The sequence below is a fragment of the Dermacentor andersoni genome, chromosome 1, assembly GCF_023375885.2.
Source record: "Dermacentor andersoni chromosome 1, qqDerAnde1_hic_scaffold, whole genome shotgun sequence".
NCBI lineage: Eukaryota > Metazoa > Arthropoda > Arachnida > Ixodida > Ixodidae > Dermacentor > Dermacentor andersoni.
Genome location: NC_092814.1, coordinates 299,011,846 through 299,156,024, shown reverse-complemented (window position 1 = coordinate 299,156,024; position 144,179 = coordinate 299,011,846). Strand labels below are relative to the sequence as shown.

At 46.1% G+C, this 144,179-nt stretch overlaps 2 protein-coding genes and 1 long non-coding RNA gene across 3 annotated transcripts; all 3 read left to right on the top strand.

Annotated features, from left to right (window-relative positions):
• The first annotated feature begins 68,367 nt into the window (after positions 1–68,367).
• Positions 68,368–80,710, top strand: LOC129381045 (uncharacterized). Its single transcript, XM_055063510.1, has 2 exons — positions 68,368–69,024; positions 80,460–80,710. Exons 1-2 carry the CDS (start codon positions 68,679–68,681, stop codon positions 80,708–80,710), a joined length of 597 nt encoding a protein of 198 aa, XP_054919485.1. The 5' UTR covers positions 68,368–68,678.
• Positions 80,711–83,067: 2,357 nt separating this feature from the next.
• Positions 83,068–85,699, top strand: LOC129381107 (uncharacterized). Its single transcript, XR_008609339.2, has 3 exons — positions 83,068–83,170; positions 85,192–85,276; positions 85,617–85,699. It is a non-coding gene; the product is annotated as an uncharacterized lncRNA (long non-coding RNA).
• Positions 85,700–87,476: 1,777 nt separating this feature from the next.
• LOC126547699 (nose resistant to fluoxetine protein 6-like) lies at positions 87,477–122,250 on the top strand. The gene is made up of 10 exons (XM_050195652.2): positions 87,477–87,650; positions 94,200–94,293; positions 94,579–94,665; positions 97,129–97,297; positions 100,178–100,260; positions 104,780–104,902; positions 108,585–108,705; positions 111,854–112,043; positions 117,683–117,825; positions 121,852–122,250. Exons 1-10 carry the CDS (start codon positions 87,524–87,526, stop codon positions 122,155–122,157), a joined length of 1,443 nt encoding a protein of 480 aa, XP_050051609.2. The 5' UTR covers positions 87,477–87,523; the 3' UTR covers positions 122,158–122,250.
• The last annotated feature ends 21,929 nt before the right edge of the window (positions 122,251–144,179 follow it).

The following is a 144,179-nucleotide window of genomic DNA, read 5'->3' as shown; positions in this document are numbered from 1 at the left end:
GGCCTGCCCGACCAGTGCATGGCAAAAAAAAAAAAAAGAAAAGAAATACGGCGGCCATATTGTCAATTGTAGCGTCTGCGAAAACTAGAGGCGAAGTGTCTCCAGTGTACGAAACGAATCAGTATTAAAAATACATTTACAGAAGTAAAAATGATGCTACAATTGCTCCAATGTGCTACACCCCGTTTAAGCTGCTACCTCCATGCCACGAATGGGAGAAACTGATACGAAGCTGCTGTCAGATGAGCGGCACTTCGAAGAGAAGTAGAGGTCAACGTCAGGTGGTGGTCATCACCGCTCTAGGTAAAGAGTGTCGCCGCGTCTGTTGCCATCCACAAAGCTAAATGAGCTAAACGGCAACTGTGCTTATTTGATAAAATCCAGTGCGTGCTCGCGCACGTTAACGGAACACCATATTCACAGGCTGTCCGTTGTTAAGGCTGGAGCTTTGTCACGCGTAGTTGTGCGCACTCGGCCCGTTCAGCGTTTTCGGCGTGACCCACATTTGTACTTCGTACCGGCATCGTTGGGAGAGGTGTTCCTTAATGAACATGGCGCACTTGGCATCGTTGCAGTATTTATACTAGGCATATTTTTAAAAATTTTGTTATTCAGCTCCTTATCATGGTTTTTGGTGCTTCTAGAAGGCGCATACCCTTCTTTGAGCCCTGGTATTACAGCTGCAATAGATACATCTCAGTCTGTTTTCGTGTTTTATCGAGGTAGCAAATATATAGACCTTCAAGGCGAATTTTCGCCGTTGACGTCGGTGTGAGCTTCTCCTTAAAGTCTAAGTGCGATAAGATTCTAGCGCGCGGTATGCTATTGGTGCAAGGGTAAGCGTGCGAGTGTGAGCCGAGGAGGATGGTGGCTTGATGCGCGTGCAATCTTAGAGGTCGCTTGAGATAAAGCGCACACCAGGCGCTTTATCTTATTTATTTACTCCGTTTCGTTTTGTTCACTCTACCCTAACCTCAACGCTGAGTAGCTGGCTCACGCTACCCTCTCGGCTTTTGTCCTTTTAGTTTGCCAAAAGAAACTAATAAAATGCCAAAGCTCCCTGCTCTTGTTCGGTATTTTGTTTGTAAGCATCCTTTTCCGCAGGTATTGTTCGTGTTTCTAGCACTATACTTCCTCAGCCCCACCACAACCTAAAAAGAAAAATTCGGGTGGAACTCATCAACGATGTCTACTCAAGTATGCGAATAGCCGAAACACGTCATATATAAGGTGGGTATTGCAGCCGGGATCTCATCTCGCACTTCTCTCTGGACACACTACGCCTTCTGGTGGTGCCGCCTCGAAGGCCGTGCATGCCCAGTGGCACATACTCAAGTTAGCGTCAAAGAGGTTCATCGAAAAGCGGCACATACCTAGTTGCCGCGAAACATGAACCCACGTGAAAGGCCCGCATTTTAGACTGCAAAATATTCGGCATTCGCCCAAACCTTTAGAGTGCACTATCTTCGGGTTTGGCTCAGATTTTAGGAGGCACGGCTTGAGCTAGACAGCTAGATAGCCGCAAAAGAAAACTGGTCTAACAAAGCCAGGAATGCTATTCGCCTTGACGATAAAAGCGAGACAGACGAAATATTGGCCTATAGCCCAGCCCCTCTCTCTAAAAGCCGGGTTATGAAATGCTCCAAAGAAAAAAAAAATTACCGACGATTACGTTACTTCCTAATGCGAAATTTGAGCGCAGCAAATAAGCTGTTTCACCTTTTCGATAGATTGAGGCAAAGAAATCGAGCAACACATGTATGCGCTATCACAGAATTTTTTTTTTATTTTTCACACGTATTCCTTTAACAAAGACTCCACTAACAGTTCTTGACAGTCATGAAGGAAGCATTGTGGTCGGAGAAATAGACTGATATATGTTCGACTTGGTACACCAATGCTTGATTCTCAAAGACGAGATCTATACAAGTGCCTCGCGAGGTTGTCACAGCCGTGGGACGCGTTACGAGCGAGAGGAACGGGATGTTCTCCCGCATAAGTGTTAGGAAATTGCTGTTTGTCTTTATGTCAACATTAAAGTCCCCCACTACTAACATCGGTGTGGATCGATGGACGGTTAATGCGAGTTGCAGGAAGTGCACGACGGCGATAAGCTTCTGCTTCAGCCTCGCTTACTGCTGGTTGCTCTCGACGGCGGCGATGAGCCTCCGCTTCGGCGGTGCGAACGGCAGGGTCTTCTCGGCGGCGGCGATGAGCTTCTGCTTCAGCCTCGCTTACTGCTGGTTGCTCTCGACGGCGGCGATGAGCCTCCGCTTCGGCGGCGCGAACTGCAGGGTCTTCTCGGCGGCGGCGATGAGCTTCTGCTTCAGCCTCGCTTACTGCTGGTTGCTCTCGACGGCGGCGATGAGCCTCCGCTTCGGCGGCGCGAACGGCAGGGTCTTCTCGGCGGCGGCGCTTAGCCTCTGCTTCGGCGACGCGTACTCCTGGATCATCTCGACGGCGGCGACGGTAAGCTTCTGCTTCGGCGGCACGCACCTCTGGATTCTGACGGCGACGGCGCTGGGCCTCTGCTCTGGCAGCTCGTTTAGCAGCAGCAGCAGCAGCAGCAGCAGACGGAGGACCTCCATCGGTCGTCTCGCTCATGGCTCAGAAAGAACTGGCAGATAATTTCGCAGTGGCGAACGGCAGCGGCAATTTCGGCTCGGGCGGTGCACATATACAGATCCGCCGCCACCGATCTGGCTCTCTGATTGCCACCGCACAGGGCGAACGGCAGCGGCAATTTCGGCTCGGGCGGTGCACATATACAGATCCGCCGCCACCGATCTGGCTCTCTGATTGCCACCGCACAGGGGTTGCATTGGAGGAGGAGCGAAGAAAGGAATTAAGTTCGAGCCGGCGCTTTGACAACCGGAGACTCGCAGGAAGAGGGGGGAGGGGGGCGGCGTGTACACCCAGCGGCAAACGATGGGGGCAGAAGCGCGCGCAGCAAGCGGACAACACGATAAAGGGAGGAGGGAAGAGATAGCAGCGACTGACTGATGCCGCTGACGCCGATAGTGAGTCAACCCCAGCTGCGGAGTTGGTTTCAGGGACAACGCCGCCGATGCCGACACAAACAATATGATACCCTCGCTTCCGCAGCGCTAAGAACCAGGTCTAGCCGTGGGAAGGTGGTCACGTATTCGTCGACGTGCCGGGGCCTACGTGAAATAACCGGCGCGTCGGCAACTGAAGAGCACCCTATCCGCCACACAAGAACAGGGGGGGGGGACCCTTTCCTCCTCTTTCTGCATGGCGGCGACGGTGTTCTATGCAGTCACGTTATCTTGACTCTCTAGCGGCGTCAGCGGCATCCAGCGGTATCAGTCGGTCGCTGCTAGCGCTGGGGGGATGAAAGGGGGGCGGAGCTGGTTACGAGGCCGACGACAACGCCGACGACGACGCGAAACCCAGGAACGGACGCCAAAGAGCTGCGCTCTAAAAAGAAATGAGGGTCGATTTGCTCTGATGACGCGTAAACGCGGCAACGCAAAATCTTGATGAAATAAAAGCGCTTCGCCTCTCGTTCGTTCTCCCATGAACCCGAACTTTCTCACTGAACATAAACCTGAAGGTCCTGCGTAGTGGTAATACGAAGTAACTGCGGTTGCATGAGTAGTACCTTCAGACTACTCATGCAACTCTGCCTTGAGCATGAAAAATGCAGTGAATCAGATGAAAAATGAATAGGGGCATTCTCACAAGGCCCAAGCTAGTCTTATTAGCATAGCTAGGTGACGCTGTGAGGTAAACATAGTGCCAGAAGCATGATCCACGTGAGGTTTAGTCAAATACTTTCCAGGCGATGTTACTGCGAGACGCAGGGATGCAGTTAGAATAAACTATTTCTTCTCGAGAAAAGTAAATTCAACAAAAAAATTTGTTTCATTTGTTGCATTGCCCTCTTACTCAGTGCAGAGGCACGGAAAAAGAAGTTGGAGGTGTAAAATAAAGAACTCGAAACATAAATTAGAGTGAACGCCTTAGCCCTCCCGAGATTTCTAAGTGTCGTTTCGGTCCTTACGTGCTCGATGAAAGGTCTTACATTAGCCGTGAAAACTTGTAAAAAATAAATATATAATAGAAGTGCAACAACTTGTCATGACATTCGGTATTCTAAACGGCCTTAGTCGAAATAGTCCATTAAATATTCTTTGGGTACAGCGTGACAATGCAAGAGAGCCACCTGTAGTTTTTTTTTCTAGATGGTTGGTTGTGTGATCTACCACCATAAAAGAGAGAGAGAAGTGGTTCTTGAGGGGGAAAGGATAGGTGCACGCTATTTTCTACAGCCCTTGCGGGAGCACGGCTCAGCGCCAACAGTGGTGTGGGATATAGTGGGAGCAAATGACATAGAGTAGGGGGTTAAAGTGTTGCCATGGCAGTGGCTGAGAAGACTGGCAGGAAGGGCCTAGTGGGTCAGGCAGGAATGGTTATCTGGTGAAAGGCCACGGGGCGGTGATCCAGGAGGAGCGAGATGGTTAGGGCAGGTCGAGTAGCCTAGAGTGATTTGGATAGCCTTACGGCTATCCGCCTTTGCAGGAAACCCTAGAGTTTCGCCGAGAGCCCCGACGAGTCGAGGTACTCGACGACACTTAGGAGGGCTGGTAGCTCGTTGCGACCAGGGAAGAGGATGTCTTCCTGCCGTGAGAGAAGGAAACCCCAGGCGTCGGAAATCCTGCAGGAGGTGGCCACGCTGCTGCAGGTAAGTAGAGCAGGCCAGTAGGAGGTGCTCCAGAGTCTCGGGCTCACCACAAGAGGTGCAGGCTGGAGAGGCGACGAGGCCGTCCCGGTGGCGGCGAGCCTCCGTGCAGCAGCAGCCAATCGTCAGTCGCAGCAGCAGGGAGGTCTCCCTTCGTGCGAGGCCGCGCTGCGGAAGTGGTCTTGTAGGGCGGCCCAAGGACATCCGCTTGACCAGATGGCAGGCCAGCAGATGACGTCGCAGCATGCGACTTGTGGAGTCACTGGCCGTCACTGCCAGGACGGGTGGGACCACGCAGTGGTGGTCACGCTTTGTCGGTGCATCAGCTTTCTCGTTGCCCGGTATCCCTACGTGGGCTGGAAGCCAGTGCAGGGACACCGAGCAGCCCGCCTCCTGGAGCGTCATCCGCCTAGTCGAGAGCAGGGCGACCCCAGGGCTGGCCCTTTCTGGGCTCTGCAGGCTGAGAAGGGCCGCCTTGGAGTCGCAGTAGATGGTCACTGGGTCGCTGGCAGCTCCTCCGCGAGTACGTCCACAGCCAGGTGGAGGCCTGCTACCTCTGCCGCTGTTGACGTCGCATGGTCGGGGAGGCGACACTGCCTGCTCTTCCACAGGGCAGACACCACGCAGGCCGCAGTCGACGAGCCCGTGTTCGGCATTACCAAGCCGTCAACGTAGACCTGCACGTGTACTCCGTGGTCCTCATGCAGTAGGGAGGCAGCCGTCAGCTGAAGGGCACAATCCGGGGAGCGCCGTTTGCAAACGCTGGGCAGCTCTGTGGTGATGGGCATAGGTGGTCTCCGGGAAGGAGGCAGCTGTGCGTTGTTCACTGGAGGCCTCCCAATCATCTCCTCATACAGCCCACAGAGTCTCCCCATCTGTGAATGGTGCGGCGAGCGCAGTTGGGACAGCCGAGCACTGTCGTCTGGGCCATGGTGGAGACGGTCAACATGGCGTAGCCCCTATTGCAGGAGGAGGAGTGGCAGGTGCCATGCTCCCGCGTCGGCCAAGGTCGCAGCGACTTGAGAGCTGCGGGGAGCGCCCAGGCAGAGCATAATAGCGGCCCGATGCTGCAGCTCCAGCTTCTTAAGACGGGCGGGTGGCAGTGCCACAAGTGGGAGGGCGTACCGCGCCGGCGTGAGGTGGCTGCTGAATCGTATACAGCCGCAGAGCCCACCTAACGGTACAGCTCTGTCCTCGGGCAAGAAGCTGGGAGACTACCTTGTGGACCCGGAGGACTTGGACATGCAGGGTCTTGACAGCAGGCAACCAGGACAGTCGGTGATCATTGCGCAGCCCCAGGTACGTCACTACCATGCTCCAGGGGAACTGGACGCCTTCCAGGTGCAGCCGGACAGCTGTGCGGCGGGTGGCTGCTCTTGGGTGGAGCAGCGTGGCCTCCGTTTTCTTTGCCGAGATGGCAAGGCCAATACTGCTCAGGTAAGCAGCTGCGGTGTCGAGCGCTCTTTGCAGGGCCAAGCCCGCTGCTGTGGTTGTTCTGTGGTGGACTTCGCACTCAGAGGGCGATGTCGTCCGCGCAGATGGAGGCATTCACGGGGTAGTGGGGGTCCATCGGCAGGGCATCAGGCAGCCGGGTCAGGGCCAGCTTGAAAATAAAAGGGCTTACCAATGACCCTTGTTGGACACCCGCTTCCACCGGCCGAGGGGAGCTCCTCAATCGGCCCACTAGTACCCTGAGGATGCGCTCCTCCAGGAACGACGAGATGTACCACCGTAGATTCCCGCTGATGCCAAGTAGGTCCAGAGGCTGCTGAAAGACTGGACAGCACCAGGAGCACGGCGTCACCGCAGGCCTTGGCCTCCTCCAGCGTGGAGACCATGTCCGCGATGGAGTTCACGGTGCATCGGCGCCGCCGGAATCCCGTCTGCTCGTCGGCCAGGAAGCCATGTGCATGGGCCACCCAGTCCAGTCGCACCAGAGCAATGGCCTCCATCCCCTTTGCAAGCGGCTGAGGTGAGGGAGACAGGACGGTAGGAACTCAGGTTTCCAGCCGGCTTTCTGGCCTTCACGATGGGGGCGACGATGGCTGTGCGCCATGACTCCGGCACCTGCCCTGACCGCCAGATGTCGTTGTAGTAGTCGAGCAATACCTTGGTATAGGGATAAACGAAGGCAATGGATATATGGAAACACAGGAAAAAACCATAACAGTCAAGGGGAAGAGAAATGCAGCCATAATGAAGCACAGAGCGCTATGGGGATACAATAGGTACGAGGTCCTCCGAGGTATGTGGAAAGGGGTAATGGTTCCAGGACTTACTTTTGGAAATGCGGTTGTTTGCTTTAAATCAGGGGTACAATCAGGACTCGACGGGAACCAAAGGTCAGTGGGTCGCCTCGCATTGGGCGCTCACGGGAAGACTACAAATGAAGCTGTGCAGGGGGATATGGGCTGGACTAGTTTTGAAGTGAGGGAAGCTCGCAGTAAAATTGAGTATGAAGAACGGCTGAGGAATATGGAAGAAAGTAAATGGGCCGGGAGAGTGTTCAGGTATCTGTACAGGCAAAATATTGATTCACAGTGGAGGAAAAGAACTAGGAAGCTTACCAGCAAGTATGCGGCCTGTGGGGTGGGCAACACAGCAACAAGGAAGGTCAAGCGGAAAGTCAGAGAGGCTGAATTAATCTCATGGGTGGCGGCAATGGAAAAGAAACCTGCCATGAGTAACTACTTAAGAGGAAAAAACGAAATCAGGAAAGAAACCATTTATGATAACTCAAAGGGAAGCTCATTACTTTTCGAAGCGAGATCGGGATGCCTTAGAACACGCACCTATAAAGCGAGATATAAGAAGGAAGAAGAAGCATGTGCTTGCTGCGGTAAAGCTAGGGAAACGACGGAGCATATTTTATTAGAATGTGAAGACGTCTACCCAGCGGTTGATTTAGGCACCACTGGCCTCCTTGAAGCCCTTGGGTTCGGCGGGAGCAGTGGTAAAGCAAACAGGTCCGCAATAGACATTAGTAAGAGGCGATTGGAGGATTGGTGGAAGAAAAGTAGGGAAACGACAAAAGACGGAGACGTACAAAAGCACAATTCGCAATAGGGGATCAGAAAGTTTGGACGCGGTAGTTCATAGTGTTTTTTTTTTCTTTTTTCATTGGTTAACCTAGGTAGGATATTAGGCAGCTTAGTAGCAAGAGCTTGGTGGCGCAACCCACCGCCCCGTTCCAAAGGGGACGCTCATAACATCCATCCATCCATCCATCCATCCAGGCTCTGCTTCTCACTGGCGGCCAGGTTTCGGAGCATTTGGGTCGTCACTCCGTCGGCTCCTGGGGCGCTGCGACGCTTCCCCTTTTTCATGGCCACTTGGAGTTCGTGCAGCGCCAGCGGGTCCTGGCAGATATCCGTCACCTGGCTCGATGTCCACCCCGGGTGATGGTTGTGCAGGCAGCTAGGCAGGCTGACGGAAGGCTGTCCTACCGGCAGGATGGCTGCAGTGTGTGGTACAGCCGGCGCGAACTGGCCGGCCAGGAGTTCCGCAAGGGCCTCTTCGCTGATGCCCAGCGTGATGGCCACGGCGAGGACAGGTTGTAGGCTTTCTTTCCTGCCGGTGGGGGATTGGGGAAGTCTCCAAGCCAGGGGTCCCCTGGACCTGTCCTCGATGGCAGAGCAGAGGCTCCTCCAGCTCTGTCTCCTCCTGCGCCGGGCCTGGCGTCTGCAGCGGGCATCCACTCGTTTGTGCTCGGTCCAGTGCTCTGCCTTGCCCGTCCGGATTGCTCTGCGCTCCATACGGTGCCTGGAGGCGCGGAGGTGGAGCTGGTGGAGGTCCGGAGTGGGGGATCGGTTGGGCAGAGCACTGAACAGCGGCAGCCTGAGCACAATCCGCGATGGCGCTCAGGAAGTAACGGTCATCGTCTAACTTGCTGCAGTGCTTCCGGAACAGGGACCAGTCTGCGACGGGGTAAGTTGTTTACCTAGGCCTTCTCCCAGACCCGGGGCCGATCATGATAGGGAATTGGAAGAAAGCCAGCAAAGTAAGCAAGCACAAAAGATAGAGGAATAAGGAAAGAAAGAATGATTGAGGGTGGAGGGTGTACGCCAAGTAACGTCAAGTCATTTTCAGCACTGACTCACGGGCTCTAAAGAAGCAAAATAAGCATATGCTTGGTACGTTTCGATATACCCCGAGACTGCGACCCCTCGGCCTGCACATGCGGCCTACAGGATTACACGAAAGCTGTAAGCGACTTCCCCTCGACCAAAGTGCGCCGTCGCGCGCATTGTGGTAACTCTTGTAGTCCAGTGCTGATCGGTATACACCACGATTTTGGAGCACGAGAATAAATATGTATTTCCTCACGGCAATTTGCTGAATTAGCGCCGAAGAACTCGTGAGCCTGCAAGATGGACCACGGAAATTTGGATGGCATACCAGAGTTCTCTACGGGAGGAAACTGGAACGCCTGGTACGAACATCTGGAAGTTTCTTCGAGGACTGCTCACGTAGAGCAGTAGAGCGCAAGAGGCAGCACTTCCACCCCGAAGGGTACAAGTGTTACCTTGAAGCAGCGGTAGTTCATCACAAGTCGCACACAAGCGGTCTAGGATGTACACTACTCTCTGTAGCAACTGGAAATCAAACGTACCTTGCTGCTGATATGTCCCTGCGAATCAACAATGTGCTGCAGCTCAAAGAAACAAAAAGGACGGAAGATAGGCAAGGAACCTATCGCTAAAGAATGAAAAAATTTTTTGACAAGCAATAAAACCCAGCGTTACCAACGATGGAGGTAGGATACTTTATTCTTGTGAGAAAGGGTCTATTAAACAGTGGCTCTATATTTAAGGTCCACATGCAATCCTGAAAACTAGTATAGTCCTCAAGAAGTCAGCGAAGCAACTTAAAAAGTGTATAGTATAAATCGGCGCGAAAGGAACTGAAGAATCGGTCTCCATAGCAAATGTGCTTAAATACCATCCCAGGAGGGATAAAAACAAAGATGGGAGGAGTGAAATGCGCCAAAGCTGCAGAAGAAGACGTTTTTCCGGAAGAACACGAGGATGATACAGAGGACAGCGTTCAAATGGAAGGGTTAATACAAGACGGTATATCCACCAGAAAAAAACACACACAGTTAAACGCTACCGAGAAGGCCGGCTCAATGAAAAAGACCCAGGAAAGGTACAAGGATAAGGAAGCTACCAACCCTACGGAGGAAGGGACAAAGAAGGATGATAGGAGAGAGTTCGAGAGGAGGTGACCGATCCGTTGTTACCGGTGCCAGGGCCTACGTCGCTTTGCCGCAGATTGCAAAGAAAGGCGGTAGTGCTTTCGTACGAGGGTGGAAGCGAAGAAAACTTGGAGCTTCTCCGTCCACACCTCCAGGAGCTACGGATTAGCGGTAAAACCTGTAGGGTAATAGGGGACAGCGGAGCAGCTATTCACCTAGTTCACCCTTCTTTTGTAAACGCCGAGGACTGTATATGGAAGCTAACTTGGGTCAAGTCCATGCTAGAAGAACACAGCGTGCGTCTGCCTGTAGCATGAATGACGATTTCCGGTCCTTTCGGTGAACTGGAGACAGAAGCAGGAGTTTCGAAGGCGCTACCAATGGACTACCTTTATAACTTTTCAAACCATTCGGAGCCTTTGTTACGGGAGTGCCTTCAGTAGTTCGGAGAGGGAAGGGAGCAGGCATTAACCCGCTCACGAGCCTGCCAAATCACCAGTCAGCTAACTGAGGAACCAAGCGCAGCGGTGGCGGAACGCGAGGATACGCATATCCAAGTAGAATCCAAGACAACGCACAAAAAAGAAAACAGCGTGACAGCAGAGGGGCCAGTTAATATAACGCCCGTAGAAATTCGTGTCGTGGAGAAAGGACGTCAGTTGAAGTGTCAGAACGGCAGAATGGCTTTGTAGTTTTACCTACCTCTGGGAGCTTTGACAGGCATCTCCAGGCGGATAGAGAGACACGCAGCGCGGAGCAACAGAGGACCCAAACGTTTACACGTTTAAACTACAATGAGAAAGAAGTCTTAGCTAGGCGCAACGTGCCCATCCACGAAATGGGAACACTGCTGTATACACACTACCGAGATAGTAAGGACGGAATCCTAGATGAAATAATTGTTCCAGAGGAGTATCTCGATGATCTCCCAACTTTGTGTCACTGTCACTGACCTGCTGGAAAGTAACACAAGAATTTGCGCACGCTGTTTTTCCGATAAGAGCCATAGCCGACACTGGCTATGGAAGCTGCAGCAACTGCAACTATTAAGCAAACTGCTTAATTTTTTTAACGGGCACGAATGTGTAATAGTAGAAGACGACCACCATACGATGGCTACAGCTGCTTACATTCACTAAGTATTAAGCACTAAAGTCTTTTCAGGGCGCCACACACAGCACAGAGCAAAAATGGTCTTCGGAAAGTGAATAAAATGCATAAACTTGAGGCTGTCCTATAGTTAAAAGTCATCAATGCGCAACATGACGAACGTTCGTACACACTTTTCGCTCGCACGACAATTTGTAGAGCAATAAATACAGGAGGAGCATTGGACGCGGTAGCGCAAGTGGCCGCGCTGCGCTGCTAAAATTTTGCCACGCACTAATAAATCGTTGCCACTTTTCGAACGCGGTGCTTCTGACTGGCAGGGACCCTACTTCATTTCATATTTTTGTTCTTTCCGAGCTTCTAATCTCCGTCGCTGATCTCACGCCGTGGAATGCCGAGGCATACACACGTCATACGTCCCGTAGAGCGGCTGAAAGCGCGGGCGACTCTATTTTGGCGGCAAACTGGCGCCTCGAAACTTACAGCGACCTTCGTCCCCCTCCCACGACCCCCCCCCCTCTTTTCTCCTCCTCTGCGGCTTGCGTTGAGAGCCTTCCTTGCGTACGCCGCTGGTTTCCCCCAAGCACGCTCGAAGGTCGCAGGCCATGAAAGGCACCGTACGTTATAGTGAAGGTTCTTTGAAGACAGAGAGAGCAGTTATTATGTGTGCAAGAAGTCCGCCCGCAGTACGCTGTCATGGCGAGCATGACCGGATGTACCGAACTTCTTGAAGAACCTTTGTCCGTTCTGAGAAGACCTTCGAAATTTTACGGTCATTGTTGCACCAGTTTTACTTTAAAAAGAAGCAATGCTATCTATGCAAATAACTGTTACACAGGTGGTTTATGCGGAGTGCAGGGGAAACAATTTTCACAAACCTGGAAACTCAGCAAATACGTGATTGAAGAAACTTCGATTGATAATGGCAGTATGCGTTTATGTTAGAGCCTTGGAAGACAATCGTATTCGAAGAAAACGTGATTATGCTCGATTCTTCGATAGTCCTTCGCTTCCAAGACGTTTCTTATCAAATTGACTTCCGCTACGCAAATTTCACATTCAGAGGCGGGAGTCTCGACACAGACGAACCCAGTATGCGTCGGAATGTTTTGTGTGGGAAAGGGGGAGTCCATTCTTGTTTTGCGGGTCTAGACCAGGAGCGCAGATGTTATTAGTTCCACCCAGTACCTCGACTGTCGTGCTAGGTGGAATAAGCTATGTCACGTGGTGGGTTCGTCTCTTTGTCGGGGCCCCCACCTCTAAATGCGAAATTTGTTTTCGGTTAACGTTGGTGAATGTCTTGCAACACAAGCGCTCTAGAAAAATCGAACAAAAAGAAGTTGTCTTGGAGTAAGTTTGTCCTGAAATCTCTCATATAAATTTAAACTATGATCGCGGAAAACTAAAACTTAACATATTTTTGTTAATTTTCTATTTTTACATTTCACTTCGCGAAAATTCTCTCTGCCAAAACGCGTAGAACCGCTTGACAAGCAGCATTTGCGCAGGTAGCATAGCGCTTATATTAATTACGAATACTTTAACTTTGAAGGCCTTGTCCCAGCTACCATGCATGAAGCTTTAAAAAAAGAAAAGAGCGCCCATTCTACACGTATAACAAAAAGTACATCTTTAAACTACAGTCGGAAAAACGCCAAAAAATTTCAGTGTCTGACCTCCAAGTAACTCATTAAAAGTTATCAGCAAATGTTTCATTGTTCTTCTAATTGTCAGTAAGTTAATTATGCAGTTCTAGAGAATCATAAAAAACGTCCAAACCGGCGACGTTTCCAGGTATGTATGCATCTGGTATTATTTTCTTTTTCCGGCAAAGAGAAAGCCCGCCAAATACGAAGAACGCCATGTAACTATGCATCCACGTGCACTATAGCGTGTCTCTATGCGTACCACCCCCTGTGGGCGAGGGCGACGTCGAGGCACCGTGGCGGGCATTACGTGCATGAGATCGCAGAGCCGTGAAACACTCTTTGGGAAATGAAGCTGTTCCTTGGTGTCTGGGTCGAGCGGTGGCGATAACAGGTCGCGTGTTCTCTCCGCGATGCGTCAACAGCTTCCGGTGATCACCGCGTGCCAACGACAGGCAAACGCGCTGCCCTGAGCGGCGAGCCTTGAATGAACAGCTTGCTTTCCCACTGAGACCTTTTAATGGCGCTACTATCCCGCGCGCGCGAACGCGTAGGTACGTGATACTTTTCGCATCTCGCGGGTTTTCTCTTTGGCTGAAAAAAAAAAAAAAGAAATGAACCCGTGGTGTATTATACCTTGCTCGATAGATGTCATTTTGACGTCTCTTACGATTCCCTAAAATTTCCTGATTGACATATTGACAATTATAACGACAACGAATAGAATAAGCGAATCACTTTAATCTTTTATTTTCGTTCAGAAGTTTGCCCGCAGTTTAACTTATTCATCCCTTTTCATCTAATCGGATGTGAGGCTCTAAATGCATTTTGGTGGTTTCTAAACTTTACTCTGAACAACATCCACTACATCTTCTTCGCGTAAATTATTCGCTTTTGCTAAAGTTTTGTGCATTATAATTTGGACACCGTGCGTAGAAGAACGCGATGATTTTATTATTCTAATGAAGATGTTGGTGGCCTCTAGCAAGAACGCAGAGCGCTTGCCATTAGGCTTCTCGTTGTTTTGCCTTAATATGGCTAAATCCTGTCATCGTTCGTGCGTACGTATAAAGTGCCTCGAGCGGCCAGTCGCTTGGCAATTTTGCGTGCATTCGCGGGCTTCTTCCAAGCTAGGAAAAACAATCTTATGAAGCGCGCACTGACACACAGAAAGCTGTATCGGGATATTTTCATGTTGCTATACAATTTGCTCAGTTACACTTTTAATAGAATTACGATAATACTTGCGAAGTTGATAAATGGATTAAGGTGGAGTATGTAATTAGGCGGAATGCAAACCATAATATGATTATCTCCAAGCGACGGCAAATAACATTTCCTTGGTTCTGTTCAGCTACGTACCATTTGCATACTTTTAAATCTTGAGATAGTTGGGACACCCTGTATATGCAGCGTTGGCCATATACGGGTGCCATGTCTGATTGCAACCAGGGATATGCAAGGCTGAGAGGACTAGCAGTTATTTGGGGAGTTTCCCTCGTGAAGAGAAAGCGTCTGTTCATTAAGAATGTAGCGCCCTTGTGCGTTTATTTTTGCGGGTTTCATTCCAGTTTACAAGTATTTGTGAACACTAAATATTTGCTGGTCATTTCCTAGGTTTCACGGCATATCACTTTTGCGGAAATCTGCAAGGCTGAGGAAGGCTTATGAAAAGTAAATACTGGACATTCACCCGACAGCAGCACGAAGCCACAGAGAGGACACCGCATGGGCTTTCTGTTTTTTTAGAAAGACACCTATAGAGCGAAATAAACATCAGAAGAAAGATGCCACTGACATCTCACAGTACGTCATCGACGGCTGCAGAACTCGAAGCTATCAGTTGAGATTATTCTCCCTTTAAAAAATTCAATTTTGGGGGTTTCATAAGGGTTGGGGTATAAAATGTCATATTGTACACGAATAAATAATATAGACGTATTAGAATATTCACGTGTATATGTATATATATATATATATATATATATATATATATATATATAGTTCTCGTTGAAAAACACAAAAACTCATTTTTGACGTTTCAGCTCACTGATAGAGACCGATGCCCGGCCGAATCACCTAATACAATTTTGTTGGGTTGTATAACACATATATATTATACATATACATAAACAACTCACACTCTCGCGCATTCTGTATATATATATATATATATATATATATATATATATATATATATATATATATATATATATATATATATATATATATATATATATATATATATATTTATATATATATATATATATATTGACGGGGGGTAGATGATGTAGGGTACCTGATGAAGGGTATATCTCTCAAATCATGTACGTTAAAGACCGAGGGAAGCGATGCACCGACGAGAAGCGTGCGTTGGAAGAGCGGATAATAATTTCAGCGACGTCATATGCGCATATGAAGCAGGGATGAACCGATCTGCTCCGTTTTCAAGTGATCCGAGGGCGTCGATGAGACATGCTTGACTGGGACTCCGGACAGCGGAGGCATAATCTCGGTTCGGCCGTACAACTAATGTATAGGCAAGTTTTTTACGGGATTTGGAGCATTCCGCAGATGACGTTTTAGGCTGCCTAAAGTTTTGTTAGAAGCTGAAATGATGTGGTCAACATGCGTACGCGCTATCAGGTCGGTAAACACGGTGGAACTGGTGTTAACATTTAATGTAATTAACGAAGTGGCACAGCAGTTTTAGATGTTAGAAAGGTCATTCTGTAGGGTTATCTGATCAGAAGTGTTTAGTATGGCACGGTAGGTAACACAGTCTTCGATTAACATACGTGTATGCGTGTATACATACGTATATACATGTAACGGGTAAGTCGTTAATCAGAATTGGAATAGAAGCGGGCCAAGAACGGAGCTCCTGCGAATGCCTCACATTACTGGCACTGAACTAGATGGGCGATTATTTATAAAAACATCTCGTGATCGATTAGGAATGAATTTTGTAATCCAGATTAACGCAGTAGGTTGTAAGTTTACCTGGAAGAGTTTCGCAAAAGAAATCGCTCGTGAGCGACTTTGTCAAACATTTTAGCATTATTGAGACATATCGCGTCAGTCTGTACGTTAGCATCGAGGTTAGCATAAATGTCATGTAGCAAAACTGCAAGTTGTGTTTAACATGTCAAACACTTGCGGATGCCATGCTGTGAATGATGAAAAAAGTTATCGTTATCAAGGAAATTCATCATGTTGGAGTAGATCACCTGGTACAAGATTTTACAGGGAACGCTTCTTAGGGAAATGGGGTGGCAATTAGGTGAGGAATTTCTGTTACCTGATTTAAAGACTGGAACGACTTTTCCTGTCTTGCATGAATTTGGAATGGCTCCTGAAGATAGCACCTGTGAAAATATTAGAGCCAGATAAAGTGGTGTTACGCTTAGTTTTTGTTTTTAAAATTTGGGAAGTAATTTCTTCTATCCGAGCTGAGGATGACAATTTAATATTCATAGCCAGGAATTAGGAATCATTTATTCAGTTTCCTTTTTTTTCGCAATCACATGGCACATCAACCTTAAAGACTTCGAAATTAGTGCCATTAAATGTTCCATGACGCACAACTAAAAAACGCCATAAAAAAAAAGCACACCCTCAGACTGTCGCTTCACCTCGATGTTTGGAAGCGAGTGTGCGTATGTATCAGCCTTACATCGAAGACAGCCAGCCGTTTTCTCAACTGGCAATGAAACGACGATTTTTTGGACACCTGGCCAGACAGTTCGTCGGCATTCCGGATCAGATGTCTCGCCGAGATAACTGCTCCCGCAAACCTTCCGCTTCAGTTTTTTTTCTTTCTTCTTAAAGCGAAGCTGTATATGCCTAGCCCATTCGTCCGTCCGTCTGTCTGTCGGTCTACTGTGTGCCGAAAGCTGCTCTGGCGCAGTACTCTCGCATGCGCGAAAAGAAAAAGGAAGCAAGAAGTGCACGATTAGCTAACACCACCTAGATGTGGATCGAATTGAACATGCTCTCAGGAACAGAGGAAGCCTAAAAGCAACGAAGAAGAAACTAGGAATAGGCAAGAATCAGATGTATGCGTTAAGAGACAAAGCCGGCAATATCATTACTAATATGGATGAGATAGTTCAAGTGGCTGAGGAGTTCTATAGAGATTTATACAGTACCAGTGGCAACCACGACAATAATGGAAAAGAGAATAGTCTAGAGGAATTTGAAATCCCGAAAGTAACGCCGGAAGAAGTAAAGAAAGCATTGGGAGCTATGCAAAGGGGTAAGGCAGCTGGGGAGGATCACGTAACAGCAGATTTGTTGAAGGATGGTGGGAACAGTGTTCTAGAAAAACTGGCCACCCTGTATACGCCATGCCTCATGACCTCGAGCGTACCGGAATCTTGGAAGAACGCTAACATAATCCTAATCCATAAGAGAGGGGACGCCAAAGACTTGAAAAATTATAGACCGATCAGCTTACTGTCCGTTGCCTGCAAAGTATTTACTAAGGTAATCGCAAATAGAATCAGGAACACCTTAGACTTCTGTCAACCAAAGGACCAGGCAGGATTCCGTAAAGGCTATTCAACAATAGAACATATTCACACTATGAATCAGGTGATAGAGAAATGTGCGGAATATAACCAACCCTTATATATAGCTTTCATTGATTACGAGAAAGCGTTTGATTCAGTCGAAACCTGAGCAGTCATGGAGGCATTACGGAATCAGGGTATAGACGAGCCATATGTAGAGAGAGAGAGAGAGAATGAAGAGGCAAGGCAGGGAGGTTAACCCCTGCCTGTAAAAATGATATGATATGTAAATGATATGTAAAAATGCAGAAAGATACCTATAGCGGCTCCATAGCCACCGTAGTACTCAATAAAGAAAGCAACAAAATCCCAATAAAGAAAGGCGTCAGGCAGGGAGATAGGATCTCTCCAATGCTATTCACAGCGTGTTTACAGGAGGTATTCAGAGACCTGGATTGGGAAGAATTGGGGATAAGAGTTAATGGAGATAGCATAAAGCCTGTTTACTCCGATCCAGGACGTCATGCTGCCTGGCCCGAAATTTCCATCGACAAGGCTGGTGTGATGAAAGCGGTGAAATCAAAATCACTGTTGCCTACTCGCGAGCATCCCCATCAGATTCTATGGTAAACGGGCCAGGTATCGTGACGTCATGGATCGGAGTGAAAAGGTATTGCGCTATTTAGGCGGTGTTCGATTACCTGCGCCAATAGTGACGCCGTTGCTCTCGGTCGCAGCTGAGCGCACACGCAGCAGCTTCTCTCCGGCTGCAAAATTGGTAGACCACGCGTCATATGTACTCCTTAGGAGCTGGCAGCTTTCGATCAGCAACGGCGCGAGCAGAACCGGGAACGAGCTCGTCTGCGCCGTGCCGATGCTGCAGCCCGGGCACAAGAACAGGCTCGTGCAGCCGAGTGCAAGCAGTAACTGCGCACGGAGGATGCGGCAGCCTACCAAGCCGTCGTTTGATGAACCGTCTGGATTAACCCTGTCACGAACACTGGGGCCGCACGTTTCAGCTTCGCTGGCCAACCATCTGTAGGCAGGGCTTTAGCGCTTATTTTTTAGCGCCTATAACAGTGAAAGCCTTTCTCAATTGACTGTTTCTGACACGCGCTCGAAATGGCAACCGTGTCGCTTAATCTTCGTGCCAGTGCTATTGGCGTTTTGTTTGGGTAGCCGCGATTGTGAAAGTAAACGTAGAACTGCGTACGTTTGGAGTTACCGAACTTCTTTCTTGAATATTTTTCTTCTTTATTTGTGCATTATTGTGGCCGCGGGCTTGCGTATAGTCTGACTTATGTTTCATGGATTTCCTATGGAACCGGCCTGATACATTGCTTATGAAGAAGCTTTAGCCGGGGCCTGTCTCCGATGCCGGCTGCTCAAATACATGAAAAACGCAAGATTGCTCTGTGATCAATCCGTTTAACTGATTTGAATGAAACTTGTTGCATTTGAGAGAGAAAGTTAAATTGGAGTGACTGCAGCAAACAGAATTTTGAGATTCTGCCATGAAATCTTTTACAGAAATTGCCGGTAATCGGTAAATTTGAAAGAAAAATTAAGTACGAAGTTTACAAATCAGTAACTCAGTGTCAAAAAACAACTTGCGCATTTATATAGATGGAATCCGTTGGAGCACCTAACCCGCCGTGGTTTCCTAGCGGCTTTGGTGTTGTGCCACAAGGCACGAGATCCCGGGATCAAATCCCGCCCACGGCGGCTGCATTTCGACGAGGGGCGAAATGCAGAAAACACCCGTGTACTTAGATTTAGGTGCACGTTAAAGAACCACAGACGGTGAAAATTAATCTGTAGTTCCCCTTCACGGCGTCCTTCATAATCAGATCACGGTTCTGGCACGTGAAACCTAGAATTTAATCAATTTCTTGGAACATCTGAATCAGACAATATTGATGTACGAATTTACGACGTGAGAATTTGTTACAACGTTGGAAATGGTTTTATAAGTGTCATATTTACAAGTTACTGATATATTTCATTGCGACGTATGATTGTCACAAATTTCAGCGCTCCAGGAATGGACGCAGACACAATGAAAACCCGTTAAAGCACATTTATCCCGGTAAACCATTCAACCCAAAAAACAAATGAACAGCGAATTAAACTAACACAGCATAAACCCTATAAACACACAGACGTCCACAAAACTAGCTACACACATAAGAAAAACAAACCAGATACTATCTGTATACAGTTCCTATAGTTAGACTGGCCAAGTCACGTCTAGTCCCTAAGAATCGAATGTTCTGACCGTCACAATAGCGGTGAACGTCGGCCCGGCGTGGCGTAAGACGTCGGCCTCCTTAGTTCCGAAGCGTCAAAGGCGTCGACCTCCGCTGCGAGCGACGGGGTTCTGTTCCTCTTCTCAGACTCGCGTTGTACGGGACGCTGTCTGCGCCGGTCGGGCATTGCGCCGTTGACGGCTAGGGGCCGGTTACGCCAGCGTGGGGCTGGACCGGGCCGTGGAGCACTGCCACGGCGACGTAGTCAGGACTCAAGATCTGACTCCGCTGCAGGCCATCTCCATGTTGTCCCCTCTCCGGTACGTGGTCTCCGAAGCTGCTACTTCCAGTTCCCAGAGCACAGCTGGAGGTGAGACTGCCTTGGTCTTCGCCCACGTCAGCACTGACAGCTCATCTGCCTGTGCCTCCTTTTTCTACAACTCCTCTTGTGCTTCACGTGCTTCACGGCCGTCGTCGACGTCTTCACGTATTTGCTCGTGCTCTGCCAGTCACTCATGACACTGATATATTATTTTTGCTCGCATTAGATGCATTATCAGCTGCAGTTTACGGAATTGCGATATCATTTTCAGTTGCTCAGGTTCGAAGTTGTATACTTGAGTCTTGTTTCCTGAAATTTCGCAAGTGTTATCATTTTTTTTCTTTAAAAAAAGAAGGTGACAATCTTAATGAAAAATTTGCTTTCTGAAATCACTACATTTTAAGTTTTTCTTGTACGTTCAGCACAACTCATTAAATTGGTTTCCCAGAACAAGAATTGCCGATTTTCCCCGTATTTACATAGAAGACCCCGAGCTGAAGGTTCGCGTGAAGTTCGATTTAGAATAATATATCTGTAGGTAGGATTTATTTGTAAAACACATCGGGAAGAAAGAAGCGCAAAGAAAGGGAGAAGGCAGGGATGTTAATCAAGAGCGTCTGGCTCGCTAAAGGTTACTAAATGCTTACTTCTTGAATTCTATACCGGCTAGATGAAATAATTGAGTAGATGCTATTGCCGTATGCACCAGAAACGTTCAAAGCACTAGATACATGGTGCATTACAGATGTCTAGTTTTTCTGCAGTTATTCCTAATATAAGGCTGGATTGTTATCGAGATATCACTTGACAATCTATAAATCGCAGCAGAGTCTTTGTCCAACCTTACAGAGTCAAACAAAATTTCCAAAATTCCAGCGACGCTGACTCTTTCGAGCAGTTGCAGTAGGAATTTTAATTGCCGTTAATATTAACACACAGTTAAAAATTTGTCCGCATATGCTTTTGCAAAGCATACGCACTTGAACCCCTTTGCTCCACATTGAAAGTCAGTGACACGTCTCATACTCCCAAGATGTCTAAGAACATAAGTATAACGCTTGCATAAAGCCGTAAATAACCGGACACAAATTAAACTATGCACACACATCTCACGTAACCTGCTCCATTTCTCAAAATATGAAATAGTTGCCTAGTTCAGCTGGCCAAGGACAAACGGGATACCAACAACACGACTCGCATTACATGTCTTCTGTAGAGCTCACAATTAACCAAGAGAATGCCATGTTGCGGCTGCGGTGAAGCAAGTAGTAATTTCTTTCGCTATGCTGGCGTCATCAGCATCCACCAATTGTACCACCATACAGACACAGCCAATTTAGTCTCTAGGCATCTACTGCTGTAGCAGTAAAGCATCGTTTCAGCACCTCTTTGTGTCTCCCGGCTGCTGGAAGGGTTCGTTCTTCTCGTCCCTCCCCCCCCCCCCCCAAAAAAAAAACAACCTTGCCTAATTGGATTACATGGATGTGTGAAAAACGAAACGTACGTACATACATTAAGAGGCCTCTGTACATTTGCTCTCCCTCGATCCTTCAATAACTTCCTGTTTGTGGACAAGCCGGTGAAAGAAAACTTTGCAGCATTGTCAATTGAATCGTAATAAAACACTCGCTCACACGCTAGCTAAACTGCATAGCTAAGAACAAAATAACTAAAGCTTCAGCCACGGGACCTCACAGACTGTGAGAGGAAACGAAAATAAGGGAGACAGTATCTGTGCGGTTTAGGAGCGGCATCTCCTGTACCAAGATACCATCAAAACATACCCGCTAATGGCACCACACAACATAAAAAATAAAACTACTCTTGGAAGGGTTCCATTTCCAAGTAACCTCGGTCAGGTATTTTGCGCGCTATAGGCGAGTCAGTTAAGGGACTCACGCCAAGCGGTTAGTCTCAAACGTGAGAACAAAACAACAAATCACGTGATCTCCTGCAGCGGGTTTTCTCCTGGAGAAACCGGCGGATGCCTCAGTTACCGCTAGCCTGTTTGTTTTAATGCTTCCATGCGCTAGCACCCTGCCCGATGCAGTCCCAAAATCAGCCCCACTGTTCTGTTGAAAGAGGAACGAGTTCCTTCGCGCTTTGAGCATCGAGAAGTTCACAGGCTGTATACTATATACGACTGCATTGAAGTCGTTCAAGCTTGACAATAGCACCGGGACGAAGACACTATTTTGGGGCGTCCGTATCAATACGCCAAGTCTGCATACACTTTCATCAACCTGGTCACAGCGACCTGTGCCCACCCTTTACATTTTATTTTCGTTTTTTCTTTCTTTCTTTCTTTTTTTTTTTTTTTTTTTGCTGAGAGCATAACACACACAGTAGGAATGGACGTGCTGGAGGACCCGTGGCTTCCGTTGAGGTAAATGTGGGGAACGTGTCAGGACCAGGCCGGACGGGCACGCGACTCCTTAGACAGTTTTAAAATAGCGTTTGCAGCCAAACGTAAGCGCACAACGTACGTAGAGTTGTTCTCACTGTGCATGCTGCCAGTGTTACTGAGTTGCTGTTATTTACGTGCGCTATGACAACTTACGTTATTTGGCGAGTTCAGCCTTCCTAATGTTTGTGGACGCCATGTTCGACAAATAGCGTTGTCGAACATCGCGGCACCCATGGCTCCCTCTTAACCGTGAATTTTCGTGATGGCTACGCTTTAACTTTGGTTGATCGTAAGTAGCTAGTGAAATAAGCTTTCGCTTCCTTTAAACTCACCTAAAACGCTAGTTATGAGCCCATAGCGCGTTCAATTTCTGAGCTCGTTCGGCGACTCCGGCATCCGTAGGCCTGACAAGGCGCGTCCACATAGCAACAGCAGAATGGTTGCTAACGGATTATCTTGGTTTAGATACGTTTGTGACGAGGCACCAGTCAGCGCCCTGTCTTTTAACGTTTTTCTTACGCTTGCGTTCCCACGCATTAAACTAAAAGCTTGAAGGGACGCACACCATGACCAAGTACAAAGGTCAAACGTAAGCTAACGTGCTTACGTTTAACGTACCTAAGGCGACAAACACTATTCTAAAACTGTCTCTTAACTATTCGATATCACACGATATGTCAGCTGTGCTTACAGTGTGGCATACGATTATCTGTACGTGTATGATAAGCGATGGGAAACATGTAATATAGCCACAGCGTTGAAGGTAATGGTATTCTTCCTTATAGCGAAAGCCTTAAGTGGCTTAATTGACCGTCCGGCGTTATGGTGGCCATGTCGTGTCTATAGTGGTTTAATTGACCATCCGGCGTTATGGTGGCTACATCGTGGCAATAGTGGCTTAATTGGCCGTCCGGCGTTATGGTGGCTTTATCGTGGCAATAGTGACTTAATTGACCGTCCAGCGTTATGGTGGCTATATCGTGGCTATAGTGGCTTAATTGACCGTCCGGCGTTATTCCAACAAAATTCAATGGCACCAAAATTGATTGTGCCACCACGACCATTGGTGAGACTCTAATCCATGACCTCTGATGGGAGTCGAGCCCACAACCTTTGGTGTCATATAAGGCATAGCAATTAAGGCACTCGAACCCACGACCTTTGGTGGGAGTGGAACCTTAGACCATTCCTGCGACTTAAATTCAATGGCACCGAAATTGATGGTGCCACCATTGATGGTCAAACACACGACAATTCGTGAGAGCTGAAACCACAGCCTTTGGTGTTAATTAAGGCGCAGGTAATTAAGACAGAGTTAATAGACGCACTCGCACCCACGTCCTTTCGTGGGAGAAAATAAGTAATAGGAAGTAACAACGCATTCGAATCATAATCGCACGAAATTTAATGAACGTCTCGTGAGCATGCCGGCTTTCACCTTCAACCTCTTTGGCGTGTGCTAAAGTGACGGTCAACAATTTTATTACTAAGATGATAAGGAGGAGATGTCGCATGAATACGGTGCCGGCTACTACCAGTCTCATAAGAAGGAAGGATAAGTTTATAAATATACTCTAATGTCGACTGCTTATGTTACTCGTATGTAGCTAAAAATACCATACAAGCGTTATAAACTACCGGCCAGCTATTTACAGACATTACAGTACGACATTACCTTACGTTAATGATCCCACATACCACGTTCTGGGCGCACAAGTCTGAATTATTGCAATAGCGTCCTATACGGCATTGTATTTTGCTGCGTCGGACCTTGCTAGGCTCGTGGGACACATGCATCGTATAAATGCTAATGAAATTATTCAGACTGCCTTTGCGTTGGATTACACCTATTCCCGTTGTGAGTATGTCATCCCTCAACGCGTTTTTCTCCCCGTCTTTGTATTTGCCATAAGCCACACACACAACTATTCGCGTGGTCGCGTAATGCACATTCATTGAGGATATGATACTTAGACGGTGACGCGCTGGCGCGTGGGCGCGTAGGCCAGTGCCTTCTACCGATTTCAAAGGAGGCAATGAAAAATCGCTGATTATGCAGCATAACTATGTTGACGTGATGCAACCATTTCAAGCTGCATAGCAATACATTGCTACACGCTAGAATGTCGAAACGAGTGAAGGGTGGAATTTGCGGAGTTGTTAAATGCGAAGGATTTATTGGCGAACATTTGCCACTTTCACAGTGTTAGCAGCTCGGAGTGGCAGTGGTGGCGCCCCTGCCGGACAGGCGCTTCGGTTCGAGCAGGGGGCAATGACCTCCATGGCGGAGACAACGAAGTGACAGACGGTCGCTACAACAGTATCTAGTCGCCTACGCCTTGGTGCTGTCATGGTGCTTTCGTTAACTTGGTATCTAAAAAAATTGGCATAGTATGACAAGAATGTATGATCAACCTAAATGATCGGCCATGACATGAATATCGTGACATGTTTGTCATGTAGGTCATGAAACAGCCACCTACGTTTTGGTGCCTCTCATGGTCGTTTCGTTAACTTGCTAGGCTCTCCGCAGACTGTTTCGCATAACATCGGTTCCCACAGGGGGTGGGATCTGCCTGCTTTTTTTTGTTTTGTTTTGAAAGACTGTTTGCTACTAGCCGGCCGTTTTCGCTAATAAGTTCGACATCATTACTGGCATGATCTGATACGAACACATCAAGAGCAAGAACTTCTTTGTACTGAGGTTTTTCGTAGCATTTAATAAGCTTGGAAGCCAAGTATTGTGAATGTGTATTTTTTATTTTTTCATCTGCAATATGCGCCAGGCTCAGATATAGTGTCTAATGAATTCTTAAGGCGACATTGTGACTAGGTTTCGCCTTCTTTTAGAGTTAGCATTTTCACAGCGTAGTTACAAGAACGCAACGTTCCAAGTAACTTGTTGATGGCACGAGTTGTGCCAGTGCTTAAAACCCGTGACAAAGTGACTATCGCTAATTGCCCCCCGATATTTATCACACCGGCCGTGTGTAAAATATTAGAGCATGTAATTAATAATTTCATAGTATTTACTGAAATATATTGAAGGTAGCTTTCTTGTACTAAGCAGCACGATTTTAGGAGAGACCTATCGACAGTAACTCAGCTTTGTGAGACCATCCACAGCTTCGCCAGGGTCATTAATATCAGAGAACAATTCAATATTATCGCAATATATCTGTCAAAACCATTTCGTACACCATGACATGCAAAACATACTTTAAAGATTCGGATTATTGGTAATATTTCTGAAATGATTAGAAACTTGCACGCCTACCTTTACAATAGAAAACTGTTCTTTGAAATACCTGGAAAACAGTCATGTACGTTGCCTGTGATGACTGGAGTACCTCAGGGGCCGGTTTTGGGACCTATATACATATATATATATATATATATATATATATATATATATATATATATATATATATATATATACAAACGATATTGCTACTCTATTCATTTTTCTCTCGACGTGATACTGTTCGCGGATGATGTTTTTTTGTCGTGTCAGAACTCTCGCGAAACAACTTTTGCTGAATGAATCTTTGGGGGCTGTTTAAAAGTGCCACGCTACATTCAATATGAAATTGAATTCTGATAAAACGGTCCGCTCGTGTGGAGTGGCGGACGAGGACGTGCTGCTTGACTGCCCATCATACGCTCAGCAAAGCCAACAGATGCACCGAAAAGTTAGCGCTCTCGGGAATCATCCATCGTCCCTTGCAACAATACTTGGACGATGGTCATTTAGTGCCTTGAAAGCAAAGCTTTTAGTGCAGTAGAGGACTTTTCATAAGTAAGTATATGTGTGCTAAATACTGGGAACGATTTTGTGCAGTGACTCGCCTTCTTTGTTATGTCCGTTTTTTTTTATTTCTTTCACTATTGTGAGTGTGAACGGCTGTGCACCCTGAAGTGTTGTTTTTATTAACGCAATAATAATAATAATCATAATAATAATAATAATAATATTAATAATAATAATCTTAATAATAATAACAATAATACCAATTATTATTATTATTATTATTATTATTATTATTATTATTATTATTATTATTATTATTATTATTTTAAACCAGACTTATGTGTTCGCCTATAAGTGAAAAGGCGTAACCGGAGGCGTGGACAGGTGCTTCACACCTGTCCAATAAACCCCTTTTCACGCTACTTACTTAAAACGCTCTGCATGGATATTTAAAATAAAAAATAACCATTGCAGTGTGCATATATAAACTTAATAGTAGAAAACTCAGGTGATTCTGCGTAATAAAATATCTCGGTGTTAGAATTAGTGCTAACTTAAATTGGACAAGCATAAAAAAATATTTGCAATATCTGAACGCAAGTTAGGGTTTTTAGGGTAGACATTAAAAGGCGCCACGCCTGAAGTAAAGCTAATGGCATATTATATTATAGTTCGACCAACTTTCGAGTTACGCTCCTACTACCTTGGATACACTCAGCTAAACCTTAGTTAATGAGCTAGAGCGTATTTAGGTTAGCAAAGAACGCAATCTGTAACTGTTTTACTGCCACAGGGCTGATCTGCGAAATTTGTACAAACGTAGAGAGATCGCTCGTCTGAAATTATTTGATCAGCTGTACAATCGCAATTTAAAACAAAATCCTAGATTGTACTTGGTCCCCTTGGATGATTATCAGCGCGCGCGTACTAATGTCTCAGCCTCTCTTGCCTTCCACAACACGCGTTGATGTATTCACGTTCTCGCTTTTACATCGAACAATTACTCAGGTGAATAGGCTTGACTCGCAAGTCATCATAGTTTGTCAGTCCGCCGAATCTTTTTCTCGATGGCTTCAAGTGCTTTTTACGTAAGTATTATATGTTTTCGCATATTTTGGTATTGCACTGTACGTACGTGTACGTGTTGTAATGTATGTGTGTTGTATGTTCTTGTATATTCTTTTTCCCCGTGTCCTGTAACAGCATGACAGGACTTACAGTAGCCGCATTTCGATGGGGGCGAAATGCGAAAACACCCGTGTACTTAGATTTAGGTGCACGTTAAAGAACCCCAGGTGGTCAAAATTTCCGGAGTCCTCCACTACGGCGTGCCTCATAATCAGAAAGTGGTTTTGGCACGTAAAACCCCATAATTTAATTAATTAATTAATTAAGGACTTACAGTATTGTAAATAAATTAAAACTAAAATGTGCCCCTACAATGGTAGCTACATTGAGGCATATATGAATGTATCGAAGCATCTTAACAAAAAGGAAGTATCGTATCGAATGCAATTACAACATCATTATATTCTCTTTCGCACGTACCTGTCGCCTTATAGTGCCACGTATTTGTAGCATGATAAAATTTCGAAGCATGGTTACCCAGCCCTAGTTACAACAGCACGTACAAATACGATCCCAGAAATACGCATTGAAAACTGACTGCAAGTGATTCCACCAACTGGGAAATATCCGGGTACAGTGTAGAAACTTTAATATTGTAATTAGATATATGCGTGTCAAAGCCTCCATGTGACTATGAGGCCGAGCCTAGTAGTGGACTCGGTATTCCTTTGTTGACCTGCGGTCTTACTGTACACATCTAAGTACGTGAGCGTTTTCCTTTTTTTTTTCTTTTTTTTGCGTTTCGCCCCAGTGATGTTCGGATGCTGATGGCTACTGAGAGAGCCGGCTCTTGTACACGTCACTGATGAGAGGAGACTTCGATTGGGCTAAATGCAGTTCGTTTATTGCACCATGCGCACTCGGCGCGTTCCGAAATCTCTCTCCGCAGACCCTCCCCAACGTAGGCTTAAAACCTACGCGGTACGGGGTGCTTTCCTTTTAATTCACGGCTGTCCCGAGCAAGAGTCATGGCCCCACGGTCAAGACACGGTACAGGAACACCTCCATGCCGTCGTATGTAGGGCCACCGTAGTCGTCGGGCCGTGGCACTCAGCAGAGTTGCCGTCCGTGGCGTGCACTCGACGTCATAAACCGGGGCCCCACTCCTCGTTGAGTAAACGACCGCTGCCGCCGCGTTGCCCGGATCCCCCGCAGTGGTTCGAGCCCGCCACACGGATGTGCAGGGCGCTGACGGAGACGTTCCGGCCAACACTGCAACGCGAGTTCGAGGGCACGCAACACCATGGCGAAGCAATCGCTGCGACTTGTGCCGACCCCGGCATTCCCCCCGCAGCTCGGTTTCGTTTATAAGAGTCACCAACATCGGCGTGTGTGCTGCTGTATTAGCGTATTGTCACAGGCGTCGCGTCGCTCTACCCGATAGCCCCCATGAAAATGTGGCCGCCGCGGCCGGGATTCGAGCCCGTGACCTTGAACTCAGCGGCGCCGAGCTACACTGAGCTACCATAGCAACGAACCGCATACAGTCTGCTTCCATGAATTATACTTTTTTATGAGTATGCAAAGTACCTATAAGAATTCTACTGCATATATAAACTGTTGGTAATGTTTCTCGAAATTTCTCGAAAATAGAATCTTAAAAAAAAATCTTTCGTACTTGCATTCAGAAGCCGCAACATTACAGGCGATCCCGTAGGATGCGTCTTTCATACAGAAGCAAACGGGTCATCTCGACGCTACTCGAACTGTGAGATCGATGGCACTGATAATCGATCACAGTCGTGTGAGAGTGACGAAGGCAGATCAAGATGGATGCATTATTGAAGCAACAGAGCCCACAAGGGTGTAGAACAAGTGATGCGCGAGGTGTCAATTCGATTGAGCGGCAATCAAAGAAGCATACAGGTGGTTGGCAACCCGACAAAGCGGCTGCTTTGAAGGCGCTGAAGCGGGAAAAAAAGCTATAGAAAAATGCAAAAGCCGAATTGACGCTACGTCAGCCCATCACACGCACACTAGCGCGTACAGGGTTGTGCACAATTGGAGCCCACAAACAGTTCATCGTTTTATTGCGATAGCAATTATGGAGTCAGTCAAGCCGCGTGAGCACCGTCAGTGCCACCTCCGCCGCCGTGCTGTCAGGGCATCGACGCACATGCGCCGCCAGTGCGCGGAGGTGTTGCAGGTCTCCAGAAACGCGCTGCACGCATTCATGTTGCGCGTGAGTTGAGCAATAAAAACACGCTTGGAAAGTAAATGCCGGGGTGACATGGCGCTCACGGAAGTCCGAATTTCATCAAGTGACAGACATCAAATAACCTAGAAATCGCGGAGGCGTTACACATTAAAAAAAATGGGAGACGCCTGCATCAGTAAGCCGTTTACTTTTCTGACGGAAAAACCGGTGCGCATACCTGCGTAGAACACGTCGTAGGATTAACTGATGTAAAAATTCGGCCGTTATGTGTTCGGACGTCTTCAATAACTTTTTGTATGTTTGGTGTTGTTTATACTACCGCCTAGGGCTTTTATAAGGGAAGTTTTTTATTGATATGTTATAAGGAGATGTTGACGCACAATTTAATGCGCCGGCTACTCCTTAGCTCTCGAATGGTTCTGTCATTCAACATAGAGGGTTCAAAATTACATATCAGATGACCTTTTCACACAAGCACCAGGACTTGTCACGCAACATTTTCACAGTAACACTACAACGTAAAAAGCACATGGTACATACAATATACAAGTTAAATGTCTCCACAGTTATGTAGAAAAAAGTCTCAAAAATACAAATTATACTGTCGCCTAATAACACAGTCTCTGGTCTGCGGGTGATACATACATCGTGTAAATGCATTATCACTTATAGTCACAACGGAACAGTCAACATAACATAATCCACAAACATATACATATATACATCGACATTGAAATCAAAGGAACAATAAAACCGTTAATAACGGCCAACAGTGCCGCTGTCTTCAAGAAAAGTAATTAGTGCTTTAAAAGCGCTCTTCTGCAAGGACGTTGTTGGCGCAGGACCCAAAAGTTTCTTTAAACTGAAAGATCTGCGGTCTAATGTATTTAGGGTTGATTTAAGTCGGCGTCTTGGTTTGTCGTGATGTGGGCAATCTAAAGGGAGGCGATTTATATATTCGTCTATAAATCCACAATCACATTCGGAGGTTTCTGCACGGCCAATTCTGTGTAAGAAATGTTTTGTATAGGCAGTGCCAAGCCTTAATCGATGAATAGGGGTTTTCATATTTCTGTATAATGACCACGAAAATTTAAATTCAATAAGCGGATCAATATGATATAAATTCGATCTCTTAGAATTCTGGTCAAACCACGTATTTCTACAGATATTGAAAGACGTTGTCCTTATAATGCAGCGTACTTCATTCTTTGATATTGGGAGCGGAACCACATCATCTTTGAGGTGTGCTTGTCGTGCTGCTTCATCGGTTGCTGTGTTACCAGGAATGTTACAATGCCCTGGTATCCACTAGAATGCTATTTCATGTTTCGCTTCGCTTGTCTTTGTGAGGTCTTTGAGTGTTTCGTATATTATACTATCACTGACTGTTTTTCCTTTTGTACTGCAAAGTGATGTTAGAGCCGCCTGGGAATCACTGAACATTACCCATTTTTGAGCATCTCTTACTGACATTATAAATTTTATCGCACACAGGATTGCGAACAATTCAGCCGTTGTGGACGAAGTCGCACGAAATAACTTAAATGGTGCTTGTTTGTTGAGGTGCCGTATAATGAATGCTGAAGTTGAAGTGGTTGCTGTACTAGAACCATCTGTAAAGACGTGCCTGTATCCTGAATACTGCATATATATCTGGTAAAGAGCTAGTTGTTGAGCAGCTTGAATGAACATGTCTCTTTTTCTGAATATCCCGTCTACTGACAATTCGATTTTTGGAAGTGTAAGTAGCCATGGAGGATATTCGATGTCTGAGTTCCCAAATTCATTCCTTGGCAATATATGAAGATTTTCCCGACTTTCTTTATGAACACAACTTCTATCTCGTTTCATTATGTCTAGAGCCAATGGGTGGTTTTTATGCTTCGTTTGAAGACGGAAATAATGTCGGCATGTTTGTGTAGTTCGCATAACTGTAAATGGTGATTGGTGGCGAGCCTCAGCTATTACAAGAGAGCTAGAAGTCACTCGTGGAACTCCTATACATATGCGTAGTCCTCTAGCTAAAAGTCTTTGAAGTCGCTCTTCTGACGAGTGGGAGAGGCCGTGTAAGATGGGCGTGGAATACGCAATTTTTTGTCGTATTAATGCATTGTAAACAGTCAGCATGGACGATACTGATCCGCCCCATGTGCCTGCAAGTCTGCGAACTACAGTCACTATCGCATTGACCTCGTTTTCGAGTTTTTTTATGTGTGGTACCCATGAAAGCTGCCTATAAAGTATTATGCCCATAAATCGATGCTGTGTGACAATCATTAGAGGGTGTCCTTCCATATTAAGAGTGAAATTTTTTAACTGCCTCCGAGTGAAGGGCATTACAGCTGTCTTTGCGTGTGACAGAACCATTCCTCTCTCTCTCTCTCTCTCTCTCAAAAAGTGGCCAATGATATTTTTGCCGTCTTGCAATGCCATCTGAAGTATCTGAGCATTAGACCCAGATGTCCTAATACACGCATCATCTGCATACAGTGAGAACTTTAACTGTGATGGCAGTCTTGTTTAATCAGCCATGACGCAGTTAAAAATAAAAGGACTGAGTACGCTTCCCTGTGGTACTCCCCCCTGTTTGACAACATATTCAATACTCTATCCTTCACCCGTCTGAACAAATATTTTGCCCCTTGATAAAAATTTAGAGAAATCCATCGCAAGGACCTGGCAGACATAACGAGTTCCAACACACTTAGCAGAACATGAACGTGACTAATGTCCTCTTGAAGTCTAGAAATGCTGCTATCGTCATGTTTCTCCGTGCATGCTCGTGTTCCACACAGGTTGGATGTACAGGATGCAATATCTAATATTGCATCCATTGTGCATCCATGTTTTCTAAAACCTGCTGAGTAGTTGGACAACACATCCCTTTCATTACACCACCACTGAAGTCGCGCGTCAACCATTGTCTCCATTACTTTGCATAAACAACTTTTCAAAATAACTGGGTGGAAGGATTAATGACACAAGGGCGTTCTACCCAGTTTTAAAATTGGGGTGAGTCGAGCGACTTTCCAAGAGTCAGGTGCAGTTTCTTCTATCAATAAATTATTATAGATCTCTAAAAGAGCATTTGTAACTCTCGGCCCGAAGTTCCTTAGCATATAGTACGTAATGCTGTCCGGCCCAGCAGCAGACTTTTGGCGACATGATGCAATTGCACATTGAAGCTCGTTTGATCTAATTGAAGATGTAAAGCAAGATCTAATTGAGGATGTTGGGCCTAATAGCAAGCAGCAATTTTCTGCTTAGCTGACACTACTCAAATATAAAATTCTGCACATTGTGATGAAAAAGCAGGTCTAGAAATAAGCCCGCCAAATATCACACGTGTCCCACATCTCACACGTGTCCCGAGCTGCAGAGAGAGCATGAAAAGGGGAAGTTCTGTGTTACAGGTTCGCGTAAAGAACGAATTACTAGAAAAATTCGTGGGACAGACCTGTGAGGAGAAAGCACGCTACAAGCAGAGTATCCACTCGTCCACCCCCCATGATTTCGAGATTATTCTTTTCACCAGGTGTATAATTTGCCTCCAGGCCTGGAATAATGGTTTCACTCACGTGCTGGCTCTGCCGTCAATGTCTTACACTAGCTGAGGATTTGTGGATGTTGACTTGCGTGTATATTTCACCAGCACAATGTGCAATCTGGGGTAGTTCTTGATTCTAGTCATTTTTCCGACGTAGATGTAAGGTGACTTATCAGAAACCGAGAGGCCAGATTGGCTTAGAAAGTCTGCAGTATAAGATAGCTTTCCCATAGACTGCAGTACTTCTTGTAGTATGCCTGTGTTATTGATGTGGGTGGGCCAAATATACCTCCAACTCTCACCCAGAATTTTCTGTCTTTCAAAAAGTTACTGTTGAACTCAAGCGCTCTACCAGAAATTGTCTTGCTCATCGTTCCTCTTATTAGAGTAGCATGAGGTACTGCTGTTAAAAGCCTCTTCACTCTCTTCATTCTTTCATAAGCGGTATTACACAATGCCCTGTAATAAAGTTTCTGCTGCTTATGGCCCACTCATATCTGTCAGAAGGGACAACTCTTGACAAAGGTTTTCTTTGTGGTGTGTGCACGACGTAGTATGAGCATTCATGTCTTGACATTTATACATATGTAGAACCAGCTTCCTGAGAGAGTAATTGCTATGCCTGATAATGCTTATTTGAGCAGTGCTGTTGAACAATACATGTTGATGCAATTAGGGTGGATGAAGGTGTATTAACATTCATTAAGGAGGATTAGGGCGGAATTAAAGCAAATTCCAAAATCCAAGGCGTCCTTACGTATCGCCTAAGGGACGCCAATGCGAAAGTTTTGTAAAGCCTATACTGTAATTCACCTTAATCCACCTCCATCAACGCTAATCCACCTTAATCTACCCTAAACCACATTAATTCACACTAATCCTCCTTAATCCACTCTAATCGGTCTTAACCGTCCTTCGTCAACCCTAATTCACACATCACATCACTTGCACAAAAAATTTAAATGCATAATCGAAACATTTTTTTTTTAAATTCAGTAATTTAGTTTTTAACTAATTACCTAGTGGCAGGTATTGCAATTTGCAAATTCTAGCCGGGGAGTTCGCAAGGCGGATCCACTGGAAACGAATTCTCAGGATGACACCAGTTTAGAGATATTTCCCGAACTGTGCGGACAAATGGCATTCCAGTTACTTTTGCGCTTCAATGCACAAAACGACGTTTTGTTGTGAAAGTGGAACGACAGTGCATTTTTACCGCAAGTTTGACGGCACATATCTCGTAAATGCTGTCATCCATACAATTATTTCCTGAGAGGAACGTTAGGCACAAGTTAATCTGGATTCCGGCCCACGCAGGCATAGAGGGTAACGAAAGGGCAGACAGCCTAGCTCGAGAGACCACGTTCCGAGCAGAGCAGTCGCACGCCCCGGAGTATCACCCACACGCTTGTGAAGGAGAATACACAGAAATCTTAAACTTATACAGAGGGACGAGAGCCAAATATCCCCCACCGCACAAAGCTCTAACGAAGGAGGAAGCAACGAGTTGGCGCAGATTGCAAACAAACTCATTCCCAAATTTATACATCCTAAACAAAATGTACCCAACTCAATACAGAGACACCTGCCCATGGTGCGGCGCCACACCCACACTATATCATGTCACATGGGAATGTAAACACAATCATTCATTCCACCAACACAATAACCCGAGTGCGGAGCAATGGGAGAGTCGGCTTACCCGCTGCGAGCTCACGGCCCAAAGGGCCTTAGTGCAGCACGCTAGTGAGGTGGCTAGGCTCAGTGGAGCCCTGGAATAGGGGCCCACCCTTGCCGGAAGAGGCTCCAAGTCGCCGGCGCCCAAGAAGACGACGGAGACCTCGAGACGCTAAATCCTTGAAGGAACCAAATAAAGTTTTTTTCTCTCTCTCTCTCTCTCTCCTGATGACATGCCTGGCAGTCTCACCCGCCACAATTTGTAAATTGAAATTTATGCCATAAGGCAATTAGTGAAAAAATAAATTTGTGAATTTTTTTCTTAATTAGTCGAATATACCTTTCAATTTTTGTACAAGTAATGTGCGCCTCTTCAAGTAGACCAGCTCATTTATTAGAATTGTGGTACGTGCCGCATGCAAACTTTTAAAAAATGTCAATGTGTTCGCTGAAACACCCTGCATAAGTATACGCACGTCTTTTCCTACTTTAGTAAGCAGCTTCGCAAGACGATCGCACTTAACTTTCCCGTAGATATTCAGATTGTTCTTTCGTGTACTCCTTGTCATCCTGCAAGTATATGTGCCTCGAGCACTCAGATCTTGTCAGCCGCCGAAGCCTACGTTGAAGTACACTAATCGGTACTTGCACGCTGAATCGGTGTCCCTCCATATCCTGTCCTGCATGCCAGGGATTGATATATACGAGGAGAGTGAAAGCTCGTCGGCTTAACAGGGATGATGTGTTGGCTTCACGTAATTTATTCACTTGAACGTCCGTTCAACTCAGAGCAAGCGAAGCGTCCTCTCCAACGTCACGCAACAGGGACGCTGCCTGTAATTTTATCAAAGACGCACGCTTACTGCACTGCGCGGTTTCCTCTGCGACTGTCGGGGACACTTCTGTGCCGTTGCCACTGCAATGCATGGATATCAAGCGAAGATAAAGTTGGAGTGTATTTAATGCAGGTAATCTCGCGCTCCTTATTGCTGATTACCGAAGATGCAGGTGGTTAACTGAAGCAGTTGCAAATGGACCAACGAACTGACAATGATTCATCGCTCAGTTACGGTAGGCCAATAGCTTGTGCGGGTGCGGGAACACACACGTACGTGATAAGACCGGCATGACCCTGATCCCATTTTTCTAACACAGTCGAATGAAGTATTTCGCCGCACCACAAGTTTGTCTCTCACATGTTCCAGATGAGACGCGGAACAATCTGCGCCAGATTCTGGTGGCGCCAGTAGTTCCTTTTTTTTAGCTTACCCGCATTGAACATCTCCCACTGCGCTACAGTGGTAAACTCTTTTACTCTAACAACAAAAGCCAAAAGCGTTTTCTATTCACATCATTTCGTCTACATCACGCCAATCCAGGCCGCCTATCGTGATGAGGAGTAGCAGGCGCTGGTCGTCATAGCAGGGACAGACGCTGAGATACTCAACAGGCGTCTCGATCACTCCCGCAGCTGTAGTTTGTCAACCAGACGAGCGAAGAACAAAGAGGTGTTTGTGAATACAAAACCCAGCAACAAGCGAAACAATACAGTTGCATCGCAGCTGGAGTGGTCGTGTTATTCTGCTTACCGTGGTTAGTTGCATCATTGAAAAGCCACCTAGAAAATGCATCGTCTTTTATGATTACAAGTGAGCCCTTCGACAACCTTCTGTCAAATACGTCGCCGAACCTACGACCAGTTAGTGTCCGAGATCCTGGAGGCTCGATATCGTGCTCCCGAAAGGGGCCACAACATGGTTTTTCCGTGATTGCCGTATTAATGAGGAATCGCTGGCATTGACCTCGCTGACGCTGCCGCTAGGTCCACCCCCGACAATAACCAAACACTTCGGATATCTCTGTCTGAAACGAACGCTGCAAGAAAACTCGAATCACAGGCTCGTCACGCCGTCCTATAGCTCACTGGAACTCCCCGCATCTTTTGAACAGCCGCCTGCAAATTGTGTAAAGCAGTAAAGATTAAAAACAAAAAAGAAAACCATCCAGTGGGAAGTTTGGGAGCGTCCCATAGAAACTTCCGATTGAACAGTGTTTAGCGTCCTGTTTTAGGTACTTTTACGCGCGTCATTAGGAAAGCTCGCGAAGAATGAAAAAAAAAAAAAAAAAACACGCGACTACGCGGTTGTACACCGTGATTGCAGTGCTCTCAAACGTGCCACGCATGAAAATGAAGCGCTTTAACATAACACGCTGCCACTGAGAAAGGGACACCGCAGTGACACACGCGTAGTCTTCGAAGTTCACGCCAGCCATCGATTTCGGTTGCCCTTCCGAAAGCAATAAACCCGGCTGTTTGTGATAGCGATAAGTAGACTGCAGAACCTGACATCGTCACCGCTTTGTGGGTTTTTCGGTGGCAGCGTGTAGTGCATTAAATGCGCTATCCTTTGATATGCGTCACGACCGCGGGCACTGCTATCGCGGCGCGCAAGCAATGACATGGGTGCGTTATAAAAAAAAAAATTATGGGGTTTTACGTGCCAAAACCACTTTCTGATTATGAGGCATGCAGTAGTGGAGGACTCCGGAAATTTCGACCACCTGGGGTTCTTTAACGTGTACCTAAATCTAAGTACACGGGTGTTTTTGCATTTCGTCTCCATCGAAATGCGGCCGCCGTGGCCGGGATTCGATCCCGCGACCTCGTGCTCAGCAACCGCTTTATTTTTTTTCTGATATTCCTCAGAACGTCTTTATGCAATATAGAACTACCATAATAGGTGCAGGACAATAAATACAGTTAAATTGGATGTTCCCTGCAACGCGCAACCATTTTTTCTTGCGGAATTCTTTTTAATATAAAATGAAAACTTGCGGTGTTCATTTGTTCACTTCCGCTGTTTATGCGACTGAAAAGAATGCAATAAAATTCTGTTTTGTTTGCTCCATAGAGGGGATTTTCGGCTCTCGTGGAGCATCAATTATTTTTTATGCCTTTTCTAAAGTTAGCAGGTATACCGTACATACGAGTCGTTCCAACATCGTGCAAATTTACATATCGGCAAGAGGGCAGGCAGGTTAAATAAAAATGTTTTCGGAAGTAATAAATTGAAAACGTTGCAACGAGTTCTATTAGCGGCGAGAATTTGGAGTGGCGCACTCTCGTCGTGAGTGACGTCACGACCAGGACGCCGCTCGCTCCGACTCTCTCGGTTGCCGCGCGCGCTCGTTCCCTTCGTGTATGCTTGGGGTATGGGTGGCTCGAGCCCTACTTATTGAATGATATGTCGGCTTCTTTCTACTGACATGCCTGAACCGCAGTTCCTTCTACAAAACCACGTCAGTAGAGAAATTTTGCACAAGCTATGTAGCGTTGGAGTCTACTGGTTTTGCAATGCATATATACACCGTGTCCGCCCAATAAAGTTTGCGTAAAAAGAATGTCTGCAAATTCATCACTCGAAGTTGCGTATGATTCTTTGCTTAACACTTAACATTACTTTAGTACTTAGCTATAAGAGACATTGCAGTTTACACGGAAGAAAAATATTGGTATTTGGTGTCAACATGTTATCCGTGTTAGAAAGACACTGTCCAGCGAAGCTGTTATCATGATTCTTATTACTCTGGTGAGTTGTTCTAGTCAAATATGGCCACTTTATTAATGCGGAAAAGAAAGAGTAGGCGCGCATTTCTTATGAAAAAGTTTCTGCTACTGTCACGCTTCCTGAAACACACCTCCATAAAACGAATTGATCATGGCTGCTAACGTGGCGGAGCGTCATATGTAGAGTATTTAGATAGTTAACTTACAATACCATAGTATAAATCACCTGAAAGAAAAGTTTCGTTGTTAAGATCGAGAGCGAATCACCTGCAAGCAATAAAATGTTTCATCGTGCCCCTGAGTAGCCTTTATCGACAATATAGCACACCCCTAAGGTTACGGTAGCAACCGACTGCCGTTATAGCGAGGCACGCATTGTTAGTGAAATCCATCAGTACTACAACTTCTAATCGAAACCGTGAAGCAGTTTGAACCATAAACTATATGAAGCTGTACATGACTAACCTTCCGTAGTTTTTTTCGGCACCCGCCAACAGAAATGGACTTAGCGATTCCTAACAAACCCAGACACAATGGGTTTCATTGTTTGCTTTATGCGTGATTACGTACAAGTGCAGTGCGGCGGCGCAGTTGTCAAAATGCGGAACAGATTAGAACGCTCGCCGTCAAAAATAGCGTGACGTCAAGGTTATCGCAGTATATAAGTAGGAGTGGTATCGGCGCTAAAAACAGCTGCGTTATCGATGGGGCGGACACGTATAGTTCGTACACCCGTGGGACAACGTGCGTACAAGGAGCGCTGGAGGGAACAGCAACGAGAATGTAAACGGCGCCGGCGCGAAACGACCACCGACGAATAACGTTCCCCCGATGCTGAACGAAAATTGACAACCACTCCACTCTGTGAAGATGAAATGGCAGCGAAATCACTTTGCTTTCTGTTTGAGAGCTTTGACTGTCGTCTGCTTTACCTACCATTCTATGTTCACAGAGTGCAATGGTTGTCATTTTGTACAGCGCCAATTGCAATGCTTAAAGTATACTCGAGGTACTACAACGCAGCTTAGGCTGCCTAGAAAATGAACATTCAAGCACCTTCTGCCTCACCATGTCTCAATCCAGAGTTGTTTACTTATAGAAACGGAGAACTATTTGCTTCGTCAGTACATAAAAGAGAACCTCGCAAACCTTCACTAGGAAAACACCACAAGCTTTACAGATTTCACCTCATTTTTGACCCTCCACTGGGGAATTATGATATCTTCAATATGTCCCTCACTACTAATGAATGACGCTTCGGCTTCTTTCTGGGTGCAGTCATGCGGCCCAAAAGGCATATTTCACTCAAATTTTGGCCGAGCAACTGTGTCAGTTCGCCAAACACATTCGTCATGTATATTCCTCAAGCAACAAACACCAGTAAATTGCTCAAGTGACTTGAACGTGTAGCACGGAAAGGGGACTATATATTGGTACATTCCTTTTCGTATTCTGCAAACAGCTATAAGCCTCAATTAGCTTCACTTCAAATTAATGCCACTTAAAATAAACACATGAAGAACCACCAAATTCTGAGAAGCAGTTAAAGAAGTAGGTGGCACTGGTAAAAGCTAAACTGCAGTGTTAAGACCTCGTGTTACTGCCGAGCGTTTCGGTTAAGAAACACAAAAATTCTATATAGCAAACCTGTTTTAGCCGATTAAAATCAATGTAGCTGTTGCAGAAGTTATATATAGCCAGCGTTTGTGACATACTTGTTGCACCGCGGCAGGTATGGTATCATAACTGGATTCTTATACGCTATGTTTTTGCGGTTGTCGATCCGCACATGAAAAACCGCAATGGGCTGGTCTGCGCTCCTTCGGCTGGCACTGTAGCATTGCCGAAGAACTGTATTGTCGACTAAGAAATAAGCTCTTTAAATAAATTTTCGCGAACGAAGACGTCATAAAAATATATTTGAGACGACCGCAATAACTATACAAGCAGACGGAACGAGAGCGAACAAACAAAAACACTGGAGAAGGCGCCCGGTCACCGCCCGAATTGCAGCAGACGACAGGCGCGAGTCCGTTCCCTATCGTCCCAGGAAACATATGAAACATGTTATTCTCTAGTATTTTAAATCCTACTCGCTGCGGTGGCTCAGAATCTGTAGCGTTCTACGGCTGAGCACGTGGTTGCGTGTTCGAATCTGTGCCACAGTGAACGCATTTTGGAAGGATATAAATATGAAGCCTCGTGTGCCTACAATTAGGTATACGCTAAGGTAGCCCAGGCAGCCGAAGATACCTAACGTGGTCGGCGTCTTTGTAACTCCAGTGTTGTTTAGAGACTAAGAGAGGGCGAATATTTTAACATTTCGAAGAACAAATCGAACGTATACCCCTATTTAGTACCTATTCGTGAATACGAATATCTTTCGAATAGTCTTCGAATACTTCAAACCGCCAACTGGGCTTTAAATTCCATCCAGTGTTAAGAACGGCCAGCTGTAGTCCAAGTTTGCCAGCCAGTTACGCCAGCGGTGGTAACCTCATCTTGGAACGCCGCGGCCAACCTCTAGCCTCGTCGCCGTTGCGAGTGAAGGAGTTCGACGAAGCAGGCTTTGTGCTGAAACCGCCAACCTCTAGCCTCGTCGCCGATGCGAGTGAAGGAGTTCGACGAAGCAGGCTTTTGTGCTGAAACCGCCAACCTCTAGCCTCGTCGCCGCTGCGAGTGAAGGAGTTCGACGAAGCAGGCTTTGTGCTGAAACCGCCAACCTCTAGCCTCGTCGCCGATGCGAGTGAAGGAGTTCGACGAAGCAGGCTTTTGTGCTGAAACCGCCAACCTCTAGCCTCGTCGCCGCTGCGAGTGAAGGAGTTCGACGAAGCAGGCTTTGTGCTGAAACCGCCAACCTCTAGCCTCGTCGCCGATGCGAGTGAAGGAGTTCGACGAAGCAGGCTTTTGTGCTGAAACCGCCAACCTCTAGCCTCGTCGCCGATGCGAGTGAAGGAGTTCGACGAAGCAGGCTTTTGTGCTGAAACCGCCAACCTCTAGCCTCGTCGCCGCTGCGAGTGAAGGAGTTCGACGAAGCAGGCTTTGTGCTGAAACCGCCAACCTCTAGCCTCGTCGCCGTTGCGAGTGAAGGAGTTCTACCAAGCCCCTCTGACGTCGGCTCCGGACCTTTACACCTGTGTGTGTGTGCGGCACGTGTATGTAAGCCCTCATCCTCCTCCAAGTCGACAGCCCTCATCCTCCAAAAGGGCGGGTCATCTTGAATGACGTCGAACTATGACGTCGAGCAGAGAGCTTATAAGCAGCGATTGTCGGCTGCTGGGTGTGCTCGTTGTCGTGCTCGAAATGTACTAGTGAGCTCCTTGCTCGTTGTCATGCTCGAAATGTACTCGTGAGCTGTGTGCTCGTAAGCTGTTTGCTGTATGTTAGTCTTGCGGGCTCCATATGGGAGTCACGCTAGACTGTCGATATATCTCTTGTCTAGGATGTAAATAACGTAAATAAATCCTGATCACCGAGTTCCTCTCTACGACCTTCAACTCCTTCAAATGGTGGCAGCGGCGAGATCGTCCGACGACTCCTACATCTGGTTGACAGCGCTGGGATCGTCCGACAACTCCGACACCAGGCGGCTATAGCATAAACATAAAACACGAGAAGTAGTGAAGCACACTCTACATATCAATCAGGGAGGGATACCTTTTTTAGACTAAGCCAATATCATCAGTACTCACCAATGAGTCGAGTGTGCGAATAGACTGGCTGTTTGATTCCAATGCTCTATTTGTGATTTTAATAAACACTGCTTCATAGCGCACCGTGTAATCACAGAAACTTGCTAATTGTTGATATACCAGGATTTAAAAATCGATGCTGGGAATGGCTGTTGATTATTCGAAAACTATTCGAAAAGTATTCAATATTCGATTCAATTTTCTTCTGGCGCTGTTCGATTGGTATGCAATTCGGTCTCGGAAATTAGTATTCTCACCCCCTTAACAGGAACATTAAACCACATGAAATATTTCAATAGTTATGCAATCAGTTAATAATAATTATTTTGTTTTCTCACTATAATCACACATTTAACTTTCTACCTATTAAGAAATGTTTTTTTCTGCGTTCTATTGAAAGCACTTCCGACATGAAAAAAATCCGCCTTCATACCGAGATCGCAGGGCTTTCAACCAGTTGCGTATGCATGAACGCTGTAATGCACTGGCGCGGGAAACGTGACGCGAGAGTGTTGATTTTGGTTGCTTCAAGATTACTAGTAGTAGTACTTTCAGTCGCGCGAGCGCGACCAACCACTCGCTGCAATTTTTGTCCGTGCGTCCGCTCTAGACCGCCGTACATTGCACTTCGCTCTTCGAAGAGGCAGGACGTGTGTAGAGGGAGCTTCTCAACAACAGACTGCAATGTGGTGAACGCGGTTTATAAATCTCCACTGAATTTTGAACTTCTAATTCTCTTTTCCTTCCCTCTTCTTATCTTCTGATTTCCCTGCCGGTCATAGCACGAGTTCGTAATTGATGGTATGGGTGTTTCTGCCGCAGGCTATGCTCCAGATTTACGACACTTAACGAAGAACGGCGACTACAGCGACATGTAGCGTGGGACAAATAAGCAGCAGGGAAGATGGACCAGGCTGACTTGTCGATCAGTTTAAACGATGAATTAACAAGATACTTTAGCAGCATCGACGTTAAGGAAGAGGAGGAGGACGGCGGCTGGCTAGGGAAAGGCCATTGATTGCCCTAGGATGTGAAGCGGGCACGTGGCTCGGATCGCGAGCAAAGACCGTCAGCTAGAGCCTCCTGCTAAGTAAAAATATACTCCTGTTCACTGTGGCTCATCGGCGTCACTGATGTTGCATGCGACAAGGATGACAACAAAAAGAATAACCGTAAAATTAACGTGCCCGTCCCTGCATATAGAGCAAGTCAGTTTTGCGCAGATCCGCACCCTTGCAGAAGTTTCATCAAATTAAACTAAATTATGGGGTTTTACGTGCCGAAACCACTTACTGATTATGAGGCACGCCGTAGTGGAGGACTCCGGAAATTTCGACAACTGGATGGAAGGCTGAATATACGCGGTCGCACGATTAATTATCAAAGGTATCTAATAATACCTCCCCCCCCCCCCCTTAATTAGAAGACCTGAAGGAACACTGCAAATATATGTGCGAATAAGCGATTGCGTCAATGAGAGAGACAAAAACGTTTATTTTGTGAGACAAGCAAAACGGAGAAACGGTAAAAAATTCAGAGCCATTACACTATGTGAAGGGGCTTAACCATCGGAGCTATATATATATATATATATATATATATATATATATATATATATATATATATATATATGGTGCTAAATATGTTGATAATAAATATGTTGATTGAACATAAAAGACATGAAAATTTATTTATTTATTTCTTTATTAAAGAACCCACAGCGCCAGTGTGGAATTACAGTGGTGGTGGTGGGGGGGGGGGGGGGGGGTTTCAAATAGTATATACAACAAACAGTACAAGTCATTTCATAATAAATGCAAAATAATTTGCGGCACGACACATACATATACAACCATGAATTTAATTTTTTCACGATTTTTTGTTGTTATTTTACTAAATTGCAGTCAATGTCTTTTTTTCTATTTTCAACCTTGTTTCGTTTGCTTCTTTTTATTTAACATTTGGTCACCAAGGTGACTAGCGCTTAATGATCGCTATGATATACGGCCAGTGGCTCTGTGACGACACTGGAAAGGTTCTTGTGCCAATGGGAGGTCTATACACGACAGATGACGTGTCGTGGGCACACTGATGTTTGTGTAACGTCGAATGACGAACCTTTCCAAGAGAAACGCCACGGACCCCTTTGCGTCCGGCAAAGACACACTATGTTGAATTCGCCGACAATTACGCTGGGAGTGGAGTCCGTAGGGGTGATCTAACCAAAGGTGCGTACACTTGGCGTTTGCAGCGCGATCTTCATCCGTATTACTTGCCGCCCGCCGTCACCGCGCACAATCCCGCTTCTCTTCACGGCGGTGTTCTTCGTAGCCGCGCTGTTCTTCCGCAGTCCCCACCGCACATGGCCCACGGGCATAGAGAAATGATCGACAAGAGCGGACACTCCCACAGTGCCCAGTGGCTGAACTAACTGCAGCGCATCAAGCCGCCGACATTAATACCTAAAACATACTTTTACACACATTAATACCTAAACACACTACCGCTTCCGTTTTGGGCACGCATGTTTTGAACGCTAGCTGGAACGCGTTACGCTGGCTGCGCTGATCGGCGTGGCATTTGTGTTTTTGCTTCTACAACTCAACCGCGCACTGGATCTTGCTGTGGAATCGTTTTAATAAGGAAAAACGATTGCGAATTTCATAAAGAAGACGCAATACACTTTGTGAAATTAGGAAATGTTCCTTTTACTCTATAGAAATGCTCGCTCCGGGTGTCTTGCACATTCATCTAACCTTGTCGCACCAGGTAAGCAGGAATAGTTCCCGCACAAAGCTCCACCGGCCGACGTCAGCTGAAAGTAAATTACAAGCATGTGTCATTTTGGTATTTAGACCCGATAGGAATACTGCGTGTAGAGCCTAAACGTGCGAAAGTGGTGAATGGGGTGGTATTACAAACAAAAGCAATTCGCTTTTACGTGCACAGCGTAGAAAATATGCGACTCCTCCCAACCAATACCCTATACATATCCTGGAAACATCCGATTTCCAAGCATTCCCCCATTCCCGGGCCTTATTGCCTGCACTTTTAGAGCGCCAATACTTGAGCGACTGCGCTTTTCCAAAAGAACTTGGCTTCAACCGACGCGATAGTACGCTACCTATACACAGAGGTGGCCACAACACAGGCTCTCAACCAGACTAGGCTCGACGTCCACAGAATTCCTTCTACTCACACTGAAGACAAATGCTTCGGCGCAAAGCCTGCTTGCAGGTGTTCAGAATACAGAATTTTCGAGTTACAAGTTCCTGGTGTTTGAGCTCCTTGGCGTTATCTTTGGCGCGTTTTACCGGCGCAAGCATCACACTCCCATGTGATCACTCTTGGCAATCGCTCGTCGCGTTTTGGACAAGCATGAGTACCGAAAGAAGGTATATTTTGTTGCGGGGCCATAAAAACATCACAAAGTTGTACCACTAAGATTGAGCGCCGAGTGTGCCTCAAAATTATCCCGAAATGTAGCGAAATTAATTACAGTCATGTTGGGGGGTCACAGAAAGCGTCGCAAACATCTCCCAGTACGAGTCAATAACTCAACTTAACTGCGCCAGGACGGCTGAGCTGTTTTTCGCATCTGCGTCACAAGTTTAGGTTCCGCGTCCTAAGCCTAATTGCTCGAAATGCGTGGCAGACTGCCCAACGAAATTTCTCACCTTGCCATACTCGAATAGTGCTGTGGTGCCGTGTCGAAGTGCAGAAGGAACGCAGGAATACGCCGGGATCCCAAAAAACTAGGCTAAATCCACAAAGAAAGAAGAAAAACAGGTAGACGAGTCGCTGAACAGGCCAAGCCTTGCTCGCTTCACCGGCGTGTCTGACGCATGACGCATGCATCTGGCGCGTAATTGGCCTGTCGCTAGGTAATTGAAATAAATCGCAAAGTATAAATTTATACGCAGATATTGTTAGTTTTGGCGGGAAAGAATACAAAAATAAAACAAGGTCTGTTAACCTCATTTCGCATTCTTTCTTTTTTTTTCCGATGCTCGCGGCAGCAAACGGTCGACATTAATACTAGCGTGACGTATTTCCTGTTGCCAGTTTTCGCCGAGTGTCCCCTCTTGTTGAAATCCTTTCTCTTTGGTACAGGTGGAAGGGAACTGAGATAAAATTACGTAGTTTGCCTATAGAGTCCGTGACGTCAAAGCGCAATCCATACTTAACGGTGTCTATTCCAGCTATAGTGGTTAGGGCGTCCACCTCGGCTGCGGTAGGTGGTTCGTTCGACACCTACCGCCGGAGACCCGACCGGTCAAGAAAACAGGTACAGACGTGAACCCTGGCTAGGTGCCCGGCTTTCCTTCTAGGGTGAGCGTCTCGGAGAGGCTTCACAAACACCGCCTTGGGCTGTAGTTCTCTTATAGCTCAATAGTTTCGAACCGTTCCAGCCTGAAAAGGTGGTCCTCGATATGTCTGAATCACAGGTCAATCGATACGCCCGTAATACTGTGATGATAAGTCTCACAGGTAAACACCGGCTGTCACAGGTTTGTTCTGTTTATTACGGTATTTTTTATCACAATACGTTTTGACACCTTTCGAAATGAAATGCAGCTTGGTTAAACGCGGCAACGCTTTTGCTTTATGCTTTAGCTCTTTTAGCTCTGGGGTGGCCGCTATGTTTTTTTTTTTTTTGCCTACACGCACAAACCGCCAGAACCTAACGTATAACAGCTTCGCTGCAAAAAATTGACAAGTAGGAAACTTCGCTTCGTACACCCCCCTCCCTCCCCCCGCCTCGCTTGCTACAGCAGCGTATGTAGAACCGAAGTGTTCACTTCATTTGTTTAACGCGTGTGTAGATAAGATCACGCGACTGCGCAAGCATCTCAACGAGAGTTCTGCTTGGCAGCAGCTGCTGGCCGAACAAGAAGGAAACTTCGCGAAGTGACTTCGCCTTCTCTTGTTTTGGTCTTGCGACCGCAATAGTTTGCAACCGTGTGGCAGTCGCTTGGAGTACAGCCATTCTCCGAGGGTTAATCGCAAGCATTTGTGGCCGTGCCAAGACAGCGGCAGTTTTTTCTCAGCTTTGATCAGCCCTGGAAGTATGGCAAGCATCGCATTTATGGCGTTTAACAGCGTCTCACCCGGTGCAGTCAACGCCTCCTAGTTAACAGGCCTGTGCACTCTGCTTTACTATGTCATGCTACTTGAAGCAAAACTTCCACTGTCAAGCTTGGTGAGACGAAAGCGGTGACGTCAAAATCACAGCGGCTAACTCGGGAGCATCCTCATTAGATTCTATGGCAGTGGGGCAAGGTAGCATGACGTCAGGGATCGAAGTGCACAGGCGCAGTTCTGTCTAGGAGGCGTTGGGTACAGTCCTATGGATGCTATTATCGGCCCGCATGCCCATGGAGTTTACTACAATTACTAGACGGAACTCTGGTGCTGCGATCATTCGGCCACCATAGGAATCATGGGTAGTACATCGATCTTCGCGCTCGGGACTTCAGACGTTATTGTGGCCTCGTTCGTTATGCTTTATCTGGAGCTAAATTGCACTGAGTTTCAAAGCAATTCCTACTTTTTTAATGCCGCAGGTAATATGACCCCGCAAGAACGCATAAACGCTGCCAATTACTGTGGTTCCGCGTGATTATACATCCGTGGCGTAATGGTTTCCATATCTGGCTTCTGTGCTAGCCGTCCTGTATTCGAATCTTGCCGTCGGATGATTTTAATAATGTTAAGTCAATGAATTATAACATGGTACTTTCTAAAAATTGATCACTTTGCGAAGTCACGAAGCCATTTACCCCTTCATTGACGAGTGTTGCCTACAGGCAACATACCGGGATAAAAAATTTCTTGTCGCGTTTCAGTATTGAGTGCGAAATTTCTGGCTAAATATCTTTGTCCAACGCTGAATGACAGGCACCAAGCGTCATTTGTAGGTTTAGAGAAGGAACACTAGACGAGGAAGAAGTTCGGCACGCGACTCACAGTCATTTGAGAGCAAGTTCAGAGGAGAGGGGCCGAGCAAGATATTCAGCTGCAGTCGTGTCACACATGTGACGTAAAGCAAATGAAATGTACACCTATGGTTCACGTATCATGAAAGCTGTCTACACAAATTAAAGAACGAAGCCTTGCGTGGCCTTGTCGTGAAGCCAACTTATAGATTCCTGCCTGGAGTTTTCCCCGTATTGCTAAAAAAATATTTCCGCAAAATATTTTTTCTGCTTGTTGATTATGCTTAGGCTTGATGTGTTTTGCGCATTTAGATAGAAAATAAACATTTTTTCTATGTTTTTATATGTCTCGTCCTTAAAGGGACGAAGTTTAGCCAGAAGGACGAAGTTTAGGCAAATCCATGTACTACCCATCATTCCCATGCTGGCTTCCCTGCCCTGCTTGCAGGTCCCGTAGACACCAGCGCCACAATTCCCTCCAGTAGTTGCATGAAACCCTACGCGCAAGCCGACTGGGCGGCAACCGTTATCCGCTATGTTGGCTATGTGATTGTAAGCGGAGAAGTTACCTTTTTTTTTTTCTTTTTTGGAACTCACGCCAGGAAACAGAAGCTGAACAAGAAGCGCCAGTTACTATGTCGAAACGTGACGTGGAAGGGTATACTTCTTGATAGAAACAGACAAGTGAAAATTGCAAATAATAGCGGGAAGGAAAACAAGCGTGCGAAAAGAAAGGGGGGGGGGACGGAAGTCGTAGTTTCGCCCCAAAGGCTTCCGCTTCCGTTAGCAAATTAGTAGATAACTATACGGTAAGAATAGTGTAGTTTCATCGGCCGTATAAAGTTGTAAACATTCCCTTACTAACTAAATTAACAATGTTATAATGTGTAAGCGCGACTGAACGAGGTTGTAGAAAGAAACAGACACACGGAGACAGCGCTGTCTCTGTGTGTCTGTTTCCTTTTACATCCTCGTTCAGTCACGCTTGCACATCCTGTCAGGGACTCAAACCAATTAGCCCGCCAACGTGCTTTCCCTAAATTGACAAGCGCGGTGACACGCGCGCACAGGTAAACACGGACGACACATCTCGCTCGACGAGCGCGCAAACTCGCCGTCACAATGCTGGAGCGAGGAATCGCGGCAGCAGCAGCGATAAAATTGAACTTCGTGCATGTCTCGTTTCAACGCGAACGAAACGTCGAAAGCAGAGCGCATACGAAGCTATATATCGGCGGTACGCTCGCTTTGCAAACATCGCCGATCGCTTCGAAGATGAGCCCTGCGCGGGCGCGTACTTAGGCCACGTCGCAGATCGCTCTCAGGATACGGCGCGCGCACGGCCGCGCCGTAGCAGCAGTCGCCAGAAAACGCCTCCTCCCCCCCCCCCCCTCCCCCCGTCCCTAGCCTCAGCCCCGTGCCTCCCAGGGACAGGAGGGGCGCGCTTCCGCCCCGAGCCGCCTTCCTCGCTCGCACGCGAGAGATGAGCCGCGTTCGCCGGCTCACCCTGGCACGCTTTCACTCGCACGTGCAGCATACAGCGCGCGGGGACGATTTCATCGCCCTTGGATTTTATACTGAACCTCGTGGCGACGGGGATGGTAGAAATGCGCCTGGAGTGTCCATATAATTGGTATCGTAATAATAATAATAATAATAAAAAGTCAGAGGCCTGCGCGGCACACCCAGCACAGTCGCAGCGTAGGCTGGAGGAGCGGCTCCATAGCGGCACCACGCACTACAAGGTCTTCTCGGCGAAGTCTATTCCCGTAGTCAAGTGTTCGATGAAAACTCGTCTGGCGAGGAAACATAATGGTGCCAAAAAACGTGCACTCGCCAAGAATAAAATAAAAATAAAGAACCGACGTTTCGGGCCCCGTAGGGGTCCCTTGATCACAATGAAGATGTAAGCATGGGCGCGCGGCTATTTATGGGTGAGGTGGCGCAGCGTTCGGGCGTATATCTCGCCAAGATTACTCCGCGTCCTGCTTTATCGTGTGCCTAGTTGATTGGATGTAAAATGATTCTAAAAGCAAACGGGCAGACAAGTGTTTTTCTTTTGCGATGATGGCTGTCGAGTCTCAGTCAATGATGTGGCCGGTTAGTCCGTGATGTTCCGCCAGTGCGTTCGCGGCTGTGTGGCCCTTGGCGACGTCATTCATGTGTTCTTTCAAGCGCCGTTTAAAATTTCTGCTCTCGCCGGTGTACGACACGTCACACTCCTTGCATGGTATCTTGTGTTTCACCCCGGGTAGTCCGTGTGTTGCAAAGGGCCTTTTGCGCGTACCAGCTGTTGGCCAATTTTTCGGGAAGGCACGTGGGTGATTTGAACACCGTAGCCCTTAAAAATTCGTGCAAGGGCTTCGTGTGTTCTCACTGTGTAGGGTACCGCCGCACGCTTCACTGTTTCTTTCGCCGTTTCACGGTGGGGCTTCGCTACTTTGCGCTCCTGCGTTCTGAGCCATTGTCGACGGTAACCATTGTTCAACAGGTCCATTTTCACAACCTGTAGGTCTCGCCTACGTTTTGTGGGGCTCGAGCAGACGCAGAATGCCCGGAAGAAGAGTGCTGCTGCGACGGATCGCTTTTGCTCAATTGAGCGCACCGAGTCGAAGCTCAGGTACTTTCCCGTGTGCGTTGGCTTTTCTGTAGACACTAGTCCTCAAGCCGCTTGAAGTCCTTTCTACGAGGACATCCAGGAAGGGAATTCGCCCATTGTTTTCCTCTGCAGCTGGGAACTGTATACTCGGCTTAAAGGAATTTAGGTGCTAGAGGAAATGTGTTGCGTGCTGGCGAGGGATAATGCAGAAGCAGTCGTCCACGTATCTTAGAAATAGCTTTGGTCGCATCCCGAACGAAGATAAGGCGGCACTTTCCAGATCCTCTAGAGCAATGCTGGCGCAAACGACGGACACAGAGGCTCCCATTGTTGTGCCGAATACTTGCTTGTAATACTCCTTGTTCAAGACGAAGTACGTATTCTCAAAGAAAAAATTTAAAAGGCGGCAAATGTCGTGGGATTCGAATGGCGTGCGTTCGGGCAAAGAAGAGTCAGCCTCGAGAAGTGGCCTGTAGCACTCGACCGCGTAGTCAATAGGCACACATGTAAACATTAACTTTACGGCAAAGGAGATCATGACTTCGTCATCGTCAATGCAGGTGCTTCTTATTAGCCCAATGAAGTGAGCGGAGTCTTTGACGAAAGTGGGCGTGAGTACTGCAAGCGGCCTAAGAATACGGTGCAGGTAGCCGGACAGTTCGTACAGCGGCGAGCGTGTGTAGTACCCAATCGGTCCAGCTTGTGAAGTTTCGGCACTCCGTAGAGCGCGGGAGCCGATCCGTTGTGGTGGCAGAGCAACCTGTAGTGCATATTCTTTCTTTCGCGGGGGGGGGGGGGGGGACAAACTTGAAAACTTCATGTTGATGAGGATGATGACGATAATTAAAATGAAGGTTAATTGGCGTCCCCTTCGAAATGGGGTGGTGGCAAATAGTCATCTAGCCTGCTTGAGTTAACAATATGTCCCGCTACATGCAGCATGTTACTGCTGTATGCAAGTGATACATGTCGGGACACCTAGTGGAATATAACAGAAACGTCATGCAAAGTTTGTAATTATCGACGCTACGCGGGACGCATGTCACATCACGTGTAGGGAGCCTCTACATGCAAGCGTTGTTTTAGGATCATGACAACACCAAAATTTTCCCTGTTATATCGCGCCAAATTTGGTGAGTAGCCATTTTGGTCCCCAATCTCGCTAGAAGTCGCGGCGCATTCCTGCTTCTTTGTGTTACGCTCTGATATGTACACATTTTGGCACACGATCTAATAAATTTCTATAATTTAGTTTTATACCAATGCACACATGAAACTACCATACACCTTTGATATAAAAAACGCCTTTTCATTTTATTTTATCGCATCAAACTTCTTTTTTCTATTGCATGTCGTGCGACACGTATGAAGCAACAAGTTATAAGGCACGGTGGCGTGCTCGTGCCAGTATTGTCTCACGCCAAGAATTTTAACTGCATTAAGCATTGTCGTTGCCTTCCACTTGTATGTAATATAGTTCTTTTTTTTTCGAAGTAACCTGTAATCGAATAAGCCTGTTTATCTAATACGTAGACTGTCTGACTTTGACTGACGTAGAGGTTTACTGACTCAGACACACTATATGTCTCTGGCTGCGGAAACTAAAGTTTAATCAAAGTAATTAATTAGTTTCACGTCATCAAATTTTCGGAAAACGTGATCTGTCGGCTGGTCTTTCACCATTTTGTCTCCCGCATTTTATACTTTGTCGAAAAGTTTAAGCCGCCAATTTAACAGGTGGTGGCAAGTACCCTCGCAAAGGCTGTCACCCCCTTAAAACAGCGCTTGCACGTAGGCCTCCTCTTCGCGTGTCAAATGGCGCAAGGCGATGCTAATGATGATGGTGATGATTTAATGGCAGTCCCTTTGAAACGGGACGGTGACATTCACCTCCCCTGCTTGAAATAATCAGGTATGCCATACATGTTTTTCATTGCATCAATATTTATGCATCTCCATAATCCTCTTTTTCTTCCTCAAGACTTCTGTATCTACCTTGTACCGCTACCAATGGATGAATGGATGGATGTTATGAGCGTCCCCTTTAGAATGGGGCGGTGGGTTACGCCACCAAGCCCTTGCTATTATACTGCCTAATGTCCTACCTAACTTAACAAAGAAAACAAACAAAAAAAAACACTATAAACTCTCACAACCAAATTTTCTCACCCCCTATTGCGACCTTTGCTTTTGTACGTCTCCGTTTTTTGTCGTTTCCCTACTTTTCTTCCACCAATCTTCCAGTCACCTCTTACTAATCTCTACTGAGGAGATTGATACTTTTTCACTGCTCAAGGGCTTCAAGAAGGCCAGTGGTGCCTAATCGACCGCTGGGCAGACGTCTTCACATTCTAATAAAACATGCTCCATCGTTTCCCTAGCTTCACCGCAGCAAGAACACGCTTCTTCTTCCTTCTTATATCTCGCTTTATAAGTGCGTGTTCTAAGGCATCCCGATCTCGCTTCGAAAAGTAATGAGCTTCTTTTTGAGTTATCATAAATTGTTTCTTTCCTGATTTCATGTTTTCCTCTTATGTAGTTACTCATGACAGGTTTCTTTTCCATTGCCACCACCCATGAGATTACTTCAGCCTCTCCGACTTTCCGCTTGACGTTCTTTGTTGCTGTGTGGCCCACCCTACAGGCCGCATACTTGCTGGTAAGCTTCCTAGTTCTTTTCCTCCACTGTGATTCAATGTTTATCCTGTAAAGATACCTCAACACTCTCCCAGCCCGTTTACTTTCTTCCATATTCCTCACTCGTTCTTCATAATCAATTTTACTGTGAGCTTCCCTCACTTCAGCAATGAAACAGCTACATGGTGCCACCTGGTGTATTAATATGCAACTGCAATAGAAAGGACGCACGTGTAGACGCTACGCGACACGCTTCTCACATCGCAAGGCAAGTGGCAAGATACGATGCTACTGACGATGATGATGGTGATTTATTGGCATCCCCTTTGTAACGCGGCGGTGACATCGTCACCTAGCCAGATTCATCTAATCAGGCACACAATATAGATTTTTTAGCATTGTAGTTTATATGTCCCTAAGCTTCTTTTTCTTCTTCAACCCTACTTTAACTGCCTTGTGCTGCTACCTGTGCATCTGCTACATGGCGGTCTACCTGGTGTAATAGCATACAACCGCAATGCAATCTGTGCACTTATCGACGCTGCGCGGCGCATGTCACATCACGTGTCTCCTCTCGCGCTAAGACGCCTTTATGGGGCACATTTTCACTGCCTGCTAAGAAGCGCTTTCGTGGAGTTCCTGAACAGATTTCGCATCTGGACGCTTGTGTTCGTTTGCCCGAATTTCGAAATTTCATTGGACAGCGTGGCCTGTGTTCATTTGTTGTCATGTGTGTCCAGATGTTATGTAACAACTTTCGAATGACACTACTTATAATTCCATGCGATAAAGAAAAATAAAAGCGTCTGCGTGGCTCAGTGGTACAAAAGCTGACTCCCAAGGATCGGGCACGTGTTCGATCCCGGTGGGAACTGCATATATTTTTTTTTCCCCCGCTAAACCTGCTACGGATGCCAAACACTGGCGGCGGAGACGGCGGCGGACACCATCGCCAACCGAAACGGCTATTGGAATGAGCACACGACAGTTTACGATATAAAAAAAGTCACTTCGTCGTAAGGTCTCGTGTCTCTTGCTTTCTTAAAAATAAATTCTATCCTTACTATGACAATTTACGCGAGCCTCTCTTGTTACAGCAATTGTACATTTCTTTCACAAATTATCAGCAGTCAAAGGTTGACGTTCCATGTTGCCTCCCTTCACCTACATTTCAATTCTTTCGGTCTCACAACAATCGCATACTGGAACCGCCTTGCCGTCGATGCCAAAGAATACAAGAAAGCCCGTATTTCCAATTTATTGTAAAGCTGCTACGCTGCTGACACGTGTTTTTTGTTTCTTGTCTCTGTTTCTTTCTTTCCTTTTCATACCACCTACTCCTCGTTGTATTTCCTTGGTTTTGAGAGAAACTAAATACAATGAAAATAAATGACGCTTGCCTGAACGATGACCAGCCGCTTTGGGAGCTAACAAACCTGGGGCAGATTTCACAAAGCTTTTCATTCGTAAGTGCAGTTTGCTAGTGGAAGAACATGTTGCTGGGCGAGTTGATACATGAAAAAAGAAATATGGTGTGTTACGTGGCAAAACCACGGTCTCATTACGAGGCACGCAGTAGTGGGGGACTCCGGGTTAATTTTGACCATTTGGGATACTTTAACGTATAACTAAATATAAGTACACGAGCGTTCTTGCATTTCGCCTCCATAAAAATCCGGCAGCCGTTGGTGCATAAAAGTGAATAGATTCTTGCGTAGAGGCTGTTTTACATACTGTAACTGGAGCCAAAACATCGGTGCAATCGCACCCGTCGCAATGTGATTTTAGAGGGCTCATTTCACACGATTGTGATTTGAGCAGTGCGACTGGCGCGACGCCCAGGGTTGCTTGCTGCGAGGTCTTGTGGCACATGCCGCATAATTCTTTTATTGTAATGAAAAAATCAGTGTAATTCCACTGTGTGAAGGTGGATGACCAGCGAAGCTGTATGTGGACCGCTTAATGGCGAACTCTTTATTGCCGTGCGTCAAACGCCATATGCAATAAATGGAACGCGAGGCGCGACTAGTCGCTCCTTCACGGTGTTGAACCTCGGTAGACGATGAGGCACCGGGAGGTATACATACCCATGTATTGTTGCAAAACGCGGCACGGCACAACAGACACGCCCCTCACCGCACTCCAAGGGCACACACTGCTTCACCGTAGCCAAGGCGATCGTGCGTTCGTCGACGTCCCGCAGTGCAGCAATGGTTGTGAGGTCGCACGAAAACCATAAGCGGTCACACACAACACAGGCTACACAAAATTGGCTTCCAACAAACTCCCTCTGAAATTTGGCCGTTGTTCCGGTGAAACGTTTGAAGTTTGCGGGATCGGGGCCACATGGACGGTTTGTATTTCTCTCCACCTCCAGGTCCTGGTGGGCAGCACGCTTACGGGACCGCCACAACGGGAGAGTGGAAGGAAAGGAAAGGAGATACGCAACCGCTTGGAACTCCAACAAAGAGAGGGCGCTGTGAACGTAGATATGGCCGACGCGTGTCAAAGTGCAGTATCTGTTCTTATCAGCTTAATATCTGATACGGGTTGTATTTGGACCTAAGATATTGTCACGTGGTAGTGACGCCAAAGAACACAGTAGCAGTACTGTGAAAGACAAAACTAGCTTTTATTGGGCGAACCTGTGCCCACAAAACAGGCTACACTTAAAGCACAACGATAGCGGCGAACACAGTCGGCGATCGTCGAAAATCTGCTCAGCGGGTCAAGTGCGTCGGTTTTTATACAGCGGCCATCGAATGTTCCAGACTAATCGCTGGGACCCGCATGCCTTCCTCAAAGTTCTACAACATTCGAGTCACGCGATGAAATCAGATAACACAAGGTTCGGCGACAACAAACAGCGGATAGAAGCATCGATAACTTTCCAGAAACTTCGGATACATGCAGACGCGTCCAGCGCTGTGCGATAACATTTGTTAGCCGGCGAATGTGGTCGCCCGTTAAATATAAGTACACGTGTCAATACCCCCCTCTTAAAAAGCATCGACCCGATGCCGCAAACAAACGAAAGTAATAAAAGAAAAGCACTCCTAGCAAAGAAAACAACAAAATAAGGAAGTTCGTCAGCGTCCGTAAAAGGGTTTAAGACGCACCACGTGGACCACTTCAGATCGTGCGCGGCGTCGCTGTGAATGCGAAATGCCGTCTGGCACGACCTCATAGTCCAGCGCGCCAATACGTCGGATGACCTTGTAGGGTCCGAAATATCGTCGCAGTAGTTTTTCACTGAGTCCTCGTCGGCGTATCGGGGTCCACACCCAAACACGGTCGCCGGGCTGGTACTCGACGAAGCGTCGTCGGAGGTTGTAGTGTCGGCTGTCGGTCCTCTGCTGGTTCTTGATCCGTAGGCGGGCGAGCTGTCGGGCTTCTTCGGCGCGCTGGAGATAGGTAGCGACGTCAAGATTTTCCTCGTCAGTGACGTGCGGCAGCATGGCGTCGAGCGTCGTCGTCGGGTTCCTGCCGTAAACCAGCTTAAACGGCGTGAGCTGTGTCGTTTCTTGCACCGCCGTGTTGTAAGCGAAGGTTACATACGGCAGGACCGCGTCCCACGTCTTGTGCTCGACGTCGACGTACATTGCTAGCATGTCGGCGAGGGTCTTGTTCAGGCGCTCTGTGAGACCATTCGTTTGCGGATGGTAGGCAGTTGTCCTCCTGTGGCTTGTCTGGCTGTATTGCAGAATGGCTTGTGTGAGTTCTGCTGTAAAAGCCGTTCCTCTATCAGTGATGAGGACTTCTGGGGCACCATGTCGCAGCAGGATGGTCTCGACAAAAAATTTCGCCACTTCGGCTGCGCTGCCTTTTGGTAGAGCTTTAGTTTCAGCGAAGCGGGTGAGATAGTCCGTCGCGACGACGATCCACTTATTCCCGGATGTTGACGTCGGAAACGGCCCCAACAAATCCATCCCAATCTGCTGGAATGGTCGGCGAGGAGGTTCGATTGGCTGTAGTAATCCTGCTGGCCTTGTTGGTGGTGTCTTGCGTCGCTGACAGTCTCGACATGTCTTGACGTAACGGGCAACGTCGGCGGTCAGACGCGGCCAGTAATACCTTTCCTGTATCCTCGACAGCGTCCGGGAGAATCCGAGGTGCCCAGCGGTTGGATCGTCGTGTAGGGCGTGCAGTAATTCTGGACGCAGCGCTGACGGTACAACAAGAAGGTAACTGGCGCGGACTGGTGAGAAGTTCTTCTTCACGAGCAGGTTGTTTTGTAGTGTGAACGAAGACAACCCACGCCGAAATGCCTTAGGGGCAACGTCGGTGTTCCCTTCCAAATACTCGATGAGGCCTTTTAGCTCCGGGTCTGCTCGTTGCTGTTCGGCGAAGTCTTCCGCGCTTATTATTCCAAGGAAGGCGTCGTCGTCCTCGTCGTCTTGCGGCGGGGGATCGATGGGGGCGCGTGACAGGCAGTCGGCGTCAGAGTGTTTTTTTCCGGACTTGTATATTACGGTGACGTCATATTCCTGCAGTCTGAGGCTCCACCGCGCCAGCCGTCCTGAAGGGTCCTTTAAGTTAGCTAGCCAACACAACGCGTGATGGTCGCTGACGACTTTGAATGGTCTCCCATATAGGTAAGGGCGGAACTTTCCTGTAGCCCAAATGATGGCGAGGCATTCCTTTTCAGTCGTAGAATAATTGCCTTCCGCTTTTGACAGCGACCGGCTAGCATACGATATCACCCGTTCAAGTCCGTCTTTCCTCTGGACTAGGACGGCACCGAGGCCTAGGCTACTGGCGTCAGTGTGGATTTCGGTATCGGCGTTCTCGTCGAAGTGTGCAAGTACCGGCGGCGACTGCATGCGTCGTTTGAGTTCTTGAAATGCATCGGCCTGCGGCGTTTCCCACTTGAACTCGACATCACCTTTGGTTAGATGCGTAAGCGGCTCCGCGATGCGTGAAAAATCCTTGACAAAGCGCCTGTAGTAGGCACACATGCCAAGGAATCTACGCACTGCCTTCTTGTCGATGGGCTGCGGGAACTTTGCGATGGCAGCTGTCTTCTGTGGGTCGGGGCGTACTCCTGATTTGCTGATCACGTGGCCTAGGAACAAAAGCTCATCGTAAGCGAAGCGGCACTTTTCCGGCTTCAGAGTGAGCCCTGATGACTTGATGGCTTCTAACACTGTCGCAAGCCGCCTAAGGTGATCGTCGAAATTTCCGGCGAAGACAACGACGTCATCCAGGTAAACAAGGCACGTCTGCCACTTCAGTCCGGCTAACACCGTGTCCATGACGCGCTGAAACGTTGCAGGCGCCGAGCACAGTCCGAATGGCATAACCTTGAACTCGTAGAGGCCGTCTGGGGTGATAAAGGCGGTCTTTTCGCGATCTCTTTCGTCGACTTCTATTTGCCAATAGCCAGACTTGAGGTCCATCGACGAGAAGTATTTAGCGTTGCAGAGCCGATCCAATGCGTCGTCTATCCGTGGGAGGGGGTATACGTCCTTCTTCGTGATCTTGTTCAGACGACGATAATCAACGCAAAAACGTAGGGTTCCGTCCTTTTTCTTTACCAAGACTACAGGAGATGCCCACGGGCTTTTTGACGGCTGGATGATGTCGTCGCGCAGCATTTCGTCGACTTGGTGCCGTATAGCTTCACGTTCTCGCGTAGAAACTCGATAAGGGCTCTGGCGGAGTGGTCGAGCACACTCTTCGGTTATAATGCGATGCTTTGCGACTGGTGTTTGTCGAATCCTTGATGACGTCGAGAAGCACTCTTTGTATCGTAGAAGTAGACTTCTGAGCTGTTGTTGCTTAAGCGTGGGGAGGCTTGGATTAATGTCGAAGTCTGGTTCGGGGACTGCGGTCATCGGGGTAGATGCGGCAGAATCCGAGAGGACAAACGCATTGCTGGTTTCCAGAATTTCCTCGATGTATGCGATCGTCGTGCCCTTGTTGATGTGCTTGAACTCCTGGCTGAAGTTTGTCAGCAACACTTCAGTTTTCCCTCCATGCAGTCGAGCGATGCCTCTTGCGACGCAAATTTCACGGTCTAGTAGTAGACGTTGGTCACCCTCGATGACGCCTTCTACGTCGGCAGTTGTTTTGGCGCCGACGGAAATGACAATGCTGGAGCGAGGCGGGATGCTGACTTGACTTTCGAGCACGCTTAAGGCATGATGACTGCGAGAGCTCTCCGGCGGTATCGCTTGATCTTCAGACAGGGTTATCGACTTCGACTTCAGGTCGATGACTGCGCCGTGTTGGTTTAGGAAATCCATGCCGAGAATGACGTCGCGTGAACATTGTTGGAGAATAACGAAAGTGGCAGGGTAAGTCCGGTCATGAACGGTAATTCTTGCCGTGCAGATTCCAGTCGGCGTAATCAGGTGTCCTCCAGCGGTCCGAATTTGAGGGCCTTCCCATGCAGTCTTAACCTTCTTCAACTGGGTGGCGATGTGTCCACTCATGACGGAGTAATCGGCCCCTGTGTCGACTAAGGCGGTGACTGCGTGGCCGTCGAGAAGCACGTCGAGGTCGGTGGTTCTTTGTCTTGCGTTACAGTTAGGTCGTGGCGTCGGATCACGGCTGTGTCGCGTTGACCTGTGGCTGATATGGGGCGTCGGCAGGTCGTTTTTCGTCGTCGTATTTTTTGCTTTCACACTTCGTCGGGACGGCGGCGTGTCTTTATGTCGTCGAGGTAGTTGTTTCGGCATCTTCGTCGGCGGCGGAGGATCTTCGTCAGTTCGACGAACAGCAACCGCACCTCCATCGGTTGCTGCTTTTAGTTTTCCGGATACGGGCTCGCTGACCGGCCCCGGGCTGGGCCAGTGTATGGACGGCGCTGCGGCGACAGGTAGCGGCCTGGTGACGGCGAACGGGACGGTCGTCGAGGGCTCCACTGAGTAGCGGCGAGGTAGTCGGCGATGTCACGAGGGCGTTCACCTTCCCGAGGCCGCGGTGCGTTGACGGCGAACCCTCGCAATCCCAGGTCGCGGTATGGGCAACGACGGTACACATGGCCGGCTTCCCCGCAGTGGTAGCAGAGCGGGCGGTGGTCAGGAGCGCGCCAAACGTCTGTCTTCCTCGGGTAGCTGCGCTGCGCGACGGGTGGGCGTGCTGGCGGCGGCGGCGGTGGTCGACGGAACTGCGGCGTTACAGGGCCCTGGCGCGGTCGTGGAGGGGGACCTTGACGGCGGGCGACGGCGGCGTAGGTCATTGCTTCTGGCTGAGGTTGCGGTGATCGTGGTTGCACCTCAGGCACTCGAAGCGATCGCTGAACCTCTTCTTTGACAATTTCAGTGATTGGATCCACTTGGGACTGCGACCTTGGGTAGAACTTCTGCAGCTCCTCCCGTACGACCGCTCTGATAGTCTCTCGTAGATCGTCGGTAGCCAGTGATTGAACCCCGGCGTAGGTTGTAGAGTTCGTGCGGCGATCGAATTGCCGGTTTCGCATCTCGAGTGTCTTCTCGATGCTGGTGGCCTCGCGAAGAAACTCGTCGACGGTCTTCGGTGGGCTTCGTACCATTCCGGCAAAAAGTTCCTCTTTCACACCACGCATGAGTAGGCGGACTTTCTTCTCTTCGGGCATTTCGGGGTCAGCGTGACGGAATAGACGGCTCATTTCTTCCGTGAAGATTGCGGTTGTCTCATTAGGTAGCTGCACCCGGGATTCTAATAGCGCTTGGGCTCGTTCTCGGCGTACGACGTTTGCGAATGTCTGCAGGAAGCCGCTTCGGAACAGGTCCCAGGTCGTCAAGGTGGCTTCGCGGTTCTCGAACCACGTCCTGGCAGCGTCTTCCAATGCGAAGAAGACATATCGCAGTTTGTCGTCATTGTTCCAGCTATTAAACGTAGCGACCCTCTCATATGTTTCCAGCCAGCTTTCCGGATCCTCAAATGTGGAACCGCGGAACGTCGGTGGTTCCCTGGGCTGCTGCAGCACGATGGGGGACGCTGGGGCTGCCATTGGGGTTGCTTTGGCCACAATCTTCTTGGTCTTCTCAAGTAGAAGTCCGTGCTCCGGGGGTAGCTGTTGAAGACGGCGGCTTGCTCGATGGTCCGGGACTACGTTGGTGTCCTTTTTGCAGTCCGGGCTTGGATCACGGCTTGTCGGGGGCGTCCGGTACATGGACAAAAAGCACCTCCACCAGATGTCACGTGGTAGTGACGCCAAAGAACACAGTAGCAGTACTGTGAAAGACAAAACTAGCTTTTATTGGGCGAACCTGTGCCCACAAAACAGGCTACACTTAAAGCACAACGATAGCGGCGAACACAGTCGGCGATCGTCGAAAATCTGCTCAGCGGGTCAAGTGCGTCGGTTTTTATACAGCGGCCATCGAATGTTCCAGACTAATCGCTGGGACCCGCATGCCTTCCTCAAAGTTCTACAACATTCGAGTCACGCGATGAAATCAGATAACACAAGGTTCGGCGACAACAAACAGCGGATAGAAGCATCGATAACTTTCCAGAAACTTCGGATACATGCAGACGCGTCCAGCGCTGTGCGATAACATTTGTTAGCCGGCGAATGTGGTCGCCCGTTAAATATAAGTACACGTGTCAATATCGTAATTATGTTTCCAAGCTGGCGGAGTGCTTAAAGCCTGCTTCACCTCCACCATGAGTCGGCCCGGTATTGCACTATCTTCGGGATCGGCCCAGGTAGGGGAGTTTTGTGTCTACACACGGACACGATAGACGCACGCAATTTTTCCCAGAACCTAGCCATATACAGCTTCGCTGTAAAAAAAGAAAAAAAAAAAGAAAACATGTACATTATAATATTACTGACCTGTCCTTATTAAGAACGAACAATACGCGCGTTTTGTAATTTAAGAACGTGTTGAAGTTTAAGTTGTTCGAGTGCGCAACGGCGGTTCCTGAAGTTCAGTGCGAACAGACACGGCGTGCGTAAACAGCTGTTCGTAGCTATTTGTTCAGTGCTGTGTCTTGTCTCATGTGCCTTGTATGTACAGTCAACAGCAAAAGATTGCGGGATGCGCGAGCGCGTGGCAAAGCGACCCTCCTCCTCTTCTTGCCGTCAATCCCTGGTGTCGAGACCGACGCCTGTACGCATGCGCGTCCCTCCGAGACTGCAAGCGTGCACGTTTCCGCGCTTCCTGCTTGCGCGCCGGCGATATCTGAATGTAGCCGCGAGGTAGCGCTCGTGCGATATGCGCCGTGGCGGCTTCGACGGGCACACTCTTAGGCAAAGTTACACCCTATGGCTTGCCCCTTCTGCCACACAACAATAATCGTTATCTGCCTTGATGCGTTTCCTTTCTTTAACGCTGCGAGCCAGGGACTTTCCAGTAACGAACGGCACGCACGTTATCAGAAGCGGCACTCCAAAGGGTGTAAACTGTTCTATGCTGATAACGCGCGTGCCGTTCGTTACTGGAAAGTACCGGGCTCGCAGCGTTAAAGAAAGGAAACGCATGAAGGCAGATAACGATTATTGTTGTGTGGCAGAAGGGGCAAGCCAAAGGGTGTAACTTTGCCTAAGAGTGCAGAACTTCGTTTATACAACGGAAATCAATTGTCCATTTTCGTCTTGCCGATCTCCTTCTATAGAGCGCGTCTTCTGCCACGCTCTTCTGCGGTAGAACGCACCGTTCGTAAAAAGAAAGAAACAACGAAGATTGGCCACTAAAAGGTGCAGCCCAGAAAAAAAAAAATGACTTGTTGCGTTCGCCACCGGACCGGCCCTATGCGTCAGCGCTCGTGACTCGACAAAACGCGGCCGCAGTGGCGCCCTCAAGTTCAAGCTTCTAAACACGTTTCACACAGTTTCGCCCGTCGAAACCGCCACAGCGCGTATCGCAAGAGGGCTACCTCGCGGCTACATTCGGATATCGCCGGCGCGCAAGCAGGAAGCGCGGAAACATGCACGCTTGCAGTCTCGGAGGGACGCGCATGCGTGCAGGCGTCGGTCTCGGCACCAGGGGTGATCACCGCTAGAAGGGGAAGAGGGTCGCTTTGCCACGCGCTCGCGCATCCCGCAATCTTTTGCTGTTGACTGTACGTATATCATTCGGTCCGTGCTACAACAAAATACAAGATCGCCTATCAACAAGCCCACCCTCATCGTACATGCAGTATTCAGCTGCACCGAAGTGGTCCTGTCAGCGCAACGAGTTCCTTGCGCTCCCCTACCTTCTGAAGAAATGATGTTTGTACATACATTGCTCATGATTGCGCATAAGCGGCGCTGGCTCCTAGCCATACTCTTGCGCCACACGCAAGCACCAATCTCAAAACATACGTCTGCCCTTGAAGGAAGCCGCAAATGATGTGTGTATGATTCCTGAACGTGGAATGCAATCTGTGTTGTGGAAATTAATCCTTTCACTGGCTTACATTCTAGTACACATTCTATTGTAGGGGGCTACACGCTACATCTTGATTGTGTTAAAGCCTTCAGCAAGGAGCAACAGAAATGCTTCATCTTTGAAATCAAAGCAATGGTCTTTGATTCATGTGATCACATGGACAGCAGCGTTTCTTTGAAGCCATTTTCAATACATTGTAAGCAGCAGCAGCGCATCCCCTCATCTTCCAGTGCATTAAGGAGGTCCTCGGGCAATCGTACTTATTGTTTTGCCTACACATCAATGATCTGTCCGATGGCATTTCACCTAATGCGAATCGATTTATCCATGATTACGTGATACATGCAAAGTTCATGGCGCAATCGAATATTATGCAATGCACATCGTTTTTTCGATTGTTTTGTGATTTATCAGTAAGGGAAGTTGCCATATGACGGTACATTACAGCGAAACCAGGACAAACTATGTTCATGATGCGCTCTATGCCTTATGAGTATGAATAATTTGACGAGCAAGCACACGACTCCTTTTCTACGACAAAAAGCTCTCCATGGCTAGTGTATCAGTACTGTTCCTTTTATAAACATTTGGGTATTCATCTCACTGGTTTGTCATGCGATACTAAGTAGCCTGCCAGCTCTACATTGGGTTCCCTTCGTCGTCCTTTGTGTTTGTTCCTCTTAACAGTGACAGTAAATGAATTGCTTACAGAATTTTAATTAGCTCAGAGCTTGAATATGCATCCATTATGGAAATTGTCATTCAATTATCCTGGCAAATCGTTTGGGATCTTAACAAAACAAAGCTGCTCGTCTTATTCTTTAATTAAAGTAATTTAAAATCTGGAATTTTACGTATCAAAACCACAATCTGATTATGAGGCATGCCACAGTAAGGGACTCAGGATTAATTTTGACAGCCTGGAATTCTTTGATGTGAAATCACTTCACAGTACACGCGCAATGTTGCAGTTTTTCCCATTAAAACATGGCCGCGGCGGCCGGCATTACATCCCGCGACTTCGTGCTTAGCCGCGCAACGCCCTAACCACAAAGCCTCCACGATGGGTACCATTTTATTCTTTCCTATTACACTGGGCAAGGCAATGTCTGCTGTAAAGGAGGCTCTCTCTACAAAGTATTGCTGGTAGGTACTCTCTTCATTCTTTTACAAGCGGTATTACACCATGCCCTCTAATAAAGTTTCAGCTGCTTACCACCCACTCATATCTGCCAGAAGGGAGAACCCTTGAAAATGGTTTTCTCTCTGCTTTGTGCATGATGTAGTATATGAGCATTCATGTCTTTTAGCATTTATACATATGTAGAACGAGCCTCCTGATAGCGCACTTACTATGCCTGTTCCTGCTTATCTGCGCACCGCTATTGAAAAATACATATTGAGGCAATGAATCTTTTCTACATTAAGGTATCGGAAAGATGCTCGTTTTGCAATTGTGCGCTTTGCTTGCGGTTGGTGTTAGTATTGCTTGTTAGATTTTGCGCATGCATGATCCTCTTATGCCATAGCCATTGGAAGTTTAAGAGTTCAATAAATGATGGTGAAGTAGGTCTAAGTGCAGGAGATTTTTCGCCTATGATTGTCATCGAAATGTGACTGCCACGGCTGGCAATTCGACCCCTCGCCTTGTGTTAGCAGCAGAATGCCATAACCACTGTGGCAGGTTAATAAATTGAAGGGGAGTTTTGTTATCGACAGGTTTCTATTTTTCTTTTCTTCACAGTATGTTGGTAAAAATTGAAAAAGTTAGTCTGTCACTGTAAAAAAAAACTGTTCTTCGCCCTTTATTGAATGAACTTCATATTGTGGATGCTTGAAATGCAGAAATTTCTTTTAAAATCCCAGGGTGAAATGTTCTTGTAAGTAGCACGCTATTTCACTACTTATAAAGGTAGTAATGACAGACGATATTGTTATATGGGTTTACACACTAATAATTGTGATCACAACTTTATTAGAAAGAATATTTCTGCGCACTTGCTTACCTGTGGACGTGCAAGATCCGCGTATACTTAAAGGACGCAATAATTCATCGGAAGTGATGCAAGTGGCCGACCTAAGTGCATAGTTTTGATTTGCTTTTCTTTATTGTGTCGTCTTCTACTGTTTCACCTACATAAGAACACGCTGTTTGCCTGCTTTTCGCATTGTTTCACGAGTTTACATGGCGTTGCGGGAGGTTGCGTTGTCTCTGTGTCATTATTGCGAGCCAATAATGTTATGCAACTGTGTAATTAATTACTGTTCAAAGCAAGGGTTAATACAGGTGCAGTAAGGATACAAAGTACGCCACATATTCAAGGTTTATTGGCTTCTCTGAAGAAAAAAAAAGTCGCCCCATTGAAGAAGAGATATAACTAAACGTGCAGGAAATATTCGAAAACAAATTGACGACGCTATTTATTCAAGCCACGAAGTTATATATGCTAAATTGATTGCGATATAACCTGCACGTTTGGCATGTCAAATTGAATAAACAGGTGAGATAAGATAACCTTTCATCATGCATCGGGAAATTTACGTGCGAAATAAAAACCTACAGGAAAGCAATGCAACAAAACGGTCGCGTGTTCAGCTCAACGCGCGACCGTTCGGGTACTTTACTCTCTTGTCAAATTCCCTTGCCGAGGTTGCAATTATTTAAACTGTTCTGTACGCGCGATTTTTTGCATGCTGCTCAACAATTAAAAACATTGTGACGATCCCAAAAGGCCATACGTCTCGTGGGGATCGAATACATCGTAGTATTGGCAAATCGCGAAGGTACTAGATCTACAGCATACGAAGCAAACGTGCAAATGCACCTCATTTAATACGTAGCATGTCAACAAACGCATAGAAACGGGAGAATGGAATCTGCTGTTCAAGCTTTCTATTCTCACTTCGCGCATCGGTGCTACGTACCGGAATCGGTAATACATGTCTCCGCGATTGCATTTGTTGAGCGCGACCTCACATCTCAAAACCAACCACTAAATAGCTGTCGGCGCAATTGCGATCGGTGCGACGGGCGACCAACCACTTGATTGCAGTCGAAAAAAAAAAGGGGGGGGGGGGGGGTCTGCACTGCGACTGCACGTTGCATGCGACGGAAATCCCTCTTCCGGTGCGATGAAAATAGCATCATGTAACACAGGCTTAATACCGACGATCATCAAAAGGTTCTATCTATGTGTGCATTCCTGTTTCGCGCTGCAATCTGCTTATTTGCTGTTTGCTATCGTTCGCCCGTATTCTTCTTCGTAATATCGGAATCCACATGACCGGTTGGTGTCTGCATTGTAGCGTAATAATGCTTTTTCTTTTTTTGTGTGAATACGAACTCTAGAGTGCCGGTCTGAGCAGTCGTCCCTCCAGAAGTCGGCCGAGGCACTGGTGAAGTTTACGCGCTCGAGTAACTTAATAGACGGGCTCTGAGACGCCCGTGTTTCAGGCCATCACCCTTTCGGCAAGAAAAATGTTTCTATTTCTTAGCAGCCACACTGCGATATTCGCACTGAAAGAGAAAAATGAACGCTGGCCCGCAGGAGTCCCTGCATGTTTTGCCGATGTCGCGAATACATTGCGAAGTTCTCGGATAGTTGTCGTTGGTACCACCGTATCCCTGAGACAAGAGAGTGAGAGAACTAAAGAAAGAAGGCAGGGATGATAACCAGTCGAGATTACGAGTGGCTGCCCTACTCTAGCGGAAGAAAAAACGGAAATAGGAAGAAGAGAGAAAGGGAGGGAAAGTAACGCGGTGACTGCGACCACGCGCACGGACAGCACTAGCAGTCAGTGGCGCTCGCACAAGCAAGTCGTTCTCATCAAGCACAAAAGTGCCTCCACTGCCTTCGGAGCCGATGATCGGTAGAGAAAAAGCACATAAGAGGGCAGACGTTTAGTCTCCTAAAGAGTAAGCACCTTACCACCACCATTGGGTCCCTAAAGAATCAACTATTCGTTCCTCAGGGACTAATGGCAAAATGACTAACTGTCATTCAACGAGCTGTTGGTAGTGAGGAGGTTCCACATTCTCCACAGTGGACCAAATGCTTATCCCCTCACGTGCATAGATCGACGCCGTCACCTGTGCCACCAACCGCTCATCCTCAGATATGTCCTACGGAAAGGTAACTATTCGTCCCAGATGCTTTGAGGTAACGAACATAATTGTAAAAAATTTTACTACCACGAGCATCAATATTTTCACAGGTAATTTCTGTATACCTGCAAACAGTTATTCAAGGTAACAAGTTTAAGCGCCTTTCACTCCATATGCTTACATTTACACTGCTGAATAATTTGCAATAACATTGCGGCCCCAAATTATAGTATTTAAAAGGTGTTTATCGTGACCTTGTCAATCCACGCCTTTTCCGTATCTTTCTCAGTGTTAAACGTGGACAACACATACCAGCTTCGCAATAGTGCTCTCTCTTTCTTTCTTTTTTTATCTGAGAACCGACTGTAACCACAGTAAACAAAACCAAACAGGCAAACAATTCACGCACCTGGGCATGCTTAGCTTTCTATGAGGCTGTGGTAGGAATGCAGCTGTTAGACACACTTCTCAAAGGCTCTAACCTATTTGCGAACAACAGCAGAAAAAATTCAGAACTTTTACTTCCTTAGATAATAACTCCGTCGCGCTTGCCATCTTCGTAAAAAAGACACAAAGTAGAGAGTGTTATGTTTAGCAGAGTAAACACCGATGCGCTAAGTCCTTATTTCGCCTGAGGCTTCCATTTGTTTGCATTGACGCTTTAATCGTTCTTCGTTGTCGCTGTTCTCCTTCCTCTCTAATTCGAGGCCGCCTGCGTGGCGACCCGCGCTGGACAGCATCCAGGTTAACAGAGCTTTGCCCTGGAAGACGGAGACTGGGGCTGCCCTCACGGCCAGTTGATGGGACAACACGAGCCCGTGAGAGAGAGAGAGAGAGAGAGAGCACGCTAGAGAGGGTTGGCGCCAGCGACGAGCGGTAGTGAGTGGGAGAGAAGAGCGGAAGGCAACACGTCATCACGGCGAGGGGAAGCATAGCTGCCGCTGCCCCCCGACCTCGCTTCCCGGGCTTCCACCTGACTCAGAGTAAGATTGAAGGTGTGCCAACGGGGCCCTTCCCGAAGCAATTTTTACGCTCGGTAGTTACGCATGTCTTGACAAAGGAGAGGGACCTCTGCCCGCCTGCTTCATTCGGAGCACTCGCCACGAGGCACATCTACCCATTTCCGAATTAACTCCGTCGCTGAAGGCAGCACCGTGTGTTCGTGACTTTATTTCGTCAGAGATACTGCCATCGGTGCCGTTCCTTTTCGGGATTGTGTGTAGATCCATCGTTATTTATGCCTTACTTCTAGACGAAGCAAAAGGGTTCTCGCTACGCCGCAAAAACTTTGCTTCTTTCGCGTTCCGTGAATCCGGTGCTCTACGAGAAACTGTGCGCGACGAAGAACGCAGCTCAAATTTCCCCTCCTGCCCCACAAGTGTCCCAGCCGTGGACGTCTAGTCATTCTCTGGTCATGCTTTTCTGGCGTCCGCTGACCGCGTCCCCGCAACGCACAAAGCTGTTACTCGTCCTTCTGATCGCCCTTGTGACGGGCCCCACGCAGTGCAAATGCTCACCCAACGACACCGACTCACAAGATGAGACAACAACAGCAACAACAATCAGCACCACGCTTTCGACAGCGGAACTGGAGGTCAACTACGTAAAGATGCTAAAGGAGTGGATCGGAAGTGCAATCGACCAGTCTTCCCCCACGTTCACCCGCAAGCTTCTAAAGGCCGAGGTGTCGACTGAGTGCAGCTTCGGCCTTCTCAAGCTGGTGCGAGCCATCAAGAACCTCGATCCCTGGGCTATCAGGTGTAAGTTGACAGTCGCTCTCTTGTTTACGCGGTGTCGTGAGCTAAAATTAGAAAAGCAGCGGTACGTCGGAGGAACGCCGACCACTCGCTGTCGGGGTTCGTACGGCCCAGCTGTTGCTTCCGCCTTCATATTTTGCACCATCGGTCAGAATAGCGTATGCGCAGTGATAGGTGAGCAATTTCTTCTTAACAGTCTTGAGCAGCGGCTTTTTTGTAGAGATATGTACACGTGCTGAAAATCGGTAAACGAGGGGGGAGCTCAAGAGAAACGAGATGTTTTTATGTATGCATGGAAGGGAAATTCATATCGCCGAGTGCCACAAGGCGCGCTTACTGCATTATCGTCTCCCTCACGTGGCCAAGCAGCGTCCATGTGTAAAGTTTCGTCCGCTCCCTGCATTGTTTCTTTTTATCTTCTGTCGCTGTCTGCATTACATTTGCTATGGCCCATGTTAAAGAACGCGCGGTCATCGACTTCTGTTCCATCTCGGGAAATTTTATCACCTTCGAAAGCTTCATCATTTGGAATTCCTATTGCGAGATCAGAGAGTAAACGGCATTTTACATTGAAGTGCCCGAGCGGTTGCGTGACGCAGTTTGAAGAAAACGCACCGTTCTGTTTAGCTCAGGCGTGTGGCTTGTGCGCAATGATAACGCTCCTGCCAACACAGCACTGAGCGTGCAGCACATCCGGACAGAATAAGAAGAGAATGCTACTTCATTGCACACAGATTAAAAATTAAATTATAGGGTTTTACGTGCCAAAACCGCTTTCTGATTATGAGGCACGCCGTAGTGGGGACTCCGGAAATTTCGACCACCTGGGGTTCTTTCACGTGCACCTGAATCTAAGTAAACGGGTGTTTTCGTCCCCGTCGAGATGCGGTCACCGTGGCCGGGATTTGACCCCGCGACCTTGTGCTTAGCAGCCCAACACCATATCCACTACGCAACCACGGCGGGTATTGCACATAGATTACGCGTATCGTGCCCTTGCGATTTCCAAAAGTGGATCGAGACTTTAACGAAGCATTTTCAATGTGTGCAGGAGGCAAAGAAGAAAATGAAAGTGCTGAGGGGCATCAGTTTGCAGGAATCGCTAAACAGATTTTAAGAATAAATGAAGCGGTGGGACAAGACCATTGCGTTTCAAAGCGAGTAGTGTAAATGTGTTTTAAGTGTGGGAATGTTCAAACACATAAGTGACTTAAAGAAAAAAGAGACAATTCTAGTAACTTCTGAGCCCCCTTCGATTGATAGTAACAAAAGTCTATGTGCACTTTATTTCTATTTCGCAATATCGCACGCACATTCTAGTTTAGAACAACTCCGAAAGAAAACGCGTGGCATTCCCTTTAGCCGAAGCGGCGCTATGTGGGCGACACGTTCAATGTGCTACCTGGCTATCGGCCTTGACAACTTCCGAATCGTTTATTATTGAAATTTCACTCGGTGCTTGTTTAGCGTTGAACGAATTCTAGCATCACCGACACAAGAAAGCTGCGTAACAAATAACAAGCGGTAGTTTCTAACTTTTGGTACAAGAACTCTTGCATAATAATGGTCTCGCGAACTAAAGCTTTGAACCTACTACGGCTATCCAGGCTGCATTTACGATGTCACGCCCCTATCGACATGAGATTAGTCTTTTTGAAGTATGTCTTAAAATTCATAGCACGTGTAGGTTTGTTAATCTGAACTTTGAATGCACTACTAATCAATCAGCTATAGACGTAGAAGCCGACAGTTTCATTACGTTATTCCTATATATATATATATATATATATATATATATATATATATATATATATATATATATATATATATATATATATATATATATATATATTCAACTAAGCTATTCAGGACTTCTGTAGATTTTACCTTTAAAAAATTTCGCAAATCTTTGGTTCACGGGAAATTTTGAATGAACAATTTTTTTAATCCAAGCTACATTGACAAATCGTACTTGCTTCATCCTTCAATCTATGAATTTGGAAAAATTTGCGCAACAAGAAGCAGCCAAACACCAGTTGTAGATGTCAGCGTCCCCTATAAATGTCAGCTGACATCTACAACCGGCGGTTGCAATTTCAGACAACTATCCTGCACGTTTTTTAAAAAGAGGAAGCGCTGGCGACTCTGCTTTCGTGAGTATAACTTCCTATCCTATGTTGAATTCTATCTTCTAGAGCTCTTGTACCTTTCGCATGCTTTTTAAATTTATAGGAGTGATTATATGAACAGGATTTATCAAGTAATAATACCGCATGCTTGTCTATGAGAAATGTTCTGACCACGAAATTCAACGGCTTTAAAGTGATGATGACATGATTCACTTAAATTGAAGTCGCAACAGGGCCCTCTTAAAGTACCGATGTGCTTAACTTTTAGTCACCTATAGACTACAGGCGGCTGGTAAAGAAATACTTCAACATGTTTCTTGTTAATTCCAGGTTCATTTAAGAGACCATATAAAATGGTGCCTTATGTGTGTGATCAGCCGTTCAGCATTTGACCATTGGTCCTCGTAGAGTCATCTGAAAAGGTCGAGCACTTACGCACGCGTAAACACATCGCCGATGATTTCTTCCCCTCGTGCGGCCTGACACCCTCAACTCGTCACGTGGGCCGTAAGGTGTAACTTGTCCTTTTTGCAGTGAATATTCTTGCCCTCACATCTAGGCAACTGCGCCGATTTTCAGTACACTTCACGTTGACTAAAACGCAATTTGTCTTAATATTTCGTTTGACGAATACGCCTCTGTGGAAAGTTATGCAAATATGATCACAGCCGGAATGCCATAAAGCACGCGCTGATTCCGTCCGCTAGTGGTTCCGCAAGCAGCGCCGCCTGACCTCATGTGCGAGAGCGTGAAAGACATCTCAGAGATCGCTGCGCGCTACTGAGATATCAGATATTCCCTTGCTTCGATATTAAACGACAAGAATACTCCGAGATAATGACGATTTGCACAACTTTCTTTCTGCGTCTTGTTTTTTTTAAAATGCTTGGCATACCCCTTATCCATACGCAGCCGAGCACAGCCGGGCTGCGCTCACGCATGGACTGTCTGCCTCATTTGTTTATTGCTTGCATACAAAGAGGGCTCATTTTGAGGTTTCGGTTGTCGAACTGTAGAACACACATTAGACAAGCACATTAGAGTGTGCGGCGGGTCCCAGATTCTTCGGAACCCGCTCAACTACCCGCCGTGGTTGCTTAGTGGATCTGGTGTTGTACTGCTAATCACGAGTTCGCGGAATCAAATCAAAATTTGGACGGGCGGTGCGAAATGTGAAAATGCCCGTGCAACGTGCACTGGGGGCACGTTAAAGAACTCCAGGTGGTGCCCCACTACGGCGCGCATCATAATGAGATCGTCGTTTTGGCGCGTAAAACCCCAGAGTATAATTTCTCACCCACTCGACGCAAAACAATTGAGGAATCCACCAGTGCAAATTGGAGCCCGGAACGTAGAACGCATAAAAGGAGCTGACATAAATCTCGACCACATCATGTCTGCGCAAATGTTTTTTTCCGTGTTCCTCGACGAATATCCTTCCTGCCACCGCATAATTCGAACGAGTAGAACTGAGAAGAAGGACTCATTTCATATTAAGTAAACGTAATATCAGCAGGACGACACGCACGCTACTCCACTATTACATGTACAAAGACAATCGAATAGAACATACGGAGGCAACAAATGTTCCATAAACTGATAGCAAGTGGTGAAAATTGACGTGAATACAAGAGAGGCCCCTGCTTAAGAGTGTCTAAACTTCCCGTTTATTGACAGGTACGGTACAAGAGCTAAAGCTATAGCACGTAAACTTAACACAAATGTATACTCATCATTCATCATCATTCATCATTTATCATTCCCTTAAGGGCCCCATGTGGGGTATTACATAAGGGGGGGGGGGGCAAAACAATAATACAAACATCGAAGGAATGGTCATGTACAAAGCCACAAAAAGCAACAACTGAAAAGACACTAAAAAAAAAACAGGTTTTTGCATAATTAGTTGCAAATATGGGTGGTTAGTAACTCTCGAAATTTCGAAGGGTTTTGCTCCACAACAACGGATTCCGTGAGCGAGTTCCATTGTTCTATTTCAACGGGAAGGAAGGATTTGTTGAAAGCATTTGTAGAACTATGAAGGAGTTGGATACTTAAAGAATTGAATAGACGATGTGATGAGCAGACGGGTGGAAATAAAAGCGAGGAACGAAGGTCAGGTAAGTTATAGTACAATTTATGGAATAAGCAGAGTTGCGAAATTATACGTATTGATGCTAAAAGGGGTAGACGAATAGATAACTTCAAGTTAGTAATGCTGATAGTGTTGTCATAATTCGATAAGATAAAACGGGAGGCACGATTTTGAGTAGCTTCTAAAGTGTCAATCAAGTGCTTTTGATGCGGATTCCAAATTGTAGACGCATATTCTAATTTGGTACGGATGAAAATTTCATATGCTAGTTTACGAATACACTACAAAGCTGAAATTCGGGCTACTTGGTTATTCATGATCGCCAAATAACGCGTCAAAATCAAGAAACGAAAGCAAAAGAGACCTGCACAGTACTGCGTACGTGTCTTCAACGCTCGCCCCTTGTCTTTTGAGGATTTCCAATGCAAACGTCTGCAGCAAGGGCCGCTCGCAATAGGTGATATGGACTCAAGCTGCCGTGAAAGCTCCGCAACTGAAAACGAAGTTTTTGTCGCGTTAATCCATCGCTAGCGTGTATAGTAAATAGTTTTGCCTGTGAAAAGATACAAAGGCCATTGAACATTTCCTTTAACTGTTTATCAATTGGGCGTTAGCTACGCACACGTTTACCCGCCGTGGTTGCTTAGTGGCTATGGTGTTGGGCTACTAAGCACGATGTCGCGGGATCGAATCCCGGTCATGGCGACCGCATTTCGATAGGCGCGAAATGCGAAAACACCCGTGGTACATAGCTTTAGGTGCATGCTAAAGAATCCCAGGTGGTTGAAATTTCCGGAGTCCCCCCCCTACGGCTTGCCTCATAATCAGATCGTGGTTTTGGCACGTAACCTCATAACTTCAATAATTTAATTATGCACACGTGTAAAAGAGAAAGCGTCGCCGCAGCCCCGCTAACCGGAACTTATTATAGCGCTGAGAACCGGACCAACATTGAGTGATGAAAAAAATAAACACCCCCATACACTGCTAAGTGGTTGTCACAAACAATTACGGCCCGAACGGATATGGAGAAGAGAGAGAGAGAAAGAAAAGAAACCCCGTGGCCGCGCGCTGAGCAGTGCCTTCGCTTTCACAAATGGCCCATCATAACCGTGACGCCTGCATCTATAGTGCGCGGAACTTGGTTAGGCGTGATCGGCCATCCAAAATTGGGAACCGAATTTCCTGGAAGAGTTGCGCCTAAATCAGCGATCACACCTATATATATATATATATATATATACTTAGACACCATCGAATTTGTGGTTAAGGAAACCACTCTATAGAGCTCCATTACAGATATTGTGTTTACGGTATTATTGTTGGCTCCTTTCCGCGTAGACACCGGAGACATTTATTTCAGTTATATATACATTACCGCAGCCTGTTTACCGCAAGCTAATGAGGAAAGAACCCGACTCACGGGCGTAGCAACGACCTTGCTTCCCTTTCTTTCTGGGCTTTTACGCCGCCTCAGTGGCGAAATTTCCCCTAGCGAAGCCTTCGCAGGTTCGATAACGGCTGCGTATTTCAATCCGGTCAAACAGCCTCGGACGTTGCATAAATTAAAGCTGCTCACGTCGTCCGTTTACGGACATTGAGCAACCATGCACACTCTTTGGGCGCGAACAACAACAACATTATTATTATTATTATTATTATTATTATTATTATTATTATTATTATTATTATTATTATTATTATTATTATTATTATTATTATTATTTGTTTTGAACACATATACACAGTTAACAGGAAAGGGAAAGCGAGGAGCAGGCTGGCAACTGCCACCGGAAGGGGCACAACGCCTGCCTACTCTTCTGAAGGGAGGTGACAGCAACACAGAAATGGAAGATAGGAAGGAGGGGAGGAAAGAGGAAAGGAAGAGCAACAGGACAAATCTAAAGACTAAAGTAGAACACAGTACACTACGCACGTTGTTCTGCCGAGTTTCGACTCTGCAGCCGGAATTAAAGTGACGCTGCGTCGAACAGCCTCCACAATTATCAACCACATCCATGGCTAGTTCGCTATGCGGCTAATTGTGCTCTCCACGATGAGACGCCAAGTACAGCTGCACGCAAGCACCGTTTCACAGGTAGTCGGTTCACAATATACACTACAAGGTGTTTGAACCCGCCACCTCCCCTCTTCGAAGGAAGAAGCGTTAGGGCACAGTACTGATCACACACAGTAGGGCCGGTCACTGAAGGTCAGGCTACTACAGAATGTTGAATGTTCACGCTACAAATCACGTTTAGATGCACAACCACTGGGGTATAAACATTCCTCGAGTGTCGCACACCGCAGGCCAAGGAGATGATATTTTCTCACTAGCGACATGCGCTGCGCACTAAAAGCGGGACACTCAAATATAAGGTGCTGAAGTGTCTCGTAGCAGCCGCAAGACGTACACAATGGACTTGCCACACACCCTTGACTGTATAAACGCTCGTGCACGTTCACGCAACCAACCCTCAGCTTGAGCAGTTGTGCTCTAGTTCGACGAGGCAAGCCTCGACTAGGAACACGGGGCGGGAACGTTCCATTTGCGACGCGCTGATCTGGATGCTGCTTGAGTAGGTGGCGACGAATCAGCAGACGAGCGTCATCAAGCTTGCACAAAATTTCTGGGCAGTCACAGTTGTTATGAGCGCAACTTGAAGCGAGCCGATCAGCCTCTTCATTTCCGGCGATTCCTATACGTGTGAAGGTATTCATTGAGCAACGAGAGATACCCCACGTGATGTAATTTTGCTCGCAGAGTCAGTAATCCTACGCACAAGTGGACAATCAAGCTCACTGCGTTGTAACCTGCTAAGGGCAGCACGGGAGTCCGTAAAGATGACAACTTTCGATGTAAACTCCTCTTGCACGTATTTCAGTGCAACATTACTCGCTGCTAGTTCCGCTGTTGTTGACGAAGTTCGATGAGGTATTTGAAAGATACGTCGTACTTGACTTGAAGGGCAGAAAAAAGCTGCAGAGGCGCCTTGACCGTCGTTGTGTACAGATGCATCTGTGAAAACTTGAAGATAATCTGGAAAATTTTCGAACATGTGAGACTGAGCCAATTGGAATATTGCTGAAACCGCCATATCAGACTTTTTGTGCATGTCAGGGATTGTGAGGTAAATGGGGAATACGTGTTTCGTGATACCTTTTGGAGGCGGAGACGTATCTGAAGCAGCATGTTCAGAAATGGTAGTGATATTCCTAAATAATGCCGCCATTTTTCCCATGCGAGATAACGGGCGGTGAATGAAACGATGAAGGAGCGATTGACCATTCGATCCGCGGCGCAGACGCTCAATATTATACAGAGCTCTCTGATCTGCTTACAGCCTCAGGCGTAACTGATGCGCTTCAGTGAGTAATGCAATAGATTGCGCCTCACGAGGAAATCCAAGCATTAGTCGAAGGGCAACGCGATGATCTCGTTCCAGTTGGGCCATCAAACTAGGTGGTATGTTCAAAATTGGTAATGCGTACAGCATGCATGAGAGTACAGATGAGTGGTACACCTGAAGAGCCGTTGTTTGGTCGCAGCCAGCACCTCGAGCAGTGAAGGCGGCCACATACTTAAGGAGGGAGTGCGATTTGCGTCGTACAGATTTACCGGCAAGACGCCAAGAGATGCGATCATCCCCAATTAACCCCAAATAACGGTGTTATCGCACCCAGTTTATAGGCATTTCGTCAAGATACAGTCTGCTCATTGTTTGACGAGCGCGTTGTTTACGGCGATATGCTATTGCAGCCGACTTAGCAGGTGATATGAGCAGGCCAACTTCCCCCAAGTACTCCGAAGTAGCGTTGAGAGCTCTTTGCAAGCTTGCACGAAGCCGAGGTCGAAGGTGCGAAGAGCCACTTATCAACGGAGCAATGTCATCTGCGTAGACAGCTATGCTCACAGGGAAGTCAGTGTCCCGAGGCAAACGACTTGGAAACGCGGCGAGTACGGTGTTAAACAAAAGCGGCGATAATACGCTGCCCTGTGGAACACCACATTTCACATTTCGGTATTCACTAGTTACTCCTCCGACACGCACTTTCATCCAGCGCTCCGATAGAAAATTATGCACAAATTGGAGCAGACGACCCGAAATTCCGCGGTTGCAAGAGCGAAAATAATCGCCTTATGCGGAACTGAATCGAAAGCTTGCTGTATGTCTAGGAAGAGCATGTAGGTGGAATGCTTGTTTTCTTTAGCAAATTCGAGCGCTAAGACAAGGTCTGACATGCTGTCCAGAGCTGAACGGCGGCGACGAAAGCCACTCATGACATAAGGGGAAAAATTCAGCTCCTCTAGCCTGACATCTAAGCGAAACAAGACCATTCGCTCCATTAACTTGATGACATTTGAAGTTAGGGATATTGGTGGTAGGACTTGAGGTGCCTTGCAGGACGGCCGGGCTTTAAAATTGGTATTACCACGGATGATTTCCACTCAGCAGGGATTACACCGGTTCTCCATACTTCATTATACTCGTCCAATATACGGTCATGGAAACTCTTATCAACGTTCCCCAATGCTTGGTACGGATGGTGCGGATGGTACCAATGATGGTGGTCACACCATCTGTGCCTGGAGCAGTGCGGCGTTTGGAGAGGCTCAGCGCGTGTCACAGCTCCCCAAGAGTGAAATGTGCCTCGTCCATCTGGCAGGCTAGACCGTAGGAAGCGGTTATGGTGCTGTGACTTGTCAAAGAAGGAAGGTCACTAATTGTGGTATCAGTGGATGCAGGAGAGACGAAAATTTCTGCAAATGCCTCCGCTATTACTTTTGGTGACTGGTCAGTCGCTATGCTCAATGCAGCAGTAGGATTCTTGCAGATTTCAGGAGTGCGGAGAGCGTTCAGTATGCGCCATACATTTCCAAAACTACTTCCAGTATGAAACGAACTACACAAAGCTTCCCAGCTCTTGCGACGAAGCTGTTTTGTATGCTGCCGTATGGCTGCATCAATGCGATTTTATATAGTCCAGTCGGTGCGTCGTTTAGAGCGCTTTGCCCGTCTATAAGCGCGCCGTCGAGATGCGCGGAGCCGCAAAAGCTTTAGATCGGGATTTGGTTTGCCGATACTCCGTCGTCGTTGTACTGTAGCTTTTTGTAAGCACTCACTCATAAATTTAAATAAGCTGTCTTGAGATGGTGCCTCTGAGATCAGCTGTCGGAACTTGTCCCAGTTAGTAACTGTATAAACGACATCCTGGCGACCCGCAGTATGCGTTGGTGTTAACCAAATGGGTAGGTGATCTGAGCCCCACGAGTCGGGTTCCAACAACAACAACAAAAAAAAAAAGAAAAGAAAAAGCACTTTTGAAATTTTAGCACCTCGATTTCTTTTGAGAAACAAAATTTTTGTCGACAATTTACATAAGTATGTGTGGTACGACTCAATAAGCAATCTATCGGCCAGTCACCCACCCAGAAAGCGCAGTCGAATGAGAAAGTCTAAGCATGTTTACCTGTGATCTAGCTGTGATTAAAACTTCCGGTGATCAAAACTTCCGGTCATCGATACACTTCGATTCGAGGCTGCTGAATCCATTTCGGTTGAAGAAAACTTTAATAACCTTGCTTGCGATCATCGATGCCCCCAGCCTGTGTGTACCTGTAGTCCTGCTTGCTTTTAGGCTTGCGGGAAATTTCAGGCGGGAAATCTTGCTCGGAGGCAGCTCCACATCTGTACTGTCTTCTGAAACTATGAACTTTTTTTTTTTTTTTACGCGTGCCAAAATTTCGTCGCAGTTGGCCTTTAAGGTAAATAAAACTAACTGTGGTGTCACGAGTTCAACTACTGGCTGTGGCGGTCGCAGTGCGATTGGGGAGCAATGCAAAAACACTCGTCTATTAGAACGTATAGGCGCACGTTGAAGAACCGCGGGCGGTCATAATTAACCCGGAGCCTTCCACTACGGCTCTTCCCATATCACGGCAGTGTCGCTGTGGGGCGTGCCCCAACCATGAAGCGAGGAAAAGTCGCCCAGCGAGAGTACACAACGTGCTCCCACGCCGAGCACGAGCAACAGTGCCCGTGCACGTTTCTCTCGAAAAGTACTGCTTGCAACGGGGGCAAACTTGGGATCACGTGGATTATTTTTAGTTCGAACAGATTCTTAAGAACTGCCTGTGACAGAAAACGTCGTTACACTTTTTGAGGTGTACTGACGGAAGAGTTAGACAATCCGAACTTGAAGAATGGGCCACTTCAGGGAGGTAATTAAGCAGATTTACTAATTATCTTTTTTTTTTTAGTTATTCCCCGTTGAGCACACGCCACGATTGCGAAACTGAAGGCGAGTATTGGTGAAGTCATACTGGCCCAGCAGAAATTGTTAGAATAGCACCCCTATCGTGGTATCCGGCCACAAGGTTTCGCAAAAGTATGCGTCAAACATTTCGAGAAAATATGTTTACTGGAATACCGGTGCATTTTTCAGCAATTACTACGGATATACCTCGACAGTGGCGCTAGTCTTCGAATTTCTGCTCAGAAAGTACGCTTCACGCTCGGCTTCAATTTCGCATTGGGAACATGTGCGCCACAGTGAATAATTAAGAAGCATAATAGGGGATCCCTTTTATTAACTACCCGAACATTGTAGTTTAGCACGCAAGTAACGCCTGTTTCTTTAGGTAATCAACCTGAAGAGACTGAATGATGCTATATGCTACATTTGCTCCAAATTTGTTCTCAGTGAATAAAGACTGAGTAGCCCCGAGTCAACGACCACGCTAAGTACCTCACACCCTTACATGAGCTATAGCTAACCGGGACACACAACCGAACGAATGTTTACATAAGCAATGAGCCAGTTTGTTCTTCACATAAACGTCATTGTTCATTGTTACTTTGTACCCATGAAGGCTGGAAAGCTCATCTGCAGCATTATTTTAGTTATCGAGGCTTTGTGTGCGATGTCAAAAGGAGTTGTGGCGCTACGAGAAGCCGATAAGTTATCAGAAACTGTGGAGTTACAAGCAACCGTGATGCTAGAGGTATATCGCGGTGCGTAGTTACGCGGCATCTAGAATGAAAACTTGAGCATGGAGCTAACATTGGCTCCAGCCTTCCCTTCGACCATTGTCAGTCATTGTCTCCATACGCCTGTGCACCACTTGTCTCGTGTATGACTTTGTACGACGTTGCGTAGTAATTCGATGCTGCGACATTAATCTCTCCACGTTAACCGCGCGGTCGTTACAGTGCTTGATGCTACCGGCAAGTATCCGACGGGAGCGTTCCAGGCGACCCGCTCCGACTTCGGTGCCTTCGATGAGTGCCTGGAGACAGTACTGCTAGACCGCGACGGAGACGTGGAGGCCCGCGGCCAGTACTGCAGCCTGCTCATCTACGCTCGGAACAACACCGAGGCTGAGAACCAGGTGCTGCCGGCCATCGAGATGATCCATCCCAAGGTAGGTCATCGCCTTGGCGTCGTCGGAATGGGTTGTTAAATGTCGCCACGCAGGGAATGTGCGATGTTCAGGAGGATATTCCCTACGCAAGAATAACAATCGGCTTATATATATATATATATATATATATATATATATATATATATATATATATATATATATATATATATACTTTCGAAGAGAATGTTCTGTAGGTCCGGTATGCATGTAGTTTTGAAAGAATGAGCACACATGCGGTTAACTTATGTTTCGTTGCCAACGTTCTGGCCGTAGCACGGCCGAAACCTTAGTCACTACACATCGATACACTGTGGGCCATAAGGGGGAACCGTAGTGCTTCTGGCGACACCAAGCAAGGCCGTGCTCAAGGAGAGTACAGTCAAATGCCATTATAACAAAGCGCTTGGGACCTACAAAATCCTTCGTTTTACAGGTAACCTTGTGATAAAGATCGGGCACCGTACCGCTCGCTCTAAAGCATGGCTAAGCCGGTCTGGCACAAAAAAAAGAAAGAAAAAGACTATTAGGCATGAATTCAAGAGATAAGGAATTAGGCCGCTAATTTTTATTCTGTACACTTCGGTGTAATGCGCGATTGCAGCCGACGCTCTTAGCAACGCGGTTTACGGCTTGCTCAGTGACGAAATCCGGTAGCGACACAAGGTACAGGTACAGAACGTCGAATGCCGCTATTGCCTGCCTCATTAAAATTCTGAAGGCTCTCAAACATTGCTGCCTTCATCGACCTTAACCTCCATCCCGTCCTTAGCGGCCTGGATGATGACGTCAATCATCAGTTCGAAGCTGATCATGAGTCCCGAGCAGAACCGCACGCAGGTGATAGTAAAGGAGGGTGAGAATGGGGCTGCCATTGCTCCTGTAGTGTCTAGAATGTCCTGAATGGTGGCGCATATCACATACTACCGGAGGGCGTCGGTATGAGAGAACACGTGGCCATTGCTATTCAATCAAAGCTACAGCAGCTGCTAACCAAGAGCGTGCGGTAAACAGCCTTTTTTTTTTGCTTTTCGGATTAGTGCGTATAACTACGAATTATTTGCTTCCATCTGTGTTCTTTAGCAACACGCTGTTTTATTTAGACGTCGGTATGCAATTTTTAATGAACACTAAGTGGCGCACTTACAGAGTGCGAAACAGAAAAAAAAATATTAACATCTCCTACGACATACTACTATGAATGCTGACAAAGACGTTCGTTTTACTATCACTGGGCCTTCGAAGGAGTCAATATAACCACACAGCCGAGCTAGTTTGATGGAGATTTAAATTATCGCTTCCTTACTCATATCGCGAGTCTAGCTTAACAGCTCTCCTATATGGAGAAAATCGCACTCAAATTACAATAACCTAATCTTCAACTCTGGTCTTAACTCTTTAATTGCTTAGGCAGAGGCAATTTTTTACTCTGCACAGTTCGAGCATGCGTTCGCCGCTCCTAGAATTATGTTTTAACTCATCGATTCGTGCTTCTCAGTAAAGCGAAGTCCTGCACCATGTCTCACTCCCTCACCCCCATAGCTTTGACTGCCACTCAGGCCGGCCTACTTTATTACAGGCGAGCCACATGACATTGTCTCGGCAGGAAACTCGCCATTTCTCTTCGTCGTGATAGCTCGTTGCTGTATATAGAACCATGACGTGAACAAAGCACCACAATAAATGCTTCCTTATTCTTCATATATGCATTATAATGATCTAGTAATGCCGCAGCGCTCTTCTTTACACACAAGGTGAGATACGACGTTGCCTTATCAAGCAATTACGTGATGGCTCTACGGAGCAGCGCGGCGCGGGACAATATTGTATATTTAAAGCCGATGGACTAGAAGTATTCGGCAAGGAATTTCTTGAAGAAGAAATTCCTTGCCGAGTACTAATACAAAGAAGAAACCAGAGGTAAAGTTTCTTCGACGACATCAACTTATGGCCACCGTTGTAATATTCGACTCGATTTCAAACCATATAAAAGCGGTTTACAAGTCGCCAATGTATCCATGATCCATAATGACGGCGTACAGTTTTCGTGGCACTTCCCGCTTTGCACCGGCCTGTTCGTGGATGAGGCGCCATGAAGGCTACTGCTGAGTGCAGTTCTTAACGAGACAACCTTATGCGCCAATAATTACAAAACGTTTTTCTACTTTGAGAGCCGTTAAATTATACAAACTGCGTTTGCCTTGTGGGTCTGTCCGTCCATTCTGCTACGTTAACGAACCATCATTGTCACAGGCTTTTGTATTTGGCTTAAGTTGCGATTTACATTTTCGCATTTTTCTTTCAGTTTGTGCTTATAGCGTCGTTCCGAATCACCATCGGTAAGTCGCCCATTAACTGAGCTTCTTCTCTTTCTTCGCATCATTCCGCAGGTGAAAAAATTTATAAACTACTTTTACGACAAGAGATTTCCCACATTTCGACTGGCGATGTGCACCATGAACTTCTGCAACGAGCAAGAACTGCAGGAGCTGGCTGAAGCAAGTATGTTGTGCTTGGCTCTTCAGAAAAAAGAAAATCATACATTGCTTTTAATTGCCATCTCTCACCGATTATTCACTAGACGATTCCTTCTTTTCATTTTCCTGCTTTAGAGGTAATCGCTTAAGCAATGTTTGAAGCTATGGTGTCTCTTCAACAACAGTACATGATGATTTTTTCGTCTAAATTCTTAACTGACGGCGTGGTTTAGGCGGTAGAAAACAGTTCGTTGTCTGCTCCACCAATGTGGGTGCAGTTGCTTCAGTCGCAGTGCATTTCGTTTGTTATAAATGAAAAAGTATTTTCGCAATAACATTGTCAGAATCAACTGCAAAGACCAACAACTGTTAACCTGTGGTTCCTGCATACGCACGTGTGGCGTGACGTTTAATTCTAGCAATCCTTTAAAGCACAGCCCTTAGTCGCCAGTTCCGGCCCTGAGTGTCGGCGTGCCACGGCGTCCCTCGTAACCGAGCGAACGAGCACAGCGAAAGATAAAAGATCGAACGCGGAGGGCTGCGGGTGATGAAAGACGACGATAGCGAAAAGAGCGCGAGGAGGAAAGTGGAGGAGGAGGAGATATAGCGAAAGTGTGAGAAGAAAAGCGTAGTGCCTCGCAAGACGGGTCTGCTGCAACGATGGTTACGACATGGCGCCAGAGTAGCGTCCGTCGGGCATATGGAAACAAAGTGCTGTATGAGTGGAGGTCTGTATGCGGCGGCTGCTGTGAACCGTCCCATGCGTCACTCACGCCCTGCCTCACGCGATCTCCCGATAAGCGAGGCAGTCGTGCCACACGTCGCTCCGTTTGCAACGTGCCGCACGAGACAGATTGTACGCGCCAACCGCTATATCGCGGAACGAAAACACGTATGAAGCTGCGCTCAAATTTCGCATTAGGGAGTATCGTAGTCGTCGGCGAATTTTTTCTCTATAAGGACAGAGTCGGAGGAAGTTCTCGCATTTAAAGCCTCAACTATCAACATCAACCAATTGACAAAAGATATTGGATCATAGACAATGCATTGTTCAAGTCGTCGTTGTAGTATCAACACGAAGCAAACCGCCGTGGTTGCTCAGTGGCTATGGTGTTGGGCTGCTGAGTACGAGGTAACGGGATCGAATCCTGGCCACCGCGGCCGCATTTCGTTGGGGGCGAAAACACCCGTTTACTTAGATTTAGTTGCAGGTTAAAGAACCCCAGGTGGTCGAAATTTCCGAGTCCTCCCCTACGGCGTGCCTCATAATCAGAAAGTGGTTTTGGCCCGTAAAACCCCATCAATTTTTTTCAACATGAACCGCGACTCCACGCTGATGGGCAATTCCAGCTCGACGATACGGCTCATGGCAACCCATGCGATGAAAAAAAAATTGGGTTCCCTTGTGACGTAAAGTATCGTGTATTATTTTTGCTGCTGCTTTATTATTCAACAATTTCCTTTTTAGTAATCACTGCTTCTTTTGTTGAGAGGAAAAGGTAGACGAATTTGTTTGTGAACCCCATGGCGAACAGCGCAAACGATAGTAGAAGGAAGAAACACGGAAGACATGCGCTGACGAAAACGTAGTCAGCTTCCGTAATAAATATCCTTTTCATAGGAACTGGCACTAACGTAGTGATAAATATGCTCATGAAGCCTCCGGACCATCTTTTCTTTGGAAGTACTTGAAGAGCACACTTTTGTAGGGCGCTGTAGTCAAACTTACATTATCTCCTTAATATTTTGCTCAACTGTCAATTTACTTCTGCAGATCCATATGTTCCCGTAAAAAAAAAAGCACCTGGAATTCGCCATGGTGCCACTCCGCAAAAGTACTGCGCAGAAAGTCGACTACACATGTAGCCATAAGGCGCAAAGTGAGATAAAAAAAAAGGAGGGGGGGAGGTGTAGAAGAAGGCAACCTCTGAGGTGCCCAATATTTTGATGTTTCGTTATAACCAATGGTCGCTAAGACATCTAATATGAACCAACCGCGGGCGATCTGAGTAATTGGCAATGCGCATTTTTCTTTGTTTTTCACAGTAATTCCCCCTGTGGTTGACTTCAAAGTGAAGTACTGCATGACCAAGGATAATCCCCGTCCGACTCCTGGTCAGTGCATCATCATGTGAGTAGTCCGAGCTGCGTTATTAGTAGATGAAGGACACACACACACACATATATATATATATATATGTGTGTGTGTGTGTGTGTGTGTGTGTGTGTGTGTGTGTGTGTGAGCATCATGTATAACCAGGACGCTCCGCCGGTGTTCTAGTTTGGTAACGATGCGCGGTGTCACAAAAGAACGACACAGGAAACATACTTGCTTTGACGTCATCTGTCGCGCCTCCATCTCACAGATTTTTCGTGAATTGTAAGCCTGAATCACTGACGCTGTTCATCACCGCATGAAAGAAAAGAGGGCTCACTTTGAGCGTTCTTCTTATTTTTTTCTTTTCCTCCAGCGCATTTCTGGCCACGATCGCCTTCCTCGTGGCCTTAGGCACCGGAGTGGACATCTACACAGAAAAGAGAGCGCTGAAGTGTCGGCGTCGTAAGTATAAGCTTATTCGCACGTGCTCGCTACCGCAATAAGTTACGGGTAACCATAGCATGTACGTACGTGATTTTTCTAATAAGGAAGCTACGACGACGTTTTTACACGCCAGTGTGTTTCCCTTCTCGTCATACAACGTTTTATACTTCCACCGATCACGCTCATAGCGAGCATACGGGACACGTCGGCAAAAAAATACGTGCGAGCGTCTACCTGTTCGTGCTATCGCCGACAAGTTTGATGCTTGCCATTGATGTATGACTTCATTGTACCACACTGATAAAATCACCTTTGCTCGCTGAAGTATCTAAAAATAAATAATGAAGAAAGAAAATACAAACAGGATAATTCATATACGAACAAAGGAAAACTAAATTTGTGGTGGACGTTTTCTTCTTTCGTTTTTTTTTAAGTAGACTGCTCATTTTCCAAAGTTTTATAAGCGGGATTCTTATTTCTCTTTAGTGACCCGTTAAACTGATAACTTGATAAAAATATGAATATGTGACATTGAAATTTTATTCAAGCACGCTAATATGTGCTTCACCCGAAGCACAGTCTTTCGATATTGCTTCTTTACTCAAGTTTTTCTTGGTCTAATTTAATTTGTCCAGGATAGTTACGAGTGCGTTGCGCACCATTCGTAATTTGACGCACAATAAGGCACGTGCATCCCCATGTTTCTCCCACGAAAAACTTGCGTTAGCCTTGCGCAAACAGTTTATATGCGCGCACTTACAGGAAATAAAATGAGTTACGAGTTCGCGGTGTTTCTGCCCATTTCGTTTCCTTTCGCTTAATTTTAAGCGCAGCGCACCTACTCTAGCTGGTAACAGACGATGGTTGGTAACCTTCTGAACTGTCTGATTGGATAAACGTGATCACCCATCGCATGTACGCTTCTCCAAATGCAGCGTAAGCTAGTATGTGTCATACCGTCAGAAGCAATATTCTGGATCCCAGAAATTCGGTGAGAGATATATCACCGCGTTGTTTCATTGCGTGGTGCCTATACGTGGACGTTCGTCCGAGCATCTAGTGGTGACCAGCATGAATGGGCATCGCTGCTAATAGAAGTCGCCCGCAAGCTTCGCGCAGTGCGACAACACGACGATGGAGCTCTGCCGAGGCTCTGTATATGTATATACCTAGGCTTAGCCCCAAGGACGACATCACATTTATCTTGTCGTGATCTCAGCATGATCGCACATCACGTGAATGGTATCCGATTACGTGTGTATGTTGTATACAAAGTTGACGAGTCATATCTCGAAGATTGATTCTGTAGATGTGATGCTGCAATGGTTTCCTTTGCTTCGTGTGCCATGGGAACGAAGAAGACACACACTTTACGAGTCGATAGAAGGAGTACGTCGTTTCCGCTGCAACAGAGAATTTGCTCTGGGTATGTTGCATTGCAAAAATTGTACCGTGAGAAAGGCACATAATAATGCTGCGTTGAATGTTGTCGAAAGAAATTTCCCTTGGTTGTGTGAAGGCCCAATCGCTAAGCTTAGGAATCTGTAATATCACCGGTGTCACTATTACTGTGGTGGCTACTACCAGATACTGCATTAAATGGAGGGTGTCTGCATACAACCAAAACACTTCTTTCGCCGCCCCAACACACAACGCAAAATAAGTTCGCGTTCAGGTCCGGGGTGCCGCCAAGTTGCACTCAAGAGTCGACGCTTGCGTGTGGTACACGGCTCGTGCGCTCTTGACTCCTCACCACAGTCTGCTTTCAATGTTCTCGTGACAGACCTCCTGGTCCGAGTTGCGACCTGTTTCTCGCTGCTGTCGAACACTCGCTCCATGCTGAGCGTCAACAACGACAAGAACTCGGACGCCTACAGGTTCCAGTTTCTGCACGGAATCCGCTTTCTCAGCATCGTCTGGATCGTTATCGGCCACTGCTACGGAACGCCGTCGGACGTCTGGTGTGAGTAAAAGACAGAGCACGCTTGTGACGCACGCAGCAGCCGTTTCGGTGTCATTGCAGGAGGCCTGGAGCAATGCGAACCTCGTTTTGCTCGGTATATCAGATTTAAGAGTGCCACAATTTAAGAATAAAAGGAGGAAATTGGGTATTGTTAGGGGAGGAACTGATCTGCCACAACGATTCCTCCCCTTAGGGGGTAAGTGCGAGGGGATGAACCCTTACTCCCCATGCGGTTACTCCTTCGAAGACAAACAGTTGCCTTTGTCCGATGCTCCTCAAGGGAGTGACGGTCATTCTTTCCGATGCTCTGCAAAGTCGGAACTAATGAAATTAGGCATTTATACCCTGATAAAAATATTACTAAGCTGAAAAAAAAAGAATAAGAAAGGTGCCCGAAAGTAGGATTCGAGCTCACGTCCTCGCGCGCTCTAACCACTGCACCATGGCAGGTCGGTTGGCAGGACAGGATATTGAGACAAGGTTAAGCATCGAAACGCAAGTGCGGCAGTATAAAAGCGACTCGGCATATTGTGTTGAGTGTACTTGCAACCATAAGCGACTGCTAAAAGAAATCTGCCCGTGAATTCTTAGGGTGATTTAAATTGAGGCACTACGTGATGTATGCGTGTAGCGATCTCAAACGGGGCACACAAGACGACACAGAAGGCCAACTTCTCTGTCGCTTAGCGTGTCTCGTTTCAGCTACACATCGATTCAGTTAAGTTCGTAATCTCCATGGAACGGAAGGAACTTAGGTACTACTCACCGAGAACATCTGCCAGTCTATCCACGACTTGAGCGTTTAATGTGTATCGCTCACTTATGGTGTGCTCAGGGAGGGCATGGCTCTTCACATTCCAGTTTTTAAATTTCAAGCAATTTCCTCACAAAGAGGCGAAGTGCTGCTTTGTATGTAGTTCAATAGACAGCGCACGGACTTCAAACTATTCACGATTTATAGGCAATATCGTTTTCGCCGCATCACTCCACTACACGGACGAAAACAGGGCAGTGCGTGGGGAGTAACTGTTGTCGTCCGTCCTCCCGTTGCTCTCTTTCCGACCAGGGACTAAACACTTATTCTCCGAAATTTGCACGCGGTACGCACATTCATGCAGTTTCTTGAGGGATGAAAGCGCCCTTTTTAGGACTAACTGCCCAGTTACTCCCGTTTTCCGCGGGATTTTTCTTAGAGTGCAGTTGCCTACCGCTGCAAGGACAGGCATTGCAAGACGGAAAAGGTGAATAACTTGAATACGTGCTTAACCTTGTTTCAGGATCCTGTACTCTCCCTCATTTAGCCCAAATGTGTTGAACCGAAATGACTAGTATACAATATTCCCGGCGGAGAACACGCAGATTGATTGCCGATAGCGCGCATATAGCACAGCGTATATTTGCAATTTTCTGGTTGACGTGCGTTTTTTTTATTTTACATTATTTGTTCTTCACTACCGCATCCGTCAACAGCGCAATGTCGTAGTTGTGGGCTGTTGACTTCCACATGTTCAGCTACACCATATACTTTATATATTGGGCGCTTCTGCGAAGCCTAAGTACTTTTTCAAAATCATGTGTGGCATATAGCACAATTCTAATCCTTGTGCTGTACTGCTCAAATAGGCGGACATTGTTGGCACGAGTAATCCACTGGCACGATCAATTACTTAACAAAACTTTACTACTGAAGTTTTTACCAAATTGTCTTACGGCATACAATGCAGCTTGCAAATTGTAGCCAACGGGGTCGCAAGGCGGATTGAATTGGAACCAATTCTCAGGATGACACCAATTTCCAGATATGAATTCCCGAGCTTTTCAGATAAGTACACTGGTGGTGCCGACACGTTCGTGCTTTAATGCATAAAACGGTGTTTTGTTAAAAATGCAAGTAGAACGACCACACGTTCTTCCTGCAAGTTCAATGGCGCATATCTCAAAAGCAATGAGATGAACAGATATCTTTTCAAGTAGATGTTTCTTGCAGTCCCGCCGGCTATAATTTGTAAATTGCAATATGCGCCGTAAGGTAACTAGTTGAAAGCTTTATCAGTGAATTTTCGTTATTTATTGACAATGCTTTTCAATTTCTCGCGCGAGTAATGCCCGCCTTTTCGATTAGACCAGCTCAAGGACTAAAATTGTGCTATCTGCCATGACCGTTGTTTAAAATTACTTCAACTCTTCGCACAAACACCTGGTATACTATATACTACGCAGATCGCATATGATTGCATGATGCTGCATGACTGCCTTATGCGGACTGATTTTCCCGACGGTTTTCATTGTGTGATTGTTCAAACATGCTCTCTTCGCCAAAGCAAGTTAATTTTTTTGTTGGGGACTTTGGGGTGCGCTTGTCCATGCATGGACGTGTTTTGATTGCTCATTTTCTCCTAGCTTTGTTCCAAACTAAAAATAAATGGGCATTGTACCATGGATTTTAATGACAAGAGAGTTGAGGTTTTAGAGTTGTATATTATCAGCAAGTAAGTTCTTGTTGTAGTGCTCACTCGGAACACTGGAAGCACGAATGTCGCTAAATATCGTCATTTTGCTAGCTGCATTTATTCCTCGGTTCCCGTCACCTGCTCAGGCACGAAGGCTCCTGGAAGGCAACTTTGCCTACATAATACGAAAGCTATGCATACTGGACGTCAGTGTAAACGCGCCCACAAAAAACAAGCTAAAACTTGAGCATGACGGGCTCAATGCCTATGTAGTATAGGAGAGGAACGCAAAACAAAACCGGTGAATCAAACTTTCAAGTTTCACACAAACATAGTTGGCAAGTCGGCTATTGTTATTCTTCCAGCGTGCGCCTCGTATTTCGCAAGCAGCGAACGGCAGCCCCTTATGTGCCACTCAAAGCTATGTTTAATAAATATTATTTTTCTACGCGACAAGTTCTCGTTGGGTGTTTGTTGCCTGGAGGTAGAACGAACATCGCTGAAATGGTACCAAGTTCAGCCACATTGGTGGCCCTGATCGATCTATTACCGACAAGATAAAAAAGAAATGGAAATGGCACCTCACTTACGATCGAGGCAGTCTAGAAGTGATGCGGTCCAGCTCCAACTAGTGCGCAGTGTGCAATGCAAATAGCAGCCAAGTTGGCACCTTCCAGAACGTTGTCATGAAAGAAGTGGCTGAGACGGAAAGGCGCTCTTACGCAACTGTGGACGGACGCTGGTTTAATGATAGTGCACAAACGCAGTCCTTCACTCGCAATAAACAGCAATCAGAAAAAGGATGGCCGACACGTTTGCCAAGCCACTAGGCTCGTCGCCCTTTGAGGTATGCAATCTTGTGCGCTGCCGCGGCGGAAAAGGAAATCACGCAAAGATTGGGCTTCGAAGAGACTACAGAATATATTTGACGAAATGCTACAAGCCCCATGCCAAATAAGACGGTCAGTTATGTTAAGTTCTTAATTATACGAGTGAGCATGGAGGAGGGCTTAGATTACCTTTAATCACCTAGGGCGTGTTCGAAACTCGAGACCACCGTGTTTCCGCCTTAAGCACTCGTCGAACTGCTGCCACCGCCCTCAATTGCTGTAAGTAATAGAACCCGCAAGTTCTCGTCCAATGGTCGAACATTGCCTCTTACATTCAGTGTTCCATTCGAATACATGTAACTTAACCATGCTCGTTGAATCCGAAGGCCATTTGTGAGCACCAGGATTGAAGCAAGATTGGGGAGGCATAAAAGTGGCGGAGCATAAAAAGATCCGTGACCTGCAAGAGCAGGCAACAGCTTGTTCATTTCTCTTGACTAGTGGAGAGCCTAGTGGGAAATTTTCTTTTCCGTACAAGCAGAAAAGTACTTCGAACATTTTTTCCTAGGCAAAAGTACACCTAAAAATGCATATTTTTTCAGAATTATGTGGAAGCATTGGCGTGCTCCTTACATTTGGCCATTACTGCAATGGGAAAGAAGACACAAGAGACACGCGACGTGAAAAATACGTTATGGTGGTTTACATTGTCTGCGACATAAGTATTTGAGTTACTCTTTTTTTTTATCCGTACTGCCTGCTTGAAGAAGCCGTAGGAAATCTTCACTTTGACTAGAAGTGAAAATAATTGGTGTAACTTTTTATCACGCACTCACATTTGTCACTCATCCAAAGTACCTACTGAAAAGAAATATCTACATTCATGAAAATAGTGACAGTCTCATTCCATACGGACTCGGACACTAATCGAATATTCACCGAAGGGGTTAATCGAAGAGCCACTCTCTCGCGCTTTAATTATGAAGGAGTAGTCAACGGGTCAGTACATTCCTTAGCATTTTACATGTTAGACCTTGTGCACGAATCTGGTTCAGGACATATACAAAAAACTAAGCTTCCCTGAGAAAAGGATGAACTCATGAGGTTCTCTTAGTTTGAAATTGGCTCGCAATGCCTTTCTCAGTGGTACATACTTTTCTTTGTCGCACAATCCTGCCGGTTCCTGCAGCGGTTTACAAATAGACCACGAACATTACATTTGCACCCGATGCTGTGAATTAATTGCACTTCAGCCTCCATGAGAGCAAATAAATTCTCTGACACCATGGAGATAGATAAGAACACAATTTCAGCTGCTATCTCAAGGGGACTCGCTCTTTCGATAAGAGAACATTAGTAAGAGCTACATGAAATTGATCACATTTAACAAGAACACAGTGCGCAAAAGTTCACAAAACATAAACATTTTCAACAAACCAAGAATATGAAACAAAGATAACCTACACAGATGCCCCGAACACGACAGTCCACGTTGACCGCACAGTTGCTTTCGATTTTTGAAGTGATTTAATCTGTCTAAAGCGTTATCACGGCTGAGGCAAAGCGCATCGTTCTGGTGGTGGGCAGAAATATCTGTAGGAGGAGCAGAAACAGCAATAACTTACGCACATTCATCCAGCGCTTTAAACGCCACAATCTCCAGAAATGCCAAAGAGAATGCATCAACCACGAGGTTGTTAAACCTGTTCAATACGCGCCGGGGTGGCGTAGTGGCTATGGCGTGGCGCTACTAAGTCGGAGGATGCCGGATTGAAACCCGTCCGCGGCGGCCGCATTTGGATGGGTTGGAAATGTAAAAATGCCCGTGCATCCTCCATTAGGTGCACGTTAAAGAACCCCAGATGATCAAAATTAACCCGAAGCCTCCCACTACGGCGTGCCTCATAATCCAATCATAGTTTTGGCACATAGAACCCCATATTTTTATTAAATATTTTAAACAAACCCAACAGCTGGCATTGAGGTAGCCTTTCGCTAGATAGTCAGCCATGTAGGAATAAAAAGTAAAGAAAACGTACATGCACTGGCCAAGAGTTGTAGACGGACAGAGCAACAAATCAGGACACCCCCATATGCCAACACGAAAACGTAGTGTATCACGAGCATTCACCGAAAATGGCAAGGCGAATGCTACATGGATGGGCATACCGAAGTAATCATCGAGACTGTATTAGGAATCTGGAAACGTTGTCGTTACCAGAACGGTGTTAAGTTACGTTACTCAAGGTGAAAATGTGGGCCTCATCTGTGGCACACGGACAAGTTTTATAAAAGGAATAGCCCCGTCTCGTCTGTGTGAATACTGCTTCTGGTCCTTTCATAATTCCTGACAATATCATTAAAAAACAAGAGAAAGGAGAAGACAACACTTCAAAGATATTTACTGACATGTCCATCTTCTTCATGGAATGTTGCTAATGAAAAAAAAAAGTTCATCTACTCTGACTGAGTCTTCCGCATGGCGGACAAAAAACAACTTTCCAATCCTACAATTAGCTCCTGCTCTGGCACCTGGGTTTACCTTATCTGTCGTTTTGCAAACTAAACTTTCAACGCACACTGACACAAAACGCAGCACGTTGCGACTGTCGCGGGAGTTCACATTATGTTTTGTGGCAGCGCAGCAGCGGTTGCCCGCACCGGCAGGTTTTGTACTGAGAGACTAACGGCCCATACACGCTGTTGGTACCATAGCATGTCTGCGTCCGTGATCGCGGTGACATCACAAGGTATTCCGTCCGTTCCACTAAGTTTTGAAGCGGGCTACGCTTCACTTCAAAATAATGCATGTTTGCATAGTCGATTCGATGGGTTCCTGGCTCGCTTCCGAAGACACAAGCTTAGATATAAGCCAGCGCAGCACACCGTTAACACGCCTCGCTGGCTCAGTGCCTATGGGGTTCTGCTGATGAGAACGAGTTTAAGGGCTCAAATCCCGGTTGACGCTGAATCATCCCGATAATAGAACAATGCAAAAGTACAGCGTTCTATGGGTGCAGACACGTTAAGATTGGCCCGAAGCCTTCCACTACGGCGTCTCTAAAGTCCCCCGTGCCGTTTTGGGTTGCTAAACTCAATAAACCAGCCACAGCGCACTGCTGCCGTCGCCCTCCCTCGCTCCCTTCAATCGCAGCATGGAAAAGGTCAACTGAGAGGCTCGTTCTCGTGTACTGAGTAACCTTGCTTTCGTGGGCGCAGTGTGCATCTGGTCGTACCCGTACTTTATCCTATCCCGAATTTTATTTCAGCTCGCCTAATAAACAACGTCGCTCTCGGCGATCGCTGGGACATCACAATCATATCAGCCGGATTCATCAGTGTCGACACGTTCTTCTTCCTCAGGTGAGCGTGCCCACCCAAGCTACTGTTGTATGCAAATGAACAAGATTTATTCTTCCTGACCAGCACCGCAGGGTTACACGTGGTGATAATAGTGTGCGCTGTTTCACTTACTACTTATTAAGAGACGAATTTTGCACATTTAGTTTGTATCACTATATTATTCGTGCCTAAAAAGCATAAAATTTAATTCGTGGGAACGTTAAACGCCACGTGAAGAAAGTTTAGGTAAATGTTGACTTTCATCGAGGGAAATAACCTGTCTTTATTGCTTCTTTTTTATTACAGTGCCTTTCTCCTTACGAGCGTTGTCTCGAAGCAAAAGCGTGTTGGAGTTGTCATCTACGTCATGGCAGTGGTTAGGAGGCTCATTAGGTGAGTTCGTATAAGAGAAATAATAGAAATATAAGAGAAATTCGCCTCAACGCTCCCTCCGCGTGCCTTTGGCAGTGGTTAGTTCGGGAAGCGTAATATAGATAGCGCCACAGGCTCAGCCACCATCTCGTGCTCTCCGAGTGGTTGAACACTGATTAAACCAGCAAAGCGAATATACATTTGTAGTGATGAAGCTCGAAGGATGAGCACAGTGCGAATACTGCGCGTTTCCAGTAACGATCCAAATTTTAAGGAATGTTATTCATAGGAACCACACTGTTCGCAGTCGTCTTGAGTTAGTGAGTTACTCAAGATATTTATTCTAGTACGGTTAGTTAGCCAATTTGCTATGTTCATTTTAGAAACAATATTCGTTAAGGCATAAGTTGTACTTGGAAAATTTGAAGTGTTCTAAAAAACTTTCAATCCGGTTATTTCATGAAGCTATCTTGTATGTATGACATATTTTCTGCACTCGTTCTTCTTTTATACATCTGCTTGATACAATTGCGTAATTAGATTTTTCTTATAACTAAGTGCAGTACAAAAGCATTCACTGAGAAAAGGCGATTACAAACAATCTGCCGTTGGTCGCATTGACGTTTGATGCACCACTTTCTTTAAAATATTTGCTCAAGCCACGTCAAACAACATTGTGGCTAGGTACAGAAAAAATAAGTCCATCATGGCAGCATGCAGTCAAAAGAAAAAAGACATTATTACTCAAGTGCACATGCCTGCTCGAACTTGCGTAGTGGCAGTGCCCAAATGAACGAACCGCTATCCCCAGAGTATTGCTCAACACTGGTTTAGTGGTATTGGCAAGGTTGCTCTCCTGAGCGGCATACGCCTAGCGCTTAGTCGTCTACACCAGCCAGACAGACTATCGCGCGAACCATTGCAAACTCCATGTGCGCAATCAACTCGCGAAGTGTCCTTAACCTGTCTTTAGATAGCGTTGCACGTGGGCATTCCCGGCAATGAAGAGGCGGACCGACTGGCATCTCGGACAAAGTATTGCGGCATTCGTCCACAGGTTTCCTGGCAACTAGATGATTACTGTCTGCTTATCCGTCGCCACCTTCTTGGACAGCACCCTAATGAGCGAGTTTCAGTAGCCGGATCCTTTCCTCCACGTGTTGGTGGGCATGATTTACCTCCCAGCCTTAAAGCCATATTACTGAAGCTTTCTGTAGGGGTGTGTGTCATAGTGGCGGAGCGTTTACACCGACAACGGCAGAAGCTCAGTGCATCATTTGCTTTCTGCAGTGCCATGGAAACAGTAGTTTAATGATGAACGGTCTCCCCTGCACTGCGAAGCGGACTGCACTTTGCAGAGACTATAGCATTCACTTGGCTGGCCATGTGCAACAATGGATCACATTTTATTTCCCGCGGTGCGTGCGTCCAAGCCTCATCAAGCACACAGAGACCTGCCGTTTTTGAAGGCGAAAAATGAAAACTGACTATTATAGCCTGACACTTTGTTCTAATTTTGTGCTAATTTGTGGACCATTTCCAGGGTGCTAAGTGCCACCCGATAAGTGTGTGACATACGTGCACGTGTTATTCTTGTGTTGTTCTCTACCCCCCCCCCCCCCCCCTTCTTTTTATTCCTCCTCGTGCACTCATCATGGCGCTCCCTGTTACTCTATCCTGTTCTTCACTCACTAATCTTTTTCTATGTATTCAGAGCTGACAGGCGTTGTGCCCCCCTCCCTATCCCTTGGTGGCTGTAGCCAACTAGATCTCTTTCTCCTCTCTGTGATTGTTTTATGTATGCAAACGTAATAATAACAATAGTAATTGTGACGCATGGTTGCAGTGCTAAGGAAGACGAATACAACGCAAAATGCACATCACGGAGGCTGGACATCAGTTGGTTGGCTGCACAAATGATTACATACGTAAAAGGCTCAGTTGCGCTGAAATTCGAGAACGCATGACATAACCGTTATTCACCCATCACAGGACCAGCGCCCATCCTGTGCATTTCCTTTGTTAAGGCTCGTTTCGTTGACGAGCTAGTTGGCTCTGATTCAGAGTGAACGAATCACAGCGCGAAATGACGAGGACGAGAAGGAGGCACACATATGCGCTCTGTGCATCTGCTGCTGTTTTCATATTCCTCAGCCATGTTAACATGTTCGCGCATAACCGAAATGCACCAGACCAGAGTCCGCCCCATGGCTTTCTTGTTGTTTTCTTATTCCTTAGAGCTGTCAGCATGGTTGCGCATGATCGAAATGATCCGGACTAATGTCCATCCTGTGCATTTCGTGTTTTTATATTCCTGAGCGATGTAAGCATGTTTGCACATAACCGGGATGCACAGAACCTTAACCAATGCCTGGGCATTTGATGTTGTTTTCGTAATCTTTAACTATGTAAACTTGTTTGGAAATAGCCTCAATACACAGGACCAGAGCTAATGCTTCTTAATGCTTTTCTCTTCCCACGCAGGACACTGGTGCCACTGTTTTTTATGTTAATGTGTATGTACCTGCTGCCGCTTATTGCGTCTGGGCCTGAGGGCCCGCAGTTCTTCGAGAAGCTGGATAATGAGGTCTACAGAAACTGGTGGTCGCTCTTGGCACAAGTTCGAAATTACTTCTACCACGATGACGATTTGGTAAGAACGCTACGTTGGAACTTTACTTTTCCTTTTCTATTCAACACAACAGGACGAAATAGAACAAAGCAAGGAAAAAAATGCATATCGCAATTGATCTTGGCACAAAATATTTCAATCCGACAGAGCACAACCAAACATGGCGAATTCCCATTTTCTATACAGAACATTGTTCTTTACAAGTAGAACAACGTGCCCCAAAAAGCAGACATTAGCTCTGAAGGCTTTACGGGATTTACACTGATTTGATAAAGTCTTCGTGAATGTGCATTTTTAAGCTTTTATATGTACCCGTGACCTCTTCATGATTGTGTGTTCTTGCACGCTAATAATCTTGTCTCTTTCTTTTTTTATTTCCTTTGGGATCCATGCATATTGTTTTGTTAGTGCTTTCTTATTTCCGTTGTAGATTTTTACTGTGTCTTCTAATTTATTCACCATCTTTTTTTAACTTTCTTATCCATTATTTTGGAATAGCTGGCTTTTTATGTGGCCAACCTTTTCACATTACACAGTTATTAGAACAGAAAGAAAAAGAAACTTGGAAATAAATGTTCTAACTAATACTGGAGCGAAAACATAATATGGAAGCGTAGGAGCACGCAGCATACATGTCGCGCAGTAACTGACGAATAACGAACGTGCATGGGCTTGCGTCACGCTGGTTCCCCTGCACTGTCGATGCCAGCGCCAAACGACTTGGATATCCTGCGAGACTCCCTTACTGGAATGCGCAGTCGGATTTCTTGAATTTTAACATTATTCAAGTGGTTCTTAGGCTTCACTTGTTAGCACTGTAATCGCATATTGTTTGTGTCTGTGCGTGCTCTGTCACAGAACAGCCCCGAACGTACAGTATTTTTCTCTCATACTCAGCGTGCGTAATCGTCCTTGATGTGCTCTGCTCTTAATTTAGTCCGCTAAGAGATTGATAGTATCCTAAAATAAATATGCATTGGTTGTAATAAGATAGTGTAAAGGGACTGAAAATACGTGGTGGTACTTCCTCAACTGGGAACTTGGGGAAGTTACCATGCAGTATGCACGAATCTCAAAGCGTGCACTAGTGCCCGTAGTTCTCAATGATATGTGAATTCCCAATAATAGTCACTATTAATATTACTTATTTTTGTGCTAGTTTCGTTTTGTCTTCGCATGTACGCTCGGAAATTCACTACCGCTTCCACTGCAGCAAACGCTATACTATGCCTAGCATGGTCACTGAATCACTGGTAGCAAGACTTTTTATGCACTTTTGCAAATTCACAGGAAAGCGTTCTAATGTTTCCCGTGCAAGCTACCCGGTCAGTATCTAAATCACTTTAAAGTAGCGCGACAAAAGACACTCGACCGCAATAAGCGAAATGAAATGTTGAACTGCACAAGAGCGCGCGCAATGGAATTAAACGATTCATTGTTTGCCAGGCATATTCTTATTTAATATACTGCTAGCGAAATGAAAAGGCATAAGATTAAGAAAAAAACTATCTATAAGGGTTGAATGCAACTTTCGATTCACAGCACTTTTTCCCACCAAAACGTCACCATTCATCCCTCCAGTGGAAACTCGATTTAACGAAGTGATGAGCACGCTCGAATTATTTCGTTTAATCGGGAAGTTCCTAAAGGAATCTTTTGGTCCTTAAAATCTAAAATTGTGACGCAGCGACACGCAAAGTCTACCACGGTATTATATCTGCCGCTAATCCAGTCATCTATCGCATAAACCATGAAATAACTAAAGCAACTACCACCGCCCCTGTCGAGGCGGCGTTGAGTCGGCTGTTCCGTGCATGGGCACGGTGTGGAGCCTCTTCAAAATAAAGCTAGGGATGTTACCATGGCGCCTAGATGTTTCAACGCGATAGCTGTAGAGCGTACGCTCGAAGAACAGCCCGCCTGTGTCAAAATTAGAAATAAATCACCACTTTTTTTCCTCATTTATTTTTTCGTTGAATCGAGTTCAGCCAAGTTTGTTTCGTTAATTCGGGTTCATGATAACATTGAACCCTATCGGCACCTGCCGGGGAAAGTAAATTTCTTTGTGAGATGGGGAACTTCGTAAAATCGTGTTCCGTTAGATCGAGTTTTAAGTGTATACACAAATGCACTTTCCGCATGTCGCTTAACACGTTCCTGCTCCTTTTAGTATTAATTTACATATATGCGTAGGCGGCGTTGCCACCACGTGAAATGCCTGCTAACTATTTTCCTTTGATGTATTATTCACTGTAACGTAATAGACATTGTATTTGTTTTGAATTTAGAAGGCGTTTTTGCTAAGTTCTCGAGTTGTTCTGCATCCTATATATAAAAAAGAACTATGGACACTTTCGACACGCAAACATGGTCGCAGTTTCCGTTGTGTTAACTAAAAAAATTGCCATAAAATTCCAGAATAATCAGTAAGATTACGTGTTAGAAGGCCGGCTTTCTTTAGCTCTGTCGTGATGTGTGAAGGCCGACGCAGTCACTGAGAAGCATGCTTCATAAAAAAAAAAGGAATGTTTGCGTTAGGCATCACCTCCGTCACCTCCGTCCCCTACGGAAATATATGAACGTTCTTGGCATTACCCCTTGACGTCATGGCGTAAAGAGTGAAAGCCTTATTTTATGAATTCCTGAACAGATGAAAGACACTATTTTTTTAAAACTAGAGATGATGTTATTAATACGCCTAAATATCTCGAGAGCTTGACCCTAGGTATCGAGTAAAAAAGGTCAGCATCAGTTATTAAATTCGTTGGTATCAAAAGCAGACCTAGCAAGCACTATTCTATCATTTGTCCTTCACTACCACCCAATTTTGCATTGACACTGTTGAGGCAACAATTTTTCTTACAAGAAGGTCATCTGCTAATTCGTGTTCTTCCTTTTCAGCCACTGCTTCCTCACCTGTGGTACCTGTCAGTGGACTTTCAGTTTTTCCTTGTGACTCTGCTAATACTTCTGATATGCAAAACGTAAGTGGTTCGCTGGCCGAGTTCACATTATAATTTTAAAGGACAGGTTAATTCTTTACTCAGTTTTAGCGTGTCCGTATACGTGTTAGCCTCCATGGAATACCGAGTTTCGGGAGGCGTGAGCGGTAGCGCGGTGAAAGAACAGATAAGGTGCCTGAACGAGGCTGCCGCGGCGACAGTTTTTTCGGCCGTGGTTTATGTCTCTCTCGGCAGATGGCGCGCCTCATTGGGGGCTGTTAAAGCCCCTCAATCTCCCAAAGTAGCGCCATTCGCTTCCGTCCTCCTCCGCTCGGCGTGGCCTCGACGGTGGCGCCGCCGGTGGTGGGCCTGCCGTAGCAGACGACGGCTAACACGCAACGGGAGGAAATCCGCAGAAAAGTTCGTTCGAGCCCTGCGGAGCAGTTCTTTCAATCGAGATCTTTCTTCGTCAGTCGGTAACTGGCCTTTAAAATTTCGTGTTGGAATTGCGGCAGAAATAGAGAAAGTGACCATTATTGAAGGCGTATTTAAGGCGTAAAGCGCGCTACGTTGAGAGTTCGTGTTGCTGAAACACGACGCAAGCACACGGTGTACTCAAACACGCGCGTAATTACCAATGTCTCAGGTGTTGACAGCGTGAAAGTATGTGTACGTGGTTTCGTAGGTTCATTCACGTACCTGCAGGACACTTTTGTTCGGTCGGCGCGTGAGAGATTCCGGCTGTGTGCGGTCAGCAATGCCTGGCAACAGGGCCGTTTTTTTCATTGCGGGGTGCTTTGGTAATCGTGACGATATATTGTTTTTTTTTTACAAGTACTGCTCCAGGAGGGCACATGTAATGGCTAACGGAGGCCTCTGAAGAGCACGTAACATTACACTAATGCAGGCGTCGCAGGGAGTGTTCGCATACAAAATTGGCTGTCCGCGATCTTACACCCCCTTGGCATGCACAGGCTTCGGCGAGCCCCATCCAGCCCTGGTTCTAGCTTTGGTGTTCCCGTTGCCGCTTTGGTGCCCTGGAGGCGCCGTCAATAATACGAAATAATGACAAGTTGTTACAACTAGTAAATAAAGTTTATTGAAGAAATACAATCGCGCCGAGGCGCCAACTTCTGAAGCAGCGCTAGCGAGCGAGTATTATGAAACGCCAACGAGGGATTTACCGGCCCACGTACGACTCTACGATCAAAGCGCACGTTAAACATCACCAGGCGAGCTAGATAAAGTTATCCGGAGCCATCCACTACGACCTCCATCCTAGCTTTAGTCGCTTCGGAACGTTAAAAACGTTAATCACCGCAGACCAAATCAATACATGCGGGCGTACATTCGAAGCTAAAAGACTGCATCGTAAGTCATAGTGAGCCTTGCAAAAGCGTCGAGAATGTGCTAACTTCTGGTGGAGCTCAAAACACACCCTGAATAAAGTCGCTTTTATGTCACAGGCCAGCTGCAGATGCGTGCATTTCACCGCAAGACGAAACTACATGAAACAAAGAGAGCACATTCGAAAAAAAAAAAGTCATACAACGCGCTAAGAACCACGCAGAGCATGAACACACACTTTTTCGAAGCGGAAGGCGTGAACTAGGCTCAAAATAAGAGGTTGTGAGTAGCCGTGGCCCTTACTTCACTAAGCCGTGCGTTCTTTGCCACTTCCTCGAAGTCAGGCCGCCCGATCCTGCGAATCCACACTTCTTTTTGCGTTGCGCCCGCCGGACGGCAAAGCAAAAAGCTTTTTGCCCTCGCTGTGTCTGTTGCGGCAACCGAAGGCGCAGCAGCATGGCATCGCAATTAAGTTCTCGGCCCTGCACATTCTATTACGCTAACGCACTCCGTCAGTCCGCCTGCCGTACTTTCGTCGCCTAGGCCCAACAATGGAGGTCGGCGCGCGCTGGAAAGAAAAAATATACAAAAGCGCGGCGCCTGCTCCGCGCTGGAATGAAAAAAATATACAAAAGCGCGGCACCAGCTTCCACGTGACACAGATTGTCCAATGGGGGAGCGGAGGAGGCTGGGGCGCCAGGAGGCGTGGAGGAGGACGCGCCAGGGTGAGCGGGGTGGCGGAAAGATCTAAGAATGGCGCTACTTTTAAAAAATTGAGGGGTTTTAGGGGCTGTAGGAAGCTTACCAGCAAGTATGCGGCCTGTATGGTTAGCAACACGGCAATAAAGAACGGCAAGCTGAAAGTCTGAGATAATCTCATGGGTGGCGGCAATGGAAAAAAAAAAAAACCTGCCGTGAGTAACTATTTAAGATGAAAAAATGAAATCAGGAAAGGAACAATTTACGATACCTCGAAAGGAAGCTCATTACTTTTCGACGCGAGATCCTGATGCCTTAGAACACGCACCTATAAATCGAGATATATAAAAAGCGAGAAGAAGCATGCGCTTGCTGCGGTAAAGCTAGCGAAACGCTGGAGCACGTTTTATTGGAATGTGAAGATATCTGCCCAGAGGTCGGTTTAGGCACCACTGGCCTCCTTGAAGCCCTTGGGTTCAGCGAGAGCAGGGGGAAAGTAAACATGTCCGCAGCAGGAGATCAGTAAGAGTCGATTGGAAGATTGGTGGAAGAATAGTCGGGAAACGACAAAAATGGAGACGTACAAAACAAAGTTCACAATAGGGGGTCAGAAATTTTGGTTATGGGAATTCATCGTGCGTTTATTTTTTTATCTTTTTCTCTTTTTTAACATCGGTTGCAATATAATACGAGCCTGGTTGCACAACCCACCGCCCCGTTCCAAAGGGGACGCTCATAGCATCCATCCATCAACCACAGCAGCTGGCGCGGCGCGCGGGGCTCCTCAAACATGTGGTGTCCTCCTCAATAGAATCGCTAGTAAATTGTCCCATATATGCCTGTGCGCCAGTCTAAACGGGCCTCTACTACGGCCCCTACTGCTCCCCAGGAAAAATCAGTGATGATTTTTTTCTTTTTTTAAGGTAGAGCGCCGCAAGGGGCAAGCAAGGTTTAATACGGCGTGACTGACTCAGCAACAGCGCCGCAGGCGCGAGAAAGTCTGTCCGACGTACCTTGAAACACATCGATCACCAAATGGGGCATCCGTGCCCACTGCCTCACCGCGCAGGCAGCCAGCGTCGTAGCGTAAACAAACTCGACCCTACTCAACAATGCCGGCATGCCTAGGGGACAAACGCATACAACACGCGCTAAGAAACATCCTCCGTACTTTTAAACGACGCCACATTTTCTTACTCGCGCCTGCGCACAAACGGTTGGCGATCCCTCAAATCATGGAGGAAGGAAATAAATGAACGTCTCGAGGGCGGCAGTAGTTGGCGCTGAGCCGTGCTCCCGCATGGGTTGCCGAAGATAGCGCCAGCCTTTCTTCCTTTCTCACACGAACCACTTCTCGGGCGGCAGTAGCAAAGCTAGTAGCGACATCTTGTGAGGCTTTGTTAAACAACAACGCGACGGAAGCACTTTCGTGTTACGTGAGTGTTTTCGTCAAAGGAAAATAAGAAACGGGCTACATTTTAACGATTTTGTTGCTGCCGAAAATTTACAGCAGTTTTTCATGTACGATATAGTTGATCACTATAACAAAGTTCCTTTATTAACTTTACCCCATAAGGGGGTATAGGGCCACTCAGTCAGCTGTTTACTAAAACCCCTCCACCTCGCGCCACCGCCGCTTTTGCTGAGTAGCGCGAACCTTTGATGTGCGCCACTGTTCTCTCATTCGGTGCTCGTACCGGTTCTACTACCGCAATTTCACCTTCCTGGCTTTCAGTTACTCGTTGTTGCTAATTGTTCCTAAATTTTTGCTTTTGCACGCTCGCACTTCTACGCAGCATGTGACGTCGCGTCCGCCTAGAACCACTGAAGCTGGGACTACGTAAGTTAACGGAGGTTCTTAAAGGAGGGAGGTGGAACGTGGGATAAAGTGCAGCGCAGTAACTGTCTCTCAGTAGAGGACACCTCAACCGCGCTGCACAGGGGAGGGGCTAGGGAATGAATGTTGCGTTTGACGCCTCAATCTGAGGGGATGAGCGAGGGAGGAGCGCGAAGGAGGAGGGTCGGTTGGTGGTACTTAACATGGTCTGTGAAAACATGTATTGAAGCGCTTTGCTGTTCACGCCTACGTCGGCGGTAACCGGGTGCTCTGCGCACCTCAGTACGTTTGCGAAAAAGCAGTCTCTTTATTTTAATCCTTCGCAGCGGCGACAGCTCTTGTGAGCGTGCTACTAAGCGAAGCGAAATGCGAATCGAGCGTGGTGGTTGATGTAGCATTTTCTTTTCTTGTTCTTTTTTTTTGCTAATAGAAGAAGAAGAAGAGAAGAAATTGATAAGTGCAAGACAGTTATTGTGTTAATATAAGTGTATGACGCCTTGGTGTTTGTGCGACGACATGACGCCCATGTAGCGAAAACAGAACGGAAAACTGTTTCACTACTTTCGCTGTGAAAATCAATCGGATTTCTCTGCCTACAGATGAAGTTCAATAATTAAAACCTCACACAATTTGTTCAGTTCAATACTTTTTCGTCGCTGATGTGCTATTTCTATGCAGGAGGCCACGAGTTGCTGTCACATTGTTTGCGCTACTGTCCCTGGTTGGATGTTCAGTTGCCACGTGGCAAGTGGCTGGCAACAACAAAACGCCTTTCATGGTGGTGGTTGTCGAGTCCATCCAGTAAGTACACAATACCTCGCGAAAAAGGCACTCAGCAAAGTGTTAGCGGCTTCACTATTGTAGGCACGTACGCGGGTGAATTTTGGTGCGTACCGGCCATGTAGTGAGCACTGGACTTTCCTACCATGCGTCCCAGATAACGTTAGCCAAATAAAGAATACTGCAGAAACTCCCTAGCGGAACTTATCAGATAATGCGTAAGCAGTATTTCCAGTGGCTCATCTTGCACTCACGTTACGAATGATTGACTGCGTCGCCGAGTTACGCAGACAGCTGCTCACTGTGTCAGGGATGACGCAACGTGCTGCAATTATTGCAATGACCTGTCGCAATTACCTAATTGGTGGCCGTAATTAGTCGGAATTATTCTTATTGGACTAAATGAATATATTCGTAATTCATGTGAATTGCCGTCAAGTAATGTAATAAATACTTTCATTACCCTTATTAATCTTGATTGGGCTTAAGTAGTGTAATCGTATTTATTCTTAATTACTCTTAAATCACCTTATGTACATTTGGTTAATTCTGATTAGTATTAATGAATTTAATGTTAATCAACCAAAATTAGGCTTCATATTTCTTAAACGCCCTTCATAAATATGGGTTAGGTTTAATTGATTCACCCTAATTACCCTTCATTAAACATTAATTATTTAGTCTTGGTTAAGCTTCCTTACTCTTCATTAGTCTTAAGAAGCTTTGTCCAGGCTTAATTAATTTAATCGTAATTAATCTTATTCGTTTTTATTTCCCTTAAGTACTCTTACTGCCTCTTCAATACTCACTATATATGATCATAATCATGATGCTTAGTATACATAGGTAGTCATAAGGCACTGTCATATACAGACTTATACAGACGGTCTTGCACCAAGACTTAAATTATGCAAATGCCACGTAGCTAGACGGAACCAAGTTAACAATATTTGCCGTCGCTTGGAGATACTGAGATTAATTTTTGCATTCCGACAAATTACATAATTAGTATTAATGAAGTAATTAACTTCTCAAATATTATGAGTAGATGAAAAGTGCAAATGACGAAATTGCAGAGCAACATGAAAAACTCCTGATACAGCTTTCTGTTGCTCAATACTTGTTACATAACAGTGTTTTTTCGAGCGTGAAAGAAGCTAACGAATACACACAAAACTGCCGCGCGACTGGCCGCTCGAGGCACCTTGCGTGTATTCGCGTATTACTTGATGCTCGTTCGCATTAATTACGATTACGTTACTTTCGCCCAATAAGATTATTTCGGACTAAATAGGATCACTAATTAGGTAATTGCGACAGGTCATTGGCAATAATTGCAGCATGATGCGTCATCCATGACAGAGTGAGCCCACGAATACACACAAAATTGCCGCATGACTGGCCGCTCGAGGCACCTTGCGTGTATTCGCGTGCTTTTTTCAAGTCAATGTAAAAACACCTGTGTACTTAGATTTAGGTGCCCGTTAAAGAACCCCACGAGGTCAAAATTAAACGGCGTGCCTTATAAACAGATCGTGGTTTTGGCACGTAAACGCCCATATTTTTTAAGTTCGAAAAAACACTTTTATGTAGCACGTATTGAATAGTAGAAAGCTGTATCGAGAGTTTTTCATGTTGCTCTAGAATTTTCTCAATGACACCTTTAATCTAATTACAATATTTGATAAGTTGCTTAATTAATATTAATCATGTAATTAGGCACAATTAAAAAATCTAAGTAGCGCCAAGCGACGGCAAACAACATTACATTGGTTCTATCCAGCTAAGTGGTATTTGCATACATTTAAATCTTGGTGCATGATAGTTGGGGCACCCTGATTACCCCCGTAGGACGCCATATATACCTATGGAGGTAATCAATAATTGAAGAATTAAGAGCAATCACTTCAAATGAAATTTCATTTCAAGTGATTACTCGGAGCTACCTCCCGCAAAAGCAAATCTCGCTCATAAGACGATCTCGCCATCTCGTGGCGCGACCGTTGATACATGGCTTTTGAGATCAGACCGATCTCGAAGTTCGGCGTTAATCCGGTGCCATATAGCACCGAGATATAGAAGGAATGACAATAAGTCACGACTGCCGCTAGTGCATGGCAGGAGCAGGATTTGGTTGCCTGCAACTCAACTCATACAAGGCGCGCTTAGCTTTTACTGGGAAGAAGGTTGTCAGGGAATGTCTTGTAATATCAAACACAGTCCACACGTTCCATAAAAGATACTGCTGAGCCTCGTTAAGGATATTCAAATAAATCTGCCTAAACCAGTAAACTCGAAGATATATAAAATCAGACCAGCTAGGCACCTATAAAAAACGATTTAGTATATAGGCGTGTTCACGTTCTACATCTAGTAGAATTCAAGGATTCGTATAATGCTATTAGGTAGCTACTAAATGTAATAGAATCGCCTGAACTTTAGAGGCTTGTTTGTTTATATATATATATATATATATATATATAGTCATATCATAAGAAGCCAACAAACACTGACACCAAGGACAACATAGGGGAAATTACTTGTGCTTAATAAATTAAATGAAGAAATTATAGATTAATGGAAATTGAAGTGGATGAAAAAACAACTTGCCGCAGGTGGGAACCGAACCCACAACCTTCGCATTTCGCGTGCGATGCTCTACCAATTGAGCTACCGCGGCGCTGTTTCCCCATCCACTTTCTTGGGTATTTATGTGTCCTAGTAGAACCCTGGGAGTGTTAGGCAGCGCCACCACTCACAGACCAGTCACCACTCACAAATATATATATATATATATATATATATATATATATATATATATATATATATATATATATATATATATATATATATATATATCTTTATTTGTCCCTTTCCAGAGAATACAGAATGAGAGCGGACGTAAGGCTAAAAGCCGCATGCAGCGGCTGTTACCCTTTAAATTAAATCCATTTAAATCTAACATCGCGCTAAATGAATACTCGACTTCCCCCTTCACATTCTTCTTGTTTTTGAAAATAATGCTCGAAAGCATTGACTAGCGCTGGTTAGTTTCCTTTTCAGTGTGCCTCCCGATAAAACTAATATGTACTATTCTTTGGGCGTACTCCAGCGAAGCTGATAATGCGACTAGATGTGGCGGAGGACTTTCCCTCCAAATGTCGAAAAAAGAAAAATCCATTGAGAGAACCATTATAGCTATGACTACGGCAATCTTTGAATGTCAAGTGTGATGTCTGGCAAAAATTACCAGCATGTGAGGTGAGTAGGCGTCGTTGTGGGAAAAGTTTATTTGCTGGCAGTTGCGCATTGGAGTTTTACGGAATATGCAACAGATGCTCGACTTCAGGATCATCGGCACATGCCCGTCAAGATAAAATTTCGTAAGAAGTACACTCCAAAAAAGCCTGTGTGGAAGCATGGGTTCAGAGGCAAGGACAACGCCCATTGAAACAGTCCGCCGCGATGTTCATGTCCGCATATTTAGCGCCAAACTATGTGCCATGGGACAAATGATAAGGAGTACTGGAGGACATTTTGACTTGAAGTTCCAGCGTAAGCTTTCTTACGCCCGTTACGCGCAGCTCATGCGCTGACAAACGTAATGTAAGCCTTCCACACAGGAGCGAGTGTTGTTCCTCGTTTGATGTTCTCCAGCTAGCCATGATTTAACCACTCTTAACACGTCACCTTTTTTCTCTAGGGTGTTCATGGAAACAACCTTCCGCTATTACTTCTACCCTTTCTACCACGCCATTTGTTACTTCATGGGCTCCGTCACGTTCCTCTCCTTAAGCTGGTTCAAGGGCAAGAAGATGTCTCCCGTAAGTACACAATCTAAAAAGAAAATAATTGGCGAAAACTCTCTTTAAATCGTATTTCTGTCTTGCCTCTGCAACATTGAGAATTTCATGGACATGTAGTGCGCAGAAAGCTGTAACTGGCATTCTAATCACTCGTTTAATTTATTTAAGCCACCGGATCGACTTGCTTTTGTGCTGATATGTTGCGTCCACATTATTTGTCACAAATTGTTAAGCACCATTATCCAGTAAAATCCAGTTAGCCTGTAAAATTTCGTTTGTTTGCATCTTTCTGCCTCTATGTTCCAACACAATGCAGATCTCTGTTGAGTATTTTGGGGCTTTCCACCTCCACAGCTTTGCATCAGGGCTCATAATGGCGGAATAAACATGACTGGCTTTGTTAACTTGAGTTTGGCACAACCTGTTGGACGTCTTATTCACCTTTGCGACTGCTAAAAGTCAACCTTAAACGGACATTTTGAGCAAAAAAGAGAAAAACAATACGAACAAATGATATACTAAGCCGTAAAACCAGAACGGCAACCCAAAACCTATAACCTACCGTTACACGCACGATGACGCTCTATTTAATGATTCTGACAAGTTTAGGCAGCTTTCCCTCGATCATTATTACTAATTGAGCTCTTCGGAAAATTGCCAGAAAATACAATATCCGAATTGCATATCTAACTTGAAGGAGCTGAATTTGAAATAGTGTTTTCTCATGAAATATTGACACGTGCACTTGTTCATATTTATCGGGCGACCACGTTTCACCGCCTAACAAATGTTATCGCACAGCGCAGGACGCGCCTGCATGTATCGGAAGTTTCTGGAATGCTATCGATCGTTCTATGCGGTGTCTGTCACCGAACCTTGTGTAATCTCATTGCATGTATGCGCGACGCGAATAGTGTAGAACTTTGTGGAAGACACTCGGGTCCGCGATTACTCTGGAACATTCGACGACTGATGTTTAAAAGCCGACGCGCTTGACCCGCTGATCAGATTTTCGACGGTCCGGGACTGCGTTCGCCGCTATCGTTGTGCTTTAAGTGTAACTTGCTTTTGAGGGCACAAGTTCGTCCTATAAAGATTTAGTTTCGCCATTTACAGTTTTGCTGCTGTGTTCGTCACAGTCACTACCACGTGACAATATTACCTTTGTTTGGGGCCTACGTTTAGGCCAGACATGCCGATTACTTATTTCGAAGGGCTATCCGTTTTTATCCGCCCACATGGGTCGGTATGTTGCAAGTCGAGCGCCACAACTTATGACGTGGGGTACGACAAACTGAGGACAATGAGGAGAGATAACAAATAAGGCACGAGAAAATTAATGTCGAAGAACGCATGTGCTACAGCAGAATTTATGGAAGAAGCGTACGGCATTTCTACTCAGTCTAGTAATTTTCGGATAAGCTTGCATCTTCGCCAACAGTTTGCTGTGTCCTCTATGAGTTGTTAGATTGTCAAGCAGAAACCACTGGGACGTTGAAGCCAGCCCTAAAGAGAGAAATAGCAATACAGAAAACAAAAGGAAACGCTTGCGTTTTGTCTCGCCTCTTTATTTCTTAGTTGTCTCACCGAAAAGCAAAGAGAAAACAAGAGCGAGATTTCAAATAATGGAAAAGCAGCGAAGTTAATCAGGCGTACGCATTGTGTACTGCCTGTTAAAGGAAGTAAGGAATAATGGGACCAAGCGAGAACAGGAAGATAAAGAAGATAATCGATGTATTAAAATCAAAACTAATTTTTGGCTTTTCACTTGCCAGAAATTTGGAGGACGCTTAAGCTTCGCTTTTAAGAGTGAAACGCAATAGCATTCAAAGATCCATGACTGCTTCTCACGCTTCCCGGCAACTGCAGCGTATGTAACCGTAATGTTTACCAGGAAACTCTGGCTGCGAACACGATGCACGAAGGCGGGCTTTCTCGTAGAAACGCGGCCTCTTGAATGGGCCGCGATGCGGCGGAGGCAAGCACCTTCTGGAGGTCTTGCAGGAACTGGGCGCGCCGCTCCGTGGCCTCCAAGATATTCTCACACCGGCGCGCGCAAATGGTGGATGCCGTGGTTGGTCTATGGATGGTAGAAACGCTGGAGAAGGGGTTTGTTTGAGTTTTCCCATAACATAAGTGTGTTGTCCCGTACATTCAAATTACAATCCGACGCTATCATATCTATAGGTTGTGTGTAAGTCGCTTTGAGATTTTTCTACATATATTAGCTTGAGAAATTCAATTAGTTCAATAACTTCCTTGCGCCACATGGAGGGCCGGGTATGCGTGGTTCGAAATTCTTTTTACCGGACGCCGGACGCCGACGCGGGACGCCGACGTTGCGTTTTTTTGCGACACGGGGCCCTTAACGCGTTCGCGTTATAACCAGGATGTGAGTGTGAGGCCCGCCGTGCTACGTAGAGGGGGACTCCAAATTAATTTGGACCACCTTGGGTGGTTTAACCTGCACCAATGAACGGTACACGGACGTTTTTGCAATTCGACCGCATAGAAATGCGGCAACTGCGGCTGGAATCGGATCCCGTGTCATCGTACTTAGCAGCGCAGTGCCATAACCAATAAGTCACCACGGAGGGTTCTTTAATGTACAATCCTTGCTCCAGGAACTGCTATCTTCCTCAGCGTTTCCGTCACGACTTAGACTCGAAACACTCTTATCGGGTTCAGGTGCAGCCCGTAGCAACAAGTTCCTACGAGCTGAGCTCCGGAGGCCGCAGCCGATGCTCTTCGGATAGCATGTCGGTGTTGATGAACCTTCCGTGGAAGGCAAATCTGTGTAATGAGATATCTGGCCTGAGATTTATTGCGGTTGAACTGTGCAGGCAATTTTTTTCTTGCTTGCTTTTATTGTCCCGTGGCAGGCAACGGGCAACATTTGGCGCGTTCTGCGAGATGTGTGACGCTGTCAGAACATCTCCAAAGCCCACTAGGCGCCACCTATGATATTTCATGACCACAGACATGTTTAACATGCGCCAGAAATGGCGCAACGTCTTCTGTACAACTTATAGTTTGAAAGTGTTTGATAGAGTGCTGGCTCCGGATGTTCGCTGGTATTTTGCAAAAAAAAAGTGGTCGTCTTCTAAGAGGAAGATAATTTCACACTTTAGACCTACCAGCGATTACAGAATAGCTTTCTTTGCAGATATTCCAAGCTGCTGCCTGGTGCATCGCTATCGCCAGTGGAGTGTGCTGCATCTTTATGAAGCTTGCGTGGTACAAAGAAACTGACCCGACCACGCAGTTCGGAAAGCTTTCTGCCACATTTTTCGATCGGATCCTGTGGAGCATGTTTCTAATGTGGGTGACCTTGGCCTGTGCTACGGGACGAGGAGGTGAGATTGCTATATTTCCGGCTTTCACTAAATTGATAGATAAGCATCTGAATAGAATAGTAATTGTTGTTGTATTTAGAGTATCAAACTTCGCATGATGTTTGCACCATTCCTAAATAGTATTTGTGGTTCGAATTTGTTTTGTTTATTACTGACCAGCGAGATAATTTTTAACCCATCTCGCTGTGCATGCTGTCTCTTCGCTAACTAAAGTCATCTTGATATGACATAAGGTTGCACGTTCTAGTCATGAATAAAAATTCACACCAAATTCAGGATTTTAATGCGGATCTATCTATGCATTATATCTATGCATCTATCTATACATGCATTCGCTCTCATACCGTCCTCGCGATACCGTCTTGATCATTCCCTCTTAGTCACTTCAGCTTTCCCACCCTATTCCCGTCATGCTGTCGTCATCTCACCATCTTTGGCATACAGTGGTCGTTTACAGTCATTGGCATGCGTCGTGGTCATACCCGCATTGTCATTCCATTGTCCTGATGCCGTCGCCATACCATCATCATCATACAGTTGTCGTCATGCATTCACCATCATACCGTGGCCGTGATGCCATCGTGATCGTTCCATCGTAGTCATAACCTTGCCATTCTGCTCTTGTGCTGCCATTCGTCGCCATGCCATTCTCGTCACACACTGGTCGTCATAGCCATTGCCGCCATGTCGTGGTCGTCACGCTGTCGTCTTACCAACGTTATCACTTCAAAAATTCTTGCCATTGTCGTCATGCTGTCGTCGCGATACCCGACTGCGTCGTTTCATTGACATCATTCCTTTTTCGTAATTCCATTGTAACCACGCTGTTATCGTTTAAGTGTGATTATGCCGCCGTTGCCGAGCCATCGTCTCCATTGCGTCGTCGTCATGCATTTGTTGTCACACCACTGTCTTCATGCCATCGTAGTCGCTCCATCGCCATCGTTCCAGCTTCTGTATACGATTGTCTTCGTATCGTCGTCACGTCAACGTGATTACACAGTCTTCGTGACACAGTCGTCGTTACCCCATCGTTGTCATAGACATCTCGTCATCCCATTGTTTTCATGCTTCCGTAGTTATACCATCGTCATCATTTCACAATCATCTCATCGTCGTCATACAGTCGCCGTCACGCAGTCATGCTCTTGGACGAGCTCGGCAAGCGATTGTCGAAGTGGACCGATACCGGACAAATTGCTTGTCGTATATAGCCGAAGCAAGGGACGTCTCATAATGTCTACAGATTCTAAATAAACATGTCATCAGCAATAAGGTGTGTCGCTTAAGTGCTAATCGCGTTACCGTTAAGCGTCATGTTGAAATGAGTACTGCCGGAATATTTATCGCAGCTTAGCACTTTCTCCCCCTTTTTTTTTTCACTGCAACCACTGATTACAACTCCGCTGCAGTTTGCCGAAATGTGAAAAAAAATTTGTTCAAACTGTGTGTTTTCGCGAGCCAAAACCACGATCTGATTGTGAGGACTCCAGATTAATTTTGACCAACTGGGGTGATTTAATTAACGGGAACCAAATGCACGGTACACGAGTGTTTTTCTAATTCGCCGCCACCGAAATGTGGCCGCCGCGCTCGGGAAACGAACCTGCGACCTCGTGCTTAGTAGCCCAACGCCATAGCCACTAACCCATAACGGCGGGTGCGTAATTACCTTTCAAACCTCCTCTTGTAACCTTTATCATAGCCAAATTTAGGATAGTATTCCCGCTCTTCTGTGCGGAAGCACCATTGAGAACATCGCGCCTGATATCCACGAACATAATACTTGTGGCGTTTAATAAGCAAATATGTTTTGCGCAAATCCGCGAGATGGAGAATATTTTATGAAATCGACAGTAGTCACTAACCAAGAGTAGACAAATGACACAGAGCAAGCACATACAGGTTTCCAAGAAATGAAGCTTCGCAGTTGAATTAGACCCTCGTTCCAAGAGGAGTTATATTGAAATTGCTCAGTATTTTATCTGAGGGACCCATACTGGTTTTTCTTTTGCACCTTTTGCCCTATTCTTGGGCGGTGGTGGCTACCTTCTCGTTCTCGAAAGTCCCTCCCGCTTGTAGATTTCCGCAGAATTTATTTGCTGATTGAACGTCCCTGCATTTCATGCTGTCGATTTATTCACCTTCACCCTGCCATCTGCTAGCAAGCTTATTCGCTCAGTTTGTAGAGCGACTGCCCCGTAGAGGATGAGGCGGCCTGTTCAATCTCCGAACTAGAATGATTTCTTAAAGCGAAGTTTTCTTCCTTCGACTTTCCCACTGCCGCAGCTGTCTGGCACACCATGTTGAGGGGGGGGGGGGGGGGGGGGGAGGAAGAATTCAGAACGTGTGCATAGACATTTTCATCGGACCAGGAGGAAAGGGTGCGCGGCGAGCCTTTCCTCCTCTCTGGCTTGTGCGATTCGGCGCGGCGCTGCTTGAAAGTATTGCTGTCGCGTGCTGCGGAACGATTTCGAGATGTTTTAGATCGCACTTCATGAAACTTACGCAATGTCCGTTCATATAAGGTCGTCGAGGAAGCGTTTCGGTGCATCGGTAACTACAGTACGCGGAAATATCTCTTGGGGGCGCAAACATGTTACGCGCATTATCAGCCGCGGTGTGTGTATGTGTTATTGTGAACTATTTTGTATAAATCGGTTTAAATTCTATGAAGCCAACCGGCGTCTGTGTCTTACCAGCATGAAATGGTAACTCTGCTCACTATCTGATCGCTTGGCGTAGGGACTAAAACATAAAACTTAAGAGGGCATGCTCGTGTACGGCCAACCAAAGGCAACCACGAAACATCTAAGTGGCAGGCGCTATCAAATATTTGTGATACACCGGCATCGTTCTCACGCATTTCAAGTCTAGTAGGCTTGGAATCACTATATGTCTACGCTAGCCTCCTGCATTAAGCTAATGGCACTGCTTAAAAAAGCGATCACTGCGGTAGGTGAAACAGCATGACACATATATAAGCTATGTGCTTAGGCATCGCCTTTTTGTCCTGTAACGCCATAATATCATGCAAGATGGAGCGCTCGCCCATGCCAGCATGCCGACTGCTCATAGATGGCGCCACTGCGTAGCAATGTGGTGGCGTCCATGAAAAAATCGGTCTATACATGACAGGAGTGCGGCAGAGAGGAAAAGCGACACTAGAACCTCCTTTGGGCTTTTGCACCTCGTCGAATGTGCACAATGGCCTCTAGAGCTCCCTAGACGTCGCCAAATTAGCCTCTTGACAGCTGTAATCATGCGTGACCCCCCGAAAAAACATTGCAGAAACGGCAGCGCCTATTTTTCTACTAACGTACAACAGTTCAGAGGGAAGCTAGATAGCATGGTTGAGAGGAGGGGAAGATGAGGCAGAAAATGAGTAGAACCGACGCAGTCGCGAAACGAGCGAATAACAATCTCGCCACTGTTCGCTCCCAGTTGCGATAAATGGGTGGGAGGGAGGGAAAAGGTGACGCGAGAAGGCAAGGAAGCGCTACTACAATGGTTGGGGACAAACTGCATAAACTTAAGTTCAAGGCACGGTAGTTTTCTGCTATTTCTGAAAAAGAGACAGTATGCAAATTTTTCAAACGGACAACCACGCAGGGCGTGCAGACGCAGAGCCACATTAAACTGCAGCGTAGGGTCTAGTCGATACTACGGAAGCGGTCACACGTCAAATCACCATTTCTGTGTCCGCCACGGTGGTTTTGCGGCTATCGCATTGCTCGATGTAGCGGGTTTGATCCCAACCGTGGCAGCCGTATTTTGACGGGGGCGAAATAAAAAACGCTCGTGTAGATTTAAGGACATGTTAAGTAACACCATGGTGTCAAAATTATTCTGTAGTCAACCACTACGGCGTGCCTCATCATCCGATTGTGGTTTTGGCAAGCACAGCCCCATAATTCAATTACAGTTTTTTTTTAATTATGGGGTTTTACGTGCCAAAACCACCTTCTGATTATGACGCTCGCCGTAGTGGAGGACTCCGGAAATGTGGACCACCTGGGGTTCATTAACGTGCACCTAAATCTATGTACACGGGTGTTTTCGCCCCCATCGAAATGTGGCTGCCATGGCCGTGATTCGATGCCGCGACCTCGTGCTCAGCAGCCCAACACCATAGCCACTGAGCATCCAGGGCGGGTTCAAGTAGAGTTAAATACGTCTACAACGATGCGATGTGCCATGTGAGGCAATGAATATGTTCTACCCTGTCAGAAATTATGAAGTATCGCGCACAACGCCTACAGCAAACACCTTCCCTGTGTGTTCCTACTATGCACACAGCAGTGGTGCACGCAAGGTGACGTTTAACATCAGCTCACCACTCTCCTGTCGGACTAACCGTTGAAGAAATTAGCCATTCGCCGTCGAAATCACCGCTAATTATCATCAATCGAAGCAAACAGCACACAAAGCTTCACTTACATTGATTCGCACAGTGCGTGGTATCCGCAATTTTTCCTTCAGCTACGAATTCTTCATTGTGAGAAACCGGTATGGGGAGTTTTCATGGGAATATTTTGCGGCACTCGCAGGCAGGCCACTGTCTTACTTTTCATTAGCGACGTTCAAATTCTTGGGGCCAGGTTGTGCTCGTGTACTTGGAAATTTAATGCGCAACTTTTCCTTCAGAGATTTGATGCTAGATACTGCATGAAAAGACCTGTTGCTGGGCCCTGTGGGGCAGCTCCTGTGCTTGGCTTTAACATGCTGAAAACAACGCTCCTAATATCCGTGCAGGAGAGGGAACTAAGTTGTGAATAAATAAGCCGACTTAGATTGGCAAAATAGAAAGGTCTGTTGAACTGGAAAATGTGAACTCCTCCTGCCGGAATCCCGGCTAAAACAAAAGGCAGTTGCACATCATGATGAATTAACATTTCAAGACTCTACATTCAACCTTGTATGGCCTGCTATTTCATATACAGGAAATATCAGGCTGTTTCGTGACCTCCTGCTATATGCTTTAACGTATTCAACATAATATTATTTTTTCAATATAACCTCTACCCCCCCCCCCCCCCCGGCTCCTTGTCCTCAGCCCTACTTTGATGAAAGCACATATATGCTAATTACTACTAGACTGTGCGGATATATTTTTGTAGTGGTCGTCGTTCGAATTGTTGTAGCGAAATCTTTTAACTGATTGACCGTGACGTGAAAGGTGCACGGACTACATATATTTTTACGGTATAATCATGGTAAAAGGACATCGAATGTAAGTGAAAACGACTGTCGAGGAACGCCGGTGTAATGCTGAGCACCACTTTCTCTAAGGGACCATAATTTTGTATACTTTTATTGGCACGACTCCACATTCTACAATTTCGAGTGTGTGTATGCGAAAAGGGTTCCTCTTACTCGGACACTCTAATATGTTTGCTTGCTTCTGTTGTATGCACCCTCCCATACGTTGCACATCTCGGCTACGAGTCGCTTAGGTTCCCAAAAACAAGATTGAGGAATTGTATTCTAGGACAAGTTTACCACAACACAAATGCTTTCGCAGATTCGGCTAATCGCTACATATCTAAAGTGCAGCAAGTGAATTTAAATTATCACACCAGCCACTTCAATGCGGAACCTTAACAGTTTCGCCACTTTCTTCTTTTCTGCACTTACAGGATTCCTGTGCAAGTTCCTGGCATGGAATGCGTTTGTTCCCCTCAGCAGATTGGCCTTCGGCGTCTACCTCATTCATGTGCCATTTATCCAACTTTTGTTGCACATATCTCGAGAGAGAATCTTATTCTTTCACTTCATCGTGGTGAGTTTGCGTTTCTACATATAGCGACAAGTGTCACTTACTTTGAACTTCCTTTCACGTCGATACGACGTACGGATGACAGGCATGCAGACAAAAAGGAAACGCTAGTTTGACATAACTAGGTCTGTGTTCGCTATCGGCAAGTGACAATACGTTATTTCATACAACTGAATGTCATGAAAAAAATATAATATAAAGAAACCTATGCATTAAAAGAGATTGCGGGTCAGAAACCATAGTTCTTCATTTCGAGAAAGCACTGATGACATAACTATGCAGGTTACATAAAAATACCACGTATTTCTACAATAAAGTTCAAGGCACGGTTTCAGAATAAATTTCAGAAATAATTTTTTTCTGAATAACATTAGTGTACATCAAGATTCGCGCCCTAATCACCAACACGATAACGAAGTAGTAGAATTTCCCGAAATATTTTTCAATAGTGACTCTACGGGGCATATTGCAATTGCAGACTTGAAATCAGCCAGTATTCAAAGCATAACCTTATGCCAAAAACTGTATCTTGGACTACTTTTCAGAAATACGGACTCAAAATAGGCCGTGAAATGCATTGCTGTTCTGCCGCAAGACACAGAGTTTCTAGTAATGCTTTGAATTCTGTATCAGTGGCATTTGCTTTAAAGAAGAAAAATTTAAGGGACACCTTTTTTTTTAGCTTACTCCTGCTTTCTTTGTTCATATTTGGTTCCGGATTGTTGACTATAGCACTTGGCACTGCTACTTGGTTGGTCTGTCAACAAGAAAAAAGCACGAAGTTGCCTTAGTATGCACCCTGTAGCGAGTAATAAGCAAAACATGATGTCTATTACGTTACCTGGCCGCTTCCAGCGTTTGCAGTGTTATAAAGCATGCCCTTCAAGATTGGTTTCTGGGAATCATTGGGAGTTGGCGATCTGGACACCTAGAGTGATGCAGACGAAGACTAATTGGCGGTTGTTTTTGTGGACAACCCAGGTAACTAAATATGCCAAGCGTTATATAGGAGGATCCGAGGGATAAACTGTGATCTTGCTGTGAAAGTGCTAATTTTTTGCAACGTTAAGAAAAAACTGAGGTCACTGTAGAACTACCGTAAAGCCATTATAAAAAAAAAGCTAATTAGTAAAATATTGATAATTGTATTGGAATGTTACAGTGAATTGAATCGAAGGCGCATATTTGGGAGAAATGGGCTGCAAATAGCGAATCCAATATTCTCGTTTCTAATTAAAGTGAAATATGCAATATTTGCGTAAGGCGCGTCCTACAGAAAGAGGCACGTTGCAATTCTTTAACACACGCATGTAACGACGTTCGCAGCGGCATTTCTGGTCAACTGCACGGGCTTTTAAGTAAAAATAAACAGGTGCCCTAATTTACCAGGTGTCTTACGACAATGTCACTAATGATTACCAGGTAGAAGCACGACACCATACGCACGTACAGTGCCGTCTTCGTTAAAGATATGTAAGTGTGACACCACAGCACAGCGCATTGTTTTAGAGGTATGGCAGTATGGTGAGGAGGATTAAGTAATTTTTTTGCTTAACTCGAGAGGACAAATAGGCTGCCTCATGCGAGCCATTATGACTAGTAATCACTGAGAAGTAGTTTGCCGCGTGCGTTCGCTCACGGACTGGTCACTGCTCAACGACCGCGGCTTTCCTGCAGCAGAATCTGTAGGAACGATCCTTGCTTGCATCGAGCTCTCTCCCTCGAGACTACAAAAAGTGTTCTTATCCCTTATAATCGAACAGAAATGAATATTCGACAATTTCAAATAGCGAGCTCTTGAATTGAGTACAAATCGAAGGACTATTCCATTCATATTCATTAAAAGAAGCATCATCAGTAAAAGTTATTTTGTATAGAATTCTAGAGCTTTCTAATCTGAGACATCTGTCGTCGAAAAACTGAACAGGGCGATTGTCCAGTCCACAGAAACGATACCATGCGCGCGCCAAACGGAGAGCTAAGAGCGAACAGCGTTCTTTTGCCACAAGAAACGTGTTGCTGTGTCACTCCCGTATTCTCATATTATCCTCGACGCTAAGCTCAGCTGTTCCTTCACTCAGCCCAGTTGAGCACAGCGCCGCTTCTCGACTGAAAAAGAAAATACGCTTTTCAAGAATTGCTCTCGGGCGAGCAGCAGTGAAGTGCAGTGACCACTTCTGTCGCGGGACGGTTCTGTGATTCACTTTCTTTAGTGCTGAGTGAAGGAACGTTATGGAATAGGCAGGTTAAAACTTGTTCTGTTACTCCAAACGAGGTGGGAAATAAATAAAAATGTAGGTGTATAAATGAACAGAGCAACTTATATCACTAAGTTTTCCTTTTATGAAGTAGGTCACTTCACTTCCTGTGGATACAAGAACCGCTATCTAGCAGTACTCCAACAGCCTGAGCAAGCTATTGAGCAATGATGTTTGCTTAGTAATTTCACAGCGAATTCTCTTCCAAAATTATACGCAGGCTTTTAGTAGGAGGCAGTATCTTTATCACTGAAGTTAAAATTAAGAAAATCTATCAGTACTCTGGTTCTTGAGAAGTACATGTTGCTGGGCTAGTCGGTTTATATTGCTGAGTAGGCCATGAACATGATCGCTTTGGTGCAAATGAGGAAGGACGGAAGGGCGCTCCCCCCGTTCCCTTCCGTCCTGCCTTGTTTGCGCCAAGCGATCATATTTATGGTCAACTCAGCTCTGGTTGTTGTTGCTTGAATACTGAAAGGCATCTCACATCGATAATGCATGTGTGAAAGCTGCTTCCTGGCATTACCACGCAAAATTTATGATTGCTTTTCGATGACTTTTAGTAAAATCTAATAACAACAACAAAAGATACGGTGACTATTTTGTAAAATTCGGTTTTACCAGAAAGTGATCTCATTTCAGAAAAATTTGGCAGCAGAAAAAAAATGCTCTGGAAAATAGGCTGAAATCTTCTGTGATCTTAAATCAGCATAGCATGTTATCCTTATTGATTAGGCACGGAACTGTCACTCACACATAGGGGACATCATCAAGCGAAATTAGCACCCATTCCAATTACACCACTGTTCTTTGTTTGTTTGCTTCGAACAGATACTTTGAGATATCGCCTGCTTTCCATATGGGTTACCTCGAGAGATATATTAAATACTGGAAAAACCGCAATATTCAGCTGGTAATTTCTTTGACCGAATAATTCCTTAAATTTTGTTCGTTTTGTAGCGCGTGTTGCTTTGCAGAATTGTGAAGCCCGGTGTTCAATAGTCGACTTCCTATGGCAAAATTAAAAGATAACTGCACTTCTTCTTTACCCAGCTGCATACTTTTGAAATTGTCATGAGAAAACATTTACACACGTTGTCTATTCAATTGGCAATTGCTAAAATATTGACAGCAATTAACCAGTTGTAGTGAAAAATATGCGACCTTGATCATTCGTAATTCATAATTTCATAATTTTCAAAATTTTATAATTCACAATTTTCCACCATTGCGTTCTAACGGGCAGCGAGCTTCCGCACCCCAGACAAGCAAGTTTGCTGTGTACCGCATAACGATAACAGAAGGTTTTAGCTTGTTGGTAAACTTCTTCCCGGTTACGGATTACTGAAGGCGTGGAAAGCAGTAACAAAGCTGGTAGCGAGACCTTATGACGCTTTGTTCAGCTCAGTGGCTTTGACAAATGTGTTTCTCATGTGTATTCCTCTCGGAAGAACATCGCAAAAGAAATGGACGTTAGCGGTTACGTCCCTATCAACGCTTTACACCGGCATTTAAGCGTAATATCGTAAGTAAATGCAATATTAACTTTGCGGTCACACACGCAAACTCCTCCTCACAAAACCTCGCCACCAGCAGTGCAGCTGTCGTGCACCACTTCGTTAATCCGGTATTCCGCAAAAGCTAACACGTGTACGGATTAACTAAGGCTCTCTCTACTTTCCCGCGCGCAATTTCCCCAATGAAAACCCTTTCATAACGCAGTTCCGCTCACACTCATTTCCCTGTCCTTTCTGCGCATCCTTCCTTTCAGATTTCGCTCGTCTTCACCGCCCTGGTGTGGAGCTACCTCCTCAGCTACCTCTTGTTCATATTATGCGAAGCTCCGACTGCTAAGCTGGACAAGCTCGTGTTCGACCGGCGTCGCCGTAGCGAGCCCAAGCCAGCTGCCGCCTCCCCGACTGAGGTGGCGACGAACGGTATCTCCTCGGGAAAGCCTGCTGACATCCCGTGTGTCAATGATGCCTACAGAGCGTTGGAAGCGCAGAGAAGCAATGACACCGCCGATCGCACCAGTTTCTTTCGCGGAAACGGTCACTCAGTCAGTTATCAGCTGTAGATTTTTTACCATATTCTCGCCATCAACATCATCAGCATTTCACTCACACAAGTACTGCTCTACTGTAAATAAAAAAGCTGTCTTTCTCTCTTCCTCAATAAGCTCTGATTTTTCTTTTCGTAAGGAGCGAAGGAAAGTGCCGAGAAATTCGCAGGGTGCGGTAAAAAAATGGATGCCTCCCGAAGCGTGCCACGTCTACCATCATATTCCCATCTTCTATGTGGCCGAGTTTAGAATGGTCTGCGGAATATGAACTTCAAAAGCCGCTTTAGGCCTTAATGTGCAAATGTGATATCAACATTGAACAAAGGGTTGCTCCTCATTTCGCGGTGCCTGTCAGGCCTCTGTACTTTGCCATTGCGGTTATCAAGCTTCTCGTGTGCCCACGGAGAAGCCCAGTACGTTTCCATTCTACTGTAGTTAACAGCCGCCATTGTCTACTTAGGTTTCATAAAGAATTCACTGATCATTTTACGCTCACTAACGACACATTCATGCAACTACAACTCTTACCGCGTCTTAGCTACTTGAATTCGTCGATTGTGTTTACTAACATTTATTCCTTTCTGGTTCCTTGAAGGATACACGAACTGATCACTGCAACAGGTACAAGAATGCTTTTGAAATCAAGTCCTTCATAGCCGAATAAGGACGGATTTCGCGTATATGGGTATCTTGTAACCACTTCTAGAAAGAAACGGTTGGTTAGGATGACTAGTAGCTTTCGTATAACCATTAGAATGGTATTAAGTGATACCTTTCCATGACAATAACACACAGTAATTCTCAGAAACTAAGAATATAATACGAAAGACTGGTGTAAGTAGCCGTAAATGTATGGTGGGATGTAAGTCTCTGTGCCGCTGTCGCTCTCTGCCGTGCCACGGCCAGGTGCCATCAAACTTACCTGCCACGTCCTCCTCTCGAGTGCCTGAGTTTGACAGCACAGAGTTAATATAAAGAACTCTGGAGGAAAAGCTCCCGACAGCGTCCATGCATTAAAATTGGTAACCACAAAGGCGCCGCCGCGTTGCTAGGCTGTGCAGGGACGCACGCGCAGCAGACGAGATGCGATTCACGCGAGACGCCATCCCGCTTGCCGTCTCCTATGCGCTCGACGAACGCGCGATTATCTCGGCAGACGCAAGAGGAAACTAGCCCGAGTTGTGTTCGCTGTTACAGTCTGTCTTGTTCTTAAAGACTGCCATTTCCAGCCTCTTTCTTCCTGCAATGACAATTTCTTTTTGTGCGTGGGGTTTCACCTATTAAGTGCCAGCCAGCAGCGCAAGCGTGATTCTTAATAACTTACCCTATTCGGTTCAACATACGAGAGCCAGCACACACCATAGTGTGCTGCTACTGCCTTTCGGCAGGATATTCATGGGCAAAGAAATTTGCTTACTTTGCATTTTGATTAGAAAACTTTGCTCAGCAATAGATACAACACACAAAACGATATTAGGGCTGGATACGTTGTCTCTACAATAAAAAGTGCGAATTGTATTGGCGCATTAGTTGAAAACAAAGCTTCTTACAATTCATGAATAGCAAAGTCATTTTATATTTATTTGCTTGTAGCAATGTGGTAAAATGAAATCGTTTATCGCTAGAATTATTTTTGGTTAATTATTTGTAATTACAGTGACGTTTCACTTCGTGCACCCGGGTTACACCCAAGCGAATGGGTGGTGTTCCGGAGTTTCTAAGCTATGCCGTCTTGCCTGACGCACACGCATTGTTGCGAGCCACCTAGCACGTTCTTCAGGAGTCTCCTGGGCACGCCTAGCCCGTGCCTTTTGCCGACCTTGTTCGGCTCGTGCCCGGCGCTTGCCGATGGCTTCGGGGTCGGTCGGCTCGCGCTCACCCTGCAACCGCTTTTGTTGCTGCCCCGTCCTTCTCGTTCGGCGCTCGGCCTCTCGATCGCCAGGTGAACCCGGCACATCGCTAGCAAAGTATATGTGAACTGGTAGCGAAGCTTCCATAGAGGCGCACATGTCAAGAAAATTGCAGCTCGTTGCAACCGTAGCCATTTACGTATCGGGAGGGACAATTAACCGCCTGCAAAAAAAAAAAAAAAGTGACGTAACAACCGGAAATGGCAGTGACGTCAAGATCTTATGCTGCTTGTTGCGAATGTTTGAATTTCTTTAGCGGGCGGCGTTTCAACCGTTCCGCCAGCAGTTATTTTTCTTTCGAGACACAGGCGAGCTTGGGACACACCTCAGCTGAAGCGCCAACGTGTCGTTAAACTATAGGAGTGGCGTATGGCTTAATGTGATTATAATTAGCTTGTTATTGACAGCAATTGCTCCACTAGGTTCCTTAGGAAGGTGAGCGAATAGGATGGAAATAAATTACAGTGCCACAGAGGTTTCAAAAGCAGCTTCACTTTTATTCGTCTAGAATAATGCAACCAATATAAGTGATCAAACAAAACATGTTTCAATGGATTAAAAATACTAAGCCAGCACGCAGTCATAATGTATAGCAAGATATCCGAAACCTTTTCACAGAATGATTTGCAATCCCGCGCAACACCATACATTCATATCCAATACTTACTAGACAATATTGCCCCACATTATCATTTAGAAAACATTCGGCTCACTAATTTTGTTGCCCTTCGGACACTCAGAGCCTGCGTTATCGAGAGCGAACGAGCATAGCGCGACGTTTCTTCCGGGAGCGTTCCGCCTTTGTCGTCACGACGAGACACAGCGCGTTGGATGCCACAGCGTAAACTTGCACGATAACAAAAAGCATGGAGTCACACCTTTCGCCAATGAATGCTGTGCGCTAGGTCACGCAAAATTTGAAGTGCTCGCCACACGTTGAACAAACACGCAAGGAAATAAAAAAAAAGAGTCGCATGACACCGCAGCGTTCAAGTGAGCGACGCTATTCCGCGCGACATAAGAGCTGGTCTGCACTGTCTTGAAAACTCTTGCGCCAGAATACCGGATTGGTAGGCATCACCAGGAACAAAACATTAAATTGCGATATATAAAAAAGTAACCTTTGTTGTTTTAGTACCATATCAAGCTTTTCTGGACACGTACCAACTATCGCCCTAAGCGGCCCCGGCACGAAGCTAGCGCATTTTCAATGGAAAGCGCACGCTTTTCGCGAATAACAAAAGCTGCATGTCGATTATTGAAAAACCAGGTAACAGACATGTTCTGGAAGACAATCCACACGAGCCTAATGCAGTGATCACGCTGTGACAAGTAAGAATTTAGTTCCCAGAGCGGTTAAAGGTTCAGCAATGGAATGCGTTGGAAACGACGAAAATTTGTACATGATTTTCGAGACAAAAGCGGTAGCTGTGATAAAACTACGGCCCCTATCGTTAAAACCGATGCAGCGTACGTAGTCCGGAGACTGAGCTTTCGATTTATGCCTATCTCGACTCTCTACACATGGCGTAACACTGTTCGCAGAAGCAATTTTTTAAACACAGTCGTGCAAGTTCACGTAGTATCTATAAAAACCCGAGCGTATCACTTCCAAAAACGTTAGAAGCCGTGGCCGAGTCGTTTGATCGCTCGTGCGATTAAACGACTCGGCCACGGCTTCTAAGGTAAATGTACCTGGTAAATGTACTGGTAAATGTACCTGGTAAATGTACCTGGTAGCGAAGCTTCCATAGGAGCCCATACGTCAAAACATGGCGGTCCATCGGCGGTCCATGGGGCTTAGCGCCATCTGTATGTGGTGGGAAGACTTCCGGCGGAAGAAAAAATAATGTGACGCCATGTCCGTTAAACGCAGAAGTGACGTCATTTTGTTTTCGAAGGCGCGAAATTTGTTTTGTTGTTGTTCCTTTGGAGCTATATATTCAAATGCCCCGCCATTCGATTTGATGGGCGTTTCGAGCTTTCAGCGTGGAAAGCGATGCAGGAAAAGGCCAGCCGTACGGTTGTCGAAATCGCATCCCTGCACAGAACATACTTTCTTTGGAGGCCGACGAAATCTTTAGGTGTAGAGTGCTGATCCTATTGTTGGATGCCAAGCCCGTCGGCCAGCGCAGTCGCACGAAAACAACTACACAATTATCTGGCGGTCGTAACTCACTACTTTTGACTGAACAGATTAAAAAGCGATGAAGCTACCCGCGTCACCAAATTCAGACAAACTTCGACAAGCAAGAAAGCACCAACTGTGAGGGGGGCGTATTTAAACAGGTGAACTTTACGAGTGCGCCTTTCTGCCCATTTCAAGACGTGCATTGCATTGCGAGTGATAGTGGCGTCAACGCCCCCTGTAGCGATGGGCGCCGAAAAGAAATGCATTTATTAAGAATAATAAAATTAACCTTGTACTTCCTTAACTCGTCACGAATATATAAAATTGACTAGAAATTTTATTTTCGTTGAATGAATCTAACTGTGTCTCGTTTGAATTAAAAAACGCGTTTTTCTTTCTGAATGTTTGTTCCCTCCAAACATAGTCGCGCTTCAATCGCTGCTCCCATAACCCCCCATGCTGATGTCGGTGACAATCTGTACTGAACCGCTTTTCGCCTGAAGCTTCGCGACCTATTTCAATCGACCTTGTTCTGGACATTGTACCGTCACTATGCTGTGGAACTTCACGGCAATGCGGATGCGTAACTGAATGGGCAAAATTTTAAACAATTTTATTTCTTTATAATAGCTGAGTATCAAGAAGTTTCAACTGTCTGTGCCAAGGGGGTAACCCTTTGTAACAACACATGCATTTATGAGACTTAGTCGGAACATTGGTGGTGCGTTAAAGCAATGTTTTGGTCAGGGATGGGCGGTTATGTCACACGACAGGAGCAAATGGTTTTCGACACTCTCAGCAGAGGGCACCTTGATTTGAAGAAGCGCGAAATTTAAACCCTAAAGCGATTTATTACAGCTGGAGTATTGAACGTAATTGCAGAGCGAGTGTCATTCAGTCTGTTTGCACGCGCACGTTTTGTGAGGCAACAGGGAAGGAAAGGGAGTGTATGAGGGCATGAATGCCTTGAAGCGTGCGTGCGTGTCTATTTGCGTTTGCGTGTGCGCGCGTGTTTTTGCCTGAGTATTTGAATATGCATGCGCACGAGTACGAGTATGCACGTGCGAGCATACGCGTGTTTGTGTGTGCGTGCAGTTCCGTGTGCGTGTGTGTATACATGCGTGGGCGCGTGTACATGTGAATTCGGGCGAGCATTTGTCGGATCTCTCTCTCTCTCTCTGTGTGCGTGTACGCGTGTGCGTGTTTGTGAGCGAGTGAGCGAGCTAGCGAGCATTTCCCCGCTTACACCTACTCTTGCGGATGGATGGGATATAGAGTTTATTTAAACCCATATTTAAATGTACGAGGCAAGAACGAATGACATTGCATTTATAGGATTATCTCTTTCTAAAAGCGAAATCAATGCAAAAAAATAGAAAACGCAGTTCTCTTCTACTCTGTGAAGAACTATGACCAGCGAAGCTGTGTATGTGGGCCCCTTAATAGGTAACTGCACCTGCGACGCGTGTCGGCCCGGTATTGCACTATCTTCGGGGACGGCCCACGTATGGGGAGTGCTTGACGCCTGCGTCACCTCCGCCGCGGGTGGGGCCGGCATTGCACCATCTTCACGATTTTGTTCTACACGCGGGCACGACAGTGGGTAAAGTCACCCTTAAGAGAAACTTTTAGCTCGGGTGCTCCTATCTAAATACACGTGAAAGGAGAATTTGTTTTTCTCGCCAACCACTGTAGCCAATTTTACGAGGTTTGTTGCATTTAAAAGAAAATCTTAAAATCTAGTGACTGTTGTTGTCGAATAATTTATTTACGTCACCATTTTTATTAATAAATGGCAGAAATTGCAAAGTTTGAGAAAACAAAACTATCATGTTTACATTTCTGTCTTTCGGTAATGGAAAATGACATCACAATTCTGTGCATTGCATCTAACAGTACATCTAAAGCGGCCAAAATTGATGTATTAAACATGAATCCGAAAGAATGCTAGTAATATAGAAATACAGCTTTTGCAGTACCCTTCTGCACAACGTAACGAATTTTTCAGCTTTGAATGCTATAATAAATGCCGTTTACAGAACCGCGATATGTGTTCTTGATGCAGAGCTATTAATTTGTAAACTTCGTGCTTCTATTTTTTTTCGCGCTTTAGAATTCTTGAGAATTATTTCAACAAAATTCAGGCACTAACTTGATATTCCACGGCCAACTGTTATTAGAATTTACCGTTCTCTATCCAATGCAACAAATTTCATTAAAATCGGTCCATGGGTTATCTCAGGAAAGCGTTTCTGCGTTGTACATGTATTTGAATAGGCCGCGTCGGAGTTGAGCCCGCTTAGCTGTAAAAAACAAAAAGAAAAAAAAAACACCTCAGCCGTCAATATCGCAGCCCCAGATTTCGTGACGATGACAGTGTCACCATCGGCACGGCTCTGTGAGCAGCTACTAAGGTGTTCACTTTCGTTATCTTCCTTCCCTCGGCGGCAGAGCATTGTCTTGATGCCAGCGACGCGCTAAATCGGCACCATCATTGCGTCATGCGTCGCTTCTGCGACCAAGCATGGCTTTCGGCGCCACACGCACGCTGCTATATTGACATTAAACTTTAAATTCCTAGCCTACGAAAAAACAGCGTGAGTAAAAATTGAAAGCGGACTGGCCGCAAGAAACATGCTCACGGGACCATACTATTGATGACAGCATCATAAAATGATAGGTGCGGTGAGGTTAACTTTACAGGTTTGCAAGGATTGACTGACGCGCTAGTTGATTCATTATCACAAAAAGAACATGGCCTCAAGTTCTTAGCGCAGTGTGTGTGGGGTTCCTTCGTTGTGTCCAATCTGAAAGCGCTCTTCTTTAAGTGAATTTACAGACAGAATTGCGTCAGTTACGCTTTCCAAGAGCGTTTACGTGGACAATTTTTGTTCGCATGGCTGTTACAGCAGCATGCTTATCCAAAATTTCTTCGCTCGGCTCGATAATCTCGAGGACGGGCTCCAAACTGCTCACTTTCTTTAGCCACGTAAGATCGATTACTGAAAATTTAATTAACGTAGCTTTGTTAGTTACGCACACAACTTTTCAACTTACTCCGCATCCAGAGGTTACCAATCTGAACACTCGAAGGATGAAATGACGTCCCCAATGCTTGTATTGATTTAATAGTTTTGTTTGTTGCAGTTAAAAGCAGCCAGCATATTGATGGTGCTGTAGTCTTCTTATAAAGCAAGTGTGAGACCTTGGACAGGTCTTCTTGGCGTAAATCAACTTCATGAGCTTAAGCACATGTGCTAAACCGTGCACATCTGCCTTCATAACAGATTCTCTTACATTTTACATAAGGCATCTCAGCACTACGGTATGTCACACAAGGTGTGCGAGTACATTGTGCGCGCTCCCGATTATATTTCTGAGCATTGGTGGCATCAGGCTCGGTTTCCTGGCATCATCAGGAGTAAAAACAGCTTCCTGGGGGAAAGCATTGGGTACATTTTCAGTACTTTGTAACATATAGATCAGCACGGATATGTACGTTAGAACGAAAAGTACTGATATATTAACATGAGGATTTGGCTGGATGTATTTTAGCTGTCTAATGCTAAGATCTAAAGAAAAAATACTGTGATTTTGGGACAATTAATGCTGACATGAAATATGAGCTCCGACACAGTACCGGTGGTGGAACTGGCCTCTGGACTACAGGGCTGCATTGAACCATGATATGCTGGTTTCATAAATACCAATACCTGGAAAGTGTTTAGTTCTTTAATTTTTGGTATGTCGGTGCCACTGTGCCCTTTGGGGCCCTTTTACCACGAGCACTTTGTTTCAGCTAATATTCAAAGCAACTGTACACCATTTCTTTTTAGGGGGTGGGTGAGCTTTCTTTAGAGTCTGACCACTGTTTCAAAGTTATGGGTTAGCTCAAAACCCTCCGGCATGTGTTTCTAATATCCAGTATGTTGTCACGGATTCAATAGCGAAAGAGCGTTATCTTATCAGATTGCGCGCCTGAAGCGAATACTGGCGTACATTCTCTATCACATTTGAAGACCCGAGATTGCGCTGCAATGTACGAGCATTCCAATATGATGAACCGACGCCTTGATCTGTAGATCAGATACAGAGGAAGCACTACTTTGCGCACAGCCATCGTTGAGCTTTGAGTGTTTTCTATTCCAGCGCAAGCTCACCTTATTATGAGTTATATTCGTAACCCGCTCTTTTAGAACTGCCTCGTTCTTCACATCACTGCAACTTGGCCGGATAGCCGTGCTACATCTTCATTGAGTGAATACTAGGAAACTGACTAGGACTTTTGTTGCGCGTCCGTTTACGCATTTACTGCAGCAATTGATTTTTCATAGCTTTCTTTTTAATTTAGGATGCTGTAAAATACAGCAACCTCATATTAACAGGAGATCTTAATAATACAGAAAATTTAAATGCTTATTAGTCGGATTTCACCTCATGGTAAGGAAATTGAATAAATATATCCTTATGATAATTAAAAGCCTATCCGGTTGACAACGTTTCAGCTGAGTTCCCCCTTTGCAAGCTGATACCGACTTGAAGGTGGTTCGTATCGTGAGCCCTTGACATATGTCCAACCGTCAAATAAAGGGTTATTCCCAATGTTTCATTTCAGGAAGGTATGTTACCCTCCTGCCCTTCGCTCCGGTACGCAAACACGCATAAGACGAAAGTGCTGCGTGAAGAGCGTCGTTAGTCCAAACCCACGAGCTACCGTAACTCGGGGCGTGAAACCGGCATGGCTACAACAGAGCACTTCACAATTTTTACTGCTTATGCAGGTCGCCAGCGCTTCTTCTACGTGACAATGTGCCAGGAAAACACCGGCGTTTCTTCCAGCATTGAAAGGAGCCACTTCGCAAGGACTACGAGCGCCGATAACCCTTGAATCCGACATAGCACTTGATGACGACAGCGGGATGACACCGGCTGACGATCCGGATTTCGGCGCATGTGCGACTCTTGCCAACAACCATTTGAGTGATTACCGGCTTGACGGTATCAGTCTGCTTCATAAAGCAGCTCTCTTCAGTGAATCGACGGGGCGTGAAACCGACATGGCTGCAACAGTGCACTTCACGATGTTTTTACTGCTGATGCAGGTTAGCAATATGGAATCCTCTTATTTTTCTTTCGTTGTTTAATTTGCCGGTTTCACCCCAAAAATTGTTTCACTGTGCTCTGTCGCACTCATGTACGCAACACAGTCCAAGGAAACAGTTTCGGCTGTTTCGCCGCTTCTCGTTTTATCTGCTGCTTTTGATATTATGGGGCGACGTTGAACTGAATCCCGCACCTTCAACTGAGGCGACCTTGCAGCAGCTCTTGGCAGGCCAGAACACGATTAAGGAGAATCTAAACACTATTGAATCTGTAGAGGCTGCAAACAGGCTCGCTATAGACGAACTAGGTGGTCGTACCAAATCTCTTGAAGCAAAGTTAACCAACCTTGACGAAATAAAATCGTCCGTGACAGAGCGCGCCCAACAGTACGAGACTCAGGGTCGAGCTTTGAGGTCCTTAACGTCAAACGTTGACGACCTTGAGATCCGTATTAGAAGGTGCAATCTAATTTTTCATGGCATACCCGACCAACAGGCTAACAAGACAAATGTCGACTCTCAGAAACAGGTCTTGGATATATGTTCTTCGAAGTTGGGAATTTTCACTGTTGAAATAGAAAGGGCTCACCGGTTAGGACACTTTCACGCTGGGAAGAGTAGACCCATTATTGCGAAATTTGCCTTTTTTAAAAAAAACCAGCGCGTGCTAAGTAATGCAAAAAAGTTGATGGGCACTGCAACTGGTATTTCTGAAGACTTCTCGGAAGCAATACGAAAGAAAAGAAAGATCTTGTGGGACTATGCGAAGGTACATAAACAGGACGGCGTTAAGGTTACCCTTAGGTATGATTACCTACTTGTCAACGGGCAGAAGTTTGTTTGCGATGATGTAAGAATGCAGGTAACCTCACAGAGGTGACGATGACGATGCCAGTCTAGCTCTGTTAACCTTACTGTTCTTTTACTGAATTGTAGGAGTATAAAAAATAAAAAAAATGAATTTTGTGCACTCATAGATGCAGTAAAGCCTTCAGTCATTCTTGGCACAGAATCCTGGTTAGACCCAAACATTGGTATCACGAGGTATTTCCTACAGGATACAACTGCTACAGAAAGGACAGAAATTGTCATGGGGGAGGTGTATTCATTCTCATAGATAACGGCATTAGGTCTTCTCAGATTCAGGTGGATGTTGGCATAAGTGAAGCCATATTGCGCAAACTAGAACTTCCGAACCATATGATCGTTACACTATGTAGCTTTTATCGTCCGCCAAATGTATCACCAGATGTTCTCACCTGTATTCAAGGCATACTTGATTGAGAGCATACAGATACCATGGTGATTGGGGGAGACTTCAATTTGCCGGATATTAAATGGGGTTCATCGAATACTATCACAGCTACAGGAATAAGCAAACAGAAATGATGAGTATGGTGAATTTGTATGCACTGAACCAGCTAGTCCTCTCGCCAACGCGGGGAAACAATATTCTGGACTTGCTGCTAACAAATCGACCTGATCTTGTGCATTCAACACTCGTGATTCCTGGTATAAGTGACCACCAGGCTGTCGTGTCGACGATGTCACTAGACTATGTTAAAACCACAACCCATGTTAACAGAAGAGTGTAGAATTACAACAAAAGCAGATCTAGATTGTATACTCAAGCGGTAGACACCTATTTTATAGTGTTTGAAACAGAAGCCGAGTGTAGGAGTGTGGAAAAGTTGTGGTTATTGAAGCAAAAAATATTGGAACTGCGTGAGCGGTTTGTCCCAGCTTGGGTACTGACGACGCGAAGAGGTAAAAACAAACCTTGGTTTACGAAAAGGTTTCGCCAGCTCGCACAAGAAAGCAGAGAATTTATCGCACCTTTTGCAGAACACTATCAAGAGAAACAGCGGAAAAACTGAAAGAAATAACTCGAGAAGTTAACGAAACAACACCCACTGCTAAAGACAGTTATTCGAAAGCTATTCAATCACGATTAAAAGATAAACCAAAAGTATTTTGGAGACACGTGAAAAATAACGGAACAAATCAAACAAGTCGAACAAGATGAGGAATATGACTGCTCCAGAAAGAGTCCACTCAATACATCCTAATGGAATGCGAAGAGATTCACCCAGTGAGACCCGTACGTAGCGTACACCTTCCAGGAGTGCTTGGATTTCATATGGACGAAAGCATCTACTGGTATGCAGTCGAGATAAGTACGACCCGTTTAGAGTATTGGTTGATAAAGAGCAGGGAAGAAATTGGTACGACTGGATCCGTTACAGGTATATGTAGCGGTACAATGTAGATACAGAAGCTTTGAGGAAGAGAAAAGCAATTAAAGAGATGCACAGAAAAAACTACAATGAAAAGCACGTAGAGCATACCTGATTGACTCAAGCAGGCTGCGTGATTATTTGTCACCACCCCGTTTTAAAGGGGCTGTCAATAAACCACCAACATCAATCATCATTTCCTGGCCTACTGCGATTGGCTCAAACTTTAAACACGTTGCGTACAGAGCGGCCCTCTGTTAAAGGCAACGCCTGATGGTAGACCTCGCGTGATTTTTTTTTCTTCTTGCAAATGTGGTATTCCCAAGATTTGCAGCAGGTGACTTGCGATTGGTGACGCTGACACCTTTGTACTCTTAAGCAGGGGGTTTGTCTACACTTCTCTGCAGTGAAGTGGCAGAGATTCAGCCGGTACTTCCCGCCAGGATGCAAATGCTGCTTCTCCATCTTGCATTGAGTGCAACGACGTGGGCAATGTAGAACACTTCCTCTAGTCGTGCAAGCGCTTCTGTTAAGAAAGGGAGACGCTTCTGTATAGCATAAAGCGAGGGTTTGCTCACGAGGTGGTGAACAGTTTTCCCGAAAGGGACGGTGATTAGTGCGCAAGGTCTCGCGCATTCTACTGACACTTCTGCGAGACTGAGCTGATCGACTCGTGGTGACTCCTAGCCATAATACGGAAGCAGACGCTCAGGTGGAGAAATTTCTGGTCAAGTCTGCCAGGCTAACCACACCTATAAGCTATGCAGGACTAAAATAGATATGCTAGGGCTAGGCGAAAATAGATGGCCGAATCCATTGGTGAAGCCAAGATTGTGTCGAAACGTGGCCGAAAAGTGTCGTAGCCGAAGTTGAATGACTGTTTTCTAAATGTTGGCACGAAAGACAACAGCAACTTCTCAAACGGAATTTTCCAAGGACGATGACATAGCTTTGCGGCGTACCTACGCGTTTTAAATCGATGTCTCCCTTTGGCTCTTTTGTACCATAGAGGCATTTGGCGCGTTAGGCACGCCGCATAGCAAACATTTACTTATACAAAAATTATACGGATCCCACGCACTGTGGGAATCGATGTAAACGAGTCCTTCTGTGTTGCTTGCTTTGACTGACGGCGAATGTTTAATTTCTTCAGCGTCTAGTCTAGCGCGATAGTGGAGAGTTGAGGTTAAACGTTAGCTTGCGCGCCCGACTGCTGTTTGTCTGCGAAGTACACACAACACACAGCGTGTTTGCTTGAGGCGTTGTTGTGCGCCACTGTTCATAACCTTCGCGCAGGTTAGATTGTCATTGCCTCAAGCAGCACGTCCTATTGGGGCAAATATGTTAAACTTTGGCTATACGTATCAAAATCACAATCGGAATATTAGGCACGCCGTGGTGGAAGACTCCGGATTAATTTTGACCCCCATGGGGTTCTCTAACGTGCATTTAAATCTAAATACAGGAACGTTTTCGTACTTCGGCCCCGTCTAAACGTGGCTGCCGTGGTCGGGGTCGTACCTGCAACCTCAAGCAATGCCATAGCCGTAGAACTACCGCGGCGGGCACAGAAGTGTCCATTTGACGTGCGACCGCTTCCGTAGAGTGGCCTAGATGCTACGGTGTAATGCGCCTTTACGTCTGTATGCTGTCCGTCAGTTGTCCGCTTCAGAAATTTGCGTGGTGTTTATCTTTCAGAAAGAGCAGAAACGTACCTTACCGTATCTTGAACTCAAGTTTATCTAGTTTGTCCGCCACCACTGTCGTATATAGTAGCAGCGCTTTCTCGCCTTCCCACGTCTCCTTTTCAATCTCCCGTCCTCCAGCCATAGATTGGTACAGTGACCAAAGAGTGGCGAGGCTTTCATACACTCGTTTCGTGACTTCGTCGGTTCTTCTCATCCTTTGCCTCCTCTCTCTACCTCATCTCTACAATTATATGTACTTCCCCTTTGGACTGTTTCACATTTGTAGAAAGGTAAGCGCTGCCGTTTCTGCAATGCGTTTGCGGGAAGTCATGGATGACTAGCGCTGTCAAAAGGGTATTGTGGCGACGCCCAAGGACCTACAGAGGGCATTGTACACATGCGACGCGATGGAAATGTCCAAGGGAGTTTCTCGAGTCGCCTTTCCTCTCTACCACGATCCTGTCATGTATATGCGCGCTGTGAACCCCCTCCTGACGCGTCGTACAAGACAGTGACAGCAGCAGCAGCAGCAGTGGAAAGTCCAAGGAAGAGACAAAAAGCTTCGCTCTAGAAGCGAGCGCGCGATTCTTCTAGCCAACGATGAAGAAAATAGTTATGGGATTGCCGCGCTGGAAATAACGCTAGCATATGGTTTAGCGTTCCAGCGCGCTTGTGTTTATGGGACGTATTATTCCACATAATTTGCTACGACTTTTTCATCCTGTTGTACTGCGGTACATTTCTGCAAGGTCAAGCAAAGGCCGCGCTGCAACGTGATGGCATTGTGCCAGCTTTTCAGCGCGGATGTCGCCAAGCAGATCACGTCTTGCGATTTTACACGTGTTAATGCTGAAAAAAAGAAACGCTTTTCTCTTCAACGTCCACCATTGTAGTTTCTCATTCAAATTAGTTTTCACAATATAAAGATCTGGCGAGAAGTCTGTTCTTGCACTTCTTTAATGTTGAACGGGCCATTCAACGACTTTGCATGTCGGGATGTTCGCTATCGATATTCAAGCAAAATGTCTTCATAATCACTCTAACTGAGGTGTAGATAAACGTTTGCTCACAAAGAACACCTATGCGTGATTGGCTCATCTTCGGCACGCAGGATTACGTGTAGCTGTGATATTTGCGTCGTAAACACGTGAAAACTGATGAGTGAGGCTATGAACTTGGCTGGTGATGGCAAACACGTTAGATACTCAAAACTGAATGCAACAAATGTCTTGCTGCTAATAACTGAACCGAAAAATTCTAATTAAGCTCCCAATTGCTAAAGCCAAAGCAACTTTCTTCATTACAATTGATTTTGGGATTTGTAGTACCTGTGCTTTGAATTCGCGGTCGAGCTGCAAGCGCAAAACGCATTCTGTAAGTGGGTCACATTATTATAAGCTCTTCGATTATACAAAAATTCTAAAAATTAATCTGCAGAAAACTAAAGTAATGTTTAACAGTCTCGGAAGAGAACAGCAGTTTACGATAGGTAGTGAGGCACTGGAAATGGTATGGGAATAGATCTACTTAGGACAGGTAGTGACTGCGGATCCGGATCATGAGACTGAAATAATCAGAAGAATAAGAATCGGCTGGGGTGCGTTTGGCAGGCATTCTCAGATCATGAACAGCAGGTTGCCATTATCCCTCAAGAGATAAGTGTATAACAGCTGTGTCTGTCTTACCAGTTACGGGGCTGAAACCATGAGGCTTACGAAAAGGGTTCTACTGAAATTGAGAACGACGCAACGAGCTATGGAAAGAATAATGATAGGTGTAACGTTAAGGCATAAGAAAAGAGCAGATTGGGTGAGGGAACAAACGCGAGTTAATGATATCTTAGTTGAAATCAAGAAAAAGAAATGGGCATGGGCAGGACATGTAATGAGGAGGGAAGATAACCGATGGTCATTAAGGGTTACGGACTGGATTGCAAGGGAAGGGAAGCGTAGCAGAGGGCGGCAAAAAGTTAGGTGGGCGGATGAGATTAAGAAGTTTGCAGGGACAACATGGCAACAATTAGTACATGACCGGGGCAGTTGGAAAAGTATGAGAGAGGCCTTTGCCCTGCAGTGGGCGTAACCAGGCTGAGGATGATGATGGTGATGATGATTCTACATGCCACAACGTTGGCGCGTACAAAATCCTTTCATAGGTGGCGGGGGGGGGGGGGGGGTATAAATTGCGGGGTCTGTATTCTAAAACCCTATAATATTGTGCCAGCTATTCCGTCACTGCTGCGCATTATAGGCAAAACATCAATTTTTGCTTGTGTTAATAAAGCGAAGCTTTTTAAGCTCTTCAACTTTCCTACTGCTGCTGGCACTTTTCGCTCGGGGCTGCTTATATACATGGGAGGATCGCGAGAGAGGGTAAAGGCACCATCAGAAAGCATGACTTGTTTGTGATCTTATCGCTACTTGGGCTAAAGTTCGGGGCAGGCTTGGCTATTCAGGTAAGGTGGGGCGCGTTTCTGCTAGTTCAGAAAATAAACAACATGCAAGCTTGTCCAAACAGACAACTGACGCAGGATGTGCAGACCCAAAGCCGCATTGAAATACCCCAGTGTCCAGATGACAATACGCAAGTGGCCGTCCAGCAAACCAACATTTCAGCGACGAAGCCATGCGCCGTGCTAACTTTCCCGCATGGTACGAGCAATCATGCACAACTACGCCTCGAGCAACCACGTCTCGCGATGTGTTCTGTGTACTACGTAGACGAAGACAAGTGTATACGCAAGGTAAGATTTAATATCACCTCACGGCTGTCGTATGCCGTCAAGATCACTGCCAAATATTGTCAATCAGCTTAAACAGCACAGAAAGCTTTGATTACATCGATTCCTACCGAGACTAGGATATGGATGTGATATAAATACGAATATATGTAATATAAAGTTCTCGCAAGGTGTTTTGGGATCCCTGCGGTGTTACCAGTAGATATCAAAATGCCAGGGGAGTGAGCCCATGCCAACTATCCCATAAAAGCTGGCAGCTGAATGCGCTTGGGTAGGTGAAGTGTTAAAGAGGAATGTAAGCGAAAAAGTGGAAATTATGCAAATAATATGAAAACAGACTCGATTAAACTTAGTCCATAACTGCGTAGTGTAGTAAAAAACAGTAACTAAAAGCACTCAAGCTCAGAGGTTATCGACAAAATAGATGCCGGCATTTAAATCTCTCCCAACAACGCTCAGGTTAGCAAATCATATCCAGCTTTAGTGGACACGTACCAACTAGCGCCCCAAGCGGCCCCGGCACGAAGCTAGCGCGTTTTCAATGGAACGAGCGGGTTTTTCGCGAATAACAAAAGCTGCAGGTCGATTATCGAAAAACGCAGGCGACACACGTGTTCTGGAAGACAATCCACACGATCCAAATGCAGTGATCACGCTATGGCACGTAAGAATTTTGTTCCCACAGCGGTTAAAGGTTTAGCAATGGAAGCCTACGGAAACGACGAAAATTTGTACTCGATTTTCGAGGCACGAACGGTGCCTGTAATTAACCTACGACGTCTATCGTAATACGCAGTGCAGCGTATGTAGTCCGGAGACTTAGCTTTCGATTGATGCCTATCTCGACTCTCCACACATGGCGCAACACTGTTCCCGAAAGCGTTTTTTGTAACGCTGTCATGAAAATTTACGTGGTATCTATAAAAACATGAGCGTACCACTGGGCGAAGCCTTGGAAGGCGTGGCTAAGTGGTAGAATCGCGCGCACCTTTCGTATCCCGTCGCGGTTGCTGTGGTTCGATTCCCGCTTCGCACGTTTTTTCAAGCCGCATAGGGCCTAGTTTTATAGTCTGTCACTAGATGGCAGGAACACAGAATGCAATATTTGCTTTCGGTTCTGGTTTTGCAGCGGCGCAGTTTTTTTTTTTTTTTTTTAGAAACCGCATAGGACTTAGTTTTACAGTCTCCCACCAGATGGCAGAAACACAAAACTCATGATTTGCTTTCGGTTCTGGTTTTCTAGTGGTTCTCTTGAAATAATATGTTTTCTATTTTTCCTTCCTAAACATAGCAGTGTCGTGTTCATTAGTTAGGTCATCGCATTTATGAATATTTTATTCATTGGACATCATAACTAGAAGCTTGCGCATAGCTTTGTGTTATGCAAAAAAAAAAATACTTTAGTGCTTTGTAGCGTGGAACCTCGGAGAACAAAATGGCTATTCTTATTGCGTTCTTCTGGAAGGTCCGTTTTCACGAATTTCGCCTGTCCTTGGTGGTGGCCCAACCTAAATTTGAGGTGATATATGGGTGGGTAAGCCTAAGTTTGGGGGAATATGGGGGGTGGGCCAGCCTGGATTGTCACATACTCCGAGCGAATCAGGTCCACCTGGGCCACAATGCCACCCGGTGGCCAGTGCCATTCCTATGCAACATTCGTGCGGAACAAAGGGTCTCCTAAGCTGAGTCGCTGCCCGAACGTTAATTATTTCTAAAGATTCATCCAAATAAGAAATGCCCCAACTAGGAGAAGACGTGCAGCGTGTGGATTAATAGCTACTGTTGATGCGTTCCCTACAGCCAAGTGGTATGAATCTGTAGGTGTGCCCGTAAAAAATCCATTTGAATAAATGTCCCGTGCTGTGGCTGCCCCGGTAGCTCTACAGAGAAGCTAGCTTGGCTAGCCGTCAGTATTTAGGATCAACACATGGCGTCGCTCGTTCGGTGTAGTTGCTTTTAATGCGCAGCATTCGTTGGCGAGTACCGCAGCAATTTGGTAGCAAAATCGTGCAAAATCGTGTCTGTAACGCCAAAAAACTTGACGCATTTCCCATATGAATACATAGGTCTTCAAAAAGGGTTGGGGTGGCCAACTTGAAATTGGAAGTGCCATCAGCATAAATTTGGGCGTGATACAGGGATGGGCCAAGCTGAATTTGGTAGTGATATGGGAGTGGCCCAACCTAAATTAGGGGTGAAATGGTAATGAGCCAAGCTGAATTTGAGCCTGATATGGTGGTGGCCCAACCTAAATTTGAGGTGATATATGGGTGGGTAAGCCTAAGTTTGGGGGAATATGGGGGGTGGGCCAGCCTGGATTTGGGGATGATACGGGGGTGGGAGAACCTAAATTTGGTGGGATATAGGTGGTGGACACCCTAACCATGGGGGTGACATGGGGCTGGGCGAAGCTGAATCGGGGGTGTAATGGGGATGGGCTAACCTAAATGTGGGAGTGATTTGCGGTGGGCCATCCTAAATTTGAGGTGATAGAGGGGTGGGCCAGGCTAAGTTTGGGGCTGATATGGGGGTGGGCCAACCTGGATTTGGGGATATGTGGGTGGGCCAACCTAAATTTGGAGGTAACATGGGGACGGGCTAACCTAACCATGGGGGTGATGTTTGGCTGGGCCAAGCTGAATAGGGGAGGGGGGGTGATGGGTGGACTAACCTATATTGGGGGATGATTTGCGGTGGGCCATCCTAAATTTGAGGTGATCGAGGGGTGGGCCAGCGTTAGTTTGGGGCTGATATGGGGGTGGGTCAACCTCGATTTGCAGGTGGTATTGGAGTGGGCCAATATAAATTTGGTGGTGTTGTGGAGGCGGGCCAATCTGTATTTGGGGGCGATATGGGGGTGGGCCAACCTAAATTTTGGGCTGCGTCGACTGGAAATTTGGGGGACGATTTATGGAAATTCGTGGGTGGACCAACTTGAAAATTAGGGGTGGCCCAATTTGAAACTGGGGATTGGGCCAACTCCAAGTTTAAGGCTGGGCGAAAAGAAAATCGGGCGTGGCCGACTTTAAATTTGGGGGTGGGCCAACTTGAAATTTGGGGGTGTGCCAACTTGAAATTTGGGGGTGGGCCTATATATTGTTTGGGGGTGGGCCAATTGAAATTTGAGGGCCTGCTTACGAATAGTTAGACAACACCAGTGGTGTTTCTGCATCTTTTTCATGATCGCAAAAGTACGTATATTAATAATTGTTACCTAATACTCCTCAAGGTGAGCTATCACTCGAGCCTTCCCAGCCCACTGGGCTAATAATGTCACAGAAGTACTCTTACCGTGACAACTGCGACGTTCAATGTGGAGATCAGAAGAAAAAATCGCAGACCGAGCTGACCATTTTCACACCAATGTCATCGCTAACACTTCTCGCTCGTGCTAGAGGCAACACAAGCTTACAACGATCGTAATTCAACTTTCACTCGCGCGCTAGTCGACACGCTCTCAGTGCACAATTTCGCCCATCATTGGATAGAACCTTGCTGGATGTTTTACTGTCATGTTGCGTCGTTTTTCACGAAGGCCGTCTCTCGAAAAGGGAATACATTTTTGAGATTGACGAGGCAAGCTAGTATATAACTCATACGAAGCAAATGTATAAACGGTTATAGTGATTTTTCAAAAATGAATATAAGTAAATAAGATTTCAGATGGTATTATTTCGTCCGGGCATGACAACGAGTTTTTCCCACCTGTCACAGTGCTTTGACCGAAAACCTAATCATATTGCTCAAACGTGTTGCCCCAATACTACATTTGCTAAATGTACAAAAGTGCGGTGCGTGGTCACAGCTTCAAAGCCAGTCTATCTTGTGTAGGGTTGTTGATATTGTGGTAATGTGGAGTTTTCCTCTTGATAAGAGCACAGAAGGAAAAATATAACAGATGGTAGCTAAGCGCAAAGTACATATTTGGAAGATCTGAAACCAGCAATTATTTTTAATTTGTGGGTTGGTCCTCTCCGCCGGTAGATCGCTGTCCGATCACTTCAAAGAATTTTTCTTGTGTGCAACTGCAGCAAAAACGAAGATACTACCATTTCATTACCAGGACCTTTATGCCCTCCACACACACAAGGAGGACACCAGATAATTGGCAATATCAGTTTATAAACTGATATTGTTTTGCTAATTTCAGTGTAGCATGGTGCCTGCGGACGGAGTATTTTCTTAGTATCAGTCCAGTGTTAGCAGTGAGAAGCAGTTCGGTCTACCATTCCCATTACGGCATACTAGCCATTGTAGCGCTTTAGTGTAGGACAAGTTAAGTGCTAAAAACTTGGTGTGCCTTGTCCTTTCCGCAGATCGTCCATCCATTCTGTTATGGTGATGATCAACGTTGTGTCCGTCAGGCCTCCTCCTCATTTTTAGCTTCACCATCGCGAGAGTGGACAGAGAAAGGAAGCTTTCTTCACAATCAGCCCCAGCGGGATTCCACCACTCGGAACTGCTGCAATTTGCATTCAGTGGCTGGGCATGCTAACCACATCCTTAGTTTCACAATGACTAGAGTACGCAGAAAAAGTAGAGCTTTGGTCGCTATCACTACCACAACCCATGTCAATGCAGATATAAGTACGTGCAGGGGCTGGGTATACTAACTTCTCCGCTACCACCTGCATCCACCACCTCAGATTTTCCAGGCATACCTGCTTCTTGTTTTGATCGCAGACGCATGCAGGATAAACGCGGATAACTAAAAAATCTCAGTGCCCTTCCACTCTGTGAAAAAACATGACCTGCAAAGCTGTGTATGTGGGCCCCTTAATGGCGAACTGCACCTACACCGTATGTCGGCCCCGCATTGCACTGTCTTCGGGATCGGGCCACGTATGGGGAGTGCTTAACGCCTGCTTCATCTCCGCCGCGGGTCTCCCCGGCATGGCGTTACATTCGGGATCAGCCCACGTATGGGGAGCGCTGAACGCATGGTTCACCACCGCTGCGAGTCGGGCCGGTATTACGCTATCTTCGGGATTTGGCTCTACACGCGGACGCGATAGTGGGGAAAGTAGCCCTTAAGAGGAAGCTTTAGCTCTGGTGGTCCTATCTAAATAAATGTAAAAGTTGAATTCGTTTTTCTCGACAGCCACTGCATCGAATTTGACAAGGTTTGTTGCATTCAAAACAAAAACTTAAAATCTAATGTCTGTTGGTTTCGAATTCTTGATTTATTCAATATTTTCAAATATCGCAAATTTTAAGAAAACGAAACCATCAAGTTTACAACTCTCTTTCGGCAATGAAAACTGATGTCACAATTATGTACATTGCATCTAACAGCACATCTAAAGCAGACGAAATTGATATATTACGCATGAATCTCAAAAAATTTAGTGATATGGAAATACAGCTTTTCCACAACCCTTGTTCACAACGTCACGAGTTCACGTAAGATATAAATCGGCATATTGGATTTGTCCGCTTTGAATTGTCTAATGGATGCTGTTTACAGAACCGCGATATCAGTTCTTGATGCGGAGTTAATAATTTGTAAACTTCGTGCTTGTGTACTTTTCGCACTTTCAAATTTTTGAGTATCTTTTACAAAAATTCAGGCCCTAAATAGAAATTCCGCTTGCAATAGTCACTAGAATTTACCTTTCTCTCCCTAATCCAACAAATTTCATTAAAATCGATCCAGGGGTTATCTAAGAAAAGCGTTCCGGCGTTTTACATCTATTTGAATAGGCTGAGTCGGAGTAGGGCCCGATGTTAAAGCTTCCTCTTAACGACTTCACTGTAAAAAAAAAAGATTAAAAGAATAATCATAAAAAAAACCGCTGCAGCCATCAATACCACCGCCTCAGATTTCGTCATGATGGCACCGTCACCATCCGCACGGCTCCATGAGCAGCTACCAAGCTGTTCACTTTCGTTATCTTCCTTCCCTTGGCGGCCGCGCATTGTCTTGATGCCAGCGACGCGCTAAATCTGCACCATCATTCCGTCATGCATCGCTTCTGTGACCAAGCAAGCTTTCGGCGGTACACGTACACTGCCGGATTGACACCAAAACTTTAAAATGCTTGCCTTCGAGAAAGCAGCATGAATAAAAATGGAACGCGACTATGTGGCCACGGGGAACATGTTCGCGGGGCCATACTATTGATGACAGCATCACAAAAGGCTAGATGTGGTCAGGTTGACTTTACAGGTTTGGAAGGAATGACTGACGGGCTAGTTGCTTCATTCATAGATTCATAGATTAGGCAGG

Excerpts from the sequence above, each read along its gene's own strand:
- LOC129381045 (XM_055063510.1), top strand. The coding sequence starts at position 68,679 with ATGCTTTTCTGGCGTCCGCTGACCGCGTCCCCGCAACGCACAAAGCTG. Across the intron at positions 69,025-80,459 it reads CGATCCCTGGGCTATCAGGT|TGCTTGATGCTACCGGCAAG; the intron begins GTAAGTTGACAG and ends CGGTCGTTACAG.
- LOC126547699 (XM_050195652.2), top strand. The coding sequence starts at position 87,524 with ATGCTGAGCGTCAACAACGACAAGAACTCGGACGCCTACAGGTTCCAG. Across the intron at positions 100,261-104,779 it reads ATACTTCTGATATGCAAAAC|GAGGCCACGAGTTGCTGTCA; the intron begins GTAAGTGGTTCG and ends ATTTCTATGCAG. Across the intron at positions 104,903-108,584 it reads GTGGTTGTCGAGTCCATCCA|GGTGTTCATGGAAACAACCT; the intron begins GTAAGTACACAA and ends TTTTTTCTCTAG.